The sequence below is a fragment of the Schistocerca gregaria genome, chromosome 9 (assembly GCF_023897955.1).
Source record: "Schistocerca gregaria isolate iqSchGreg1 chromosome 9, iqSchGreg1.2, whole genome shotgun sequence".
In the NCBI taxonomy this organism is placed as follows: Eukaryota; Metazoa; Arthropoda; class Insecta; order Orthoptera; family Acrididae; genus Schistocerca; species Schistocerca gregaria.
In genome coordinates this window covers 102373523-102517701 of record NC_064928.1, presented here as the reverse complement: position 1 = coordinate 102517701, position 144179 = coordinate 102373523, and the positions used below count along the sequence as shown (strand labels likewise).

Below are 144179 nucleotides of genomic sequence, written 5' to 3'. Positions count from 1 at the left end.
CCATGGAGCCGGTATTTGAAACTGTGTGCCTCAACAATAAAAGAACACCCGACACCGTCATTGGTCTTAGAACCATCTGTATAAATGAAGACCATATTAATGAACTTCAAATGCAGTTCGACAAACTGCGAGAGGTATACCGAAGCTGGGGGTAACCTCCTTTGGGAGTGAGCTGAGGTGGAGGTGAACGCGAACCTGAGCCTGGAGCCAAAGTGGCGTTTGGCTCTCGCCCACTCTAAAGGTTGCAGGGAGTGGAAAATGAAAGTGCTGAAGGAGGCGATGAAAGCAAACTCCAGGGGGTAGCAGGGCAGATACATACAACCCGTATTGACAGTCGAGAGAGTCGTCAAAAAAGGGACGAAAAGACGGGTGGTCGGGCATTGATAATAGCCGACAGGCATAACGACAAAGCAGTATATCGCGCCGGTAGGTCAGTGGCAATTCACCGGCTTCAGCATGAAGACTCTCAATGGGACTAGTATAGAATGCTCCGATTGCAAGACATAACCCCCGATGTTGTATAGAGTTGAGGGGGCGTAAAATGGACGGCCGTTCAGAGGAGTATACAAAGCTCCCATAATCTAGCTTGGAGTGGATGATCGACCTTCTTTGAGGGTGTAGATGATAGCAAGTGCTTCATTTTCATCTTAGAAGTGGCACTGCTGAGTTTAGCATTTCTGCTGCATAACCTATTGGACCCTCATAACCATCCTCACAGTTATGTGCAAGATCAGCCCCAAGGCCATACTGAGAGGCATCTACAGCCAAGACCAGGTGGTGGCCAGCATAGAAAGTAGCCAAACAAGGAGCAGAATGTAATTTAGATTTCAAAAGCATGAATGTGTGCCCACATGCCAGTGTCACAGTGACCACCAAAGTTGAACTTTCTTGAGGAGCAATTCATGGAGAGGAGTGGCCAACACAGCTGCTGCCAGAGAGAATTTTTGATAGTAGGCTATCTTCCTTAAAATGCTCAGAGTTTTTTGACACTGGAAGGGTGAGGCAAAGTTGTGACAGTGATGACATGATGACATAAAGGCTTTACAGCATCCTGAGAAACCTCGAACTACAAATACACAATTGATGGATGAAGAAACTGTGAATTGGCCAAGTTCCACTTCAATCCCGCAGTGTGTAAGACCTTGAACAAGAAGCAGAGGTTGGGTAAATGCTCTTCTGTGGATGCACTCTTATTATGCTGTCATCAACATAGTTGATGGACATCATGAATTGTTCCAGAAATCATTGAAAAGTCACAGTTGCGATAGCCGCACCGAGTGGGAGGCCCTGATACTGCTACAACGTGAAGAGCATATTAAAATCCTCATCTAACGGAACCTGTGAGCAGGCTTCAGATAAATCAGTTTCAGAGAAAAACTAGCCTCTGCTGAATTTGGCCAATAACTCATCCTGATGGGGCAAAGGATAGTTGTCCATGATAGAGTGAGTGTTACTGGAAACTTTAAAGTCATCAGAGAGATGAAGCTGAACATTCAATTTTTTAACATTAAAGAGGGGGTTAGATCACTCACTTAATGTAATAGATCTAAAAACAAAGATGCTGTAACTTACCAAACAAAAGCGTTGGTATGTAGATAGAGACAATAAAAAACACACACACAAATTTAAAGCTTTCGCAACACAAGGTTGCTTCATCAGAAAAGAGGGAAGGATAGCGAAAGATGAAAGGATGTAGGTTTTAAGGGAGAGGGTAAGGAGTGATTCCAATCCCGGGAGTGGAAAGACTTACCTTAGGGGGAAATAAACCCACATCCTTTTGTCTTTCCCTCTCCTTCCCTGTTTCCTGGTTCATACTTAATGTAATAGGCTGTATGACCCCAACAAAGTCAGCCTGCCGAATTCTGATTTCACCTGATCATCAAGGCCACTGGAATAGGGTAACGTGGGCCATTAAGTTAGTGGCACAACATAATTCATTGGAAAAAAAGAGATGAGAACTCCAAACAGAGAATGTAACTACTGGTGAGTGACCTGGTCAGAAACAGGGTGCACTGCATCCAGAACAGAAAAACCAAAGGCATCGAAAGCATCCAGACCAAACAAATTTTCAGCACTAGCATCGCCCAACAACAGAAAGGTCAATGAATGAACCACATATTTATAGGAAGTGGAAGCCATAAATTGCTCTAAAATTGGTATACTCTGGGTATTTTAACTCGCCACATGTTGAGTAACCAGAACCAATGCTGGAGATCCGAAGTCCACTTAGCCGGCCGGTGTGGCTGTACGGTTCTAGGCGCTTCAGTCTGGAACCGCGTGACCGCTACGGTCGCAGGTTCAAATCTTGCCTCGGGCATGGATGCGTGTGATGTCCTTGGGTTAGTTAGGTTTAACCAGTTCTAAGTTCTAGGGGACAGATGACTGCAGATGTTAAGTCCCATAGTGTTCAGAACCATTTGAACCCAAGTCCACTTAAGTCTGCAAGTTCAGCAATGTCACACCTGCACCTATATCCACTTGTAGTCAGAGCACTTTGTTCATTACTCACACTTCAATAAACAGTCTATTATTATTGGTAAGTGCTGGAGACACACGATTAATATCTGTGTCCATCTCTGTAGGAGAGGGTTTTTTTCTTACAGTTATTGCAGGACATCCAGAGCTTAGGGCACATTACTCTGTCAGTTGAACATAACAGTATGGGCAAGATGAGAGCACTGAGTGCAGCCACTGCTATGGTTGTTGTTAATTATTGTTTGGAACATCACTGTCCAGTGTGGCATGGAGGCCATGATTCTGGCTGCCAAGTAGTCTCTCCCCACCTCCAGAACTAATTCTTGCCACACTATCAGTAACAGGAGTGTCTTTGGCAATGTCACACGAAGCCTAAATTTGATAACCAGCAGCATGAGATACCTCCAAAGATTGGGGAAAATTTAACACTTCAGCCAAAGATGGATTCTTGCACTGTAGTGCACGTTGGAACATATCCTTGATGGGAACCGACTCAATGATGACATCAAGAACCAAAGAATCAGCATAGGAAACATGATGAGCATTGGCAACAAACTGACATTTGCGACTGAGGCCATGGACCTCTGCTGCTGAAACCTGGTAGGACTTTTGGGGCTGGTTATTTTAATGATAGGACTCTACATGTCACTCAGTGAACGTGTACACGTGTTTCAATGACATGTGTGCATTTATAGTGATAATGTGGCAACAATCTACACATTCTGTCAAACAGAACGGATGCAGATTCCCAGTGTAGGCCTTCCACATGTTTGCATCAACCACACCACAGGTGAGGAAGTGATGCCAAAGATGCCTCTCATAAGGCTTTGGCTGCATCACTGTAAGAAGGAAAGTGTGGTGGGTATGCCAGTAGCGCGTGAGCCTGCATACCCAGTTTGGCCGACAAGTCGATGATAGTCACCGATAGTCACCGTAAGAGCCTGCTGCTCCTTGAGGAGAGATCTGAGCATTGCCTCTGTGGCCAGAAGTAGTGAAGGAACAACGAACAGACTAAGCACAAGGAAGTGAACACCACACTCATTGCCAATTGAGTTGTAATACTGGACACAATCAATAGTGTGGCCACTAAGAACAAAAGTTTATTGATCCACCTCCAAGTTAACGACAAACATAGAAACACTATAATAAACAGTAGAACACAATCTGAGGAGTGCTGGATGCATTGCCTTTATGTAAAGGAGGTCTCTGGTATGTGTCACGGCATATGTTGTGCCATGTCCCCTAGGCTTGTGACCAACTGTAGGCAGCCACTGTGGCTAATCTATGCAGTTAATGTCACTGATAAGTGTAGCATGCCAGTGGTCTGGTGCTATGGGGAGCATCCAGGTGCTGCATACAGCATTATAGCACAGAATACACTGAATTAAACAAAACTGTTTGACTATGCCTTTGAGGGGATGTGAAAGGGTAATTTAGTAAGAGAAACAATTTAAAAAACAATAAAAGAAAAAAAACTTTCATTGAATGGATGCCAACAGCCTCTGTGTGATGCACAAGGCATTCACAAAAAACAGCAAATTAAGCAAAAGGCAGTTAAAAATATCTGTTAAGTAATGAATTCTATGCTGTGAATCCTTAGGCCCACTTAGATACCACAGAGTAGGAATTTGGTAAAAAATGCAAAACAAATTAATAATAATAATGACTGAAAAAGGCTGTTCACTTATTTCAGTAAATTAAAAATAGGTAACACATTGTGCAGAGAAGTTGGAAGGGACAAGGACAAACTCTGAATTCCTCCACAAGATTTGGATGAACAACTGCCACTCAGAAAGAAATTGCTAGATACCAAAGGTTTCCATGAAAATCTCAAGAAGAAGACCACAGCCATTTGGACAGAAGAGAGAAGTGAGTAACACCAAGTAATAATAAGATAAATGAGGAAGAAATGAAAGGAGAAACAGTCAAAATAACTGTAGTCCATAGTGGCTCATAAGCAAAATAATAATAATAATAATAATAATAATAATAATAATAATAATAATAATAGTAGTAGTAGTAGTAGTAATAAAACATATCTGTCATTCGCACACACACACACGTGCGCGCAACTGGAGTCTCTTGGATCTGATGCTACACTGAGAGCCTGATGGGAGTGGAGACTGGGTGGGGGTAAGGAGGAGGCTGGGGTGGGGAGTAGAAGGGATTGTAGGGTAGGGGTGACGGACAGTGCAGTGATGCTGGGGGGTACACATGGACAAGCTGGAGAGAGTGTAGGGCAGCTATGTGCAGCTGGGAGGTAAGACGGAGGGCAGCTGTGTAGTGCCAGAATGGAAACAGGGAAGGGGATGGATGGGTGAGGATAATGACTTGTTTCTTGGCCACAGTTTGTTGGTGGCCATTCTAGTGGACAGACAGCGTGTTGGTTGCCATGCCCACATAGAAAGCAGCACAGTGGTTGCAGCTTAGCTTGTAGATCACATGACGGTTTCACAGGTAGCCCTGCATTTGATGGGCTAGGTGATGTCTGTGACTGGACTGGACTGGAGTAGGTGGTGGTGGGAGGATATTGGGACAGGTCTTGCATCTTGATCTATTACAGGGGTATGAGCCATAAGGTAAGGGGTTGGGAGCAGGGATGGAAGAGCATACTGTGTAGGTTCAGTCTGTGGGAGGGATGGGAGGATAGTGGGTTGGTCATTTCTCATTTCACGGCACAACAAGAGATATTCGAACCCTGGCAGAGAATGTAATTCAGTTGCTCCAGTCCTAGATGGTACTGAGTTATGAGGTGAATGTTCTTCTGTGGCCGGATGGTGGGACTTTGGGAGTTGGTGGGAAATTTGTTTTTGTACGAGATTGGAAGCATACTCACGGTCTGTGAAGGCTTCAGTGAGACCCTCAGTACATTTCAAGAGGAACTGCTCATCACTGCTGATATGGTGGCCATGAGTGGCCAGGCCGTATGGAAGGGACTTCTTGGGATGGAATGAGGGGCAGCTGTCAAAGTGGAAGTATTGGTCGTGGTTAGTAGGTTTGATATGGACGTAGGAACTGATGTACCCATCTTTGAGGTGGAGGTCAACATCCAGGAAGGTGACTTGTTGGGATGAGTAGGACCAGATGAAGCAAATGGGAGAGAAGTTCTTGAGTTTCTGGAGGAATGTGGATAGGGTGTCCCCATTCTCTATCCATATCGCAAAAATGACAGCAGTGAATCTGAACCAGGTGAGAGGTTTGGGATTATGGGTGTTTAGGAAGGATTCCTCTAGATTGTCCATGAATAGGTTGGTATTGGATGGGGTCATGTGGGTGCCTATAGCTGTACCTCTGATTCATTTGTAGATAATGCCTTCAAAGGAGAAGTAATTGTGGGTGAGGATGTAGGTGGTCATGGGGACTAGTGAGGAGGTTGTTGGTCTGGAATTCTTCGGATGTTAGGAAAAGTAATGTTCAATAGTGGTGACGCCATGGGCATTATAGATGTTAGGGTAAAGGGAAGCGACATCAATAGTGATGAGCAGAGCACCATGTGGTAAAGGGGCATGAACTGTGGTGAGCCGGTGGAGGAAATGGTTGGTGTCTTTTACATAGGAGGGTAGGTTCTGGGTAATAGGTTGAAGGTGTTGTTATATGAGAGCAGACATTCTCTCAGTTGGCCACAATGGGGCATTCTGGGTGGTTGGGTTTATGGACTTAAGGAAGAGGTTCTGGGATGGGCCTAAGGATTGAGGAGTGACTTGAGATTCTGCTGGAATAGAAGTGTCCATGACGAACTATATCCCCGCCCAAAATTTCTTCTCCTTTGGAGGCATTACCTATAACAAATCCGAGTTTCAGCTATGGGCACAGACATGGCACCATCCTATGCCAACCTCTTCATGGGCCATCCAAAGAAATTCTTCCTAAACATCCAGTATCTTAAACCCCTCATCTGGTTCAGATTCACTGCTGTCATTTTTGCGATCTGGATAGAGGGTGAGGACACCCTATCCACATTTGCCCAAAATCTTAAGAACTCCCCTATTTGCTTCACCTGGTCCTACTCAACCCAACAAGCTACCTTCCTAGATGTTGACCTTCACCTCAAAGATGACGACACCAGTACCTCCATCCATACCAAAACTACAAACCAACACAAATACCTCCATTTTGACAGCTGCCACCGGTTCCATACCAAGAAGTATCTTCCATGCAGGCTAGCCACCCATGGTCATTGCATCTGCAGTGATGAGCAGCTCCTCTTGAAATATACTGAGGGTCTCACTGAAGCCTTCACAGACTGTAATTATTCTTCCAACCTTATACAAAAACAAATCTTCCATTCCATATCTTTCCAGTCTCCCACCACCTCTCAAAGTCCCACCATCCAGCCACAGAGGAACATTCCCATCATAACTCAGTACCCCAAGAACTGGCGCAACTGAATTACATATTCCGCCATGGTTTCATCTAACTCTCATCGTGCCCTGAAATGAGAAATGTTCGGCCCACTATTCTTCCCATCCCTCCCACAGTGGTATTGTGCTATCCACTGAACCTACATAATATACTCTTCCATCCCTACACAACTCTGCTCCCAATTCCTTACCTCATGACTCATACCCCTGTAATAGACCTAGATACATCCAACCACCACTGCCTACTCCAGTCCAGTCAAAAACATCACCCATCCCATCAAACACAGGGCTACCGGTGAAACCAGTTTTGTGTTTTACAAGCTAAGCTGCAACCACTGTGCTGCATCCTTTGTGGGCATGACAACCAACAAGCTGTCCGTCCACATGAATGGTAAAAAACAAGTGGACCACACTATCGCTGAGCACGCTGCCAAACATGACATCCTTCATTTCAATAACTGCTTCACAGCCTATGCCATACGGATCCTTCCCACCAACACTAGCTTTTCTGAATCGCACAGGTGGGAACGTTCCATGCAATATCCTACGTTCCTGTAACTCCCCACCTCTCCCCTGCCCAGTGTCTATCCTCCTGACTGCACATAGCTGCCCTGCACACTCTCCACCACTCGTCCATGCACCTTCCCCAGCATCACTGCACTGTCCACCACCTCTTCCCTACAATCCCTCCCCTCCCTGCCGCAGCCTCCTTACCTCCACCAGTTGCCTCTCCCATCATGCACTGGTGCAGCTGCTCGTAGTGTGGCATCAGTTGTCTGATACTATAGTTGTGTGTGTGTGTGTGTGTGTGTGTGTGTGTGTGTGTGTGTGTGTGTGTGTGTTTGTGTGTGTGTGTGTGTGTGTGTGTGTGTGTGTAATGGAAGCTTTTCCAAACTGTGAGTCATAAACAAGAGTACGAAATGGAACAATTAGAAAAAATTAGCATCTGTCTGGCATTTACAAATTCTGAGAAACCTTTTGAGTCAGTTTCAATGGAATGTGTATCAACAGCCATTGAAAGCATTGAGAGATTTTTTTAACCTATGTTAGTAATGTAATTCTAGAGGTTCCATTACAGTTCATCAGTGAGCCGTGTATCGACTCGTGCTACACCTTGTGTTTAGATTGCATTGGTTTTCCTTTTCTTCCCCTGATATATTTGTTTGATATGTTGTCTGTCATTAAGTGGCTGCTTGGTTGTCTTTTCCCTCTGCTATCAATATCTGCCTTTTTTGCTTTCGGGAAACTGCTATGGAGGAAGTCATATCTTTGACCAGTTGTAACCCCATGTGGTGGCGCGGAAGTAGGCGTGTTGCGTGCGGAGAGTGTGGTGGACACGGGAGGGCAGTGTGGCTCTCCAGCGCAAAGTGGGCATGGTCGGTAGCACCGAGTCACCATGAGACGTATGTCGGTTGTGTGTAATGAGCGGGTTGAGTTGACGGAAGAGCTCCCCACGTGTTGCTTGTATACAGAATCGCCCCACCAGCTGCTGTTCATTTCGCCTTGGTGGGACATTAACAACCTTCTTTAAACCCTCCGTTTCAGCACTGGAGTTTAAAAGGAGACACCTAACATGAAGGAGTGGTCACTACCCATCAACGTTGCAGAGAAGACGTGAACTCCGGTGACAGAGCGTGTAGTCGCATGACCATGGCGTGTCGGGTACGCTGGCGACGCTTGCGTGGTTGGATGTGTGAATCCTTGCCATCGGAGGTCATGTACTGCCTGTTCAAGCATAATTGCAAGTTAAGTTCATGGAAGGTTTAATCATTAAGTAATAATGTTGTGTAACCAGTGTCTCTTCAGCCTTGAGGCCTCTGGCAACCGGGATTCCTGTCCCTGGGACCAATGTAATTGAATCTTCCCTCCTCCTCTCGTTACTGTCCGATGGGAGGTGTTGTTTTGGGCAGTTTAATTGTTTCTCTATTCTGTCGTGGGTTATGAGTAAATTCATGTTTCTTGTTGGTTGATCACGTGGTCACTCACTCAGGGCTGTGTGGTGCAATGTTTCCTTGCACAAGGTTAGCTCTAATTCAGTCAGCACGTTAAGCCATCTTATAACAAGTTTTCGCTGGCTAAAAGTCAGTGCAGTGACCATCCTGAGAGTGGCAATTGTGTTTACGGGGATATTTAAATTGTTCAGTATTCTGTCTAGCCTGAGCATCACTGAGTGGGTAATTTGTGGCCACCTTACACGAGTCCGTCATATCTGTTATGTTCTAATGATATTCCAGGACACTTTTGTTTAAAATTTTTAAAAATTCCTCCAAGTCTGTAAATTCCTTTTATTGCCATTAATTGTGTGTTTGCTGAGACCTGTTTAATTTTTTTAATGGTGGTGTTGGTAGCTTCACTACCTCACCATACCTTATTAACAAAGTTCTGTATTTACTTTAGTAGACTGTGTACTAATGTTCTTTAAATTTTTTTTAAATTTTGTCTTGCTATAAATTACTTTGATTGGCGGTAGTGGTATGTTTTAAAAGGTAGTTTATTGCTGCACTCTTAGCTTCTGTGTTTCTTTTTTTAATTAAAAAAAAAAAATTTTAAATTGGTGTATTGCTATAAATTACTTGATTGCCATTAGCGGCGTGATTAAAAGGCTGTTTATTACTGTCCTGCTAGTTTCTGTAAGATATGAATAAAACATTTGTGAGAATCTCAACTCGACAATAAACTACTATAAATTTGGCCCCGTTTCCCAACTTTTGGTGTGGCTTGTAGTAACAGTAACCACTGTGTGTCAATCAGGATAATTATAATTTAAAATTGAAAGAGGAATCAAACAAGGAGAATGTGTATTGCCGCTTTTGACTGATGGCAGTCAGCCATTAGCTTTTCATGTGAAAATAATTCAAAAACTGAGGGTTGCACCGTTTGCAACAGGCTCATATTGAGAACTACTGGGAGAAACAGGATAGTAAACAAATGCATTAGGTAACAGCAGACTGGAGTAGGTGGCGTAATTAGTCGATTATTTGCATATTCCTCTGGTAATAATTGCTATTTCTCACTATGATGTGGAACATGTCAATTAATTGACAAATTAATACATTTTCATAGTGAGAAATATAAAAGACTGCTGACTGTTCACATGATTGGCTTTTTTAGTCTTTAGCTAAGTTACAATTGCTAGCTAAATATATATGGCAACTGAATCTAGACCGTGATCTTCTCCTCCCCTTTCTCTCTCTCCCTCTTCTCCCCCCTTTATCTCTCTCCCCCTCTTCTCCTCCCCCCCTTTTCTCTCTGTCCATCAACACCACCACCCCTCTTTGTCCTTCTCGTTCTTCCCTATCAATCTCCATTTCCTCCTCCCTTCTCTCTCTGTCCACCTTCTACTTCCCCCTCTCTATGTCCACCCCTCCTCCGTCAATTACCTCTTCCTCCCATTCCTGACCTTGTGCCTCATTTGTTGTTATAGCCGACAATATGTTGATTGGGAGCTAAAGTTGCTTAAAAATTTGAAGTAAATTAGTCAAAAACTTTCTTATATTTTCGCTATTAAAGTTGCCCCTTTTTATAGCACATATTAAAAGAATCTGTTGCCTATACCTCTCTGAACATTTATTAGAATGACGTGTAAAAAAATCAGTTAAGTGTTTTTTGAAATATTTGGTAACAACATTAAATAATGACTTGTCTTTATATAGTAGCATAGATAGTGTAATATATTCAGAAATTTTTCTATGGAGCAGAAGGCATTGTCTAGCAATGCACATTCAATTTATGTTTGGAGTTAATTTTAGTACCTATTATAATCCACATTATAAATGAAATAGAGCTGGGTGGGTCATTTAGTCAGATGAATGAATGGTACTTGGACCAATGAAGTTCACTGACGAGTTCAAAAAATAAATATAAAAAGACCAAAATGATGATGTAATGCAAAGTGCATAGGGTGCATCAGAAAACTTGCAGAAGCAATGTGGATGCTTATAGATGAAGAATGTAATGAATGGAAAAGTCTGCACTAGTGCGTGTCAAGGTGTCAAATGGCTGATGATACTCTTCATCCAACTGAGCTGAGCAAAGTTGTTCATATAGAAGGCCCACTGTCAATTAGAACTATCCACAAGGCATTGATGGTAAGGGCAAACTGAGATGTTATACTGAAAACATTATCTGAACACTACTTCAAACAACTGGTCTGACATCTCGCTCAGAACAGAAATATTTTAGCCTTTCTAGTTACCAATTGGCTCAATCTTTTTGAGAGGATCACTGATGAGAGAGCCATTGGCAATTTCACACTATAAGGTTACTTAACAATCAAAATTAGAACATTTAGTACACATCTGGCTAACACGGAGCAATTACAGTTTAAGCTGAAATATATTGTAAACCATCATATAGATAAGACAAACTTCCTGACATCTTAAAACTGTGTGCCAGACTGAGACTCGAACAATCCATCAGGAAGTTTCAAATCAATGCACACTCTGCTGCAGAGTGAAAATTTCATTCTTCGATCTAGATAAGAGCATCTAAATTAAATAAAAAAATATAGACCCACTATGAAACTTCCTGGCAGATTAAAACTGTGTGCCCGACCGAGACTCGAACTCGGGACCTTTGCCTTTCGCGGGCAAGTGCTCTACCATCTGAGCTACCGAAGCACGACTCACGCCCGGTACTCACAGCTTTACTTCTGCCAGTATCCGTCTCCTACCTTCCAAACTTTACAGAAGCTCTCCTGCGAACCTTGCAGAACTAGCACTCCTGAAAGAAAGGATATTGCGGAGACATGGCTTAGCCACAGCCTGAGGGATGTTTCCAGAATGAGATTTTCACTCTGCAGCGGAGTGTGCGCTGATATGAAACTTCCTGGCAGATTAAAACTGTGTGCCCGACCGAGACTCGAACTCGGGACCTTTGCCTTTCGCGGGCAAGTGCTCTACCATCTGAGCTACCGAAGCACGACTCACGCCCGGTACTCACAGCTTTACTTCTGCCAGTATCCGTCTCCTACCTTCCAAACTTTACAGAAGCTCTCCTGCGAACCTTGCAGAACTAGCACTCCTGAAAGAAAGGATATTGCGGAGACATGGCTTAGCCACAGCCTGAGGGATGTTTCCAGAATGAGATTTTCACTCTGCAGCGGAGTGTGCGCTGATATGAAACTTCCTGGCAGATTAAAACTGTGTGCCCGACCGAGACTCGAACTCGGGACCTTTGCCTTTCGCGGGCAAGTGCTCTACCATCTGAGCTACCGAAGCACGACTCACGCCCGGTACTCACAGCTTTACTTCTGCCAGTATCCGTCTCCTACCTTCCAAACTTTACAGAAGCTCTCCTGCGAACCTTGCAGAACTAGCACTCCTGAAAGAAAGGATATTGCGGAGACATGGCTTAGCCACAGCCTGAGGGATGTTTCCAGAATGAGATTTTCACTCTGCAGCGGAGTGTGCGCTGATATGAAACTGGCAGAAGTAAAGCTGTGAGTACCGGGCGTGAGTCGTGCTTCGGTAGCTCAGATGGTAGAGCACTTGCCCGCGAAAGGCAAAGGTCCCGAGTTCGAGTCTCGGTCGGGCACACAGTTTTAATCTGCCAGGAAGTTTCATATCAGCGCACACTCCGCTGCAGAGTGAAAATCTCATTCTGGAAACATCCCTCAGGCTGTGGCTAAGCCATGTCTCCGCAATATCCTTTCTTTCAGGAGTGCTAGTTCTGCAAGGTTCGCAGGAGAGCTTCTGTAAAGTTTGGAAGGTAGGAGACGGATACTGGCAGAAGTAAAGCTGTGAGTACCGGGCGTGAGTCGTGCTTCGGTAGCTCAGATGGTAGAGCACTTGCCCGCGAAAGGCAAAGGTCCCGAGTTCGAGTCTCGGTCGGGCACACAGTTTTAATCTGCCAGGAAGTTTCATATCAGCGCACACTCCGCTGCAGAGTGAAAATCTCATTCTGGAAACATCCCTCAGGCTGTGGCTAAGCCATGTCTCCGCAATATCCTTTCTTTCAGGAGTGCTAGTTCTGCAAGGTTCGCAGGAGAGCTTCTGTAAAGTTTGGAAGGTAGGAGACGGATACTGGCAGAAGTAAAGCTGTGAGTACCGGGCGTGAGTCGTGCTTCGGTAGCTCAGATGGTAGAGCACTTGCCCGCGAAAGGCAAAGGTCCCGAGTTCGAGTCTCGGTCGGGCACACAGTTTTAATCTGCCAGGAAGTTTCATATCAGCGCACACTCCGCTGCAGAGTGAAAATCTCATTCTGGAAACATCCCTCAGGCTGTGGCTAAGCCATGTCTCCGCAATATCCTTTCTTTCAGGAGTGCTAGTTCTGCAAGGTTCGCAGGAGAGCTTCTGTAAAGTTTGGAAGGTAGGAGACGGATACTGGCAGAAGTAAAGCTGTGAGTACCGGGCGTGAGTCGTGCTTCGGTAGCTCAGATGGTAGAGCACTTGCCCGCGAAAGGCAAAGGTCCCGAGTTCGAGTCTCGGTCGGGCACACAGTTTTAATCTGCCAGGAAGTTTCATATCAGCGCACACTCCGCTGCAGAGTGAAAATCTCATTCTGGAAACATCCCTCAGGCTGTGGCTAAGCCATGTCTCCGCAATATCCTTTCTTTCAGGAGTGCTAGTTCTGCAAGGTTCGCAGGAGAGCTTCTGTAAAGTTTGGAAGGTAGGAGACGGATACTGGCAGAAGTAAAGCTGTGAGTACCGGGCGTGAGTCGTGCTTCGGTAGCTCAGATGGTAGAGCACTTGCCCGCGAAAGGCAAAGGTCCCGAGTTCGAGTCTCGGTCGGGCACACAGTTTTAATCTGCCAGGAAGTTTCATATCAGCGCACACTCCGCTGCAGAGTGAAAATCTCATTCTGGAAACATCCCTCAGGCTGTGGCTAAGCCATGTCTCCGCAATATCCTTTCTTTCAGGAGTGCTAGTTCTGCAAGGTTCGCAGGAGAGCTTCTGTAAAGTTTGGAAGGTAGGAGACGGATACTGGCAGAAGTAAAGCTGTGAGTACCGGGCGTGAGTCGTGCTTCGGTAGCTCAGATGGTAGAGCACTTGCCCGCGAAAGGCAAAGGTCCCGAGTTCGAGTCTCGGTCGGGCACACAGTTTTAATCTGCCAGGAAGTTTCATATCAGCGCACACTCCGCTGCAGAGTGAAAATCTCATTCTGGAAACATCCCTCAGGCTGTGGCTAAGCCATGTCTCCGCAATATCCTTTCTTTCAGGAGTGCTAGTTCTGCAAGGTTCGCAGGAGAGCTTCTGTAAAGTTTGGAAGGTAGGAGACGGATACTGGCAGAAGTAAAGCTGTGAGTACCGGGCGTGAGTCGTGCTTCGGTAGCTCAGATGGTAGAGCACTTGCCCGCGAAAGGCAAAGGTCCCGAGTTCGAGTCTCGGTCGGGCACACAGTTTTAATCTGCCAGGAAGTTTCATATCAGCGCACACTCCGCTGCAGAGTGAAAATCTCATTCTGGAAACATCCCTCAGGCTGTGGCTAAGCCATGTCTCCGCAATATCCTTTCTTTCAGGAGTGCTAGTTCTGCAAGGTTCGCAGGAGAGCTTCTGTAAAGTTTGGAAGGTAGGAGACGGATACTGGCAGAAGTAAAGCTGTGAGTACCGGGCGTGAGTCGTGCTTCGGTAGCTCAGATGGTAGAGCACTTGCCCGCGAAAGGCAAAGGTCCCGAGTTCGAGTCTCGGTCGGGCACACAGTTTTAATCTGCCAGGAAGTTTCATATCAGCGCACACTCCGCTGCAGAGTGAAAATCTCATTCTGGAAACATCCCTCAGGCTGTGGCTAAGCCATGTCTCCGCAATATCCTTTCTTTCAGGAGTGCTAGTTCTGCAAGGTTCGCAGGAGAGCTTCTGTAAAGTTTGGAAGGTAGGAGACGGATACTGGCAGAAGTAAAGCTGTGAGTACCGGGCGTGAGTCGTGCTTCGGTAGCTCAGATGGTAGAGCACTTGCCCGCGAAAGGCAAAGGTCCCGAGTTCGAGTCTCGGTCGGGCACACAGTTTTAATCTGCCAGGAAGTTTCATATCAGCGCACACTCCGCTGCAGAGTGAAAATCTCATTCTGGAAACATCCCTCAGGCTGTGGCTAAGCCATGTCTCCGCAATATCCTTTCTTTCAGGAGTGCTAGTTCTGCAAGGTTCGCAGGAGAGCTTCTGTAAAGTTTGGAAGGTAGGAGACGGATACTGGCAGAAGTAAAGCTGTGAGTACCGGGCGTGAGTCGTGCTTCGGTAGCTCAGATGGTAGAGCACTTGCCCGCGAAAGGCAAAGGTCCCGAGTTCGAGTCTCGGTCGGGCACACAGTTTTAATCTGCCAGGAAGTTTCATATCAGCGCACACTCCGCTGCAGAGTGAAAATCTCATTCTGGAAACATCCCTCAGGCTGTGGCTAAGCCATGTCTCCGCAATATCCTTTCTTTCAGGAGTGCTAGTTCTGCAAGGTTCGCAGGAGAGCTTCTGTAAAGTTTGGAAGGTAGGAGACGGATACTGGCAGAAGTAAAGCTGTGAGTACCGGGCGTGAGTCGTGCTTCGGTAGCTCAGATGGTAGAGCACTTGCCCGCGAAAGGCAAAGGTCCCGAGTTCGAGTCTCGGTCGGGCACACAGTTTTAATCTGCCAGGAAGTTTCATATCAGCGCACACTCCGCTGCAGAGTGAAAATCTCATTCTGGAAACATCCCTCAGGCTGTGGCTAAGCCATGTCTCCGCAATATCCTTTCTTTCAGGAGTGCTAGTTCTGCAAGGTTCGCAGGAGAGCTTCTGTAAAGTTTGGAAGGTAGGAGACGGATACTGGCAGAAGTAAAGCTGTGAGTACCGGGCGTGAGTCGTGCTTCGGTAGCTCAGATGGTAGAGCACTTGCCCGCGAAAGGCAAAGGTCCCGAGTTCGAGTCTCGGTCGGGCACACAGTTTTAATCTGCCAGGAAGTTTCATATCAGCGCACACTCCGCTGCAGAGTGAAAATCTCATTCTGGAAACATCCCTCAGGCTGTGGCTAAGCCATGTCTCCGCAATATCCTTTCTTTCAGGAGTGCTAGTTCTGCAAGGTTCGCAGGAGAGCTTCTGTAAAGTTTGGAAGGTAGGAGACGGATACTGGCAGAAGTAAAGCTGTGAGTACCGGGCGTGAGTCGTGCTTCGGTAGCTCAGATGGTAGAGCACTTGCCCGCGAAAGGCAAAGGTCCCGAGTTCGAGTCTCGGTCGGGCACACAGTTTTAATCTGCCAGGAAGTTTCATATCAGCGCACACTCCGCTGCAGAGTGAAAATCTCATTCTGGAAACATCCCTCAGGCTGTGGCTAAGCCATGTCTCCGCAATATCCTTTCTTTCAGGAGTGCTAGTTCTGCAAGGTTCGCAGGAGAGCTTCTGTAAAGTTTGGAAGGTAGGAGACGGATACTGGCAGAAGTAAAGCTGTGAGTACCGGGCGTGAGTCGTGCTTCGGTAGCTCAGATGGTAGAGCACTTGCCCGCGAAAGGCAAAGGTCCCGAGTTCGAGTCTCGGTCGGGCACACAGTTTTAATCTGCCAGGAAGTTTCATATCAGCGCACACTCCGCTGCAGAGTGAAAATCTCATTCTAGACCCACTATGGCTTAATGGCACTCATCTGATCACAGAATGAAAGCACATACCACTACACTGCTCTACAAAAGTGATTTGGTGAAAGTGTTACAGACAAGTTAATAGCAGTTCATCCATCCGTAACAGAGGCCATGTGTGGAGCCTGTAACAATGTTCACAATCAGATCCTCTTGAATGATCTGACAAAAAATTTAGGAAGCCCTGGTCATACGTAAACTTAAGATAGAAGACCGATGGCAGCAAACTAAAATTCTTTATTTAAAAATATTTTCATGTTTGAAGATATTCCCATAACAATAACAACAACATAACAGATGTTCGAATGAGAGATATTGGAAAACAATGAAGAATGCTTAAAACAAAGAATGGACGAGTCCCTTTCAAAATCACAGTTAGATTTTTCATTGAACATGCAGCTCCATTCTTATATCACACTCATTGAGAATATCTTGTATAAGGAATATTCTTTGAGGCTAGAAAATAGTGTAGTTCACAAATGTCCACAATAGTTATTGGTCGTGTCCACCTGTAGCAGAATACCAGAGGATATTCTGAGCTCAAACATTGTGATATTCTTGGAATAAAATAGTTTCTTTCAACAAATCAGTACTAATTCAGGAAATACGACCCACACTAAATACAGTTTGCTTTACTCGTACATCGCATCTTGCAGATTATACTCATAGATGCAGGTGAAAAAGGTAGATTCTGTTTTCCTAGGTTTCCAAAAGGCATTAGACACTGTACCAGCTACTAATGAAACTACCATCATAAAGAGTATCTTCATGGCTCAAAGAATTGTTGATAATAGAATCCATTATGTTATATCATATAATGAATGTTCAACAGAAACAAAAATTACATCATGTATGCACAAGGAAGCATAATGTGACATCTAATGTTCTTAACTGAACTGTGATTTTACTTTCAAAATCTTTTCTTAAAGAATTTACTTTATTTACTAGTGATTCATCAAGAACATTAACACATTTTATCACACTATGTGAATGTGGAAGTAGTTGCCAGAGAGTAACTGATGGAAACAAATTAAATTTCAACAAATCGAAATTTTATTCCTAAAACCTTTTCTTTTTTTTAAAAAAAAATCAAATTTAAAATTACAATCAGAAAGCACCCTCTAAATATCAAGTTACAATTATTCAGAGGCAGAAATAACATTTTTTTTTTTTTTTAATATGATAGTAGGAGCCTTTGGGTTGAGAATCTTGTTGCTCCCTTTTAACAAGTCCGTAGTCATGACCGCTCACAACCACCTCTGAAAGACTACACTGGTGCAAATCTGCAACACACCAGATTACTTTAAACTAAAAATTTTAACAAGTCACAAAAACACATAAACTACGCACCCCGTAAGAGGGATGGAAATGGTACAAAACACTCACATTAAAAATTACTTGCCACCGAAAGTGTTTTTAAAGAAGACTCTTATGGTGGAAGGGTGGCAAATTTATGTACTAAAATGACCCTTTTAAATAAAAGCCCATGAAATGCAGTCTTGCATAAAATGTACAAACATGCTCTACATTACACATACACTGCCTCTCAAGATGATAGGCAAGATAAAAACATATTTCAGCAGTCTGGCCTTTATACCTTAAGGAATAAATTCATTAACACCGAATCTGACAAACATGACAAGAGGCAGCTATTAACTTACGTCACACCGACAGACAGACAAACAGACACTAACTGCCCAACAAATGCGGATGAGAGACGAACGAGCAAGCTGGGGACGAGAGACTGACCAAGAAAACAAGTAGAATTTAACAAGTAAATGAAACAACATATCAAAAATCATTTAACTTCTAATAAACTGCGATGTCTGGCGAAGACCTGGTGCAGCACCCCCAAAACGCTCTCCCGAACCGTCTGCTGTCAGCCGCTTCAACGGATGCGGGAAGGCGCGCCGATCTCCCGTCTCATGGCATCGTAGCTCGGACTGGCCAGACCGATGTCATGGGTTGACTCCTGTTGCTCTCGTGTCAGTCACGAAGCCACTACTCCTCGCTATATGGTGCTGCCCACTGGACAGATGTGGTGACCTCACATACGCTGACACTCAAGCCGGGCAAGTCATCTTGTGTCCCAGTGAGCGACCAACCAAGTGATCGATCCAACCGCCAATGCCCATTGGCTGAACAAACTCAAGCAGACTGGCAGCCTAACACACACTAGCACTCCAGACGACAGATAGACACTGACTGCCTCACAAATGCGGGCAAGAGACAGACCCAGACTGACTTTGACCAACTCCCCAGACTCGTTCCGACTGATAGACTGAGCGACTGCTGAGCCCGTAGCACCCCTTAAATGCACGTGAACAGGCAACCTTTTCCTTACCCCACCAGAGGAAGACACCAAAGCTGCAATTGCCACAGTGGCGTCACCGCCAGAAACGGAGGGTGACTGCTTTACACTACGCACTGCAGCGCGCTCTTCAAAACAGCATTTTTTACCACAGCTCATTACCACAGCTCATTACCACAGCTCATTACCACAGCTCATTACCACAGCTCATTACCACAGCTCATTACCACAGCTCATTACCACAGCTCATTACCACAGCTCATTACCACAGCTCATTACCACAGCTCATTACCACAGCTCATTACCACAGCTCATTACCACAGCTCATTACCACAGCTCATTACCACAGCTGATGGGTTGAAATATTGTGATCACCTGACTGATAGTGTGTTGGTATACCTCTGGTCTGCAATACAGCCACAGTTCTGCACGGCACGGATTTGTCGAGGCCAAGGTAGGTTTCCAGAGGTATGCGGCACCAGATGTCTGCACAAAGCTCCCTCAGTTCCCATAAATTATTGGACAGTGGTCAGTGGACGCAGAGCTGCTGCCGGACAGCATCCTGGATTCATCCCGTAGGGTTCAGATCGGGCACATTTTCTGGCTGAGACATCACTAACAGTTCACTATCATGCTTCTCAAACCACTATAGCATTATTTTGGTCTTGTAACATGAATAGTTATATATGGTATTTGTTCTTTCAGAGATGCCCAAAAGAACAGATGTCTTGTATCATCCAGCAGCCATACTAATACTTATTCAAAGTTTTCCGACAATGTTATCCACATTTGGGCATTGAAATAAATCGACAGTAACAGGTGAAAATGTGTGTCAAACTGGGACTCAAATCTGGATTTCCTGCTTAAAGCCTTAACCACCTCAGCCATCCGAGCATGCTTCCTATTCAGTCCAGATACCCAGCATGTTACACATTACCAGCATAGTATCACCTACACAATACTAGCATAGTATCACTTACCTGTTGTAATGCACCTCTTTTTCTGGGGGACAAATATTAATTATTACCAGTAATAGTATATTAAATTACAAATTATCATTTTAAACCTGTGTGGTCTCCCGGGTATGCCTAGTTGACCACAAGTCCCCATTACGCTGTTCACTCTAACAACAGAGTACATACAGGGTTGAAGACATGGAGAAAAATAGGTAACGTCACAATTTCAATTTAGGATAACATAACATTCTTACCTTTATTGATCTTTGTTGCATGCTCATCGTCCAGTGATGAATCTCGCCATCAGCTGTTTGTTAAATCAAATTGAGGTCCAGGGTGTGTATTTTCCCATGTAAGAACTGACACATAATTAAACTTCCAACTTTTATTTTATAAATGCTGATCATGATGATATTCAATAATTTTCAATGTAACAACTTTTCCAATACATCATTTCGTTCCCTCTATCCTTGACCTTCTCACAGCATGCGTATTACAAGACATCTCAACACCAACTGCCCATTGTATCTACACCCACCAACCACTGGCTCCAGTTCACCGAGCTTACAAACTGTGCAGTACTGCCAACCTCGGATGTATATCGATATTTTACACATCGCATGTATACGTATACGAAAAACATAGTATGAAAAATGAAAAGTCTTTATAATATAGTACTGTGGCAATATATCTCATTATTGTCTTCATATTAACAGTTTTGTAACAAAATAATAATATTTCACTTTATGTTTACGTAGTTAAAGTTCACTTGCTCCTTCAAGTTGATTGACGGCACCGCACACCTCACCAGCCGGTGGTATCGGTAGTTTCAGTAGTTCGTAACATTACACCGTGAAGCCCTTAATCACCATTTCGGAGAGATTGGTTTGGTGTGCATTGCCACTGAAAGAATGAGTCTTTGGTCATTGCGCTGTATTGGTATATACATATATGTGGTGTCTGTTCTTCTGGATGTGTCGAAAGTTGCCAGCTCATTACACACTACTAGTGTAGCAACATCTACCCGTGAACACCTTACTTGCCATTTTGGATTTCTAAAAGAGACTGGGCTTGGTGTCCTAAAGAACAGACACCACTTAGGCTGAGGAGACAAATGGGATAGTGATATGCATATAAACAGATGATGCTAGTATCGTGTACACAAGATATAAAAGGCCAGAGCATTATCAGAGCTGTCATTTGTACTCAGGAGATTCATATGAAAAGGTACCTGATGTGATTATGGACACAATGGGAAATAACAGACTTTAAACGCGGAATGTTAATAGGAGTTAGACACGTGGAACATTTCATTTTAGAAATGATTACGGAATTTAATATTCCAAGATTCACAGTGTTAAGAGTGTGCCGAGAGCATCAAATTTCAGATATCACCTCTCAATATGGGCAACACGGTAGTCGGTTTCCGTCAGGTCACCGAAGTTAAGCGCCGATGGCCTCGGCTAACACTTTTATGGGTGACCATTCGGGTCTGCCGAGCACTGTTGGTGAGTAAGGTGCACTTGTCGCTTGTGAGGCCAAGTTGAATGAGCATTGTTTGTAGGAACTGAAACAAGTCATCAGGTCAGCATATTACAATGGTTAAAATTATGATCAATGAGAATTAATGACCCAGAGGAGTGGTGTTTGCATAGAGCTATCACTCCTAACAGACAACTGACACCATTTGAAATAACCACAGAAATCAATATGGGATGCATAACAAATGTATCCATTAGGACAGTGCAGTGAAATTTAGCACTGACACCACACGGCAGCAGATGTCCGATGCACGTGCCTTTGTGAACAGTATGACACCATCTGCAGCACTTATCTTGGGCTCACGAACATACAGGTTATGCCCTATAAGACTGCAAAACTGTGGCCTGGTCAGTTGAGTCCCAATTTCGGTTATTAAGAACTGACGGTAGGGTTCGAGAGTAATGTATTGCAGACCCCACAAAGTTGTGGAGCTAAGTAGTCAACAAGGCAGTGAGCAAGCTGGGGGTGGGCTGGTGCGGGCTGTGTTTACATGGAATGGACTGGGTCTTCTGGTCCATCTGAATTGATCATTGGCTGGAAATGTTTATGTACAGCTACAGTCGTTCATGACTTCATATTCCCAAACAGTGATGGAATTTTTATGGATGACAATGCACCATGACACTGGGCCACAACTGTTTGACATTGGTTTGAGGAACATTCTGGACTTTGAGCGAATGATTTAGCCACCCATGTCTTTCCAAATGAATTCCATTGAACATTTAGGTGACATAATCGAGAGTTTAGTTCGTGCCCAAAATCCTTCTACAGCAACAGTTTTGCAATTATGGGTGGCTATAGAGGCAGCAAGGCTCAATATCTCTGCAGGGGACTTCCAATCACTTGCTGAGTCTATGGCAAGGAGGTACTGCACTATACTGGGCAAAAGGAACTCTGACATAATATTAGGAGGTATCTCAGGACTTTTGTCACCTCGGTGTATACGTATATATCAATACACTGTGACAGCCGACCATCCATTCGTTCATTGTGAATACTCTACAAGCCTGATCTTTTGCGGAAAATCCAAAATGGTGATTGAGGAATTCATGGGTAGGTGTTGGTAAGGTCTGCAACAGTCTGGGAAATGGGGTCAGATGGGGAGTGTGTTTGGATGGCCAAGACAGTTAAGGCGACTGCTTGCATGAAGTGGGAGATCCAGACTTGAGTCCTGGTTTGGTACACAGTTTGACCTGTTACCACTGATTGATTTCAGTGCCTGAATGCAGCTAACGTCACTGAAAACCTTTGAATGAACATCCTGGTGGAAGATGCTAATGCTGCTGGAGTTGGCATCAAGCATGGAGGTATACAGGTGGTCCACAATAATGTTCACATGATCCACAGCTGTCGTGGTGATCTGTGAAGACTCAAAAATAAAAAAGAAAAATAATCAAGATTCAAACACTGATTAATTACTTTCTAAAGAAAGGTATGGAATCGAAGGACATTCCTGCCGATTTTCAGAATTCACCGGTGAACTCTGCTCATTCATATTCAGCTGTTGCCGAGTGGACAAACAAGTTTAAATCTGGTGAGGACAACAGAATAGATGTTGATTTGCATGGTGGCTGGCAAAGATGTTCCACTGCCCAAAAATTATTGCAAAAGTGGATAAAATGCTCTTGGAGTATTGCCAACTGAAAGCATGAGAAATTGCTCAAGCTGTTGTGGTGTCATCTGAATGAGCGTATCAAAAATGTAGGATCAGAAAAGCATCAAAAAGGGAATGTCAGCACGAAGTTTGATCCACTTTCAGGGCAACCAAGGAGATTTTTTGCACTGGATGTCACCACAGATGAAAGTTGGGTCCATTACTGCACCCCAGAGACAAAACAACAGTAAAAGTAGTGGAAACATATTGACTCACTACGATCACAACCACCAACCCCAAGAAAGCGAAGGCAATGCAGTTGGGTGGAATGGTCATGGAATGAGTTTTTAGGCATGCAAAATGCTTTCTGCTGATAGATTATCTTCCCACAGATCAAACAATTATGGGACAATACTATCTAACTACCTGGACCAACTACAACAACAGTTGTGTGGAAAAAGACCAAGTCTGGTAAAGAATAAAGTCAATATTTCATCAAGACAATGTGCACCTACACAAAAGTGTCATTGACATGGCAAAAATACATGAATACAGATATGAATTGTTCCTACACACACCATATTTTCCTAATTTTGCTCCATCAGACTTCCATCTCTTCCCTAAGCTCAAAATTTTACCCAGTTGTCATCCAAGCTGCTGGGATAGGCTTAATAAGCCGGAGCTTATTCCTGTGAATGGAGGACCATTGTTGATGCCAAAGGGACACCACCTCCTGACAGACGGCAACACAGCGATCATCAGAGGGAATATAGGAACTAGCGGGTGGAGGTATGAGGACTGCACCCTCGGCAGCAGTCTCGTTTCCTGGCAGACTGACATGACCAGGTACTGACATCAACATCACACTGGCTCCACTAAGAGTGAGCAAGTGACAGTTTTCCTGGACCTGCACTAAGTGATGGGCGGTGTACAGTGCACAGACTTTGAAGGGTGCTGAGTGAGTCTGAGCAGAGGACACAATTGAAAAGCCTGTGTCACTGGATGTACCCTGTGACCTGATAAAAAGCAAAGAGCTCACCTGTAAATACTGAGCAGTTTGCCAGAAGCTGATATCGAAAGACACAGGACCCAATGACGAAAGCACACGCGACCCCACGGTCAGTGTGAGAGCCATCAGTGTCTACAAAGGTACTACTGTGAAGTTCCGAGTGAAGGTCGTGAAACTGAAGGCAATAGACTGAGGCTGAGTAGTGTTCTTAGGGCCAAGGTGGTGAAAGGTTCACACCCACTGGGAAAATTGCAGGTAGTGTGAAGTTAAGCCACCATTGTTGTTGTTGTGGTCTTCAGTCCTGAGGCTGGTTTGATGCAGCTCTCCATGCTACTCTGTCCTGTGCAAGCTTCTTCATCTCCCAGTACCTACTGCAGCCTACATCCTTCTGAATCTGCTCAGTGTATTCATCTCTTGGTCTCCCTCTATGATTTTTACTCTTCACGCTGCCCTCCAATACTAAATTGGTGATCCCTTGATGCCTCAGAACATGTCTTACCAACCGATCCCTTCTTCTAGTCAAGTTGTACCACAAACTCCTCTTCTCCCAATCCTATTCAATACCTCATCATTAGTTATGTGATCTATGCATCTAATCTTCAGCATTCTTCTGTAGCACCACATTTCGAAAGCTTCTATTCTCTTCTTGTCTAAACTATTTATCGTCCATGTTTCACTTCCATACATGGCTACACTCCATACAAATACTTTCCGAAACGACTTCCTGACACTTTAATCTATATTCAATGTTAACAAATTTCTCTTCTTCAGAAACGCTTTCCTTGCCATTGCCAGTCTACATTTTATATCCTCTCTACTTCGACCATCATCAGTTATTTTGATCCCCAAATAGCAAAACTCCTTTACTACCTTATGTGTCTCATTTCCTAATCTAATTCCCTCAGCATCACCTGACTTAATCCGACTACATTCCATTGTCCTCGTTTTGCTTTTGTTGATGTTCATCTTATATCCTCCTTTCAAGACACTGTCCATTCTGTTCAGCTGCTCTTCCAAGTCCTATGCTGTCTCTGACAGCCACCATAGCGAGTGCCAAAAGCAGACTCCAGGTGGTTACAGAAAAGAGGGACATCCCCCTTACTCATGATCAAAGGAATCATCAAAGGAGGAGGCATAGGATGGGTGGCCAGCATGGCAGACAAACGGCATGTGTACCTTCTGAGGAGAAAGTCACAGCAGTAGGACAGTGATAGTTCTGCAGCTTCAGCATACAAACTCTCAACAGGTCTAGTGTAAAAGGTGCCTGTGGCCAATGGATGCCACGTTGGTGGATAGTATTGAGACAGCATAAAAGGGATGGACGTGCAGATGCAAAAACAAAGCACCATAGTCGAGTTTCAAACGTACAAGGGATTGGTACAAACAGAGGAGGGTGGTTCTATCGGCAGCCCAGGAAGTACCATAGAGGACACGTAGGACATGGTGGAACTGTGTACAGCAGGCTGACAGGTAAGACACATAGGAGGACCAAGAGTGTTTCCTATTGAGCATGAGCCCCGGGAATTTCGTAGTTTCAATGAATTGAAGAGAAACAGGCCCAAGACGTAAAGATGGTGGGAGAAACCACTTGCATCACCAGATATTCATATAGATGGTTTTGGCGGTGGAAAAATGAAAGCCATTGTCGATGCTCCATGGGTAAAAATGATCAAGGCATCAATGAAGTGGCACTCAGTGAGACAGGTCTGTAGAGAACTGCAATAGACGGCAAAATTGTCAACAAAAAGGGAGGCAGAGGTGCCAGGTGGGAGACAGCCAGTATAGGGTTAATGGTGATAGCAAAGAGGATGACACTCATGACGGAACCCTGAGGCACACCGTTTTCCTGGATAAAGGTCTCCGGAAAAGCAGAACCCACATGCACTTTGAAAACTCAATCTTTTAAAAATGCCTGAAGGAAACAGGGCAGACAGCCACAGAAGCCCCATGTGTAAAGAGTGCGGAGGATACCAGTTCTCCAGCAAGTGTTGTAGGCTTTCTCCAAATTGAAAAACATGGGCACAGAGTGGAATTTCCAGAGAAAATCATTCATGACACGGGTGGGCAAAGTAACGAGATAGTCAACTGCAGAACTCCGCACTCGAAGTCCACACTGTGCATTCGTCAGTAACTTGCGAGACTCGAGCGCCAGGCATGAATCGTACCTTCCTTCACCTTGCAAACGCATCTGGTAAGAGAGTTGAGTGGTAGCTAGAAGCAAGGTTTGTGTCCTTACTGAGCTTAGGTATGTGTATGATGGTGGCTTCACACCAGTGTCCAGGGGATGTGCCCTCTACCCAGATGCGATTGAACATGTTAAGCAGAAAGTGCATGCCCGCAAGAGAAAGGTGCTACAACATTTGAATGTGGGTAGTGTGTGGTCCTGGGGGAAGGATTGGAATGATCTAACTCCCCCATGGTAAAGGCGGCGTTGTGGCACTCATGATTCGGAGAAGACAAGGATATCGTCTGAGTCTCCTCGGCTTGTTTCCGATGGAGGAAGGCAGGCTAACAGTTGGAAGAGCTCAAAACTTCCGCAAAGTTGTGGCCCAAGGTCTACGAGATGGCAATAGGGTCCACGACATCATCTGCTGTTGGCAGCCCACAAATTCGGTAATGGATCTTGGTCCCAGAGAGCCATTGGAGGTTGGCCCACAGGACAGAGGAAGGAGTAGAACTGTCAAAGGAACTAGTGAATGAAATCCAACTAGCTCTTTTGTGATCCCAAAGAACGCAACATCAGTTTGCAGCCATCTGTTTATAATGAATGCAGTTCACCAGCTTAGGATGATGGTTAAAAATGCGGAGAGCATGTCTCCGGGCACGAATTGCTTCATGGCATGCCTCAGTCCACCAAGGGACTGGGACACAATGTGGTGAAGAGGAAGTGCAAGGAATGAAACATTCTGCATCGGTAAGGATAACGTTTGTGAGATATTCCACCTGGTCATCAAACTGGGGAAATCTTGTTCTTCGAACGGCCGCCAGAGATGAGTAAATCTGCCAGTCAGCCTTAGTAAGCTGCGAATTTGATGTGCCTGTTGATGCAGTAGGAGTCAGCAAACAGATAGCACACGGGGGATGGTGGCACAAGTAGGTGTTCAGAAAGAACGGACCACTCTAGACAATGGGCAAGCTGGGCTGTGCAAAAGAATAGGTCCAAATGGGAATAGCGTTTTGGGTGTCAAGCAAATGTTCCACTTCGAGAAGCATCTCATTCTGGAAATGTCTGTCATGAAATAGTTTCTTCATCCAAGGAAAGAAGTAGTAGTCCATGCCTGCTGGAAAATACAGGTGTTGACATAATTTGATAGCCTGAAGAGGCAGCAAGTGTGACAACATCCTCTGCGAAATAGGTTGTGGTATTATTGTTGAGCAGAAACACCCATTAGGACAACTTCCCACAATGCTCCAAATTGACAGCCTACTGCAGTTTCATCAAGAGGTTTTGGTAGTAAGTTTCTATGATGGTCTACCTCTTACAAATATATCTATGAGCTCCACACTATGGCTATCCCAAAAGCATTCAGCATCAGCTTGCCCAATCATGGCAATATAGCTTAATTCCGGTAGTGGTGAACCCACGTTTCCACTGCAGGTGTCGCTCATTTGTCTTGGGGTCATAGTGATACATCCAGCAATTGTTCGCGTTGATTGGGTAGCTAAAGAAGTCATATGGATTGGTATGACACAGCTACAATCCTACTGCAGCATCAATCCAGTGGACTTAAATGTTTGTTAGTTACATGTTCCATAGAGCATTTTAAGAATTCTTTTATTAAAATTATGTCAAGTGAGTAGTTTTGAAGGATATGTATACATGAGTAGTGTTGACATCAATGATCACGGTGTTTGTCTTCCTCATGTAACTACATTTAAAAACTCTCACAATTATTGCTTTTGGCCATTAAGGCCTTTATCAACAGCAGACTCACTCTCACCCTCTCTCTTTCCAGTTGACAAAAGCCTTAATGCCCAAAAGCTATAACTGCGAGAATCTTTTTGTTGTGCCTATCTGCAACTCAGAGCCTCCGCCATATAGTAAGTAGCAACTTTCCTTCTCTAATATTGTTACATTCCATCCTGGATTTTCCATTGTTTGAGTACATTTAAAAACTATTTTTTACAGCAGTCGTGTGATGTAGCAGGCAGCAACTTTCATCATGTTCAGAATGTTGAAAACTGATCTTTAATTGATTTTTACTTTTTTCAATACCACTTTCATTGTGGTTCACTGGTCGTCGGGCATGAGGACCTACACATCTCTTGCAATTGCTGGTTCTTGACAGAGAGATGAAATGTCAATTTGTTCTTCAGTGTTCAGACTTCTTTGACCACACTAAGCCTCTACACCACTGTGTTATATGATGGCACATTGATAAAAAAGTTCTAGTTCCAATCCTGTTAAGAACCTACATAATACCAAGTTTTAAATCATTTTCTTGAAGGAGGAACACCTGACTAAATTATATTTTTTCATTTTCTCAGGAGCAACAGGGAGGCTTCTGCCTACCCCTCTCCCTCCTTGCCTCCAGGTATGGGTGCCCTTGACTTCTGCAAACTCCACATGATCTGCTGCAATGCTGTTCCCTAACAGATACACAAAAAAACATGAAATGAATAATTGCACTGTAATCCAGTTTATCAATGAAGTGCGCCACATTTGGTTGGATCTTCTTGGTGTGCTAAATTTTTGTGGTAGGGAAATTTCAATGTGTACTAGAACTGCAAATAAATTAAAACAAATAGCTAAATTCATTTTTTTTCAAGATGGTAGTTAAAACTTTCTGAATACCCTTTGTAAAGTGAAAGGACAAACACCTTTTCCATTTCAGAGTATTTACTGAAGTGGTATAACTGTGTGATGAACTAGGGACTACCACATCATACATTTTAAAATGCAATAAAGGTTGAAACACAAAATTGCCACACAAGACAAAACATCAGATTCACAATGACTACTGCATGCCTACCAGACAGTGTGTTCACTACATAACTTAGTTGGAGCTAGAGACATGTGAGTACTGGTTCACACCTGATGTATGTCAATTTTGCCCCATTGCTGGCAGGAGCACCACCTCAAATGGCCTTCTCATAATAAACAAGCTGTGCTTTCAGTATGCCTTTGTCATAGTGGCATGCGAAAAGCCTATTGCCTATTGAACACTGGTGATGGAATGTCCCATGCGTGCATTACATACTTCTTGGAGGCCAAAAGTCTCCTCTTAGGAATCAAGAGGGATTCCACGAACAACGAACGTATTAAACCCAATTACCACTTTTATCCACAAAATTCAAAATTTCACAGTTACCGGCACCCAAATTTGATGCCATATTGTTTGACTTCAGCATAGTTCCCCATGGTATCCTAACAAACAAAATACGAGTGTATGGAATATCAGACCAGTGGGATGATTGCATTGAGACATTCCTAACACAGCATGTCATTGATGATGCAGAGGAATTTTCAGATGTAAAAGTAACTTTGGGGTTATGCTAAGCCATTGGTACATTATAGTTCACAATATGTATAAACTACCTATGGGATACCATCAGGAGCTGCATGACACATGATGTACACAGAGAAATTGCACAAATAATCATGAACGTAGATTTAATGTTTAATGCACAAATAGGCAGAAAGATTCATTATTGCATGATTTACACAGTTTCAAACAATTACTGGAAGCATTCACGTTTTTAATATCTGGAAATATGTCTGTGTACAGTGTGATTTACAGTGGAATGACCACCAAAAACTAATGGGGGAGTGGCAGATGCAGGACACATTCATTGTAATGATCCTTGGGCAGCACAGTCCATCAATAAATGATGTGGTGTCACCACCAGACACCACACTTGCTAGGTGGTAGCCTTTAAATCGGCCGCGGTCCATTAGTTTACGTCGGACCCGCATGTCGCCATATCAGTGATTGCAGACCGAGCGCCGCCACACGGCAGGTCTAGTCTAGAGAGATCCCTAGCACTCGCCCCAGTTGTACAGCCGACTTTGCTAGCGATGGTTCACTGCATACATACGCTCTCATTAGCCGAGACGACAGTTAAGTATAGCCTTCAGCCACGTCATTTGCTACGACCTAGAAAGGCGCCATATTCAGTTACTATGATCACTTCAAGAATGTATTCTGAACAGATAATATTGTGACTCATGTACAGTTAAGAGCGACGTTCATCATTAAAGTTAAGTATCAAACTAATTTCATCCGCTTTCTGAATTCTCATTCCTTGTCATGTTCCAGACCTCAAGTCAATATAGTTCTTCCCTCCACATGCCAGCCTGCGTGAGCTAAAACGCGTGCATTTCAGCCTCCATTCATAACACGGGGTTGGCTCTTCTGCTATCACAAAAAATGAGGTGAAAGGATTGAGGAATTTTTGGTAAGAGAGTGACCATCAGATAAAGTAGCTTTGGGTGTGCCCCATAGAAGCCTCTTGGGAGCTTTGCTGTTCATGTTGTACCAGGTGGTTATAGGTGTTGAACTTTCCCTATTTAACATCTTATAACACAGAAACTAAGTACTGTGTAAGTACCAGACTTGGTAACATTAATGTCAAGGACATGAGGATAAGAAATAATGCAGAATCAATTCAATTGAAACACTTCTAATGTGACGCTGTGATACAGGGTGAGGCATAAAGGACGAACAGTTTTCAAATGAAAAATACATCGTTAGGAGTGCTTCAAAAAATTTTTAATTACAGAATAACACTCAAATAATTTTGACATTTGACAAAATTAATGCTCGAAAACAACATTTCCCATGCAACGGACATTTTCAGCGATGCACTTGTCAAGGCACTCTCGGAAGTTGGCTTCAACTTTCTGCAATATGCCTCTGTCTATTTGGACGATTTCCACAAGAACAGCTTCCTTCAATTCTTCAAGTGGTCATGGTTTATGCACGCACACACATGATTTGAGGTAAGGGGAATGAGGTGGCCAATGAATGACCCCGAACCAGGAAATAACTTTACCATGAAAAACAGTCTTAATTGCTTCTGTTGTCAATCTTGCCGTGTGAGCTGTAGCTCCATCCCACTGAAACCACATTCACTGGATAGCAACATGTTTTCTTCTTAATTCAGGTAGGAAGAATTCAGTGATCATCTCTCTACATTGTTCAGAGGTTACAGTTACAGTGTTTCTGTTCTAATCTTGGAAAAAGTATGGACCCATAACATCTGTATCTGTCACAGCACACCAAACAGTCACCTTGAGACTATGTAATGGTTTCTCAAGCAGTAGTTTTGGGTTCTCACAGGCCCAATACCGAAAATTCTGGTTATTTACCATTCCATTCAAATGGAAGTGAGCTTCATCACTCATAAGCAAAATAATGTTGTCATTTTGCTCCAACACGGCCTCCATTTCTCGGGCAAAATTTAGCCGCTGTTCATGATCTCTTGGGTTTAATTTTTGCATAATGGCCATTTTGTAGGAATGAGATTTTAGGTTAGTATGCAAAATATGCTTTACCGAGTGATCACTGAGGCGCAGCTCAGCCGAGTGTCTTCTAGCAGATCGACCAGTACTACTGAGTATGGCTTGACAAACTCTTTCCACATTTTCTTGGGTCCGAACTGAGTGAGGAGTTCCTGGTGGTTTTTTGTTCGTAACTGTTCCTTGTGTTCGAAATGATTCTACCCAACATAAAATGGTGTTACGAGTGGGAACACTATCACATCTAGCGAGATTGAAATGTTGACGAAACTCGTGCTGCACTGCAATGATAAGACTCACTATTGCATACGAAACTATTGTAGCTAAACACACAATGTTGCACAGTCCACAGCGCCACGACTTTGACTAAACAAAATGGTAGGAGATCATGTTACCACATCACTCCCCCCACTCCAACTGCCTGAGCCTGAATAATAGCTGTTCTAAAAATGTCCGTCCTTTCTGCCTCACCCTGTACTTCATCCTGTTACATACCAGTACCATTACTGCTACAAAAGGTGCTCAATATGATGCCTATCAGTGTCCAGAAGAGTCTAAAAGCATAGTATTGCCTTCTGCACAACATAACAAGGCATACCCATACATATGCTCGGCTACCTCTCTTCCTATGCTGCACTTCAGATCAGCACATGTGTGAATGTTCCCATGGTAAACCCTGTCTTTCAGGTAGCCCCACAACAAGAAATCACAGGGAGTGAGAGCAGGTGACTGTGCCAGCCAAGCTGATAATTTGATTGTTTCCAAATGTGTTTCGGAGAAACAGGTGAACTTTGTGCGTGATGTGTAGTGGGGCCCCATCTTGCATGAAAACTGAGTTCAATGCGTCTCTCTCCTTAATGGCAGATATGACATGCTGGAAAAGCATATTGTAGTATTGCTGGCCAGTCGCATTGCATGCCTTTGGTCTTTGAGCACCAACCTGTTCAGTGAAGAATGGGCCAATGATGAAAGTAGACATGAAGCCACACCATATGGTGACACATTCACATACAATGGAATTTCATGTACATTGACTGGAGGTGAAATCCCAAACTTGCCAATACTTTGAGTTCGCCACACCCATCAGAGAAAAATGAGCTCCATCTGTCCATAGGACGGTCACATTCAGTCCCTGCGAGAAAGTGGAGAGTGAAGTCAACATGTCATCGTGCATCCTGTGGTGCAAGCTGCTGTATGAAATGGATCTTGAATGGCACCATTTGAGCATGGTTCGAAGCATCTTCCCTATAGTGGCCCCATGAGACATTCAACTGTCACAACACAGCATGTACATTGCCTGACGATCAGAAATTGCACAGTGTTCTCTGCCATAGCAACAGCAATTTCATCAACCACGTGTGCTGCAATTGTTCATCGACCTCTTCCCGGAGTGATGCCCAGTTCCCCAGTTGATTCAAACTACTTTTTCACTCTGCACAGAGCAGGGGGAGACAGAGGACCCTTTGATAATCCTTTCAGCCGGTGATATTGTCTAAGCACAGCTGCAGAATTACTGTTGTTTTGATAATACAGCTTCACCAATAATGCCCTGCTCCTTTTGTGCTTGCTCGTGTTGGCACGTCAACAAATGCACTGCAACTGGTCAGTTGTGAGAGATTATCAATCACGATGACTGAGCACAGCACCTGATGGCCATAGTTGGAACTGGACGGTGGCACTGTGATGCATGGAAACCATGCACACCATACTCTGGACATTAATGCTACCAAGTTTGGTACTTGTACAGTAGTTAATTCTCATTTTGTGTGTTAAATAGGGAAAGTTTAATTACAACCACCCGATATATTAATGACCTTGCAGACAATATTAATAGTAACCTCAGACTTCTTGCAGAAATGCAGTTATTTATAATGAAGTGCTGCCAGGCAGGCTACATAAATATTCATTCAGATCTCTATAAGATTTTAAGGTGGTAGAAAGATTAGCAACTTTCTTTAAATTTAAAACTGTGCACTTAACAAAATGTAAAACATAGTAGCATATGACTATAATATAAATGAGTCAGAGTTGGAATCTGGCAACTCATACAAATCCCTGGGTTAACAGTAAGGATACAAAATGGATTGATCACATAGGCTCAGTCGTGGGTAAAGTAAGTGGCAGACTTAAGTTAATTGGTAAAATACTGGGGAAATGCAATCAGTGTATGAAGGACAGTGCTTAAAAATCACTCTTGTGGCTCATTCTGCAAGACTTCTCAAGTATGTGGGGGTTTGTACCAAATAGGACTAACAGGGAATATTGAAAGTATACACAAATGGCAGCACATGTTTGTTTCACCCAGAGATGCTGAAGAAACTGAACTGGCAGGCTCTCGATGAGAGACGTAAACTAGCCCACGAAAGCCTACTTACAAATTTTCATGAACAAGCTTTAAATGATGAACCTAAGACAGGAATGGGCAATTGTTTTGGCCCAGGAGCCACTTTGTGGAAGTGGAAATTAGAGGAGGGCTGCACCTTCCAAATTGACTGCATTCATTAGTCAACTTCATATTTCTGGAAAGGTATTAACTGTACGATAAAAAACCAATAAATATAAATAAAATAGTCATAGTTTTACTCAATTTATTTATTTTGCTAATTTAATGTCATCTACATTTGTAAGTAGAGTTATTTTTAGAACCAGTTTAGTGAGACAAATGTATCCTGTTGTACAGGTTTGTTGAAAGCAGGAGTGAGATTGCTTCTTGTGATTTTCAGCACAGCTTGCAAGTTAATGTTTGCAAAAAAAAAAAAAAAAAAATCTGTATTTTTTTCTTGCTGATCTTCAAGCAAGGAAAACTCTGCACACATTTGTAGGTAAACTCAAACATTTTGAACATTTTCCCACCAAATTTGTTCATGTATGGATATTTTTCACCTGACAAAAATTTATAAAAGTCAGCTAATGTGAAAGGGTCACACTTTTGTTTTCTTTTCTTTATTTACCACCATCATCTGACTGCATATCAACAAGTTCAAGCTCTGTAGCTCCTTAGGTGCTATGTCAGTATTGGCAGTGTTGGGACAAAATGCAAACTGAAACGAGACAGTTCAAATCACCTTATGAACATGTCCTCAAAACTCTGAGGATGATCCCTAATCTTGGGAGAAACACTTTCACACACTTTCTGTTTTCCTAATAAAGGAAACTAGAGGGGTCTTCTGACGCCAAATGCAATTGAAAGACAAGATATTGCTGTGTTTTGTACTTACAACTTGTTTTTTAAAAGCTTTGCCACACCCATATTTTCCCACTGAAAGGTTCGGCACAGCCGTTACAATGCTTACAATTTTGTTCCAGGACAAGCAGCTTTTCTCCACACAATTCACAGCACACCAGTAGTTCTATCTTTAATTGTTTCTAGATCTGTCATTATAAAATTTTCTTGACTTCTACAGAGTTGAGTAATTGTGCAGAGTATCCATTATCTGCGATTCCATCCATTGTCAAGGAAAACCAAACAAAATCTTTGCATTCATCACTCATTTTACGTACAAAGTCTGTTCAAAAAATTCCAGAACTTTAGCCATAAAATTTTTCTACAGTTACCTTTTACTTATTGTGCATGGTCTCCTTTGATATACTCTGCTCCACCCTATTGATTACACCACTCTCAACACCACTTCCACTTCTGAAAGCAGCCTTGGTATGCCTCTTGCTGGATAGCATGAAGCACTGACTAAATTTTCTTTCATCTCATCTATCGTTGAAAATCTCCATCCTTTCAATGGGGTTTTCAAACTTGGAAATAAAAAGAAAAGTCTGCAGGGGCCAGGTTTGGAGAGTACGGAGGATGAGGCATCACAGCAATTTTGTTTCTTGCGCAATAGTCACACACCGACAGGAATGAATCACACTTTCTTCCAGGTGTCACAGTACATCCCGATAATACCATTGATTATCCTAATGGTACCATCAATTACCACTTTATCCCTGTGGCACAAATTTACGTTGATCTAATTCATCAAGCACAAAGAAGATTATCAGAATGGCTTTTACATTTGATCTGACCTGACAGCTTTTTTTGGTCTCTGAGAACCTTTGCCGACCTGTTGCGAAGACATCGTAACCGTTGACACACATCTCACATCTCATCACCGGTTACAATTCTCTTAAGGAACGTCTCGTTCTCATTTGCATGATCCAAAAGCTCTTCACCAATTACAAGGCAAACATCTTTCTGGTCTTGATTCTTGCACCATGGGTAGCAACATGGGGCATTTCAAGATTCTGCGACAGGATTTCATGACACGATCCCACAGAAATGTTACATTCTTCTGCAATCTCTCAGACAGTCTGACTGATTGGCATGCACAATTTCATTGACATTTCTGACATGAACATTGTCAGTTGATGTCAAAAGGCATCCTGAATGAGGGTCATCTTTAACTACCACCTGGACATTTTTAAACTGTGTGAACCATCTGTAACACTGAGTACAGCTTAATCAAATATCACGTATGCTTCCTGCTCCATTTGGTGCATGTCTGTACAGGTTTTCTTGAGTTTCACAAAAATTCAATGTAGGCCCTTTGTTCATGTAACTTCGCCATGTCAAATTTTAAAGCCATGCGGCACAAATTTCTACTCAACAAACATATGTAACGTACCCTCTCATTGTTATTGTTTTCTTAAATTGTTTTTTGTTGTTGTAGAAATATGAAATCATTGTAGCAGTTTGCTTAGTCAGCCATACTTCGGAATTTTTTGACATTAAATGGAGCCTGCAACTTGCGTAACAATTACTTCGCGTGAAGTGTGATTTGCGACACAAACAAAAATTAATTGCGGAGATGCAATCCACAGAATATTAACAGAAAAGCTTAAGAACAATGCGCACGACTGACTAGACACATTCAGAGGGTATGTACATTTGCATATGAGTGGTTGCGATCTGATGAGAAAGATCTATCTTAATTTTTTTGGTGTAAAATAACTACGTCGTAACAGACTCGAAGATTGCGAACATACAATCAGGGTAGAGGCAAGTATTTTCTATCATTCCCTGTGGCCTGGGTAAAAGAATTGCAATTATTTAAATTTAAGAATATTTCTTTTTCAATCGGACTCCTGTTTTTATACGAAAAGGAAGATTGCAGGTTCTGAATGTCTCGGCAAAAACACATTGAAATTAATCTTAGCGGCCACCAAAGGAAAGTAGTGAGCACAATCACGTACCTCTATTGTTGAGCAGTGCCTCCGTCCATCTAAAATTCACCTTCTCGAATTAACAGAATAATTTTTTACTCCATTGGTATGGGATTTAGGCTTGGTCTTGACAGAAATTATACAACACATTTTTCATCATTTAACACCTTCATTTAACACACACAGACATGAAACTACACAGTACGTCTTTACGCCAGCGCATCAGAACAAAAAAGGTAGTTAATACTAGAAGTAATAAAAGAATCTCGAAATTAGCCCGTCTCTCAATGATAAAGTTTTTTAGAGTATTTTTCTGGTATGACAGCTGAACAAATTTTCTTCTTGTATCTTTGAGATTAAATTACATTTTTTTTTAGTTCCTTTTCACATAGAACAATGAAACTTCTAGCAGTTATGCATTGACCACATATGTGAGCAGGGATACCAACTGCATTTTGTTCCAGCACGCCACTGATGTGAAATTAGGAATGTTCTGGAAGTTTTTGAACAGGCTTCATATTTTCAAAAGGTTCACAGTTCCACTCAGTGGCAGCTGCTGTGTAAGAGCACAAGAGCATGTGAATACCCTAACTTTCAACACCTTGTTGATCTAGTAATTATTTTTCTTTGAATGCTGTTAAATGCAACATAGATGCTGCAGTCTGAAAGATACGGCACTTCAGTCTACTATGCTGCTGCTCCTATAGACCCAGTGAAACACGGCTTCAGGGTCGTGAGCACACCTCGAATTGTTTTGCGCATGCGCAACTTGCATGACGTAATTGTCTTATTGGTGAAATACATGCGGATTTGATAATTAAAGTGCACGGTTCACCATGTGCACAGCTATCCCTTGAAGTTTACATGCTAACAGAAAAGTAAAGCTACGAGGATGGGTTGTGAGTCGCGCTTGTGTAGCTCAGATGGTGGAGCATTTGCCTGTGAACAGCAAAGGCCCCAGGTTCAAGTCTCAGTCTGGCACACAGCTTTAATCTGCCAGGTAGTTCCATATCAGCACTCCGCTGCAGAGTGAACACTACACTAAATTACCAGGAAAAGTTAGCCGCAAAGAAACTAGGACCTTCGACAACAAATCCTTTGATTGAGAGAGTGACGAAATGAAATAATGACTACAGGTGAACATTTAACAAGGAGCTGTACAGTTAGTACAAGTTGTTGTTTGGGTGCAGCATAAGAATGTATGATTTTTTAGCCCAGAAGTAAATTTGTCAACTAATACATTATTTAGGGATGTTTTACATTTGTAAAAAAAAAAAAAAAAAAAAAAAAAAAAAAAAAAAAAACTCACTCACACAAAAATGCGAAAAAGATAGTTGCAATATCTCACATATTGTTTCATTATGGCCCTGATCTGTGCTTAATTATGTACAAAACAACAAAACTACACATAACAATTCTCTCTTTTCTCAGACAAGTTATGCATAATATTATTATTATTACTACTACTACTACTTACTTACTTACTTACTTACTTACTGTTTTTTTTTTACAATTGTATTGACCAACTAGGATTACGTTAACAATTTCAGTTCCTCTTCTTCCCTTGTTGTTGTTTCCTATTTTTCCAGTATTCCCTCATTTCCTCCCCATGAAGTCTCTTCCTTTCTTCTGTCCATGTTGTTCCCGATTTTTTTTATTTCTTCTTCTTTGAAAGCCTTCCAAATTTAGTATTTTGTTTTTAAAACAGTTTCTTTCTGCTATTTCTGATTCTTTGATGTTGTTTCTTTCAAGATCTTTTCTTACTTCTGTAATCCATGCCATTATCGATTTCTTCTTCCAGAAATGTGAGAATATTTGTTTTGGTAGTCTATTTCCATCCATTCGGTAGAGATGTCCAAAAAAGGTTAATCTTTGTTAGGCCATTACTTCAGATATTTTCTCTATATTTTTGTAGATCTCCTCTTACTTCTTATTTTCCAACCATCTGCAGTTTTCATTGCACCCATTATTTTTCTAATAATCCTTCTTTCCAGTACCTCTAGTTTGGCCACCTTATAGTTCCATCGTTAGGCATTCAGATCCATATAAACATTCTGGTCATACCATTGTGGTGTAGTGTTTTAGTTTTGTTTTTCTAAATATACATTTCTTGTTGTAAATATTTTTGGTCAAACCACATGCTCTTTCCATTTTGTCAGTTCTTACATCTATTGCAGATTTTTCTAGTCCATTCTGTTGTATAGTTCCTCCAAGATATTAAAATTTATTTACCCACTCTATTTTACCTATTTGTGTTTCTATGTATTTTGGTGCATTTTTTATATTTGTCATGAATTTTGTTTTTTCAGCTGAAATTTTGAGACCAGTTCTCTTTGTTAATTTGTACAGAATGTTTATTTGAGTAACTGCTTCTGTCAGGTTTTCTGAAAGTATTGCAAAATCATCTGCAAAAGCCAAGCAGTTTACACTAATTTCATTTGTTTTCCTTCCCTGAATTATTTGTTCAATTTTGTGATTTTTAGCTCCGAATTCCAGATCCTTACAATTTTTTCTAGGATACAGTTAAACAGTAAAGGTTATAAACCATAACCTTGTCTAACACCAACTTTTATTTCAAAAGATTGAGATACTTCTCCCATAAATTTGACTTTAGATAGTGTACCTGTTAGTGTTTCACGAATTATGTTTGCTAGTTTTGATTTAACACCAAATTTTCTAATGACCTTATCTATCGTTTCTCTGTCTATGCAATCAAATGCTTTCTTGAAATCCATAAATAACGCTAGCATTGGTTTGATGGTTAACATTCTATGGCGAATTATTGACTTCAAGTTAAAAATTTGTTCTGCACAGGATCTTCCCTTTCGAAAACACCCTGATATTCTCTTAGTTGTTTGTCTAAAGTATCTACCACTCTGTTATGGAGAATTTTTGATAATATTTTGTATGTCACTGCCAGAAGTGACACTGCTCTGTAATTACTGACATTTTGTTTGTCTCCCTTTTTATGTAGTGGGTGGATTAATGCTGTTTTCCATTCAACTGGAATCTTTTCAGTTTTCCAAATGTTCTCAAAAAGCAGCTGTAGATCCTTTATGATTTTTGGTTCTGACCACTTCAATAATTCTGCTGTAATGGAATCTTCACCACTTGCTTTATTGTTTTTGAGTGTTTTGATGGCTTCATGATTTTTGGTTCTGACCACTTCAATAATTCTGCTGTAATGGAATCTTCACCACTTGCTTTATTGTTTTTGAGTGTTTTGATGGCTTCATGAATTTCTAGCTCTGTTGGTGGGAAATCTTCCTCTAGATTTTGAGGTGTCATTGGAAATTCTAATTTATCTGTTGGAACCAAACAGTTTAACAACTTTTCAAAAAAAATTCCTAAAATTTCACAATTTTCTTAATTATTTAATACTATCTTGCCATTTTCATCGTTGGAACAAGTACTTGGTGTCTGATATCCTGTAAGTATGTGTTCAAGGTTTGGTAAAAATTTCTAGAATTATTTTTGGTGATGTTTCTTTTCTTTCTATTATTATTATTATTATTATTATTATTATTATTATTATTATTATTATTATTATTACTACTACTACTATTATTATTAAACAAACAGTGTGCAAATCTTATCTTCACTGTGCATTCATATTGGCATGACCATCCTAAATGAAATCTTTGGTCACGCATGGGAAGGAAATCTTGGTTTAAAGTGGATTTTTCTGGCTGTCTTGGGTGCTGCACAAAAATCGTTAGTGAGCTGCATGTGGCCCATGGGCCACTATTTGCACTCATCTGATCTAGGAATATATCACAGCCTCCTATGTATCACCCATATATGAGTAGTAATAACAAGGATAAGAGTAGACTAATTACAGCATCACACAGGCATTTATACAATCAGTCTTAAATGTTCCATATGTAAAGCAAACACTAAGAAAGCCTAATAACTGCTAGAACAAGACATACCATCTGGCATGCACTTCACAGTTTGCTGAGTATAGAGGTAGATGAAGCTTCCAGTACCTTTGTCCATCCAATGTTTCTCTTATCAGTCTAATTTTCAGCATGCTTCTGCACCACCACATCTCAGATACTTCAGTCCTCTTTTTTTCTATATTCAGCAGAATCTATGATTCACTTCCGTACAATACTGTACAATACATTCTGATAAAGGCCTATGCTTGACACTATTAGACATCTTTGAGGGAGTAATGGCCTTTTCACCTATACTAGTCTTCTGCTTACAGCCCCCTCCTTCGTTACATCCTTCCTTCCAAAGTAAGAAAATCCCTTCAGCTTCATATACTATATGGTTCCCAACTTTGATTTGAAAATTATAGCTATTCTCATTTTTGCTGCTCAATACTTTTGTCTTACTTTGGTTTACTCCCAATACATATTCTGTACTCTGTACCTTAATTCTTCCCCATTTCACGAAGGATGACAATGTCACCGGCAAATCTAAACATAGGTATCTTTTCACCTTAAATTTTAACCCCCTTTCCAAACATTTCTTTTATTTCCCGAATCCTTCCTTTGATATACAGGTTGTACAATAAAAGAGAAAGTCTGAATCCTTGTCTTACACTTTACCAAGAAATATTCTCTTTGTCTTCCAGTCTCACTGTTCCCTCTTAATGCTTGTAGACTTTGCATATTACCAATCTTTAGCAGTAGGGTATACATATTTTCGTGGAAATTTCCAAACAGCTCGCATCATTACATATTGCCCAAAGCTTTTTTTGAATCTGATGATCCTACGAAAGCATCTTGATTTTTCTTCTTAATGCATATTTCCTTTATGATACATATTTTCAGATCTGCTCTCTGCTGCTCATTTGCGTAGGGGATTTATTTATTCATTATTAGAGCGTATTATCTAAAAAGCTAAAATAGGCCATACAAATCAGATTTCCTTTGATATTAGTTACACTTAATTACTTATTCCTGATACTTAATTTAAAAAAAATAGATTAAAAAAACTGCAACTACTTCTATTACTACAAAACTACATAAAACCCTTAACCAATTACCCAGTTACTAATCTACTACAAACACTAGAATTTGCTCTCTGTTTCTTCAGTTGTTTTGTTGCATTTAACTTGCACATGGTTTCTTCTGCTACTGGATCTGCCCTCACGGTGCCCCAGTCAACAGCCACAGTCAGCTGGATTTCTCGGGTGTCTGGCAGCATGTCAGCAGTATTTCCACTGTAGTGAGTAATTCCACCCACCACCATTACTTCTAAAGTCCACACGTCCACGGTCACTTGCACCAATGATTTATAGATTCTCGGGACAGTATTTCAGTCAGTGGTCGCCAACCTCAGTCGTCGTCTCTCCATCTGCAGAATATGTTTTCTAGCCTGGACAGAAGTACAACAACTTATGGTTGACTACCTCATGACATCTTCCTTGGCCTTCCTGGATACTGCAGCTGCAATATAATACAAGATGCACCAGGTTGACTTGCTCCTTTGTGCTGCTTTGGGATCCCACATCTTTAATACCTGACGTCCATTACCTACTGCATCTTCATAGAGCACACAGCCCCGAAAAGTGTGTTCTGGTGTGCCCAATTGCCATAGGTGCAGCTATCATTCATCTTCCTTCTGATTCTGTATATCAGATGATCAAAAAGTTGGTATAAATTTGAAAACTTAATAAACCACAGAATAATGTAGATAGAGAGGTAAAAATGGACACACATGCTTGGGATGACATGGGGTTTTATTAGAACAAAAAAAAAAAAAGTTCACAGAATGTCCGACAGATGGCGCTGTACAGTAAAACTGGTACCGTGAGGGGTGAGAGGTAAGCCGATATGTTACAGAATCGCATCATTCCCAGCCTGGCTGATTAACACCTGCTGGAACGTACAATGCTTATGCAGGATGGCGCTAAACCCCATATTGCTAGAAGCGTGAAAGATGCCTCGCGCGTCTCATTTGGTGATGATTGCAAGCTCAGCTGACACTTTTGTCATCCTTGGGACCTCAGACCTCTCAGACCGTGGGATTATTGGCTTTGGGGTTACCTGAAGTCGCAACTGTATCGTGATCAACCGACATCCCTAGGGATGCTGAAAGACAACATCTGACACCAATGCCTCACCATAACTCTGGGCATGCTTTACAGTGGTGTTCACAACATTATTCCTCGACTACAGCTATTGTTCAGGAATGATGGTGGGCATGTTGAGCATTTCCTGTGAAGAACATCATCTTTGCTTTGTCTTACTTTTTATGCTAATTATTGCTATTCTGATCCGATGAAGTGCCATCTGTCAGACTTTTTTGAACTTTTGTATTTTTTTGGTTCTAATAAAACTCCATGTCATTCCAAGCATGTGTGTCAAATTGTACCTCTATCTACATTATTCTGCGATTTATTCAGTTTTCAAATTTATACTGACTTTTGATCACCTGGTATATACAGGGTGTTTCAAAAATGACCGGTATATTTGAAACGGCAATAAAAACTAAACGAGCAGCGATAGAAATACACTGTTTGTTGCAATATGCTTGGGACAACAGTACATTTTCAGGCAGACAAACTTTCGAAATTACAGTAGTTACAATTTTCAACAACAGATGGCGCTGCAAGTGATATAGAAGACAACGCAGTCTGTGGGTGCGCCATTCTGTACGTCGTCTTTCTGCTGTAAGCGTGTGCTGTTCACAATGTGCAAGTGTGCTGTGGACAACATGGTTTATTCCTTAGAACAGAGGATTTTTCTGGTGTTTGAATTCCACCGCTTAGAACACAGTGTTGTTGCAATAAGACAAATTTTTCAACAGAGGTTTAATGTAACCAAAGGACCGAAAAGCGATACAATAAAGGATCTGTTTGAAAAATTTCAACGGACTGGGAACATGACGGATGAACGTGATGGAAAGGTAGGGCGACCGCGTACGGCAACCACAGAGGGCAACGCGCAGCTAGTGCAGCAGGTGATCCAACAGCGGCCTCGGGTTTCCATTCGCCGTGTTGCTGCTGCGGTCCAGATGACGCCAATGTCCACGTATCGTCTCATGCGCCAGAATTTACACCTCTATCCATACAAAATTCAAACGCGGCAACCCCTCAGTGCCGCTACCATTGCTGCACGAGAGACATTCGCTAACGATATAGTGCACAGGATTGATGACGGCGATATGCATGTGGGTAGCATTTGGTTTACTGACGAAGCTTATTTTTACCTGGATGGCTTCGTCAATAAACAGAACTGGCACATATGGGGAACCAAAAAGCCCCATGTTGCAGTCCCATCGTCCCTGCATCCTCAAAAAGTACTGGTCTGGGCCGCCATTTCTTCCAAAGGAATCATTGGCCCATTTTTCAGATCTGAAACGATTACAGCATCACGCTATATGGACATTCTTCATGAATTTGTGGCAGTACAAACTGCCTTAGACGACACTGCGAACACCTCGTGGCTTATGCAAGATGGTGCCCGGCCACATCGCACGGCCGACGTCTAATTTCCTGAATGAATATTTCGATGATCGTGTGATTGCTTTGGGCTATCCGAAACATACAGGAGGCAGCGTGGATTGGCCTCCCTATTCGCCAGACATGAACCCCTGTGACTTCTTTCTGTGGGGACACTTGAAAGACCAGGTGTACCGCCAGAATCCAGAAACAATTGAACAGCTGAAGCAGTACATCTCATCTGCATGTGAAACCATTCCGCCAGACACCTTGTCAAAGGTTTTGGGTAATTTCATTCAGAGACTACACCATATTATTGCTACGCATGGTGGATATGTGGAAAATATCGTACTATAGATTTTCCCAGACCGCAGCACCATCTGTTGTTGACAATTGTAACTACTGTAATTTCGAAAGTTTGTCTGCCTGAAAATGTACTGTTGTCCCAAGCATATTGCAACAAACGGTGTATTTCTATTGCTGCTCGTTTAGTTTGTATTGCCGTTTCAAATATACCGGTCATTTTTGAAACACCCTGTACCTGGGATAAGGGCTGTGGCCGGTCAGGTAATGTATCAATCTACTCGATGGATTAAGAAATCTCATTTTAAATCTCTTCCTGACATTAGGGAGAACTTTGTACGTTCTCCTGCCAGTGCCTGATGTGTCCCATTTGTTTTGCCACAGTTGTAATATGCGATCATTTATTGCCTCTTCCGAACTGGTCTCAGTTCCAAGCACCCTTCGTACTTCCATTCGATTGCCTTTTTTAACCAGTAAAAGTCTCCCCTTTTCCTAATTCCGAAGTCCAGTGGGTATATTCCTAAAATTAATAATAAGGCATCATTCAGTGCAGTGCTGTAGGCAGTAGCACGCCTCTTTGAACTCTTCTCTCTACTGAGGCTGGCTTGACTAGTGGTTGTCTACGAGTCCAGATGCTTGCACCATATCCTATGAGCAATGCTAATATAGATTGGTGGTATACACTAATTGTCTTCAAGGGAAGCTGAAAGTGCCTTTATGCAATGGTTATAATTTTATTCATTACACTGGTGCATTTCCTGCCTGTTTCCTCTACATGATGAGCAAAGTTTGACATTCATCCAGAAATACCCCTAGGTATCTCATTATTGAACTTCTTCTAATAATTAGTCTTCTATGATTCTTCTGGAGTCACCACTGGCAGTAATCTCTCAGGCAATCAAAAAAACACTTCTAGGCACTGCAAACCCCTAAGGTGACCAAAGAAAGATGGCCACCATGGGTCATCAAAAGCACCAGCAATATCAATCACTGTTTTCTCACAGACTATTTTATATGGTACACCTCAGGGATCTGTCGCTAGCAAAATCGCCTTATTAACTGCACCTACCTTCAGTTGACTTGCCTCTTCTAAACCCATACTGGTGATGGCTCATCCCATGCAGCAGTACCAACTTGTAATCTTTTGCATAATAGTTTTTCACACATCTTGCCAAGCACGTTGAGAAGATTAATTGGTCTGTAGGATTTGGGCGTCACTGGACCTTTATCTTGTCCTTTACTCATTATTACCACTTCAGCATTCTTCCAAGGTGCAGGAACAATTCCTTGCAAGATACACTAATTGTACAGATCGCACAAGTAACTGTCTATTGGTTACAAAGGCTTCTTCCCGTTCGGTCCTGGAGATTTTTTATTTATCACTCTTAAAATTTTAGGCCCAGTTTCTTCTTGTGTTAAGCTTATTGTTCCTATGTTCTTCTCATAATATTGTCCATAACCTACACTGATCAACTGTCTCACCTTGTTCTCCATTGTCAGGAAGTGTTTCAATCAGCAGGGCAGCTGACAATTCCCAACTTTCTGTTACTGTTCGTATTTTCTTACGGACTATTTTATATGGTACACCTCAGGGATCAGTTTCTAAGTTAGCCTCCACAAATTGCTTCCATTTGTTTTCCACAACTGTTCCTTAAAACATTGTTTAAAATACCTGTATCTATGCAGCCTTTAGACTCTTTCTTCTTGATTCACATTGTTCTAGTATGTCTTCCTGGCTTTTCTTTCTTTTTTTTTAATCTTAATTTCTGCAGTGCCTCAGTCCAGATGCAATGTACTCTTTTAGAATGACACCTACTGACAGGTATTGATGACTCCATTGCTCTATGTATAGCCACGGTCAGTTCTTGTGCTTTGACATCTACATTACCACCCAGTAATGGACTCACTGGACAATGATAAGCTCTTCTTCATTCTTCCCAGTTAGTGTCCTTGATCTTATATTTGGGCCTTATGTGCATATTTTCTGTTATCTTGGATATCCCTTCCAGTGATGGTATAGTGTATGATAATGTGGACATTCGATATTTGCTAAAGTGACGTCAATATTTGACGTTGCTCCAACTCTCCCTTTGTAGGCTGGCAGATTGTGAGGTGCATTCAATACCTGTACACTTAGTTCTGTAATGGCTTCTTCTAGTTGCCTTCCGCAGTAATCATACAGGCGACTACACCACAGTCTTGGGTCTACTCACCCGTAATCGAATGCTACATGACCATACGTTATCACAAGTGCTTGTACAAGTATCTAAGGAGACTGATTCACTTATTCTGGCAGAAACCTACTTCAATAACTTCTCCTGTTTTTCACTTCTATTGGCAGATTGTTATGTTTGGGATTTGGGTAGGGGATGGAAAAGTACTGTCATTATAAAGTTAATGTATTTCTTCTTTTCAAATCACAGCAAACATTTCAAAATGGTTTGCTCGCATCAAGCCATTGAAGGCGTGAATGTTTTAGGCTGGGAAGTGATTCCGGAAAGAACTTTGAAACCCTGTTTCATCCCCTGAGGGGTTAAACGTAGGAAAAACTATTCTTATTAGGCTCTTACAACATGCAAAGAATATTTTCACCAACTTCCATAGTTCAAGAAAGTGGTTTCCACTGTGCATTGCTTTGTCAATCAGTTTCTAACTGAAAAATATATTAAAAACAAAGATTCCAAGACTTACCAAGCGGGAAAGCGTCGGCAGACAGGCACATGAACAAAACACACACACAGAATTATTAGCTTTCGCAACCGATGGTTGCTTCTTCAGGAAGGAGAGGGAAAGACGAAAGGATGTGGGTTTTAAGGGAGAGGGTAAGGAGTCATTCCAATCACGGGAGCGGAAAGACTTCCCTTAGGGGGAAAAAAGGGACAGGCACGCGCACGCACGTGCACGCACGCGCACGCACGCACGCACATACACAGACACAAGCAGACATATTTAGGCAAAGAGTAAGGGCAGAGATGTCAGTCGAGGTGGAAGTACAGAGGCAAAGAAGTTGTTGAAAGACAGGCGAGGTATGAGCGGCGGCAACTTGAAATTAGATTTCAAGTTGCCACCGCTCATACCTCATTTTTTCCACTTTACATATGAAAACTTTGAAGAAAAGAAACAGGTCATTAATTTATTTCCACAATGTTCAATCTTAGTTCTATTGAAGCATACAAAATACATGTTGACAGTGTTTTTTTCCATAATTCCTTTTCTTTCTGATTCTCTGGAGAACCTCCTTTCCTTGTAAGTCCACCCAATGTTTAGTGTTCTTCTGTAGCACTACCTCTTAAGTGCTTTAATTTTCTTCTGTTCTGGTTTTCCCATGGTTCAATCCTCACTACCATAAAGTGCTGTGGTGCAAACGTACATTCTCCGAAATTTCTTCCTCAAATTAAGACTTATGTTTGAAACTAGTCGACTTTTCTGCACCAAGAATGTCCATTTGCCAGTGGTAGTCTGCGTTGTATGTCCTCCGTGCTCTGCCTGTCATGGGTTATTCTGCTGCCGACTTAGCAGAACTGCTTACTTTCATGTACTTCATGACCAGCAATCCTGATAAGTTTCTTGCTGTTCTCTTTCTGCTACTTCTCATTACTTTCGTCTTCCTTCGACTTACTCTCAATGCATATTCATTCCATTCAGAAAATTCTGTAATTCGTCTTCACTTTCACTGAGTATAACAATGTCATCAGGGAATCTTATCACCGATACCCTATCACCCTAAATTTAATTCCACTCTAGTACCTTCTTTAATGTACAGATTGAACAGCAGGGGCAAAAGAATACACCCCCGCCATACACCCTTTTTGATACAAGGGCTTCATTTATGGTCTCCTCCTATTGATCTTTCTTGATACTTGTACATTTTGTATGTTACCTACCTTTCACTATAGCATACTCCTATTTTTCTCAGGTTTCTGAGCACTTGCACCATTTGATATTGTCAAATGCTTTTTCCAGGTAGTCAAATCCTACAAAATTATTTTGATTTTTCTTTAGTCTTACTTCCATTATCAACTGCAATGTCAGAATTGCTTCTCTGGTGCCTTTCCCTTTCCTTAAGCCAAACTGATTGTCGTGTAGCATTCCTCAATTTTCTTTTCTGTTCTGTAGATTATTCGTATCAGCATCTTGGATGCTGAAGCTGTTAAGCTAATTGTGGGATAATTCTCACACTTGTCAGCTCCTGACGTCTTTGGAATTGTTTTGATAATGTTTTTCTGAAAGTCAGTGGCATATCACCAAATCCCTACATTCTACACAATAACATGAATAGTCAGTTTGCTGCCATTTCCCCCCAATAATTTTGGAAATTCTGATAAAATGTTATCTATGATTCCTCATTCCACCGTCCTAAATTCTTATTCTAATACTGGAATGTGTATCTCTTCTCTCACATCATCAGACAAGTCTTCACCATCACAGATGCCTTCACTCTACTCTTTCCACCTATCCATTCCCTCCTCAGCATTTAACAATGGAAATCCCATTGCACTCTTAATATTATCATTCTGTTTTAATTTGACCAAAGGTTGTTTTGACTTTCCTATATGCTGAGTCAGTTTTCTACAATTATTTCTTTTCAATTTCTTCACGTTTTCATGCAGCCATTGCAACTTTGCTTCCCTGCTCCTCCTATTTATTTTGTTCCTAAGTGACTTGTATATCTGATTCCTGAATTTCCCTGAACTCCTGTGTACTTCCTTCTTTTGTCGATCATCTGAAGTATTTCTTCTGTTACCCATGGTTCCTTTGCACTTAACTTCGTGATACTTATGTTTTTCTTCCGAACTCTGTGATTGCTCTTTTAACTCTTTCAGGTACATAAGAAAACTAAAGTGCTAGTGATTAAACGTTTTGTATCTCTGTGGTAACTGGAAGTATTATAAACAAAATATGTTATTATTTCAAACATTTTTGCTTGTACTGCTAAGAAAAAAGCTGGGACATATTTGTCCCTGTGGTCCTTAAAGGACAGTTACAGAAAACATTACACTTAATACATCGAAAAATTACTGAGGCTGTGTATATGTTGTCTATTTGATGTGAAATTCTGCAAAACAGTCTCTGCTTGAAGTAAAGCATAAATTAACACCACACTGTTCACAAATGTTGTAAGTGTGATTTTCAACACACTTTGAAGCACAAAGAACACATCTCTTCCTTACGTCTGATTTTATCATTCGGTGCTCTTGACTATATGGAATGCAACTGGTCTGCAACCTTCTTGATGTTTTCACTACTGTTGATAAATTCCTTTGTCAACTTGAATAATTTCCAATTACATTTCTCGCAGTGCATTGTCTGAACTCTAGGAATGATAGCGTTGATTTGAATCCTGATTCTTCTGCCAATTTTGAATATATTACATACGCATTGTTTCCACCAATGTCAAGAAGATCAAAGAAAATTCTCAGGTAATACTTAATCTTTGCCTTCCAGTTGATCTCATAAGTCACTTTATTCTGGTCCATAAGGTCCACCCCTCCTATCGACTTCTTGTACTTTCTGATCATAAGAGGACACTGAACACTGATCTTTTCAGAAGAACCAGACTGACGCCTCTTAACTGTCTTACATGGTACTGGGGAAATAAAATTAGTCAGTAGAAAAACTGGCTTGTTATCCATCCATTTGAGAATTGTCAGACCATTGCTACTGAGACTGTATGAATCAACTCTCTTCATTTCCTTGTCTGGAGGGAATTTCTTTGGGATGTTTTTATGATTGGTGCGCACTGTTCCACATGATCTGATATTTTGTGTCCACAGCTCGTGGTCGGGGGTAGCATTCTCACTTCCTGCGCCTGGGTTCCCGAGTTCGATTCCCGGAAGGGTCAGGGATTTTCTCTGCCTCATGATGACTGGGTGTTGTGTGATGTCCTTAGGTTAGTTAGATTTAAGTAGTTCTAAGTTCTAGGGGACTGATGACCACAGATGTTAAGTCCCATAGTGCTCAGATCCATTTGAACCATTTGATATTTTGTAAACCAAGGTAATGCTGCAAAGCTGAAGAGTTAAAAAGTTATCTATATAAATTTCACATCCCAGTCTGGATAGTGATTTTGTCAGTTGCATAACTACTGACTCACCAAGCTCTACTTCAGGACCTGAGGGTTTTTTTTTTTTTTTGCGCCAGTGTATAAATCACACTCAAATAGGTAGCCAGTTTCTGAATCACATCTGCACCGCAATTTGAAACCCCATTTGACTGGCTTATTTTTACATACTGTCGCATAATATTATGTCCTTTGAATCTGATCATATGCTCATCTACAGATTGAGTCCTAGTTGCACTAAGAGATTCCTGGAAGGTTTTGTTCAAATGGGTAATTACAGGTCTCACTTTGCATGTGCGGTCTTCCTTTGTTGACTGATCTGCATTGTTGGAAAAATGTAAGTATTTTCGAATCTCTTCAAACCAATGTAGTGGCATAATCTAGGCTATATAAGGAACACCTAAATCGGATTCAGTTGCCCAGTGGTTTCTAAATGTAGGCAAAATATGGTACCCCATTACCAGGTTCATACCAAGAAATGCCTTGATTTCATCTACATTTGTGCTGAATGCGTTGCGTGATTGTTCTACATACCGAATACTTTCAGGAATTAATATATCATGCACCAAATCTTTTAGGCCAATAGTGGAAGAAAAAGTTTCAAATAGCTGTGGCATTTCACAATTTTCACTGACACTAAGCAAAAGCACTTTCCCAAATTCATGATTCATGTTATCACTGAACTGTCTTGGTTGGTAAGTTCTGGACCATTTAAATTCTGGTACATCTGGAAGGGAATCAGGTACCTCAGCATTTGATTCTGATATTTCGTCTGTATGCTTTCTTTTGCTAGGTGGGCTACGTATTTCTTTTCCAGGATATTCTATAATAACATGTTCTCTTTCATCTTCCATATCTCCTTCAAGAAAAAAAAATTATCTTCTTCATCCAGTAACACTTCGTCGTCACTACGGCAAGCCTCCAAAATCTGCATAACACTTTCACCAGTGACGAAAAATTCTCTTTTTCTGGAGCACATGACCTAAAAGCAGATCTGAAATTATACCAGTACAAATTTTTTCCTCTTATTTAATAAAATGAAAGATAATATATTTTCAACCGAATTTTAAATATCATTCTGCTCGTTTTTTTATGTAATAGTAATGATTTCATGACATTCAAAAACAAGTACACAAATTACCATTGTGGTACATTGGGACAACTATGTCCCAAAGAATGAAAATAAAGATTTCCTCTGATGAAATACAGTTATTTTCTAAATGAATGGTCTAAAGTAAAAGAGAAACTTACTTGAATATACTTTCAAGCTTTGACAGTAAGACAGAGAACACATTACACATACAATAAGTGAATAAATTTGTGTGTCTACTCGAAGTGAGAACCACCAACAATAACCGACGACTAATGGTAGTTATAGTAATTGTTGCCACCAAAAATGTACGATATTAAAGAAAACAAATATCTCTGCTTCAAGTACAGAATCTGCAGCACATCAACTGTGATTACAGTCCAATTAGTAAGGTGATTTATATGTGGGACAAATGTGTCCCATGGACATGAAAGGGTTAAGACACGTCTATTCCTCTTCAACCAAACTGCCTATTGACCTATTTCTTACCACAGTATCTATAGCCTCAGAGATTGTCAAGTCTCTCTTCACTCTTTAGTTCCTCTGTTTCCACTGTGTTCCTGTATTGATTCTTCCTGATTAGTCTTAGACTTCAGCCTTAACTTCATCTTCATTAAACTGTGATCTGAGTCTAACTGCTTGAGAGTTTACCTTACAATCCAGTATCTGATTGACCATGATGTAATCTAACCGAAATCTCTTTGTATCTCTTGACCTTTTCCATGTATACAACCTCCTCTTGTGATACTTGAATAGTGTATTCACTACTACTAGCTAAAATTTATTGTGGAACTGAATTAGTCTTTCTCCCCTCTCATTCCTACTACCAAGCCCATATATTATCCTGTAACCCTTCCTTCTACTCCTTCCCCTAAAACCACATTCGAATACCCCATGAATATTAGATTTTCATCTACTCTTGCATACTGAATTTTCAGTTCAGTATCCTCATTTACCTCCCTCTCATCTTCTGCTTGGGATGTCAGATTGTATAGCTGCACTATCCTTGTCGGTGTCGGTTTGATGTTGATTCTGATGAAAACAACCTTATCACTGAACTGTTCACAGAAACTTACTCTCCACCATACCTTCCTATTCATGTTGAGTCTACTCCAGTTATACCATTTTCTGCTGCTGTTGATATTTCACTATACTCATCTGACCAGAAATCCCTGTCTTCTTTCCATTTCACTTCACTGACCTGTACCTTATTTAGACTGAGCCTTAGCACATCCCTTTTCACATTTTCTAGCCTCCCACCCACAGTTAAACTTCTAACATTCCAAGTCCTGACTCTCAGAACATTACTCTTTCAATGGTTACTAAATCTTTTTCTCATGGTCACCTCTCTCTTGGCAGCCCATCCCAGAGATCCAAATGGGAGACTGTTCTCAAACATTTTGCCAATGGAGAAATAATCATGGCATTTTTTTCAGTTGCAAGCCACATGTCCTGTAGATACACGTTGTCTCTCTTCAATGTGGTAGTTTCCATTGAATTCTGCATCCTTATACTGTCTTTAGGGACAGTTTCCCACCCAAAGTGCAACAGTGTGCCCCGAGATTCTGTCTAGTCCCCTGCCTTCTCTGACAAGGCTGTTGGCATAATGAGGGTGACTTCTGATGATGGAAGTCTTTGGCTGCCATTGCTGCTGATTATTATTCAAAATTTATGTGGTGGCAGGGATCAAACTTGAGACCAGGACATTTTGATTACTAATCGAAGACTCCCCCCATGAACCATGGACCTTGCCGTTGGTGGGGAGGCTTGCGTGCCTCAGCGATACAGATGGCCGTACCGTAGGTACAACCACAACGGAGGGGTATCTGTTGAGAGGCCAGACAAACGTGTGGTTCCTGAAGAGGGGCAGCAGCCTTTTCAGTAGTTGCAGGGGCAACAGTCTGGATGATTGACTGATCTGGCCTTGCAACATTAACCAAAACGGCCTTGCTGTGCTGGTACTGCGAACGGCTGAAAGCAAGGGGAAACTACAGCCGTAATTTTTCCTGAGGACATGCAGCTTTACTGTATGATTAAATGATGATGGCATCCTCTTGGGTAAAATATTCCGGAGGTAAAATAGTCCCCCATTCGGATCTCCGGGCGGGGACTACTCAGGAGGATGTCGTTATCAGGAGAAAGAAAACTGGCGTTCTACGGATCGGAGCGTGGAATGTCAGATCCCTTAATCGGGCAGGTAGGTTAGAAAATTTAAAAAGGGAAATGGATAGGTTAAAGTTAGATATAGTGGGAATTAGTGAAGTTCGGTGGCAGGAGGAACAAGACTTCTGGTCAGGTGACTACAGGGTTATAAACACAAAATCAAATAGGGGTAATGCAGGAGTAGGTTTAATAATGAATAGGAAAATAGGAATGCAGGTAAGCTACTACAAACAGCATAGTGAACGCATTATTGTGGCCAAGATAGATACGAATCCCACACCTACTACAGTAGTACAAGTTTATATGCCAACTAGCTCTGCAGATGATGAAGAAATTGAAGAAATGCACGATGAAATAAAAGCAATTATTCAGATAGTGAAGGGAGACGAAAATTTAATAGTAATGGGTGACTGGAATTCGAGTGTAGGAAAAGGGAGAGAAGGAAACATAGTGGGTGAATATGGATTGGGGCTAAGAAATGAAAGAGGAAGCCGCCTAATAGAATTTTGCACAGAGCACAACTTAATCATAGCTAACACTTGGTTTAAGAATCATGAAAGAAGGTTGTATACGTGGAAGAACCCTGGAGATACTAAAAGGTATCAGATAGATTATATAATGGTAAGACAGAGATTTAGGAACCAGGTTTTAAGTTGTAAGACATTTCCAGGGGCAGATGTGGACTCTGGTTATGACCTGTAGATTCAAACTGAAGAAACTGCAAAAATGTGGGAAATTAAGGAGATGGGACCTGGATAAACTGAAAGAACCAGAGGTTGTACAGAGTTTCAGAGAGATCATAAGGGAACAATTGACAGGAATAGGGGAAAAAAAATACAGTAGAAGAAGAATGGGTAGCTCTGAGGGATGTAGTAGTGAAGGCAGCAGAGGATAAAGTAGGTACAAAGACGAGGGCTGCTAGAAATCCTTGGGTAACAGAAGAAATATTGAACTTAATTGATGAAAGGAGAAAATATAAAAATGCAGTAAATGAAGCAGGCAAAAAGGAATACAAACGTCTCAAAAATGAGATCGACATGAAGTGCAAAATGGCTAAACAGGGATGGCTAGAGGACAAATGTAAGGATGTAGAAGCTTATCTCACTAGGGGTAAGATAGATACTGCCTACAGGAAAATTAAAGAGACCTTTGGAGAGAAGAGAACCACGTGTATGAATATCAAGAGCTCAGATGGCAGCCCAGTTCTAAGCAAAGAAGGGAAGGCAGAAAGGTGGAAGGAGTATGTAGAAGGTTTATACAAGGGCGATGTACTTGAGGACAATATTATGGAAATAGAAGAGGATGTAGATGAAGACGAAATGGGAGATACGATACTGCGTGAAGAGTTTGACAGAGCACTGAAAGACCTGAGTCGAAACAAGGCCCCCGGAGTAGACAACATTCCATTAGAACTACTGACGGCCTTGGGAGAGCCAGTCATGACAAAACTCTACCAGCTGGTGAGCAAGATGTATGAGACAGGCGAAATACCCTCAGACTTGAAGAAGAATATAATAATTCCAATCCCAAAGAAAGCAGGTGCTGACAGATGTGAAAATTACCGAACTATCAGTTTAATAAGCCACGGCTGCAAAATACTAACGCGAATTCTTTATAGACGAATGGAAAAACTGGTAGATGCAGACCTCGGGGAGGATCAGTTTGGATTCCGTCGAAATGTTGGAACACGTGAGGCAATACTGACCTTACGACTTATCTTAGAAGAAAGATTAAGAAAAGGCAAACCTACGTTTCTAGCATTTGTAGACTTAGAGAAAGCTTTTGACAATGTTGACTGGAATACTCTCTTTCAAATTCTAAAGGTGGCAGGGGTAAAATACAGGGAGCGAAAGGCTATTTATAATTTGTACAGAAACCAGATGGCAGTAATAAGAGTCGAGGGGCATGAAAGGGAAGCAGTGGTTGGGAAAGGAGTGAGACAGGGTTGTAGCCTCTCCCCGATGTTATTCAATCTGTATATTGAGCAAGCAGTAAAGGAAACAAAAGAAAAATTTGGAGTAGGTATTAAAATTCATGGAGACGAAGTAAAAACCTTGAGGTTTGCCGATGACATTCTAATTCTGTCAGAGACGGCAAAGGACTTGGAAGAGCAGTTGAACGGAATGGACAGTGTCTTGAAAGGAGGATATAAGATGAACATTAACAAAAGCAAAACGAGGATAATGGAATGTAGTCAAATTAAATCGGGTGATGCTGAGGGAATTAGATTAGGAAAGGAGACACTTAAAGTAGTAAAGGAGTTTTGCTATTTAGGAAGTAAAATAACTGATGATGGTCGAAGTAGAGAGGATATAAAATGTAGACTGGCAATGGCAAGGAAAGCGTTTCTGAAGAAGAGAAATTTGTTAACATCGAATATAAATTTATGTATCAGGAAGTCGTTTCTGAAAGTATTTGTTTGGAGTGTAGCCATGTATAGTTCAAATGGCTCTGAGCACTATGGGACTCAACATCTTAGGTCATAAGTCCCCTAGAACTTAGAACTACTTAGACCTAACTAACCTAAGGACATCACAAACACCCATGCCCGAGGCAGGATTCGAACCTGCGACCGTAGCAGCCCCGCGGTTCCGGACTGCAGCGCCAGAACCGCACGACCACCGCGGCCGGCAGCCATGTATGGAAGTGAAACATGGACGATAACTAGTTTGGACAAGAAGAGAATAGAAGCTTTCGAAATGTGGTGCTACAGAAGAATACTGAAGATAAGGTGGATAGATCACGTAACTAATGAGGAGGTATTGAATAGGATTGGGGAGAAGAGAAGTTTGTGGCACAACTTGACTAGAAGAAGGGATCGGTTGGTAGGACATGTTTTGAGGCATCAAGGGATCACAAATTTAGCATTGGAGGGCAGGGTGGAGGGTAAAAATCGTAGAGGGAAACCGAGAGATGAGTACACTAAGCAGATTCAGAAGGATGTAGGTTGCAGTAGGTACTGGGAGATGAAGCAGCTTGCACAGGGTAGAGTAGCATGGAGAGCTGCATCAAACCAGTCTCAGGACTGAAGACAACGACAACAACAACAATCGAAGACTCTACCTCTAGACCACAGGTGGAAATAGCTACTCACTCTAAAGCTGATTTGTCAAGTTGCCGACAGGTAAAAAGCAAAGACTGTTACATTCAAAGCTTTCGGCCAAAGCCACCTACAGAGAAGAAAGAAAAACACAAATATTCATGCAAGCAGGCACACCTCCCATAGAGATGACCATTATCTCCAGATGCTCTAACTGGCTACAGTGGCTGGAGAATGCAGTCGCGCGTGCGTGCGTGCGTGCGTTTTCTTTTATACTCTGCTTTTATGCTTTGGCAAAAAACTTTGTGTGTAACAGTCTTTTTCTTGTGCATATCTGCAATTCAATGTGTCATCTTTATGGTCAGTAGCAATCAATCCTTTTCATAATAGTTCACTGTTTTTGTTGTTGTGGTCTTCAGTCCTGAGACTGATTTGACGCAGCTCTCCATGCTACTCTATCCTGTGGAAGCTGCTTCATCTCGCAGTACTTACTGCAACCTACATCCTTTTGAATCTGCTTAGTGTATTCATCTCTTGGTCTCCCTCTATGATTTTTACCCTCCATGCTGCCCTCCAATGCTAAATTTGTGATCCCTTGATGCCTCAGAACATGTCCTACCAACCGGTCCCTTCTTCTAGTCAAGTTGTGCCACAAACTCCTCTCCCCAATTCTATTCAATACCTCATTAGTTATGTGATCTACCCATCTAATCTTCAGCATTCTTCTGCAGCACCAAATTTCGAAAGCTTCTATTCTCTTCTTGTCCAAAACTATTTATCATCCATGTTTCACTTCCATACATGGCTGCACACCATACAAATTGTTTCAGAAATGACTTCCTGACACTTAAATCTATACTCGATGTTAACAAATTCCACTTCTTCACAAACGCTTTCCTTGCCATTGCCAGTCTACATTTTATATCCTCTCTACTTCGACCATCATCAGTTATTTTGCTCCCCAAATAGCAAAACTCCTTTACTACTTTACGTGTCGTATTTCCTAATGTAATTCCCTCAGCATCACCCGACTTAATTTGACTGCATTCCATTATCCTCGTTTTGCTTTTGTTGATGTTCATCTTATATCCTCCCTTCAAGACACTGTCCATTCCGTTCAACTGCTCTTACAAGTCCTTTGCTGCCTCTGACAGAATTACAATGTCATCGGCAAACCTCAGTTTTTCTTTCTCCTCCATGGATTTTAATACTACTCCAAACTTTTCTTTCTCTTTCTTCACTCCTTGCTCAATATACAGATTGAATAACATCGGGGAGGGGTCACAACCCTTTCTCACTCCCTTCCCAACCACTGCTTCCCTTTAATGCCCCTCGACTTTTGTAACTGCCATCTGGTTTCTGTACCAATTGTATATGATTTGGATTTCCTGTAAATCTGTAGTGCTGATAAAGAGTGTACCTGGCAAGGAGACACAGTTCCTCATAGATCTATAGATGGCACAAGCTGAGATCACAATAGCCACAATCTGGCGGAGCCCTTCAATAAAATATGTGTGACTGGTCAAACACTGCCACTTGTGTTTTATTACTTCGGGCCACTTCTCTCTTAGTATACACTACTGACTGATCTTTTACACATACAATCACTTTTTTCTAGCCAGTCATTCATTCATTATACTTTAGCAGCTACTCAAAACTTTCATTTGTGCTACTCGTCACTGCAACACTGTGTGCTAACTCAAACTGAACTTCATAAACTTGACAAAGCCATAGAAGTGTGTGGCCATTATAATCATAATGATGAAAATGGCTTTAAAACAGCTAGTTGGTCACGAAGTAATACCAACAGGATGTTTCTATACCCATTTCTTATTCATTTCATGTTTCATGCTCTGCTAATTTTCAGATGACAAATTAATAACAGAAATTTTTTTGTTCTACAATCTGGCAAATTTGCACAAGTGTGTTAAAAGAGGGCTACTAACTGGTGGTACATATATACAGCAGTGTTCTTTCCTGACAGTCACTCAAATAACTCTTGATATGACACTACCTTTTAGAAATTATGTGGAAGATACTTGTTGGAAAATTAACACAAGAAACAACCTTATTCAGAAACTGCGCAGTACTAACTGGAGAGCACCAGCAGATACACTTTGAACTTCTGCACTTCCACGGCTGAATAATGTGCTCTGGTGTAGCTGAATAACTCTTGTGTAAATAAGACAGACATTCAGCTCATTATGACAATCATTTCTCGGTATGTAAGAACTACTCCACTGTAATAGCTGCCAACACTGCACTACACAGTCCTTATCCCAAAATTATGCATAATCTTCAATTTCCCAGCCATGAAGATATACCCAGGTTGATAACAAATAAACTTCGATCCAGAAATGCTCCTTCGAGATTGGCCCAACAACGAGCTGAAAGCAACTTCACAACTGATAGCAAATGGTGTGAAACCTGGGCTACAAATGTTCCATTTCAAGTGTGACATCTTACTGATGCTCTACAGAGACATCACCATCTGTCCATCAAGCTTTGGCTAAATAACGAGACTTGACATTAGCATATAACAATTATTTGTTAGTTTAATGTGTTAGTTGTATACATGCCTTGTTTCTTTCCATGTATTTCTTGTGTAGCGCTACACGGGTATGCTTTACAAATAAGTGAACAATTCTTTCAAGTTACACAGTACAGAAATTTTATATGTATTTTCCAGCAAATTTAAAAGCCATTATATACACTATCTAATAATAATTATTACCTTTTCTGCCTTTGTGTGTTCAATACTGCCTACTACCTGAAAATTTGTTCATCACAGTCATTTTCCTACATTTTTTGGGACTTCATATTTTGGCCATTTGATGTAAAACACCACCATCATAAATCCTGTATTAAGGTACATTGATAATTGTTATTTAAGGACTGTCTACTCTCAACTTAATATTTTCAAAATTTAACTATTTAATGTCCTTAATATAAAATAATTAAAATGTTATTGATTTCACTTTAAAAAGTTTGCACAACTTCAGCTGAAGTTGAAACAGAACAATTAATTTATAACTGTATTTTTGTGACAATTACGTAAATACGACTATGTAAATCTGTAATTGTAATACATCACATTTTGCAAAAAAAATTCATTGTTGTAAAAATATATGTAAAATTAGTAAATTGTAAGGCATTCCAATGTCCAAGAATGCCATCTTTCTGAATAACATGTGATGCAGCAGATAGATTCTATACTCTGAGGGGCAGATGTGCGACTTGCTGTAGTTGGGATCAGCGTAACTTTTTTGATACAAGTGGAGGAATATGATACGGATAATAAACCACAGGAAATGTTAACAGTTTATATACAAACAGTGTTGAGTATTTAAGACCCAGTTATTCCACTACAGGCAAGTAAAACTGTAACTGCTTGTTTTCAGGCTTATCTGGATTTAAACAGTTCGAAGGGAGAAGAATGAGGCCTGTCAGAACCTCTACGATAATACGCAACATCAATTGGCAGGTACTTTACGGTAGTGTGGAGTGGTTAAAAGTTTGTGTTGCCAATAGATCAGTTTCATCCACATGTGCAAGTTCTTCCTCAGCTATGAGCTGTGCCAATTTTAGTTTAGTCATCACCTGCCTCCTAGGGGAGAACTTTTTCACTGTCGTGGCATATGCCAGAAACAAACTGTCTATTTCATCAGTACCCGCTCTGCTTTCTAGATAAGTGATGACAGGAGCCTGCGGTTCTGTGGGAGCCGTCACAGCCCTCATCTTGGCACCAGGTGGCACACAAACTTCTTCAGTAGATGCTGGCAGTTGCTCCTGCAAAGATAACCTGTCTGTCTCCAGTTTAAGTACAGTAGGTGCTTCAGTGCTGACGTCCAAATCGCAGGTGATCAGTTCGTGTTGCGGGTGTGTCGGGGGGCACCCAGGTCTTAGCTCCGACTCCTGTGCAGCCTCCTCCTCGTGTGCACTGTCTTCCGATTCTGCCCCCGTTTCAGGTGACGGACTCCCAGGTTCGGGACCAGTCACTTCTGCAGAACTTGACCCGAGAGGCACAAAGGGGCGAAACATCTCCATTTTTTCAGACCATATCCACCGTTTAGTGCTAGAACCCTCTTCCGAGCTGAGCCTCAAATATCTTGCATATGTATCGCGAAGATTTTTCCATTTTCGTTTCATCTGGTCACCTGAAAGTAAAAATGAGTGACTAATTAGGAAACAGTTTTGCCAAGTATAAATTACTAATTACTGTTTTGTGCTAATTACCTTAATTTAAGGCACTGGTACAGTAAGCAGGTGAGTTACATTTACAGACTTTCTATTAAAAGATGAAAAACAAACCAGAAATTGGAAAGCTTTATTAATTGCTGTTGTCTTATTTAGACCGACCAGATTAGGGCCTTAAGGTCCTTTTTTTTTATGTCTGATATGGAGCACCACATATGGAAACATATCACAATACATTCACTACGACAACAACAACAACAACAACAACAACAACAACAACAACAATATTTAGTATTACAGAAGCGGAAGGGATAAAGAGAGAGGAGAAGATTGGTATGACCATGACAGTGGTTGATAGGGGTGAACAGAATTTGAATAAAGAACTCTGCAAATGTGGACGAGAGAAAAGTTATGGAGGAGGGGGGGGATTGATGATAGCAAGGTGCAAAACTTCATCTTTGTCGTAGAAGATGGCCCATTAATTGTCTTTTAACTTCCCTGACATTTTGAGGAATATAATCAAGGGACGTTGTTAATGTCTAATATGAATTTGTGTATCAGGAAATCTTTTCTGGCGGTAATTGTCTGGAGAGTGTCCCTTGTATGGCATTGAAATGTGGACAGCAAGCATTTCTGGCAAGAAGAGAATAGAAGCGTTTAAAAGGTGGTGCTACAGAAGAATATTACACATTAGATGTCTAGCTCAAATAACTAATGAAAGATACTGAATTCAATTGGGAATTAGTGGGGGAGGAGCGTTATGGCCCAACTCTGCTACTAGAAGGGGATAGATTGAAGAACACATCTCCCAGTGGCAACTGGTGCTCATTTCCGTTGATGGGCAAAAGGTAATCAAACATTATACTGAAATTGCTCAAAACTGTGTGTGTCACTGTTGTGGTATTCAGTCCTGAGACTGGTCTGATGCAGCTCCCCATGCTACTATATCCTGTGCAACCCTCTTCATCTTTGTAACTACTGAAAATTATGTCCTCCTGAATCTGTTTACTGCAGTCATCTTTTGGTTTTCCTCAATGATTCTTCCCTCCCCACATACACATACTTCCTTCGGCAACTGTTGTTATAGATAGAAAAGCAATATTTGCTTTGTTTATCATTGCCACTGATCTGCATTGTATCAACATCACTAGCACTATAGCAGTGTTGTCTAAGCAGTTCAGTTATGCTTCTAGGCTCATGCTGTGCTCACGATTGGATACCTCCAGTCCCACCCCCTGCTGGTTAGCAGCCAATACTGTGATTGCGCGGTAGAGAATTTCCGAGACGTCTAATGCTGTAAACAGAATTCGTCTTTCGTGGCTTCGCACTCAAGCTTTCGAGTTGGGTTCGGAAAGGGCTACTACTGGACAACATTATGTACAGAACAGCTCAACGAGAAGGCAGCGAAGACCTTCATGTATTCTTGATAGGTCTCAAGAAGGCACATGACTCTTCATTGGGCGACACTGGTGAATTGGTTTACAGAGTTCAGAATAACCTACAAACTCGTCAGCCTAGTTACAAGCTCATCTCACTGATTCTAAAGTGCCGGCCACCATGACCGATCGGTTCTAGGCGCTTTGGTCCAGAACCGCACTGCTGCTACGGTCGCAGGTTCGAATCCTGCCTCGGGAATGGATGTGTGTGATGTTCTTAGGTTAGTTAGGTTTAAGTAGTTCTCAGTTCTAGGGGACTGATGACCTCAGATGTTGAGTCCCATAGTGCTCAGAGCCATTTAAACCATTTGACTTTAAAGCCAAAACTGGTGACTGAAGACTATCTGGCGATGAGGAAGACACGTGCCTTTTACAAGACGGAAGCCGATCCTACACATGAGTATTTTTTTTTTTTTTTTTTTAATGACTGGGGACGATTTTTTACAGAGGGGCCATAGTGTGATGCAGAAATAAAATAGAGGACTCACGTATGGAATTCCGAAGTCCAGGTGTCCAAAATGCTGATCGAGGCCGTAGAGCTATATGGTTGCTAAACTTTGTGTGATAGTAGAAAAAAATACTACAGTAATCTTCTCGTTTGTGAGTGAAAGACTTATGGGAGATCTCTGGTTCAGCACATGATGAGATCACTGAGGAATGGAGGAGTCCGCACAAATGTGAGCTGGAAGCAATGGGTCTAAAGATGGTTATATAAATATAACCGAAACCGGTCCCCTATGTTATTGAGACGTAAGTGTTGTGATCAAAACTGAACTTTAGTTAAAAGGTCGTGCGAGAGCATTCTCGCTTCCCGCACCCAGGTTCACGGTTTCGATTCCCGGCGGGGTCAGGGATTTTCTCTGCCTCGTGATGACTGGGTGTTGTGTGATGTCCTTAGGTTACTTAGGTGTACGTAGTTCTAAGTTCTAGGGGACTGATGACCATAGATGTTAAGTCTCGTAGCGCCCAGAGCCATTTTTCGGTTAAAATATACTTTATTGATCACTGTTCCAAAAATGTTAACCAAAAAAGTATACTGTACGGTTTGAAATAAAAATCAACGAAACACTCGTTGAAACTACCATATTTAAGCTCAACTTTCGCGTGGAAATAATTGTTCTGGTTTGTCTCCAAAAATCAACAATGGCGCATATCCCCGCAGCTCGAACAATTGTTGACAACTCTTCAACGATAGCCTCGCAAGATGATATTCAACACACATGGCGCGAGACTATCTCCACCTGAAGATGTAATTCCGCTGACCAAAATAAAGACTTACGAGAAAATTTCTTGAAATACACTCCTGGAAATGGAAAAAAGAACACATTGACACTGGTGTGTCAGACCCACCATACTTGCTCCGGACACTGCAAGAGGGCTGTACAAGCAATGATCACACGCACGGCACAGCGGACACACCAGGAACCGCGGTGTTGGCCGTCGAATGGCGCTAGCTGCGCAGCATTTGTGCACCGCCGCCGTCAGTGTCAGCCAGTTTGCCGTGGCATACGGAGCTCCATCGCAGTCTTTAACACTGGTAGCATGCCGCGACAGCGTGGACGTGAACCGTATGTGCAGTTGACGGACTTTGAGCGAGGGCGTATAGTGGGCATGCGGGAGGCCGGTGGACGTACGCCGAATTGCACAACACGTGAGGCGTGAGGTCTCCACAGTACATCGATGTTGTCGCCTGTGATCGGCGGAAGGTGCACGTGCCCATCGACCTGGGACCGGACCGCAGCGACGCACGGATGCACGCCAAGACCGTAGGATCCTACGCAGTGCCGTAGGGGATCGCACAGCCACTTCCCAGCAAATTAGGGACACTGTTGTTCCTGGGGTATCGGCGAGGACCATTCGCAACCGTCTCCATGAAGCTGGGCTACGGTCCCGCACACCGTTAGGCCGTCTCTCGCTCACGCCCCAACATCGTGCAGCCCGCCTCCAGTGGTGTCGCGACAGGCGTGAATGGAGGGACGAATGGAGACATGTCGTCTTCAGCGATGAGAGTCGCTTCTGCCTTGGCGCCGTGCAGGTGAGCGCCACAATCAGGACTGCATACGACCGAGGCACACAGGGCCAACACCCGGCATCATGGTGTGGGGAGCGATCTCCTACACTGGCCGTACACCTCTGGTGATCGTCGAGGGGACACTGAATAGTGCACGGTACATCCAAACCATCATCGAACCCATCGTTCTACCATTCCTAGACCGGCAAGGGAACTTGCTGTTCCAACAGGACAATGCAGGTCCGCATGTATCCCGTGCCACCCAACGTGCTCTAGAAGGTGTAAGTCAACTACCCTGGCCAGCAAGATCTCCGGATCTGTCCCCCATTGAGCATGTTTGGGACTGGATGAAGCGTCGTCTCACGCGGTCTGCACGTCCAGCACGAACGCTGGTCCAACTGAGGCGCCAGGTGGAAATGGCATGGCAAGCCGTTCCACAGGACTACATCCAGCATCTCTACGATCGTCTCCATGGGAGAATAGCAGCCTGCACTGCTCCGAAAGGTGGATATACACTGTACTAGTGCCGACATTGTGCATGCTCTGTTGCCTGTGTCTATGTGCCTGTGGTTCTGTCAGTGTGATCATGTGATGTATCTGACCCCAGGAATGTGTCAATAAAGTTTCCCCTTACTGGGACAATGAATTCACGGTGTTCTTATTTCAATTCCAAGGAGTGTAGTATGATTGTGGTTCGCTGAACCCTCTGACAAGCACTTAAATGTGAGTTGCAGAGTAGTCATGTAGATGTAGATGTCGGTGTTAACAGGCCCAGGCGAGGCGTAAATATTTGTGTCAAGCAGTCATCAAGAGCACACGGGTGGGCCTTCGTTTCCGAAAGCCCACATCGATGATGTTTCATTAAACGTTTCACACGCTGACACTTTCGATGGACCAGCACTGAAATTTGCGGAAGGGTTGCACTTCTGTCACCGTGAACGATTCTCTGCGGTTGTCGTCGGTCCCGTTCTTGCAGGCTCCATTCCGGCCACAACGATGTCGGAGATTTGATATTTTACAGTGTTGTGGCGTAACCACAAACGCAGGAACGAAGATGTGGAACCCAAGACCAAGAGCCGGCCTCAGTGGCCGAGCGGCTCTAGGCGCTTCAGTCTGGAACCGCGCGACCGCTACGGTCGCAGGTTCGAATCCTGCCTCGGGCATGGATGTGTGTCATGTCCTTAGGTTAGTTAGGTGTAAGTAGTTCTAAGTTCTAGGGGACTGATGACCTCAGACGTTAAGTCCCACAGTGCTCAGAGCCATTGGAACCATTTGGGAACAGTACGTTCAAAAGACACTGTGGAGACTCTATATTTACTTACAACGTTTTCGTACATGTTTTCTACTCATCTGTTCATAACTGAGTTTGGTTTCCGTAGCTTTCATTGTTGTTCTTTGTGTGTTATGGCACACGACAGTCACATTGTGTAACCATTTTTGTCCTGTACAGTATGTAAATGTTGGAAATGCTGGCTGATTTGATTACCTAGTAATAAGGGATAACCTTGAAAGGTCTCTGCTGGATTTCTTTCATGTTAATGTCTTAAATCTGTTGTCATATACGGCATACATTCCAATTCTAAATTTACTGTGGTGTTTCTGGCTCTATCTGGGAGGAGACTGAGCAGTGGAACGTGTTTACACATAATCAAGAACGATCTGTCACTCTACTACTCTTTAAAACACAGTTTATATGTAATTCATGTCACACAGTTTCATACCGAACGTGCATACGCTTTCTTTTATGTACTGTATATGATAAGATACTGTCATCCCCCTTCCCTTCTGTGTGAAAGCATGAATGAGCAAATGTATTTCTAGTTGCATGTTTGATGGTAGCAGACAAGCCTGTCTGCTAGAGAACAGTAGGACCAACGTCGGTACAGGTAGCTACCTTTCTAAAAGCAGAGAGGTTTCCATTCTTAGTATGGTCCTGTCCGTCCCTTGTCATGTTGGTATAGGAAGCTGCCTCTCTGGTCACTTCCGTTCTGTATCTGGAAGCACCCTCGGTAGGAGCGCAGGTCAGTCTGTCCGCGGCGAGCATCTGAAGTGGTAAGATGTCCGGCTAAGCGAGTCTCTAATAAGTCCGTAGGACAATGGATTTCTTAAGTTCAGCCTAACTGAAAATTTAATCAACTTTATTTCAAGTTTAGATCTAAAATATCTAATGTTATCTTAAATTGCAATGCAGTGTAATTCGAGTGTGAAGCTCAGAATATCTTCCAGTAGCTGCTTTGTCACTACTTTGTGAGTAAAGTGGAACCACGTGTTGATCCGTAACTAACTAAGTTCATCAATCTTAAATGCGAATGCGAAATTTCTTTATGTTCAACCCACGTGGGGTGTACTTTGTGAGACCAGTACCACGTGCTTATACAATTGTTTAACCCATCAGGTTAATAGTAAGACGATAGTAACCAGTTCGAGGTTTTTCTTTTGTAAATTGCGTTTCGATGTTAATTATCAAAATTATTGTGGAGTTACACTCTCTGTGTAAACCATGTTGACCTCGTGTAGCATGTGGTCTAATCATCAAAGTAGCCCTCACCTATTCTTTCCGGGAAGATTTCACAGACACTTAGTATGAATTTAGTATACCCGTGTGTGGTAATTTCATGATGGACAGGATTGCGCTAAGAACGTAATTTCTTTGGGTGAAAATTGAATTGGTTGGTTGTGGTCGATTTCCTCTTGCATGTGTTTCAACGTTCTTCGTGCGTTATTCTACGAATGTAGTGTTGCATGCAGTCTCCCAATCTTGGCTCCATATTTGATGTGTTTCGTAAGATTACAAACTCTCATTTTAACAATCCTAAATAAGGCACCAGTTTAGTTATGAATTAAGTCTAATATCCTGAAATTTTAAAGGAACAATGATCAATCTTAAAATAAATGTCCAAATGTAAACTGGTTTATTTGTTTTTATTTAAATTCTCATATATTATTAAAAGATTATAATTAATGTTAGTCTGGTTGGGAGTTTGGTAAGCTAGACTGGATACATGGTGAAATATAGTTGCTCAGTAATGCAAGGTTAACTTCCCCAGATAGCTCACAGCTTGTAAACCGCTTTTATTGTCTTTAATATCAACTTCAGAACAACTTAATGCATCAACATTACAACCTGTTTGTTTACTTCATCTACACAACATACGTGAATGTGAAGCCCTTTTGTGCTCCCAATCCTTAACAAACCAGACTGAAGCGCAGGTCGGGTCTGTGAGACCCCTCGCAGCAACGGCGCTACAAACGAACACAGAAGCAAAGCAGGGTTAAATGCGTTCAATATTGGTTTCAGATGGGCCCTGCACGGTGCCGATCATTCCCGAAACGTGGCGCACAGGCCGTCCAGAGTGAAATTACAGGTTCATTGCAGGCTCCGTATTTATCTCGTTAGCCCTGCTGCTCGCCCACGCGCGTTTTCACGTCCAGCTACCTGTTTCACTCACCTCTGCAGTGGCGTGAGATGAAAACTGGGACATGGGGCAGTACATCTGTACATTCCTTAGTAAGGCAACGTTTTCAAACTGAGTTGAGTATCGTCAACACCAATTTTGTGGCAAAGAATGTAAATTATCCTTTTCTGGCAGTTGTGGGTCTTTTATTAAAAAATGATATCAGTTTCAGTTGGTCGAGTCAAGTCTTCTTGTACACGTTACCCTCTGTATATCGAAATCGTTGGAGACACTGTACCTCGGTATCCTGATACGATTAATTTAATTATTCTGGGCGTTGTGCCTGCTGAAAAACAGTCGAATAACGTAGGTGAGCGCCTGCAAATTGACCATGCTGGGCAAAGGGGTCCTGGGAACTATGAGATGCTAACACCGATCGCGTCTTGAATATGGATGCACCGTGTATGGGTCAGCGAGGCCTTCCTATCTGGAGATTCCTGACGCAGTACACCATGAGGGTATCAGGCTGGCCACTGGTGCCTTCCGTACCAGTCCCATCCCCAGCCTGTGCGCTGAGGCAGGGGAACCGCCGCTCGCCATCCGGGGGAAACTCCTCATGGTGCGACGGGTGTGTTATTTCCTTGCCTGTCCTACCTCCCCTGCGTACCCTGTTGCCCGACCGCCTATGGAACGTCTCTTTTCCAGTCGTCCCAGGGCAACGAGACCATTTGGGATTCGTGCCAAGCATTTGCTAGAGTCCCTTGGTGTGGAGCGTGTGGCACCCCAACGACAAGGTTTTACCCGCCTGCCTCCCTGGTTGCTCCAGAGGCCCAGCGTCCTTTTAGACTTGTCAGGGTATCGGAGGAGTTGCCCTCGTGCGTTTGTTTTTACCTCCTTATTTTACGATATTTTAAACCAGCATCCCGACCATGTACCAGTATTTACGGATGGCTCCAAACAGTGGGACTGTTGATTGTGCTGTTGTCTTCCCTGATCGAGTCCTCAAGTTATGGCTTCCTGCGGCGTTTACCATCTTTGATGCCGAATTGTTTGCGATCTTGCGGGCATTGGAGCAGATGAGATGTGTTCCCAGTCTGAAGTTTCTCATCTGTTCTGACTCGCTGAGTGCCCTTCAGACCATGCAACACTTGTACCCAGCGCATACGGTCGTCCAGAACATCCAAGATGCCCTACTCCACCTGCAACGGCAGGGGAAGGTTTCCTTCTGCTGGGTGCCGGGGCACGTGGGTATTAGGGGAAACGAACCGGCGGATGTGGCTGCCAAAGATGCATGTTCCCTCAATCATGTTGTTGAATGTGCTGTCCCCCTCCATGCTGTTACCTCCCTCCTGCGTTTTCGTGTTATGCGTCAATGGGAAGATGAGTGGCTGGCAGTTTCTGACAATAAGCTGCGTCTGGTAAAGGCCACTACGCGACCATGGCGTACGTCCTACCAGTCATGCAGGCGGGATGAGGTTCTCCTCACTCGCCTCCGCATCGGGCACAGTCCCTTAATGCACGGTTTTTTACTCTGGCCGGAGGACCCCCCAATCTGCAGAGCTTGTGGCGTCCAGATTACTGTCCTTTATTCTCTGACCAGAGGGCGGTGGTTTCCTTGCCACCGTATTTGCCCTCTATTTTGCAAGACGACGCAACGACTGTGGTTAAGGTCTTACGGTTTTGTGTCCTGTCCCATTTGTTGCCTCGGATTTTAAGGAGAGGATTTTAATGTGCTGCTGGTTGACTGGCTCACGCAGGTTTTAGGTAAGAGGTCCGCCAGTCACGATTACCTACTTGTTTCACTTCGATTTCTGTTCTCTTTTCCTTGTGTTTCCTTTCCTTTTTAGTGTGTTTCTTTTCCTCTTATTTTGCCTCTGTACGTGAGGATTTGGAACTGCGTCAGGCCTGTGTCTTTTAACTGCTCTCCTTGTCAACTGCCCGTCTTCGTCCCTTCACCGCATGTGTTCCTGTTTCTATGCGTATGGGCGCTGATGCCCACGCTGTTTAGCGCCCGAAAACCTCAAACCACACACACACACACACACACACACACACACACACACACACACACACACACACACAGAACGGGAATGCTTTAACTTACCCTCTCTGGAAGGCCCACTCACCCCATGGGGTCTAACCTGTTTGCTGTGCCGCTTCTCAGAGTTATAATAATTTTTGTGGATTTTAGTTATCCTGGTGTATGATAATTGAGACAGGGTTGTAACCTCTCCCCGATGCTATTCAATCGGTACATTGAGCAAGCAGTAAAGGAAACAAAAGAAAAATTCGCAGTAGGTATTAAAATCCATGGAGAAGAAATAAAAACTTTGAGGTTTGCCGATGACACTGTAATTCTGTCAGAGACAGCAAAGGACTTGGAAGAGCAGTTGAACGGAATGGACTGCGTCTTGAAAGGAAGATATAAGATGAACATCAACAATAGCAAAACGAGGATAATGGAATGTAGTCGAATTAAGTTGGGTGATGTTGAGGATATTAGATTAGGTAATGAGACACTTAAAGTAGTAAAGGAGTTTTGCTATTTGGGGAGTAAAATAACTGGCGATGGTCGAAATAGAGAGGATATAAAATGTAGGCTGGCAATGGCAAGGAAAGCGTTTCTGAAGAAGAGAAATTTGTTAACATCAAGTATTGATTTAAGTGTCAGGAAATCGTTTCTGGAAATATTTGTATGGAGTGTAGCCACGTATGGAAGTGAAACATGGATGATAAATAGTTTGGGCAAGAAGAGAATAGACGCTTTCGAAATGTGGTGCTACAGAAGAATGCTGAAGATTAGATGGGTAGATCACATAACTAATGAGGAGGTATTGAATAGAATTGGGGAGAAGAGAAGTTTGTGGCACAACTTGACTAGAAGAAGGGATCGGTTGGTAGGACATGTTCTGAGGCATCAAGGGATCACAAATTTAGCATTGGAGGGCAGCGTGGAGGGTAAAAATCGTAGAGGGAAACCAAGAGAGGAGTACACTAAGCACATTCAGAAGGATGTAGGCTGCAGTAGGTACTGGGAGATGCTTGCACAGGATAGAGTGGCATGGAGAGCTGCATCAAACCAGTCTCAGGAATGAAGACCACAACAACAACAGCAACAACATAAGTGGTCAGTTGTGTATGTTTTGAGAGAGTGGGGAAGTGATTTATGCCTTTTTATGAAGTTGTGTTGAAGGTGTTATATCTTGACTCCGTAAGACTCCTTTTGTTATTGAAATTTCAACCATGCAATTAGATGATATATACATTTTCTGTAATCGCGTCAAAGTGGTCAAAGTAACCATTTCGGCGGTGGCTTCTGGTCAGTGTGTAGGGGGGAAAGCGTTAAAGCATCCGTCGAAAGAAGGCGATACTTACAGCAAATCCTTCTTAATAACAGTTACCTTAATGCGGCAAATAAAGGAACGGTAGAGAAAAAAACCCGAAAACCAGGAAAAACGGAAATGAAAATGAAGAGTGCGAAGAGCAGGAAACTTAACCCTAGAGAAACTCTTTTGGACGATAATGATGAAGACACTCAGTGCATGTACTGCGAAGAAAAATTCTCAAATGCATGTGCACAACGGCTGTTGCGACTATTTCTGCTCAGTTTGTGGCAACGGCCTTGCCGCAGTAGATACACCGGTTCCCGTGAGATCACCGAAGCTAAGCGCTGTTGGGAGTGTCCGGCACTTAGATGGGTGACCATCCAGCCGCCATGTGCTGTTGCCATTTTTCGGGGTACACTCAGCCTCGTGATGCCAATTGAGGAGCTACTCGACCGAACAGTAGCGGCTCCGGTCAAAGAAAACCATCATAACGACTGGGAGAGCGGTGTGCTGACCACACGCCCCTCCTATTCGCATCCTCAACTGAGGATGACACGGCGGTCCGATGGTCCCTGAAGACTGAGTGCTACTCAGTTTAATATCCAGCATTGTTGTCCACCTTCCTGTCTGTATTTTCTTCCTACTGTTAAGACATCTTTTTCCTCAGGAATGGTTATACGTATACTGTTGAAATTTATTTTACATACTAAGGTCTATGGTCTCTCTGCGGAGTAGGACGTTCTAGCTTCCAAGTCTAAGCAAGCAAAAGATACGGCCATTTATGGCACATGTTTTGACACTCGCAAACCCACTCATCAAAACCTGTAGATGAATTAATTGCACGGATGAACAAAAACAGTATGAGTAGTGTCCACCGCGACTTTAAATATCGCCTGATGTAGTCGTGGGCATGTGACGCCGTAACGAAAGTATGTATGTCAGCAGACACCGACGGTGCATGACCGTAGCGAAAATATGGGCTGCAACTGGGGAAATCCATTGAGTTAAGCGACTTCGACAAAGGGCAGATTATTATTGAACGAGTGCCTCGAAAACAGTGAAGCTGGTCGAATGTTCACGTGCTACTGTCATAAGCATCTACAAAGACAGATAGGAAGACAATGAAATGTCCTAAATGCTTTGACGTCCACGACTCGTCACAGAACGTGGGATTGGGAGGCTTGTCTCCTTCGAAAAGTAGGGTGGATGGTGATCTGCACCACATCTGCCGAAAGATCAATATGCTGGTACACTCACAAGTGTTTCGGAGCACATCGTTCACTGCACATTGTTGAACATGGAGCTGTGTGGCAGAGGTAGTGAGATAGTGACTTGCGTTACATTGTTAGTTAGACGCTTAGATCCAGCACTAACAGCTATACAATCTATGCACCTCTAGCGCGAGCGACTTTACAACTTATCCAAGGCGAAATTGAATCTTTTAAAGGCAGTGCTTCAGACACCACCACCAGAAGGAAGCGGATCTGAAGTTGACGCCAAAGCCGACGAATTGGTGAGAGCGTTTCAGACGCACAAGACAGTGCGATGCCAGATGTGATAACAAATGAAAAGGGATTGGAATTCCCTTTAGTCTCACCCTACAGTCCTTAAAACGTAGAGCAAGGCAGGCGAGAAAACCCCGAAGTCCTTTGGGAGAACAGAAACACAAAGAATTTCTATCGATCAGTGAAATAAGATGAAAAAGAATTGTTACACCAAACAAGAGTGGAAAAATGCGAGGCATTTGTGAAGTACCAAATGGTAACACATTTGGGATTTTCCATACAAAGTTGCAACAAACAAGGCTCGATCACTCACCGTTTTCTCAATTCCGGGGCCGTCTGATGCCACATGATATCTTGCGAACCATGGATGAAGTGTATCGGACGGATGCTATATTCCTTGACTTCCGGAAAGCATTTGACTCGGTGCCCCACTGCAGACTCCCAACTAAGGTACGAGCATATTGGATGATGGTGAGTGTTCATCAGAGGTGAGGGTATCACCTGGAGTGCCACAGGGAAGTGTGGTAGGTCCGCTGTTGTTTTCTATCTACATAAATGATCTTTTGGATAGGGTGGATAGCAATGTGCGGCTGTTTGCTGATGATGCTGTGGTGTACGGGAAGGTGTTGTCGTTGAGTGACTGTAGGAGGATACAAAATGACTTGGACAGGATTTGTGACTGGTGTAAAGAATGGCAGCTAACTCTAAACATAGATAAATGTAAATTAATGCAGATGAATAGGATAAAGAATCCCGTAATGTTCGAATACTCCATTAGTAGTGTAGCGCTTGACACAGTCACGTCGATTAAATATTTGGGCATAACACTGCAGAGCGATATGAAGTGGGACAAGCATGTAATGGCAGTTGTGGGGAAGGCAGATAGTCGTCTTCGGTTCATTCGTAGAATTTTGGAAACATGTGGTTCATCTGTAAAGGAGACCGCTTAAACACTAATACGACCTATTCTTGAGTACTGCTCGAGTGTTTGGGATCCCCGTCAGGTCGGATTGAGGGAGGACATGGAAGTAATTCAGAGGCGGGCTGCTAGATTTGTTACTGGTACGTTTGATGATCACGGAGTGTTACGAAAATGCTTCAGGAACTCGGGTGGGAGTCTCTAGAGGAAAGGAAGCGTTCTTTTCATAAATCGCTGCTGAGTAAATTTAGAGAACCAGCATTTGAGGCTGACTGCTGTACAATTTTACTGCCGCCAACTTACATTTCGCGGAAAGACCACAAAGATAAGATAAGAGAGATTAGCGCTCGTACAGAGGCATATAGGCAGCGATTTTTCCCTCGTTCCTTTTGGGAGTGGAACAGGGAGAGAAGATGCTAGTTGTGGTACGAGGTACCCTCCGCCACGCACCGTATGGTGGATTGCGGAGTATGTATGTAGATGTACAAGTAGACCGCCAGACCTGATAGCAGTACTACTCTGTTGCTGGAAGACAGAATACCAGCAGCATCTTCGCTCTGAATTACTAGAGCAGAACGTAAATAATAATAATGTGATTCTATTTGCCTAGGGTTTGTGGCGGGACTGGTACCCAAAATTTGGAGAATCTCTAATATCATCCTAAAATATTTATTTATTTATTTATTTATTTTATTTATTTATTTAACCTGGCAAGATTAGGGCCATCAGGCCCTCTCTTACATCTAACCAGGCATTCTACTTATTTTACAGTCATATGTTTTAGTAGGCATGTTAAACTACATCTAATACAAAAAGTGAGATAAACAATTAGAAAGGTACACCTCGAAAAATACATTATTGAAGAGAAAGATTTTAGATAGGAGTGCTGGCAGCAGGGAGTATGAGGGAGACTCATGGTGAAGGAAGGAGAAGAATAGAGAGACATGATGAAACATAATTAAGGAAAATATAAAGGAAAAGAAGACTGCGTGGCTAATAGAGATAGATGAAGTGGAAGGCACCTCAGGAGCAAGATAGGAGACGCTAGCTTTGCTATTTGACAGATGAGATGATTGGCTTTGCACATTAATTTTGTGGATAATTTTATGCGGATGATAGTAGGAAATGCTTCAACTTCTTCTTAAAAGCAACAGGAGATTGTATTTTCCTCAAGATAAGGGGCAGTTTGTTCCAGAGGCGGACAGCGGCAACTGAGAAGGAGTTTGCAAAAAAGTTTTTGTTTTGTGAGTGGGCACAGTTAGGATACCAGATAAGAGTGACCTCGTGTTTCGATTATGGTGGCATGACAGGTTTTTAATCTCTGAAGCTAGGTACTGGGGTGCTTGCGCGATGAGGAGTCGGTGAAGTAGACATGGAGTGTGGTAGTCACGCAGTTTGTCCGGCCGCAGCCACCCTAGCTCGGAGTATGAAGCACTAACATGATCATATCGGCGAATGTTGCAGGTGTAACGCACACAGGCATTCATGGTTAGCTCTAGCCGTCTTTTGTTTTCACTACTCATGCCTTGTTGAATCACATCACATAAGGGGTGGGAAGAAAATAATCCAAGAGAATCGAAATCTTACAAGCTGATTTGTTTGGGAAATACTCTAGCGAAAGGAAAGGAAAAGCTCCGTTGTTATTGGCTCACAGACAAGATACAACCATAAACAGAAAAATTTAAAAACAGGATCAATACCGGGTAAAAACCAAACAATGCCTACGTTGGCATAGGCTCCCTGTAGCACGTAACAGGAAAGGGAAATCCACCGAGGATGCGATAAATCACCCAATTCATATTGCAAACACCTCAGACGACAAGTACGTCATAGGCTTAATGACATACAGCTGGCGGGTTTGATAATCTATGGTAAATGAAATGCCGTGTAGCTAGGGCCTCCAGTCGGGTAGATCGTCTGTCTGGTGAAAGTCGAGTTGATGCCACTTCGGCGACTTGCGTGTCGATGGGGATAAGGACAACACAACACCCAGTCCTTCAGCGGCGAAAATCTCCGACTAAGACGGGAATTGAACCCGGGCCGTGAGGTATTACATTCCGTTGCGCTATCCACTCAGCTACCAGGGGCGGACATAATTTATGGTGTCCTGCCATGTTCTAAAGACTGAAGCCGATGGAATGCCCGAGCTGTCTACAACAGCCTACGAGATTATTATGCAGGCAGGCAGTTGCAAATGGTAAGACTCAAATTGTGGAAAACGAAAGGCTGTCTGCAGTGCTTTGGTTGTGGTCTATTGTTCTGGGGCGTTGGCACAGTTACTGAACCACCTTCAGAGTATAAAACACTAGAAGCTACTTCGCCTGCACGGACGATCTGCTAATTAGAGTATCTGCTTACACAAGGCCTAATTTAGAGGAAAATAGTACGGAAATTCTTTAAAGATTAGGTAACTGCTGTACCGAAAAAAAAGCTATGGTAGCGTACGAAACGCTTTACAAGTTACTAAATGAGAGAGCAAAGGACTTGGAAGAGCAGTTGAACGCCGGCCGGAGTGGTCGAGCGGTTCTAGGAGCTACAGTCTGGAACCGCGCGGCCGCTACGCTCGCAGGTTCGAATCCTGCCTCGGGCATGGATGTGTGTGTGATGTCCTTAGGTTAGTTAGGTTTAAGTAGTTCTACGTTCTAGGGGACTGATGACCTCAGAAGTTAAGTGCTCAGAGCCATTTGGATTTTTTAGCAGTTGAACGGAACTGAATGTGTCTTGAGAGGAGGATATAAGGTGAACATCAACAAAAGCAAAACGAGGATAATGGAATGTAGTCGAATTAAGTCGAGTGATGCTGAGGGAATTAGATTAGGAAAAGTAGTAAAGCAGTTTTGCCATTTGGGGAGAAAAATAACTGATAATGGTCGAAGTAGAGAGGATATCAAATGTAGACTGGCAATGGCAAGGAAAGCGTTTCTGAAGAAGAGAAATTTGTTAACATCGAGTATTGATTTAAGTGTTAGGAAGTCGTTTCTGAAGGTATTTGTATGGAGTGTAGCCATGTATGGAAGTGAAACATGGACGGTAAACTGTTTGGACAAGAAGAGAATAGAAGCTTTCGAAATGTGTGGTACAGAAGAATGCTGAAGATTAGAAGGGTAGATCACATAACTAATGAGGAGGTATTGTTGTTGTTGTTGTTGGGATGTTTAAGGGGGACTAAACAGCTAAGGTCATCAGTCCCCCATTCCAAAAAAAAACCAGCGAAACAAAATTTACGGAACAGGTAAAACCCCAAGGGGGGAGGAGACGCCCCTCCCCCCAGTCACTGAAAGAACACCAATGTGTCAGCGAACACTAGAGACAAGAAGAGTACAGACGAACACTGGACAGAAAGAAACGGAAGAAAATAAGAGGGTCGGAGACTGGTTGACTGACCATGGGTACAAAAATTGGGAAAGAGTCAACCATCCGAATACACACATTAAAATCTGGAACCAATGAGACACTCGAGGACAAGATACACAGAAAGGGAAAGGGACAGGTCCCCCCTAAATGGAACCATAAAAAGGACTACCACGGATAAAATTTAAAACGTCGTCAGCCATGGAGGCATCGTCGCATAAAACCAAAGGCAACGTGCCCGGGAGATTAAAAGTCTGCCGGAGGATGCGCAGGCGGGGACACTCCAACAAAATGTGGGCGACCGTCAACCGGGACCCACACTGACACAGGGGGGGATCCTCCTGACGCAAAAGATGTCCGTGCGTCAGGTAGGTATGGCCGATGCGGAGCCGACACAGGATGACAGAGTCCCTGCGAGAAGCCCGCAGGGAGGACTGCCACACATCGGTCGTCTCCTTGACAGCCCGCAGTTTATTCGGAGAAGTCAGGCTACGCCACTCGTCACGCCACATCTGAAGCACCTTACGGCACAACGCCAGCTGCAAATCACGAGCCGGGAGGCCGATCGCCAAAGTGGGGGCGTCGACCGCCCCTTTGGCCAGCCTGTCGACACGTTCATTCCCCGGGATGCCAACGTGACCTGGCGTCCAAACAAAGACCACCGAACGACCAGAGCGGGTAATGGCAAAAACAGACTCCTGAATAAAGGATACCAGAGGACAAGAGGTATAGCAGCGGTCGATAGCCTGGAGGCTGCTCAGGGAGTCACTGCAGATGACGATGGACGTACCTGAGCAGGAACGCATATGCTCAAGAGCGCGCAATATGGCCACCAGCTCTGCAGTAAAAATACTGCAGCCAGCCGGCAAGGAGCGCTGTTCAACATGGGCAGCGTGGGCAAAAGCGTAGGCAGGACGACCATCCACCAGGGAACCATCAGTGTAGACAGGCTCACAGCCTGAAAACGAGGCGACGAGCGCAAGAAAACGGTGACGGAGGGCCACATGCGGAACCGAGTCCTTGGGTTCCCGTGCCAAGTCCAGGCGGACGGACGGACGGGTCATACACCAGGGAGGCGTGGGTGCACAGGCCCGGAAGGGCGGCAGAAGAGGGAACGACCCCAGTTCCGACAGCAGGGACTGGACACGGACAGCAATGGAAAGCCCAGACCTAGGTCGCCGGTCGGGCAGAGGGAGGACCCTGGCAGGGAAAAGCAGGCGATGATTGGGATGGCCCGGTGAGCAATGCACATGGACAGCATAGTCGGCGAGCAGTCGGTGGCGGCGAATCCGCAGCGGGGGAACCCCGGCCTCCACCAGCAGACTATCCACGGGGCTCGTACGGAAAGCACCAGTTGCAAGCCGAACCCCACAGTGGTGTATGGGGTCCAACAACGTCAACACTGAGGGCGATGCAGACCCATAGGCCAGGCTCCCATAATCAAGCCTGGACTGCACAAGGGCTCTGTATAATCGCAACAGCGTGCTACGATCTGCACCCCAAGACGCATGGCTCAGGCAGCGGAGGGCGTTGAGGTGCTGCCAGCACTTTTGCTTCAGCTGAGTAATATGAGGAACCCATGTGAGCCGGGCATCAAAGACGAGTCCTAAGAAGCGGCTAGTGTCCACCACTTCAAGTAGGTGACCATCGAGGTAAAGTTCCGGATGAGGGTGGACCGTCCGACGCCTGCAGAAGTGCATAACTCGAGTCTTGGCCGCAGAGAACTGAAATCCATGAGTCAGAGCCCATGATGCCGCCTTGCGAACGGCTGCTTGCAGCCTGCGTTCGGCGACTCCCGTAGTCGTTGAGCTAAATGAGATGCAGAAGTCGTCGGCATACAAAGAAGGAGACACCGACGACCCCACAGCTGCAGCCAGACCATTAATGGCCACTAGAAATAAGGAAACGCTCAATACCGAGCCCTGCGGGACCCCATTTTCCTGTATATAAGATGAACTAAAGGCGGCACCGACTTGCACCCGGAAAGAGCGGCGCAATAAAAAGTTTTGAAGAAAAGCTGGAAGCTGACCACGAAGACCCCACTCGCGCAACGTAGTAAGGATGTGATGCCTCCATGTTGTGTCATATGCCTTCCGCAGATCAAAAAATACAGCAACGAGATGCTGACGGCGGGAAAAGGCCGTACGGATAGCAGATTCCAGCCGCACCAAATTGTCCGCAGCAGACCGGCCCTGACGGAAGCCACCCTGGGATGGAGCGAGGAGACCGCGCGACTCAAGGACCCAACACAAACGCCGCCCCACCATACGTTCGAGCAATTTGCACAAAACGTTGGTTAGTGTAATGGGGCGATAGCCGTCCACCGCCAGAGGGTCCGCACCGGGCTTCAAGATGGGAACGATAACACCCTCTCGCCATTGCGACGGGAACACGCCCTCGCTCCAAATGCGGTTAAAGATGGTGAGGATGTGTCTCTGGCAGTCCCTGGAGAGATGCTTCAGCATCTGCGCGTGGATGCAGTCCGGTCCTGGCGCTGTATCAGGGCAATTGGCGAGGGCAGCGAGGAATTCCCTCTCGCTGAAAGGAGCATTGTATTTTTCAGAACGACGTGTGTGGAACGATAACGGCGTCCGCTCGGCGCGCTCCTTTAGAGAGCGAAAGGCAGGAGGGTAAGTTGCAGTCGCAGAGCTCGTAGCAAAGTGCGTGGCAAGGTGGTCAGCAATGGTGGCGGCGTCCGTGCAGACAGCGCCGTCCAGGGAGATTCCAGGGACACCCATAGGGGTCTGGTATCCATAAATCCGCCGGATGCGGGACCACACGAGCGACGGGGAGACACGGGAGCCCAAGGATGAAATGTACCTCTCCCAGCATTCCTGCTTACGCCGTGCAATAAGACGACGGGCCAAGGCACGGAGCTTCTTAAAGGCTATGAGGGTCTCCAGAGACGGGTGCCGCTTATGACGCTGGAGAGCCCGCCTACGGTCGCGAATAGCCTCAGCAATCTCCGGCGACCACCAGGGGACAGACTTCCTCCGAGGGAGTCCAGAAGAGCGAGGGATGGCAATCTCGGCCGCAGAAATAATTGACGAGGTCAAGACACGGACCACCTCGTCAATGTCACCCTGTGGGAGAGAAGTAATGGTGGCAGCGGAAGTAAAAGCCGGCCAGTCAGCCCTGTTGAGAGCCCAGCGGGGCAGGCGCCCAGAAGAATGACACTGGGGCAGTGACAAATAGATGGGAAAATGGTCACTACCACACAGGTCAGGATGCACTCTCCAGTGAAGGGATGGGAGAAGTCCGGGGCTGCAAAGAGAGAGATCGATGGCCGAGAACGAGCCATGGGCCACACTGAAATGCGTGGGAGCACCGGTGTTCAAGAGGCTAAGGTCGAGCTGAGCCAACACATGCTCCACAGCGCGACCACGGTCATCGGAGACAGTCCCACCCCATAGAGGGTTGTGGGCATTGAAATCGCCCAGAAGCAGCAATGGCGGCGGGAGTTGAGCCAGCAGCGCAGCCAAGACATGTCGGGGGAGTTGCCCATACGGAGGAATGTAAACAGAGCAAACAGTAATAGCCGGCGAGAGCTCAATCCTGACAGCGACTGCCTCTAAAGGCGTCAGAAGGGGTACTGGTGAGCTACAGACAGAGTGGTGAACAAAGAGGCAAACTCCACCTGAAGCTCGTTGACAGTCAGCGCGGTTCTTATAGTATCCCCGATAACCGCGAAGGGCAGGGGTCCGCATTGCTGGAAACCAAGTTTCCTGAAGAGCAATGCACAGAACAGGGGAAACACTCAAAAGCATCCGGAGCTCAGGCAGGTGGCGGAAATAATCGCCGCAATTCCACTGGAGAATGGAAGCAGGAAGGGACTGGGCGGGCGTTAAGTCCACTAAGAGACAGACGGCGCCGCAGAGTTAACGGCCGCCACCGAGCGAGAGTCAGCTGTGTCCATAGGAGAGGTCCCCGAGGGTTCCGTGAGGGCGAGATCCGCGGCAGAGGCGAGGATCTCCACCGCATCCCCAGAGCCAGAGCTATTGACAGCAGGCGGTACTGAAACTGCCGGAGCGTCCTTCTTCTTGGACACGTTCCGGTCCTTCTTCTCGCGTCTGTCCTTTGGCTTAGAGGGCTGGGAGAGTTTCTCTAAAGGAGCGTCGGAGGCTGACGACGACGCAGAAGCCCTACGACCAGCAGGTGGATGAACCTTCAGCCACTGGCTGACATCCGGCGGGGTAACAGAAGAACCGGAAGAAGGGAGGGCCCCGAGGGACCCCTTCCGCGAGAGAGGAGCCGGCAGAGACGACGCCGGCAGAGAAGGGGGAGGGGGAGGTATCGAGCCCCCTGGTTTTGGAGCAGATGTCACTCCTGAAGCATGTGCGGGGGGAGTGACAGAAGGGGGTTTGCCCCCAACTGCTAAGGGGGCAACAGAGGAAGGCTTGCCCCCAGACACAAGGGGGGCAGACAGAGATGGACGGCCCCGAGGGCCAACTGAAGGCGGCACAGAGGAGGCGACAACTGCCGCCCGCAAGGGCGACGATAACGTAGCTGCAGCATAAGAAGTTTGAAGAGGGACAGGATGCAACCTTTCAAATTTCAGTTTTGCCTCGCGATAAGTAAGCCGGTCCAGGGTCTTAAATTCCATAATCTTCCGCTCCTTATGAAGAACGGGGCAGTCCGGCGAGCATGGAGAGTGGTGTTCCCCACAGTTGACACAGACAGGCGGAGGCGCACATGGAGACTCGGGATGGGAGGGGCGTCCGCAATCTCGACATGTGGCACTGGATGGGCAACGGGAGGACATATGCCCAAACTTCCAGCACTGGAAGCACCGCATCGGGGGAGGGACGTATGGCTTGACGTCACAACGGTAAACCATTACCTTGACCTTCTCCGGCAATACAGCACCCTCGAAGGCCAAGATAAAGGCACCGGTGGCCACCCTGTTGGTCTTGGGTCCTCTGTGCACACGACGGACAAAATGCACACCACGTCGTTCCAAGTCAGCTCTCAGCTCGTCATCGGACTGTAACAAGAGGTCGCGATGGTAAATAATCCCCTGGACCATATTTAAGATACTGTGGGGAGTGACGGTAACAGGGACGTCTCCCAGCTTATCACACAAGAGCAACGCCCGTGACTGGGCTGGGGAGGCCGTCTTGAGGAGGATGGACCCATTCCTCATTTTAGACAAACCCGCCACTTCCCCAAACTTATCCTCCAGGTGTTCCACAAAAAACATAGGCTTTGTCGAAAGAAAGGAGTCACCATCACTTCTGCTGCAGACAAGGTATTGTGGTACATAAGGCTCCTGCTTGGCACTAGATCTGCGTCCCTCCCATGGCGCAGCCAACGAGGGGAACGACTGAGGATCATATTGTGCAGCATCGAATTCAATTTTGCCTCGCTTAGAGACGCTGGTGGCAGTGCGACCACCAGCTTGCTGAGATTTATTGCGCTTCATTGCGCCACATCCGCCCAGATGCCACCTACTCCGAACGAGGGCTCTCCCCAAGGGCGCCACCCAGCCAAAGCAACGGGTACCTGGCCGATATCCCATTGCCCGGAGTCCCCGTGCCCCAGACAAGATGGGCACATACTCCTTGGCATGCATGGGGAGGAAACAGCTCTGGCATGTGTAGTGCGATCCCTGCGTGGTCAGGGGGCTACCACCAAGAGGGTACATGACGACCCCACCACAACGGACTGGCTACCGTGCTGGATTTTAGGTGTTGAAAGGGTCCACAATTGCCTTGGGCGCTAAAAAGGGGATTGCGCACAAGACGAGGAGGCAACCCAGAAGACATGGGGTGTAAATCCCTCCACACGACAATAGATAGCATGCAATATGGAGGTGCACGATGGACCAATAGAAAAACACCACGTAAGGCGTCCTTCCCCAAATGGCACGCACTAACAACGGAAATTTTGAAAATGGCAGGTCAAACCCAAGTGGGGACCATCACATAAGGCCGAAACTTTGAAGACTCCTTTTAGTCGCCTCTTACGACAGGCAGGAATACCGCGGGCCTATTCGTACCCCCGAACCCGCAGGGGGAGAGGAGGTATTGAATAGGATTGGGGAGAAGAGAAGTTTGTGGCACAACTTGACTAGAAGAAGGGATCAGTTGGTAGGACATGTTCCGAGGCATCAAGGGATCACAAATTTAGCATTGGAGGGCAGCGTGGAGGGTAAAAATCGTAGAGGGAAACCAAGAGAGGAGTACACTAAGCACATTCAGAAGGATGTAGGCTGCAGTAGGTACTGGGAGATGCTTGCACAGGATAGAGTGGCATGGAGAGCTGCATCAAACCAGTCTCAGGACTGAAGACAACAATGACAACAACAGTGCACGCACATGGGCATTCAAACAGTCATTCTTCCCATGCTTCATACTCGAATGGAAGGGGAAGAAACCCCAATAACTGGTACAGTGGGACGAAACCTCTGCCATGCACCTCACGGTAGTTTGCAGAGTATAGACATAGATGGAGATGTAAACCGCCTACTTTCAACTGGTCCCTACTTGCGGACATGTGAAATGCCCACCTGTTCAATCTCGTGGCCTAGCTTACTGTTGCGCGACTCCCGGGCAGTTAATAACCGTTCTCCTAGCCGCGGTAATTTCCCAAATGCCGGCTCTACGTGCACGAAAGGCTTGCTTGATTTGGGAGTAGTCTGTCTCACATTTAATAGCGATTTGCTTGATTGGAGGAGCGGGAAAAGGCGCACTGAGCAGAGGAAAAGTGGAACTCACTAAGCGACTGCTACAGTATTTGTTTCGCGCGCCGTAACTGAGTAATTTACACGCTCTAATTATTGAAACGTTCACCAGAAATATCGGCTTATATGCCTCAGAGCGTTATGACTTACTTTGCACGTCGTGTGGTTCCTTAGAGAATATAGCCGCGTGGAACAGATGCCATTCGCGAACAGAGAATTCAGATAATTTATTCTACATCTAATATCAACCAGTATAAATAATACAGGGTGTCCTAAAAGTCTTTCCCGGATTACATAAATTGATAACTCAGGCTAGAAGTAAGATACAAATATGAAACTGGTGTCTATTTACAAACTATCAAATTTTTTTCACACCTCAGTAAACTTCCACATGAGCACTCTTGGTAGCACGTAGCACATGTAGGCGATATTCAATTTCCGTCCACACATCAGCCAACATCACTGGAGGGATCGATTCAACGACTGCGGTTATCCGTTGCCGCAGGGTTTCAAGATCTGGTACACGTGTTCGGTAGACCTCGTCCTTGACATAACCCCATAAAAAGAAGTATAATGGGGGCTATGTCAGGACAGCGTGGAGGCCAAACCGTTGGCCCATCACGACCAATCCATCGCCCAGAAAAGGTCATATCGAAATAGGCACGGACGTCCAAACCCCAATGAGGCGGTGCACAGTCTTGCTGAAACAAGACATCGTGGTGATACTGAACAGCTGAGCAACAGCATACAGTTGTAACATGTCCAGATACACTGAACATGTGATGGTAGCCTCAGCGAAGAAGAATGGCCCGATAATTCGATCGTGCAATAGCGCGCACCAAACATTCACCTTTTGACTGCGTCTGGTGCACTCCATGACCTCGCCAGGGGGTTGTGAACCCCAAATGGGCACATTATGGCGATTCACAACTCCACTGACAAAAAAGGTCGCTTCGTCGCAAAAGGCAGTTCGTCTGAGATAACTATGATCGTCCTCAATACGTGATAGCATTTCGACCGCAAAGTCATATCGACGTGTACTGTCATTGGGCAACAATGGAAGTGGAAGTTTACTGATGTGTGAAAAAAACCTTAATAGTTTGTAAACAATTAGACACCAGTTTCATATTTGTCTCTTACTTCTAGCCTGAGTTATAAATTTATGTAATCAGGGAAAGACTTTTCGTACACCCTGTACCTAACTTTGATGCTGTATTTGAGTGCAGAAATATTCCACAGATGCAAAAGATTTATAAATCTGACGCTCTTCAGTACAGTATATATATTCATTCATCTTTTGGATTTGCAGCTCTTAAATGTATTCGCAATTGCCCGAGGGGGGGGGGGGGGGGGGGAGAGAGAGAGAGAGAGAGAGAGAGAGAGAGAGAGAGAGAGAGAGAGAGAGAGAGATATTGGGGAGGGGGGGATCTGCCCCGGTTGGCAATTTTAGCGGGGCGCCAAATTCATATCCTTGAAGAAAAACCGTAATTCACAAAGCGCCTAGCACAAGCGAACGTTGGTCTATCGATTATTAATATGATTCTGAAACGCATCCCTGTTGGTTTTTGAGCACATTCTAAGTTTATTTCTGAACGAATAATAAGTTGATTTTTGAATGCGTGCATAGTGTACCTGTTGCGTCTGCCAGGGGCATCCCCGTCGGATCTAGAAAACTTTCGCGCAAACAAAAGGGGACAGGAGTAATCGAGCTGAGCCGAATAAACCCGTACGAGTAAACGCCAATCACTGTCTGAGGTTGTGGTTGGTTGGGTGTGCGAAAGATCAGCGTTGTTATAATTATTACCGAAATCCACGCAGATTCCGACTATCAGAATGGACATAAACGACTAAAAGGAATCCTAGGTAGGAAAGATTACCTATTATCTCCTCGGTGTGTCCAAGAATGAAATTCTGACAAAATTTTTGCCAGATCGCTACACTAAGGGCCAGTTGTACAGTTCCCAGTTAGCACCCGCTGGAGTTATATCCACAGAAAGGCGCGGAAAACCCGTTGTGCGAACACGTAATAACGCCTAACCGTAGAATAAACGCGGGTTGACTATACCAGTGAGTCTGGCAGGGTTAGTCAAGCTAACCGGAAAATAAGTTTTGATCATGGTAGGAATATTTACACATTTAGTAATGATAAGACTGTTTGTTGCCGGTCGAGGTGGCCGAGCGGTTCTAGGCGCTACAGTCTGGAACTGCGCGACGGCTACGGTCGCAGATTCGAATCCTGCCTCGAGCATGGACGTGTGTGATGTCCTTAGGTTAGTTAGGTTTAAGTAGTTCTAAGTTCTAGACGACTGATAACCTCAGAAGCTAAGTCCCATAGTGCTCAGAGCCATTTGAACCCTTTTTTTTTTATTGTTACAACGACGAAGGGGAAGAAACGGGGACATCTCACAAATCACATGTAAGACTATGAGGTTGCCATATTTATATAAAAATCTGGTACTACTATTCTTCGATCCCATGGTTGAGGAACAGGAGCGTATGAATGAAGTGTGAAGCAATTTCCTAACAAAAACTTTTTGCTTGTAGCAGGCCTAATAGGCATTTGATATTGTTACTTCGTGAATTACATTATGTAGTGTTATTTATATAAATGAGGTAGATAGAAATGACGATGTGTGTCAAAAAGTGTTACAATTGCTGCAAGCCGGCCGCGGTGGTCTCGCGGTTCTAGGCGCGCAGTCCGGAACCGTGCGACTGCTACGGTCGCAGGTTCGAATCCTGCCTCGGGCATGGATGTGTGTGATGTCCTTACGTTAGTTAGGTTTAAGTAGTTCTAAGTTCTAGGGGACTAATGACCACAGCAGTTGAGTCCCATAGTGCTCAGAGCCATTTGAACCAATTGCTGCAATATTAGAAAGGCCTATTTCGTTTTGCCTAGCAGGAAGTGATGAAATAGACATAATCAAATCGACAAACCACGCCAGTCATAGACGCTATTCGCATTAACAGCTTTTCGAGTGAAATTTTCTGGCAGAATAAAACTGTGCCGGACCGAGACTCGAACTCGGAACCTTTACCTTTAGCGAGCAAGTGCTCTACCGACTGAGCTTTTTCAGTGTTAGACGTCATTTTGATTTTCCCTGTAGCTAAACGTTTGACCAACTGTGATGAGGTAATAGATCTTTTCGCAGAAAGGTAAGCTCGCCGTGTAAAGCTGTAGCAATAGAGAAAGAAATGTGTACTGTCTTGCTTCTCTCTTGTCTTTACTAACTTTACGTTTGTTATACTAAAATTTATATTACACAAAACAGAAAGTTGTGAGCCAATTCTCCCGGTCGCAAATAGTGTCAATATTGTGAGGCCTGTTTTTTTTTTTTTCTTTTAATGGGAGTTGGATGACAAATGGCTCTGAGCACTATGGGACTTAACTGCTGAGGCCATCAGTCCCGTAGAACTTAAAGCTTGCTTTTTTTTGGGGGGGGGGGGGAGGTCATCAGTCTACTGACTGGTTTGATGCGGCCCGCCACGAATTCCTCCCCTGTACTAACCTCTTCATCTTAGAGTAGCGCTTGCAACCTACGTCCTCAATTATTTGCTTGACGTATTCCAATCTCTGTCTTCCTCTACAGTTTTTGCCCTCTACAGCTCCCTCTAGTACCATGGAAGTCATTCCCTCATGTCTTAGCAGATGTCCTATCATCCTGTCCCTTCTCCTTATTAGTGTTTTCCACATATTCCTTTCCTCTCCGATTCTGCGTAGAACCTCCTCATTCCTTACCTCATCAGTCCGCCTAACTTTCAACATTCGTCTATAGCACCACATCTCAAATGCTTCGATTCTCTTCTGTTCCGGTTTTCCCACAGTCCATGTTTCACTACCATACAATGCTGTACTCCAGACGTACATCCGTAGAAATTTCTTCCTCAAATTAAGGCCGGTATTTGATATTAGTAGAATTCTCTTGGCCAGAAATTCCTTTTTTGCCGTAGCGAGTCTGCTTTTGATGTCCTCCTTGCTCCGTCCGTCATTTGTTATTTTACTGCCTAGGTAGCAGAATTCCTCAAGTTAAAGCTACTTAAACCTAACTAACCCAAGGACAACACACACATCCATGCCCGAGGCAGGATTCGAACCTGCGACCGTAGCGGTCGCGCAGTTCCAGACTAGGGCCTAGAACCGCTCGGCCACTCCGAGTTGGATGTCAAACAGGCGACTGGGAGCAGGAGAGGCACATCAGGGCATTTCAATTTCCACTGTAGGTCTGATGGCTTCCATTAAAAAATATGTTGTTGTTGTTGTGGTCTTCAGTCCTGAAACTGGTTTGATGCAGCTCTCCGTGCTACTCTATCCTATGCAAGCTTCTTCATCTCCCAGTACCTACTGCAACCTACATCCTTCTGAATCTGCTTAGTGTAGTCATCTCTTGGTCTCCCTCTACGATTTTTACCCTCCACGCTGCCCTCCAATACTAAATTGGTGATCCCTTGATGGCTCAGAACATGTTCTACCAATCGATCCCTTCTTCTGGTCAAGTTGTGCCACAAACTTCTCTTCTCCCCAATCCGATTCAATACTTCCTCATTAGTTATGTGATCTACCCATCTAATCTTCAGCATTCTTCTGTAGCACCACATTTCGAAAGCTTCTACTCTCTTCTTGTCCAATACACGACTGAATTCCACAGAGCGAAATACAGTGACGTTCAATAGGAAACTGCTGTATGAAGAGGCGTGGTACTGCACTTCGGCACATTTAAGACCAAATATCATGCCTTACATTTGCTTGAACATATGTTTCATACAACGAACTCAGAAATATGTGCACTACAAAACGCACATATTTTTGAAAAATTGATTTTTTTTTTAATTTTTGACGCCCCATCTCAAACGTTCGTGGGAGGGGGGAGAGGGGCTGCTACAAAATTTTTCTCCCGCTGATCCAGGACTGCGCTCCGCTAATATTCCACCCGTGTGTACGAAGCCTAGACTCTAGGTGTCAAGAGTGAGCTTCGATTCTAAACGCTACGGTGTTCGCGGAACGGTTTCTGCCACATCAGTGTGGGAAACTACAGGCAGGACCCCGAGCGCGAAGCACTCAGAGCAGGTAGGCGGATTAGTCTGTTTACAATGGACGACACGCCACGTCACGTCACAACATTCCACAACGGATTCCAGACCGCAGCATCCACACCGACCTCCAACGGGGTACCTCACAGGATGAATGCCGGATATTTGCCACATTTGCCCCTTCGCTACGTAGCAATCCCTCAGGTAAAGGACGCTCTTCCTTGTAGTACTTCTGTCCGCTTTCAAAGCGCAGTTTCCACATTTTACTCTATACAACCAGTACGTAAGGGGGCCTCCTCCTTCGACATCTTGGCCAAATACAGAGCTTCTTTTCCGAAATCGAAATATTTATAACTTTTGGGAAACGAAAGCAATACCGATGATTATGCCAGTATATAATTAGTTCTGCCTAGTATAAATATAGATTCCTCTGTCTTTACGGTAGCTTCCTTCCACGCTTACTGATTGCGATAGAAACAATCCATCGCCATGGCGGCAACAAGAAAGGAACGATGTAAAGAGAACGCAAATGTACGCTAATCATTTCTTTTTGATCACTGCATTTGTGCCTACTTTAATTACTACAACTGCATGCCCAAAAGACAACAAGGAAAGAAGAAATGGGTATGTGAATGTCTCAAAAGGAGAACGACATACTCCATATCAATTTACTCTCTAAAATGCGATATCCCTTGCGGCGAAACATGAGTTAATAAAGTGTAGCGGGACAATGATCAAAACATGACTGAAAATACGTTCACTAAATATAAGAACATCTATGACTTACATGTCATCTAAAGTCGACGTACAATTTTAAAATGTTAGAAATAAGAAAATATAGTAATACACAATGCTATGCTTGTAACGTACATTGTAGTTCTACGTTGTTTAGCTCTGGTATTTACACGTTCACAGAGAAAGCATCCTAGGTTTTGGAGGGAAAAGCCGTAATTGTAATGATCTGCACTACAACAGAAACAAGAAGCACAACGTAAGGTAAAATAATGTAATTTGTGTTCCAGCTCAGAAGCGACATTGAAGCAGAGAGTTCCTGTTAGTATGGGCAGAGGTTATATTCGACAACCGGAACAAATTAGTAACTGGCTCCTTTTACCGACCCCCGATCTCAGATTAAACAGCTGCTGAACAGTTTCTAAGAAAACTAGAGTCCCACAAATAGGTACCCTACTCATACAATTGTAGTTGGCAGTGCTTCAATCTACATTCCGTATGTTGACAAAAATACATTTTCAGATCCTATTGTAGATAGAAAACAACTTCCGTAATTGTTCTAAATTTTTTTTTTGATTATTTTGAAGAATTAGTTTACGAGGCCATTCAGATTGTAAATGGTTAGGAAAACACACTTGACCTCAGACACAAATAACCCTGAGCGTCACGACATACAGAGATCAGAGAACACACAGTAGTAGCGAGGCTCAATTCTGTGACAAAGAAAATCACCGAAACTAAACGCGAAATATATCTATTTATAAAAGCAGCTAAAAATTCGGTTGACGTCTTTCTAAGAGAGAGTCTCCAATCTTTCCAAACTATGTAAGTGAAGACCATATGTGGCTTAAGTTCAAAGAAATAGTATCAACAGCACTCGAGAGATTCATACCAAATAAATTAATAAGAGACGGAACTGATCCCCAATGGGACACAAGACAGAAAGCTACTGCAGGAGCACCGAAAAAGGCACGTATAATTTAGACGAACGCAAAATCTCCAAGATCGGCGAAGTTTTACTGAGGCTCGAAATTTGGTGCGCATTTCAATACTAGATGCATTTAGCAGTTTCCATAACGAAACCCAACCCTTCGGAGCAGGTAAAATCGTGGCAAATGCCCGGCGTGACAAATGTCCCCACACCACAGGATGCTCTTTTGAAAGGAAATTTTAACCTTTAATCGTCGTCTTCTCATGTTACAATAGTAGCTTTTTTGTATCACTAGTCTTCATGTTCTTTGCTTCCTTTTAGCGACATATTTGAAGGCGAATTCTTTAGGTTTCATGACACGGACAAAGGAAAAGCTTACACTTCGCTAAATAAGACATATGAAACATTCTCCAAACGGTTTTGTTAATGAAATTTGTTTCAGCATCGAAACAATGAACTCTTACAGGATAGCGTCCAATGCGAATTTTTTACAGTTCCGAAGACCAATGTTCTAACAAGGTCACGAGGGAAAGATCTTGAACGCCAAGCGCAAACGGGCGTGAGGGGAATAATGTTTACGTATCGGCTAGAAAAGGCTGCCAACTTTTAGACTTGCCTGCGCCGTGCGCGCAGTTGATCAGCGGCTATGGCATAAATGGTTCAAATGGCTCTGAGCACTATGGGACTTAACTTCTTAGGTCCTTAGTCCCCTAGAACTCAGAACTACTTAAACCTAACTAACCTAAGGACATCACACACATCCATGCCCGAGGCAGAATTCGAAACTGCGACCGCAGCGGTCGCGCGGTTCCAGACTGAAGCGCCTAGAACCGATCGGCCATTCCGGCCGGCGGCTATGGCATACATTACGATGAAGAAGAAACAAGATTTAGTGAAAAGTATTATATACACCCTGATTTTCAAACACTCCTTACATTATTTATTTCTCATTGGCACAAATAACGCGAGACGTCCCCATGGTACCAGACTGCCGAGGTTGCTGGCAGTCGTAAACAAAAGACAATCGGAACGAACGTTACCAATATGTAGCGACCACAGCTTCGGGACGAAGGTATACCGTGTACACACACTCCCACTCCCACTCCCACTCCCTCTCTCTACATTGTCCCATGCCCCTGTTCATCGCATTACTTCGGTGTCATCCATTGTCACGTTCTCAATGGTGCCGGAATAGCGGCAAATTATAGTTTAGTTTAACTATCTGGTCAGAGAAAATTATCTGGAAGGTGCCGGAACGGCGTTCCCACGAAATTAAGCACTGGTTAAAGGAAAAGAGAGACTCATTTTCGTAACGAAATACTACCAGCTCTCATGAAGGAAGTAGAACATCAAATACGTAATATGTGTGAAGTACCAAAACGGTGGGTGCCCAGCACACTACCAGCTTGTGGCACGAAAACGCTCACCCACCTCTTTCCAAGTCGCTATAGATAGCACGTCGAGGCGTTATCAACTCGCCTGCACGTCCGCCTGGTTTGACGCCACTTTTTTTATCTAGGGTTAATCCAAGGACGAGTTCCAACGACCGTGGAGGAGCTAAAACATCGCCTTGTTGGAATGTTAAACGAATTAAGAAAGATCTGTGAGGATCTAATTGACGTATGGTGTAGGGAATGGCATCTGAATCTCAATGTAGACAAGTGTAATGTGCTGCGAATACACAGAAAGAGAGATATTTTATCATTTAGCTACAATATAGCAGGTCAGCGACTGGAAGCAGTTAATTCCATAAATTATCTGGGAGTAGGCATTAGGAGTGATTTAAAATTGAATGACCATATAAAATTAATCGTCGGTAAAGCAGGTGCCAGACAGATTCACGGGAAGAATCCTAAGGAAATGGCCCAAAAGCAAAGGAAGTAGGTTACAGTACACTTGTTCGCCCACTGCTTGAATACTACTCACCAGTGCGGGATCCGTACCAGATAGGGTTGATAGAAGAGATAAGACCCAATGGAGAGCAGCGCGCTTCGTTACAGGATCATTTAGTAATCGCGAAAGCGTTACGGAGATGATAAACTCCAGTGGAAGACTCTGCAAGAGAGACGTTCAGTAGCTCGGTACGGGCTTTTGTTGAAGTTTCGAGAACATACCTTCACCGAGGAGTCCAGCAGTATAATGCTCCCTCCTACGTATATCTAGCGAAGAGACCATGAGGATAAAATCAGAGAGATTAGAGTCCACACAGAGGCATACCCACAATCCTCCTTTCCACGAACAATACGAGAATGGAATAGGAGGGAGAACCGATAGAGGTACTCAAGTTACCCTCCGCCACACACAGTCATGTGGCTTGCAAAGTATGCATGTACCGGATGATCAAAAGTCAGTATAAATTTGAAAACTGAATAAATACGGAATAATGTCGATAGAGATGTACAAATTGACACAGATGCTTGAAATGACATGGGGTTTTATCAGAACCAATAAAATACAAAAGTTCAAAAAATGTCCAACAGTTGGCGCTTCATCTGATCAGAATGCCAATAATTAGCATAACAAAGTAAGACAAAGCAAAGATGATGACCTTTACAGGAAATGCTCAATATGTCCACCATCTTTCCTCGACAACAGCTGAGCACACGATCATCACCAAACGACGCGCGCAAGAGATCTTTCACCCGTCTAGCAACATGGCGTTGACTTTCTCGTCGTGCAATGGAGATTCCACGACAGTTGTAGGATTTTCGGTAGCCCAAATTCTGCAGTTGTGGGCGTTGACAGACACTCGGAGCGTGAAATGAGCTTCGTCGGTCCACAACGCGTTAATCAATCGTCATGTTCCGCCATCTTTTGAAACGCCCACGCCGCAAATGCCCTCCGCGTCACTAAATCGCCAGGTAACAGTTCATGGTGCCGATGGATTTTGTACGGATAACATCGGAGGGTACGCCTACGTGCCAACCAAACAGTAGTGTATGGAATGCCGGTGCGACTGCACGAGCGCTGACTTCCCCCTGCACAGACGAATCCGCTACAGTCTCCATTTCTTCCTGAACTGTCTCAGCAGCATTACGCCTTGTGCTCGGTCGGCCACTACGGGGTCTATCGTCTAAACAACCCGTGGCTTCGAGCTTCGAAATCATTCTCGCCACAGCTGCATTTGTCAACGGACCTTTACCCGTTCGAATCCCCTTCCTATGGTGATAGGATCGTAACGCTGAACTAGCACATTCCCCATTCTGATAATACAGCTTCACTAAAAGCGCCTTTTCAGGTAACGTCAACATGCTGCGACTGCTGGCGCATCTCATTTTCTCTCTCATTACAGCTCGTTTTATACACGATTGTCATGCGCAGTCACTGACGTTTTGCTGTCCTCCGCCATTTGTTGGGCATTTTCTGAACTTTTTTTTATTCTAATAAAACCCTATCTCAATCCAAGCATGTGTGTCAATTTTTACGTCTCTTTATTATTCCGTGGTTTATTAATCATCCGGTAGATGTAGAGCGTGGACTTCCCGTCCTCCCAGCGTCTTAGAGAGTGAAATTTCCTCTTTGGAAATCTCTGTACCACCTCAATATAGTTTTACGATGTGGACGCACGTCAAGTGCAAGTCATTTCTTCAAAGGACTGGTCAATGTTTAAACCATGCGCGAAGTTGTACCGCAAATACTGTCCGAATCTCACTTCGTGACCTCGATGCCTCAGCAAGCACTGCTATGGAACGACAGCCTCCACAGATGTGGAAAAGCGGCTACTGCACCGCATGTATGAACTAAAAATCAACCTCCTGCGACTTATTGTTGTGGCGTATTGTAAAATTTTTCTAGTACCCTTTATTACTTATGTGACAATCAACGAAAATTAAAAAAAAACTTTTTCATAATTCATTTGGACGAAAACACAATTACGATATCTTAAACGATCCAGGGACCGTAGAAATTTGCAAAGGGGCTGGGAGTTCAAGCAGAAAACATAAAAACTTCGAGGTTCGCCGATGACCTTTTAATTCTGTCAGATAAGGCTAATGATTCGAAGAGCAGTTAAACAAACGGACAGCATCTTGTAATGAGGTTATGGGATAAACATCAATAAAAGAAAACCAAGGGTAATGGAATGTAGTCGAATTAAATCATGCTAGGAAGAGGGAATTCAGTTTAGGAGTTAGAACACTTAAAGAAGTAGATTAGTTTTGCTATCTGGACAGCAAAATGGCTGATTAAGGTCGAGGTAGGGAAGAGAGAGAATGCAGGTAACAGCAAGAAAAGCACTTCTGGAAAAGATATTTTTTAACATCTAATATAAACTTAAATGTTTAGGAAGTCTTTTCTGGAGGCATTTTTCTGGAATGTAGCCTTGTATGGAAATTTCACGGATGATAATTCAGACAAGAGAATAGAGGGTTTTGAAATGTGGTGTTATAGGAGAATGCGGAAGGTAAGATCGTTTTCTAGAATAGCAAATAAGGTACTGAATCGAACGGGGGAGAAAAGAAATTTATGAAACAATTTGGCTATAAGAAGGGTTCAGTTGATAGGACACTGAAGTATCGAGGAATTGCCAGTTCGGTTATGGAAGGGCGGAAGTACATCTTGTAGAGGCAAACCTTGAGATGAATACAGTAAACACGGTCAAGTGGATGTAGAGTATGTTAGATGAGATGAAGAGGTTTGCACAGGATAGTCTGGCATGGAGAGCGGCGTCAAACCTGTCATCGGTCTGAAGACAACAACGAATGGTTCAAGATAGGTGAACGGCACATTATGGCCGAGAAGTCCTCGTGCCTGCAAAACAGTTCTGTATATTGAAGTATTTACGTTTACAAACTCTATAACCGGCGTATATTTACATATGGCGTGGTTCTCACTCACGTTTGAAAACCCTCGAAGCGACGTAAGACAAGTAACTTAATGTAAGACACAGCGGGTCTCAAACGTCATGAAATATCCCAAAAATGGGCAAGAAATGCTGAACATGTGACGTCACCAGATGATGTACCTCCCCGCACGTGCAGTCCTTGGGCGCGAAGAGATGATTGATTGGCGCAATACTTGCATTCGAGCAAACGGATCAAATTTCGAACCATTTGGAAAGTTGATCTGTTCTAGACGTAGAAGTTACAAAATTATTGTCCTCGCTGTAACCAAGTAAAAGTTGTTATGGATATAACTAATTCTGCCCCTCTGTTTTTTGATGAGAGACAGAGCTGTATTCCAAGCAGCATTTAAAGAAAATCCACCATCTCTGTTTATAAGGTTGCTTGATAGTTTGATTTCAACAGCTCCCTTAATGACAATAGCTGGACGTTCAAGCCAGAATCTCCGTGTTGTACTCCATAGGATGACCGGTGTCAAGGCAATGTTCTGCAACAGCGGATTTGCTCGGCTGTTGTAAGCGTGTGTGACGCTTTTGTTCAATACACCGGTCATCCACAGTCCTGATTGTTTGACCAATATATGACATGCCACAGCTGCAAGGAATACGATAGACCCCAACCTTACGCAAACCAAGATCGTCTTTTATGGACGCCAACAGAGCCTTAATCTTAGGTGCTCGAAATGCTTCTTGCGTAAGGCAAAAAGGCCGTAGACTTGGGTGCCCCTTCGTTGCTATCATCACTCACCTGTTGCAAAGAAGGCTGATGGCGCAACGCAGGTTTGATCTGCCTCTCACTATAACCATTCTGACGAAAGGTGACTTGGAGATGTGCTAGCTCAGCTGCCAAACTTTCAGGGTCTGAGATAACGTGGGCCCTGTGAGCCGACGTACAAAGTACTCCTTCACGCTGAGCTGGATGGTGACAACTATCAGCTCGCAGATACAAGTCAGTGTGGGTGGGCCTCCTATAAATATCCACCAGTTTTCCTTCTGACCAACACATCAAGGAAGGGAAGGCATCCATTCTTTTCCACCTCCATAGTGAATTGAATATTCGGGTGGACTGAATTCAGGTGTTCCAAAAACTGGTTTAAATTCTCACTACCGTGAGGTCAAACAACAAAAGTATTGTGTACATATATGAAAAAACACGCAGGTATCAATGTCGCTGACTCCAATGCACGTTCCTCAAAGTCCTCCATAAACAAATTGGCGATAATAGGTGACAACGGGCTTTCCATTGCAGCTCCATCAGTCTGTTCGTAGTACTGACCATCCAATAAAAAGTAAGGGGAAGTCAGCACAAGTCGAAACAAATTTGTTAACTCGGCACCAAACTTAACCTCAATTAGCTGCAACGAATCAGAGAGAGGAACGTGAGTGAAAAGAGAAACCACATCAAAACTGACTAAAATATCATTCAAACGCAAACCCTGCAATCGACGTAAGAAATCTACAGAGTTATTAATGTGGTGTTCACACCTACCTACTAGTGGGCTCAACGAACAAGCTACACGATATGTAGGAGCACCAATATTAGAAACAATAGGCCTCAACGGGACAGCCTCTTTATGGGCCTTAGGGAGGCCATATAATCCGGGTGGTACAGCACAGTAAGAATTAAGACTCTTGATAGTCTCCTGTGACAAAGAACTTTTCTTCAGGAGTTTATATGTCTTTCTCTCAACACTCTTAGTAGGCTCAACAGCGATTTTGCGATACGCCGAATCAGAAAGTAGACAGTGCATCTTTAGAATGTAATCGTGCTTGTTCAACAAAACCGTGGCATTTCCCTTGTCCGCACGTAAAATAATATCAGGATCCATTCTGAGTGAATGTGAAGCAGCCGCCTCAGCTGCAGTAATGTCGCACTTGGCTGGACGGGCCCCAGTCAACACACGAGTCAAACGTCTTCTCCGCGAGATTGATCACAGAACGTCGAGAATTAAAATTATATGGATATGGTGTCTGTTCTTTCGGACATGTCCGAAAAAACACACACCGTTGATGACCTGCAGCCGTCTACTACGAAATTAGAATTATACTGATACCTTCAACTGCCTGCGGGCGTTGGTACATATTAACGGGGACAGTTGAAAATGTGTGCCCCGACCGGGACTCGAATCCGGAATCTCCTGCTTAGATGGCAGACGCTCTACCCATCTGAGCCACCGAGGGCACAGACGATAGCGCGACAGCAGGGACTATCTCGCGACCTACATTCTCACCTTGTATCTCCACACACTACATTCGTAGTGTCCCACCCTAACGCACTCATTACTCGTGGAGGAAACTCTTACCAAGTCCCGTAAGAGTTCGGGGAATGTGTGTGCATCCCCCACAGAAGGAGGAATTGCCAGAACTATTACTTATATTGATATGGTGTCTGTTCTTTCGGACATACCGGCTATGACCTCCTCCTGTGCGGATGCACACATATTCCCCGAACTCTTACGGGACTTGTTAAGAATGTCTTCCACGAATAATGAGTGTTGGGGTGGGGCACTACGAATGTAGTATCGAAAGGGTGCAAAAAAGGGCAGCTCGTTTTGTATTATCGCGTTATAGGGGAGAGAGTGTGGCAGATATGGTAAGCGAGTTGGGATGGAAGTCATTACAGCATAGACGTTTTTCGTCGCGGCAAGACCTTCTTACGAAATTTCAGTCACCAACTTTCTCTTCCGAATGCGAAAATATTTTGTTGAGCCCAACCTACATAGGTAGGAATGATCATCAAAATAAAATAAGAGAAATCAGAGCTCGAACAGAAAGGTTTAGGTGTTCGTTTTTCCCGCTCGCTGTTCGGGAGTGGAATTGTAGAGAGATAGTATGATTGTGGTTCGATGAACCCTCTGCCAAGCACTTAAATGTGAATTGCAGAGTAGTCATGTAGATGCACATACAAGGTGAGAATATGGGTCTCTGTGTCCTCGGTGGCTCAGATGGATGCCGGCACGGTAGCTCAGCGTGTTCGGTCAGAGGGTTATCTGCCTTCTGTAATAAAAAAACTGAGTTAATCGATCAACGAAACGGATGTCTTGCGACGTCCGCCCCGAGCAGATGCAACGAACAAAATGAGATTTTTTAAAAAAAGGATGGTTAGAGCGTTAGCAGGGACTCTGTAATAAAAGAAATATAAAATAATCGAACAACGAACGAACTTCACCTGTCCCCATCTATTTGTATCACCGCCCGTAAGCAGCGGAAAATATCAGTATCATTCCAATAAAGTAAAAAAAAAAAGAAGGTTCAAATGGCCCTGAGAACTAAGGGACTCAACTTCTGAGGTCATTAGTCCCCTAGAAGTTAGAACTATTTAAACCTAACTAACCTAAGGACATCACACACATCCATGCCCGAGGCAGGATGCGAACCCCCGACCGTAGCGGGTTCCAGACTGCAACGCCTAGAACCGCACGGCCACTTCGGCCGGCAATAAAGTAAAATTTGCTCTTATTTTATGTTTTCCCCCTTTTTGTATACAGATACAATTTTGTAAAGAAAACGTAGGTCATTTACTGCTAACGACGCAATTCGGAAGCTTATACTCATTTACTTGTGATGCAGTAGGTAGGTTTTTGTTGTACAGTACTTTGCAGCAAACCAGCAAAGACCATGAGACTGGTAAATCAAATAGTAAGTCTTGCCTAAATGGAAACACACAACTGCTTAACGCAATGAATGAAATACTGCCGCCGGCCGTGGTGGCCGAGCGGTTCTAGGCGCTACAGTCTGGAACCGTGCGACCGCGTTACGGTTCGAATCCTGCCTCGGGCATGGATGTGTGTGATGTCCTTAGGTTAGTTAGGTTTAAGTACTTCTAAGTTCTAGTGGACTGATGACCTCAGAGGTTAGGTCCCATAGTTCTCAGAGCCATTTGAACCAATGAAATACTGCCTGCCTGCTAGACCTAACACACTACCGTGAGCCCTATGCGCTAAGGTTGTGCATCTGGGCCCAGAACTACACCGACGGGAATACTTGACTTGGGTCGGAGCGACAGACAGATTCAACCGCTGCACGTACGGCGAGGTAAGCCATGTGGTGACGTCATATGTTCAACATTTGTCATTCACTTGGGGTATTTCCCAACATTTGCGACCCCCAAATGTCTTATACAGGGTGCGGCACATAAAACCGTCAAAACATTAACACACAATGACATGTACGTAACTGACTTTCCTCCTCTGACAAGTTTGAATGAAACTCGACCAGGATTCCCAAATACAAGTCACTTTTCACTGTCGTCTCAAAGAATATGGCCCCCACAATGCGTGTGGGGGAAATGACACACCAATCTTCTCGTCATGCAAGGCTACCTGCTGGATAGTATGTGAATTTTCTGTCGACCAGTACGTTCGTTTTGCGAATGTATGTACCCAGACAGGTGGAACGACGCCTCGTCACTAATAATGAGCGTTAGTGGGCCCAGGACACCACTGGCGACATTCCTCAACAGCCATTAACAAGACAGGCTCCAGTTCTTGTACAACGCTTATACGGTACAGTTTTAACTTCGTTGTTGTTGTCGTCTTCAGTCCTGAGACTGGTTTGATGCAGCTCTCCATGCTACTGTATTCTGTGCAAGCTTCTTAATCTCCCAGTACCTACTACAATCTACATCCTTCTGAATCTGGTTAGTGTATTCATCTCTTGGTCTCCCTCTACGATTTTTACCCTCCACGCTGCCCTCCAATACTAAATTGGTGATCCCTTGATGCCTCAGAACATGTCCTACCAACCGATCCCTTCTTGTGGGCAAGTTGTGCCACAAACTTCTCTTCTCCCCAATCCTATTCAATACTTCCTCATTAGTTATGTGATCTACCCATCTAATCTTCAGCATTCTTCTGTAGCACCACATTTCGAAAGCTTCTATTCTCTTCTTGTCTAAACTATTTATCGTCCATGTTTCACTTCCATACATGGCTACACTCCATACAAATACTTTCAGAAATGACTTCCTGACACTTAAATCTATACTCGATGTCAACAAATTTCTCTTCTTCAGAAACGCTTTCCTTGCCATTGCCAATCTACATTTTATATCCTCTCTACTTCGACCATTATCAGTTATTTTGTTCCCCAAATAGCAAAACTGCTTTACTACATTTCCTAATCTAATTCCGTCAGCATCACCCGACTTAATTCGACTACATTCCATTATCATTGTTTTGCATTTGTTGATGTTCATCTTATATCCTCCTTTCAAGACACTATCCATTCCGTTCAACTGCTCTTCCAAGTCCTTTGCTGTCTCTGACAGAATTACATTGTCATCAGCGAACCTCAAAGTTTTTATTTCTTCTGCATGGATTTTAATACCTACTCCGAATTTTTCTTTTGTTTTCTTTACTGCTTGCTCAATATACAGATTGAGTAACATCGGGGAGAGGCTACAACTCTGTCTCACTCCCTTCCCAACCACTGCTTCCCTTTCATGTCCCTCGACTCTTATAACTGCCATCTGGTTTTTGTACAAATTATAAATAGCCTTTCGCTCCCTGCATTTTACCTCTGCCACTTTCAGAATTTGAAAGACTATTCCAGTCAACATGGTCAAAAGCTTTGTCTAAGTCTACAAACGCTAGAAACGTAGGTTTGCCCTTCCTTAATCAAGCTTCTAAGATAAGCCGTAGGGTCAGTATTGCCTCACGTGCTCCAACATTTCTACGGAATCCAAACTGATCTCCCCCGAGGTCGGCTTCTACTAGTTTTTCCATTCGTCTGTAAAGAATTCGTGTTAGTATTTTGCAGCCGTGACTTATTAAACTGATAGTTCGGTAATTTTCACATCTGTCAACACCTGCTTTCTTTGGGATTGGAATTACTATATTCTTTTTGAAGTATGAGGGTATTTCGCCTGTTTCATACATCTTGCTCACCAGATGGTAGAGTTTTGTCAGGACTGGCTCTCCCAAGGCCGTCAGTAGTTCCAATGGAATGTTGTTTCGACTCAGGTCTTTCAGTGCTCTGTCAAACTCTTCACGCAGTATCTTATCTCCCTTTTCATCTTCATCTACATCCTCTTCCATTTCCATAATATTGTCCTCAAGTACATCACCCTTGTATAGACCCTCTATATACTCATTCCACCTTTCTGCTTTCTCTTTGCTTACAACTGGGTTTCCATCTGAGCTCTTGATATTCATAGAAGTGGTTCTCTTTTCTCCTAAGGTCTCTTTAATTTTCCTGTAGGCAGTATCAATCTTACCCCTAGTGAGATAAGCCTCTACATCCTTACATTTGTCCTCTAGCCATCGCTGCTTAGCCATTTTGCACTTCCTGTCGATCTCATTTTTGAGACGTCTGTATTCCTTTATGCCTGCTTCATTTACTGCATTTTTATATTTTCTCCTTTCATCAATTAAATAATACATGTAGGTATAGTTAGCAAATGAAAGATTTTGACAGAACAAACAATGTATTTACCTCAATAGTGTTCAAAAGTCATTATATAAATCAGTTCACGATATCCAGTCTTACAAATTTACTGTCTCTGATGGACACACGTCCAGATCATCCGCTCTCAAAACTCCGCCATCTCTCTCCCCACATCCACCACTGCTGGCGGCTCACCTCCAATTCCGCAATGCTATGCGTTGTTCACATCCAGCTGCCCAACACTACAATAGCGAATATTTCAACAATGCCAACCAGCCACAGACTGCACACAGCACAGCCAGTGATTTTCATGCAGAGCGCTACGTGACGTCACGAATACAAAAACCTCAACAGCCTACTTACAGTGCAAAGATTGGCCACTTGCTTTAATTCTTCAGAAATTTAGAATTGTGAACCTCACAAAACGAAAAAACTCGGTATCCTGCGGCTACAATATGAGTCATAGATGGAATCGGCAAACCTGTACAGACTCAGTCGTGGGTAAAGCAGGCCGCTGATTTCGATTTATTGGTAAAATACTGGAGAAGTGCAACCAGTGTATTATGGAGATTGCTTACAAATCACTCATGCGACACATTCTAGAATATTGTTCAAGTGTGTGGGTCTCGTACCAAATAGCACTAACAGTGGAACATGAATGTATACAGAGAAGCCAGCAGAAACTGTCACAGGATCTTTTCAGCTGAGGGCAAGCACCACAGCGATACTGAGAAAATTGATCTGGCAGACTCAAAATGTAGACGTAAACTATCCTAGTTTCAAGTAAATGCTTTAACTGATGACTCTAGGAATATACTACAAACCCCTATACAGGGTGTTACAAAAAGGTACGGCCAAACTTTCAGGAAACATTCCTCACACAGAAAGCAAAAATGTTATGTGGACATGTGACCGGAAACGCTTAATTTGCATATTAGAGCTCATTTTAGTTTCGTCAGTACGTTCTTCCACCTACGCTCAATGGAGCACGTTATCATGATTTCATAAGGGATACTCTACCTGTGCTGCTAGAACGTGTGGTTCATGCACTATGGAGCTCCTGCACATTTCAGTCGAAGTGTTCGTACGCTTCTCAACAACAGATTCGGTGACCGATGGATTGGTAGAGGCGGGCCAATTCCATGGCCTCCACGTTCTCCTGACCTCAACCCTCTTGACTTTCATTTATGGGGGCATTTGAAAGCTCTTGTCTACGCAACCCCGGTACCAAATGTAGAGACTCTTCGCGCTCATATTGTGGACGGCTGTGATACAATGCGCCATTCTCCAGGGCTGCATCAGCGCATCAGAGATGCCATGCGACGGAGGGTGGATGCATGCATCCTCGCTAACGGAGGACATTTTGAAGATTTCCTGTGACAAATTGTTTGAAAAAAAAATGGCTCTGAGCACTATAGGACTTCATATATGGTCATCAGTCCCCTAGAACTTAGAACTACTTAAACCTAACTAACCTAAGGACATCACACAACACCCAGCCATCACGAGGCAGAGAAAATCCCTGACCACGTCAGGAATCGAACCCGGGCGTAGGAAGCGAGAACGCTACCGCACGACCACGAAACAAAGTGTTTGAAGCCACGCTGGTACGTTCTGTTGCTGTGTGTTTCCATTCAATTATTAATGTGATTTGATGAGAAGTAATAAAATGCGCTCCAACATGGGAAGTAAACGTTTCCGGACACATGTCCACATGACGTATTTTCTTTCTTTGTGTGTGAGGAATGTTTTCTGAAAGTTTGGCCGTACCTTTTTGTAACACCCTGTATATCGCTCACACAGGGATCGTGAGGACAAGATTAGAACAATTACTGGAAGGCACTCGAACAGTCTTTCTTCCTGAACTCCATACGTGAATGGAATGGGGAGTACATAGTAATTGATGCAATGGGAGGGATCCTCTGCCATGCACTTAATGGTGATTTGCTGAGTATAGATGTAGATCCCGATCTGTGGAGCATTCAGATGTTGCAGTGGCCCGATGTTTGACAGCATGGGAATTCCAGGGCAGACACACTCATTGTAACGGTTCCAGCCACCACTTCCGGCCACACCAAGAGAGGAACGCTGTATTGTGCAACATCTACGTCTGCATGGATACTTTGCAAATCACACTTTACCCTTTATAATTAATATTCCACCCTCCAAGACCGCATGGGAAATACAAACACCTATATATTTCCATCCCAGCTTTGATTTCCCTTACTTTATGATGATTATTATTTCTCCCTATGTAGTTGGGCGCCAGCAAAATAGTTTCACAATCTGCGCAGAACGTTGTTGACAGAAATTTCGTGAAAAGATTCGCGCCCCAACGAAAAATGCCCTTGTTTTAATGAAATAGACCACAAACCCTGCGTCATAACAGTGACACATTCTCCGCTATTTCGCGATAATACAAAACGTGCTGCTCTTCTTTGAACTTTTTCTATGCACTCCGTTAATCCTGTCTGGTAAGGATCTCAGACCGCGCAGCGAAAGAGGACGGACAAGCCTAGTGTAGGCAGTCTCTTTCATGGAGGTAAAAATAAGCGGAGTTGTCTTGACGTAACAAACTTGAAGCCGATCCAAGTGAAGATCCGCCATGTTAGCTACCCCAAAACATCCACTTCTGGTGGTTTTATTCCGTGTAGTCGTGAAGTGTTTTGATAAAAAAAAATGCCGGCTTGCGTCGCTTACAGGTGTACTAAGCGTTCTGATTGTAGTCTGAAGTTTAAAAAATCACATTTCATTCGTAAGTGGACTTACTTAAACGCTATTTTCTTATATTTACTTGAAATTCTGATGCACTGTAAAGTTTTACAGTATGGTTTTATTTCTGTAATTTGTCTTCAGATTTCCTATCAATCCGACGTGAAGAGCTCTCTGGAGGTGAGCAATACACTTGGTTTTCATGCAGTTAATTAAATCTTCAGTAAAATGTGTTGAACACCTGTTACAGTGGTTAAATTATAAGTACTTAAAGGGTTACATATTTGTTAAAGCAAAGTTCACTATCTAAGTGTCCGCAACTCGTGGTCGTGCGGTAGCGTTCTCGCTTCCCGCACCCGGGTTCGATTCCCGGCGGGGTCAGGGATTTTCTCTGCCTCGTGATGCCTAGGTGTTGTATGATGTCCTTAGGTTAGTTAGGTTTAATTAGTTCTAAGTTCTAGGGGACTGATGACCATAATGCTCAGAGCCATTTGAACCATTTTTGAACCTATCCAAGTCCAGGCTACTTAGATCATTACATTAATCACTGTGTTGTCGTGTAACCCTGTAAATTGCTGTTATTTGGCACACTGAATGTCACTTGCTAGGTAAAATTTAAAAACAAAGCAGATGTGTAAACTACAATGGGCCTGACAATGTTAAATTCAGTTATTTTCTTTCGTAATTTAACGAATCTTTCACTTTGTTGACATAACAGCTGGCTTGTTCATATCATCCCTATGTACATCTGTGGGACACCAAAGGAAATAAGGTACGTTTCTGGCAAACTTTAACATTAAAAATTTGCATTTGACTTGAAAATGCAACGAATACAAACCGTAGCCTCTAAATTATCAATCATTGCTTTTGGAGTTCTGGCTTTATCAATTATCGACACAAACACAATGAAAGTGAACAGAAATGGATTACGAAAGCACGATTTTCATAGCACTTCTCGGTTATTTGAAGTGTATGAACAAAAAGGAATTACAGTACTGAGGCCAGAAGCGTCATATATTGGTGTCGTATTACCGTATCGAATACGCATTTAAGACCAGAAGAACGTTTGAAGTTGCGTTCCTTATGCTGTGTTGTTGCCTAAAACCGTGTAATATTTACTATAGAAGACAAATATCGCGTGCACACGACAGAAATAACGAACAAGAAGCAGTTGTAAACACTCGTCTTCTAATGTTTTGTGTGATGCAAGATGGCAGCAGGCGCCGCCCACTGGCTTCAAAACAACGAACAGCGTTTAAGCCTGAAGCGCTATCTCCCCTTATTCTACCTCCATGGTCTCTTTAGTAGATGCGTTACATTGCCAACAAAACGCAGCCTTTGTTTGCGTTTCCCACAAAATTTACCGTGTGTTCCTTCCAATTCAAGTTTTTTGTAATTCCTGGATATTTAGTTTAATTTACGGCCTTCATATTTGACTGATTTATCGTGTTACCAAAGTTTAACGGATTCCTTTTGGCACTCATTTGGATGACGTTACACTGCCTCACACTTTTCATTATTTAGGGTCAACTGCCAATACATGTATTTTTTCTAAATCGTTTTGCAATTTGTTTTGATTTTCTGATGACTTTACAAGACGATAAACGACAGCATCTTATGCAAACAACCTAAGACACGTTATCAGAGTGTCTTATAAACCGTTTATATAGATACGGAACAGCAGAGGGCCTATAACACTACCTTGCAGATCGCCAGACGTCACTTCTGTTTTACTCGATGACTTTCCGTTAGCTACTACGAACTGTGACCTCTCTGAACTGAAATCACGAATCCAGTCGCACATCTGAGACAATGTTCCATAAGAACGCAATTTCACTACAAGCCGCTTGTGAGCTATGGTGTAAATTGCCATCGGGAAATCTAGAAATACGGAAACAATCTCTAATCCCTTGTGGAAAGCACTCAACACTTAGCGTGAGTAAAGATCTAAATATTTTCTAAATCCGTGTTGACTGTGTCAATAGACCTTTTTCTTCGAGGTAATTCATAGTGTTCGAACACAATATATGTTCCAAAAACCTGCTGCGTATTGACGTTAATTATATGAGCCTGTGGATTACTACTACACTACTGACCATTTAAATTGCTACACCACGAAGATGACGTGCTACAGACGCGAAATTTAACCGACAGGAAGAAGATGTGATATGCAAATGATTAGCTTTTCAGAGCATTCACACAAGGTTAGCGCCGGTGGCGACACCTACAACACGCTGATATGAGGAAAGTTTCCAACCGATTTCTCACACACAAACAGCAGTTGACCGACGTTGTCTGGTGAAACGTTGTTGTGATGTCTCGTGTAAGGGGGAGAAGTGCGTACCATCACGTTTCCGACTTTGATAAAGGCCGGATTGTAGCCTATCGCGATTGCGGTTTATCGCATCGCGACTTTGTGCTCGCGTTGGTCGAGATCCAATGACTTAACTGAATATGGAATCGGTGGGTTCAGGAGTGTTATACGGAACGCCGTGCTGGATCCCAACGGCCTCGTATCACTAGCAGTCGAGATGACAGGCATCTTATACGCATGGCTGTAACGGCTCGTGCAGCCTCATCTCGATCCCCGAGTCAACAGATGGGGACGTTTGCAAGACAACAACCATCTGCACGAACAGTTCGAGGACGTTTGCAGCAGCAATGACTATCAGCTCGGAGATCATGGCTGCGGTTACCCTTGGCGATGCATCACAGACAGGAGCGGCTGCGATGATGTACTCGACGACGAACCTGGGTGCACGAATGACAAACCGTCATTTTTTCGGATGGTTCCAGGTTCTGTTTACAGCATCATGATGGTCGCATCAGTTTTTGGCGACATCGCGGTGAACGCACATTGGAAGCGTGTATTCGTCATCGCTATACTGGCGTATCACCCTGCGTGATGGTATGGGGGGGGGGGGGGGGGGGGGACGGGCATTAGTTACACGTCTCGGTCACGTCTTGTTCGCACTGAGGACACTTGAACAGTGGACGGTACATTTCATTTCAGATGTGTTACGGCCCCTGGCTGTAGCCTTTATTCGATCCCTGCGAACCCTAGATTTCAGCTGGATGATACACGACCGCATGTTGCAGGTCCTGTACGGGCCTTTCTGGATACAGAAAAATGTTCCACTGCTGCCCTGGCCGGCACATTCTCCAGATCTCTCACCAACTGAAAACGTCTGGTCAATGGTGGCCGAGCAACTGGCTCGTCACAATACGCCAGTCACTACTCTTGATGAACTGTGGTATCGTGTTGAAGGTGCATGGGCAACTGTACCTGTACACGCCATCCAAGCTCTGTTTGACTCAATGCCCAGGCGTATCAAGACCGTTATTAAGACCAGAGGTGGTTGTTCTGGGTACTGATTTCTCAGGGTCTACACACCCAAATTGCGTGAAAATGTAATCACATGTCAGTTCTAGTATAATATATTTGTCCAATGAATACCCGTTTATCATCTTCATTTCTTCGTGGTGTAGCAATTTTAATGGCTAGTAGCGTACCTTTCTTGAATTTTGCTGTGAGCTGTAGAACTTTCCAGTATTACGGTACGGAACTTTCGTCTAGCGAACGGTTGTGTACGCTGAAGCACCAAAGAAACTTGTATAGGCATGAGTATTCAAATACAGAGATATGTTAACACGCATAATACGACTCTGGGGGTCGGCAACGCCTATGTAAGACAACAAGCATTGGCACACTTGTTAGATTGATTACTGCTGCTATAATGGCAGGTTATCAAGATTTAAGTTAGTTTCAACGTGGTGTTATAGTCGGCGCACAAGCGATGGGACACAGCATTTCCGAGGTAGCGATAAAGTGGGGATTTTCCCGTACGACCATTTCACGACGGAACCATGAACATCAGGTAAAACATCGAATGCCCGACATCGCTGCGGACGGAAAAAGGCCCTGCAAGAACGCGACCAATGGTGAGTGAAAAGAATTGTTCAACGTGACAGAAGTGCAACGCTTCCGTAAATTGTTGCAGGTTTCAATGCTGGGTTGTCAGCGAGTGTCAGCGTGCGAACCATTCAACGAAATATCTATATGGGCTTTTGGAACCGAAGGCCCACTCCTGTACTCTTGATGACTGCACGCCACTAAGCTTTACGCCTTTGCCGACATTGGACTGTTGATGACTGGAAACATGTTGCCTGGTCGGCGCAATCTCGTTCCAAATTGTATCGAGCAGATGGACGTATACAGGTATGGAGACAACCTTACGAATCCATGGACCATGCATGTCAAGCTGGTGTTTGATGTGTGTAGTTGGAGTGATATGAGACCCCAGATACGTGTAGGTACGACTCTTTATAGGTGGCATGTGAGCATCCTGTCTCATCACCTGCATCCATTCATGTCTGTTGTGCATTCCGACGGACTCTGCCAATTCCAGCAGGACCAAGACAATGACACCCCACACGTCCAGAATTGCTACAGAGTGGCTCCAGGAACACTCTTCTCAGTTTAAACACTTCCGCAAGCCACCAAAGTCGCAACACATGAACAATATTGAGCATATCTGGTATGGCTTGCAATGTACTGTTCAGAAGAGATATCCATCCTCTCGTACTCTTAAGAATTTGTGGACTGCCCTACAGGAGACATTGTGTCAATTCCCTCCAGCACCGCTTGAGACATGGCACATCGTGTTGCGGCACTTGCGCGTGCTCGCAGGGGTCCTACATGATATTCCTTTGCTCTTCAGTGTATGATTATTAAGTACGGTGCTATTGCATCAACATACTCTGATAGGAACCTAATTGGTACACACTCTGGATTAGAAGACGCTTTTGTTATGTGATTTAAGTCGCTTCACTACTCCGAAGCTATCTATTACTAAGTTACTCATGTTGGCAGCTGTTTTTGATTCGAATTTTGGAATATTTACTACTTCTTCTTTGGTGAAGTAATTTCGGAAGGCTGTGTTTAGTAGCTCTACTCTGGCAGCACTATCGTCGACAGCATTTCCATTGCTATGGCGCATAGAAGGCATCAACTGTCTTGCCGCTATCATTCTTTACATTCGAGCAGAATGTATTTGCAACTTCTGCCAGGTTTCGAGACAAAGTTACGTTGTCGAAAATAATATCAGCATCTCGAATTGAAGTCCGCGCTAAATGTCGGGCTTCTGTAAAAGATCCTCAATATTGGAGATTTTGCGTTCGTTTAAACTTGCCACGCTTTTCTCGTTGTTTCTGCAACAATGTTCTGACCCGTTTTGTGTATCAAGGAGGATCAGCTCCATTGTTTGTTAATTTTTTTGGTATAAATATCTCATTTTCTAGAATGAGATTTTCACTCTGCAGCGCGGTGTGCGCCGATATGAAACTTCTGGCACATTAAAACTGTGTGCCAGACAGAGACTCGAAGTACCAAGTGGTAGAGCACTTGCCTGCGAAAGGCAAAGGTCCCTAGTTCGAGTCTCGGTCCGGCACACAGTTTTAATGTGCCACGAACTTTCATCTCAATTTGTCGATACTAGTTAAATTGCCACATCTTGTCAACACTTAAAATGTTAATTAGGATCTAACGCCTTCTTATCACGTCTGCCCTGCGAGAAAAAGTAATGGAGTCCTCGCAATATTGTCATCCTGCGTCACCGGTTGAAGGCCAGCAGCAGCCGCACTAGGGAATTACTGTCCCGTGCGTAGGTGCCGTCAACACCCCAACACAAACGGCTGCGTGTGGAGTGGTGCAATGACGCGGTGGCCTGGACTGTCGATGAGTGACGTCACGTTGTGTTCAGCAACGAATCGCGGCTCTGCATTACCCTGGATGACCAACGCTGCCGAGCATGGAGGCAACACAGGGAGAGGCTGCATCCTTCCAATAATTTTGAGGGGACTCGCACGGCATAATGGCACACCTCGAACGTCCTAAGCCCTCATGTGTTGGCGCTTGAGCGACAGTGCCGTTGTGCCATTTTTCAGCAGGATAATTTTCGTCCACACAGGGAACGCAGCACTCTGAAACGTGTGCGTGCCGTAGGGGTAGCTCCCGTGACCAGCCAGATCCCCGGGTGTCCCCAAACTGAACACAAGTGAGGCAACTTAGACATCAAATCCGTCCCCAGTGCCATTGCTCACGATGTGAAGGACCAGTTACAAAAGTTGCGGGCCAGCTTGCCTCATGCAGTGTCGTGCTGATCAGTGGGCTCATGCTGCAAAATTCTTTGTGCATTTGCCTCGATCCTACACTGAAAAGCCAAAGAAAGTGGTACATCTGCCTAACATCGTGTAGAACGATGTGCTGCAACACGACGTGGCACAGACTCGAGTAATGTCTGGAGCAGAGGTGGAGGAAATTGATACCATGAACCCTGCAGGGCTGTCCAGAAATCCGTAAGAGGGGGTGGAGATCTCTTCTGAACAGCATATACCCCGTTACATATGCTCAATAATGTTCATGTCTGGGGAATTTTGTGGCCAGAGGAATTGTTTGGACTCTTGAAGTGTATTAGTGGACTGAGATCCGCCTCGATTGCGAAAAAACACCTAGTGTTTACCTAGGTTTCGGTGTAGATAACTACACCTTCTTCAGAACAATAAACTCAGAAGTGTCTATAAAGAGGTTTGTCAATAATTAAAAGCTCAGCATAGCTATATGTTTATAAAAGAAAAAGATGACACATAAAAGTACATGTGAACAAAGTCAAAAGAATAACTTAATGGTGTACACTCCACCTCACATCAGCATGTGTTCGATGGGCCGTGTCCCGTCGCAAACTGGCACAAGGGACACGGCCCATCGAACACATGCTGATGTGAGGTGGAGTGTACACCATTAAGTTATTCTTTTGACTTTGTTCACATGTACTTTTATGTGTCATCTTTTTCTTTTATAAACATATAGCTATGCTGAGCTTTTAATTATTGACAAAGGTCTTTATAGACACTTCTGAGTTTATTGTTCTGAAGAAGGTGTAGTTATCTACACCGAAACCTAGGTAAACACTAGGTGTTTTTTCGCAATCGAGGCGGATCTCAGTCCATTAATATATTAACAAACGATTGCTGACGCGCTGCAATGTTGAAGGTTCTCTTGAAGTGTGTTCCTGGAGCCACTCTGGCAGTTCTGGGCGTGTGGGGTGTCGCATTGTCCTGTTGGAATTGCTCAAGTCCGCCCGAACTCACAATGGACACTAATGGATCAAGGTGATCATACAGGATTCTTACGTACGTGTCGCCTGTCAAGAGTCTTATCTAGTATCAGGGGTACCATATCACTCCAACTGCACATGCCCCACAACATTACAGTGACTCCACCAGCTGAAACAGCTAAGATGCAGGGACCATGGATTCATGAGGTTTTCTCCATTCCCGTCCATCCGCTCGATACAATTTGCAACGGAACTTGTCCGACAAAACAACATGTTTCCAGTCATCAACAGTCCAGTGTAGATCTGAAACGACAATGATACTAATTTACTATTTCGCAGATGTAAATCTTTTTCATCCTATCCGATCAACATATGTACCAGAACGTACCTGCAATTTCGTCCACACTCGGCAACCTTCACATACTGCGTCACATAAAACTGGTTGGCAGAATGCACGTCATTTATATTAATTATAAGACTATTCCCGACAGGTGGCGTGCGCCTGGTACATTTGTTACATTACATATGCACAAACTGTATGACGTAGATTTTTACTTTTGTCTCTAAAAAATACTTAGTTAAAATCTGTTGTTGTCAAGGTTAAAATCTCTAATTGTCAAAATTAAAATACACAATGAAAATATTTTTGGACGAATGAAAAAAAAGGGGAGATTTCTGTATCCATGGCGCTGGTGTAGACTTGTTTTCTTCCATGGTCTGCTTGCGTGGTTCCTGCTATTTCGGCGTTGGGCCGCGAGCCGTTCAGTCGTCTCATATCCATCGCCGTTAGGATTTACGAAGGCATTTTTCAATCTTATCTTTGTGCATATGTAATGTAACAAATGTACCAGACGCCACCTGTCGGGAATAGTTTTATAATTAATATAAATGACGTGAGTTCTGCCAAACAATTCAATGTGACGCAACATGTGAAGGTTGCCGAGTGTGGACGGGTTACTCTTGTAACCGAAACTGCAGGTACGTTCTGGTACATTTGATGTTGATCGGATAGGATGAAAAAGGTTTGCATCTGTGAAATAGTAAATTAGTATCATTGTCGTTTCAGATCTGAAGATGGTTCTAGAGCAGGGGTCTCCAAACTACGGCCTGCGGGCCGAAACCGGCCCGCGTTACCTGGCCGGACATCCCTGGTATCCGGCCCGCCAAATATTTGAGGTGGTGCCTATACTGCCAACAATTGGGTTTTTAGCTGGCGTTTCAGAGACACTTATTTCTAATCGTTTGCATCCTGTAAACTTTAATTCTGAGAGTTCTTTGGCTCATAATGAGGTTTTATCTTGTATTCTTTGAAGACTGATATTGCTTCATTGCAAATAATACATATTGGTTTGTTGCTTGACTACACCACGAAATATTGACATCCCCACTGCTCTTTAATAATTCTACATTCACTGTCAACCTTTCGTTTCTTTTCCATATTTGTACAGAACTTCACGAAAGATTGTAACCTGAAAATAAAATTGCGCTATTTAATACTAATAAAACTAGGGAGTAGTCTGCCTAAATGCAATGAATTTATTTTAAGGTACTTTAATTACTAAATTAAATACAATTACACTGTAGTCCCACTAAAAAATACAGTGAAAAACACTCAAGTCGTGCTATACGTATTTCGGTTTTCAGAATTTCCTTGTCTCTTCGATTTCAAGCTTTGAATTGTCCCACACTTCGTCGTCTCACCTACTAGTACACCGCATAAAACACTAAAAAACTCGTTACACACTCGCAACATAGACACAATCACGCAACAGAACTATTAAATATATGCTCTAGCTCTGCTACTAGCTACAAGACTACATAACTAAACTTATTGTTGCGCCGCTTGAAATAACAATGCGTTGACATACTCTACCTCTGTTAGGTCTTGCAGTAATAGTATTGGCAACAATGATTTTGAGATTTCGTTAATTTTGCAGTACACTTTCGTCAATAATGTGCAGTGACATACTTTTTTGTCGGTGAAATCCGCCAGAATTTCTGTCAGGTACGTCCACCAATCAAATTTATGTAATTAAATAAAAATCTTAGTTCATTTCAGTGCTAGATTTTTGCGATTTCGTCTTTCCTTTAGCCTTACATTACGGTGATCAAGGAGTGCTTGGGTCCTTTAATCACACTAGGTAGATCTTGGCCCTTATGACTTCGTGGATAAGTCAATGTGGCCCGCGGACTAAAAAGTTTGGAGACCCCTGATCTAGAGGAAGCGAAAACGGTCATGTGAATAAACATTTCTGCAATCAAGACGGATTATAAGTAACACTGAGATTTGTTTAGTCAATTACTGAATGTAGTGAACCGTGCCAAAGGTATGTTTTCAGATGAATGTGCCATTTATCGCAACATGCGTACTCGAAATACTGTCATTTGGGTGAGAGAGAATCATCACACAGTCGAGTTAGAAAGGAACTTGTCTCACGTAATAAAATGGGCAGCGATGACGTCACAACATTTGCTTGGACCCCACTTTTTTTGAACGGACGGAATGAAGCAAATTATTACACTTGTCACAAATATGGTTAATACATCAACTTGACGAAAGGGGCTTCCATTAACGCATATGGTTGCAGCAGGACGGACCGCTTCCCACTATACTCTTGCTATACCCAAGTTTCTAAGTGAACTCTTTCCGAGACAGTGGATAGATCGTGGTTCGCAAGTAACACCAGCTCCTAAAATGGCCACCAAGTCTTAAGCACGCCACACCTATAAACTCTTCTTGGGAAGTCATAAGGGCGCACCCAACTGCACATTGTCGTGCAACAAATGAACTGCACAATGCTGGTGACGATGAATTTCGCACTACGACACAAGCCCTAAAATATGTCAAGAAAAACCATCTACATTTACATCCATCTACATTTATATCCATTCTCCCGTGCAACGTGGCTGCTAGACCTCCCTTCATGCGAAATCGTAAGGTCCTAGCTCATGTCCAAGGCACCAAAGTCGGCTAAAAAGTCAATAAACGATAACTAAAAGTTGGTTTGTACTGCTTCTTACTGGCTATTACATCAACTTAGAAGATTCTTCTGTGTTCTACTACGGTGCTTTTAGTGTCTCCGCATACCGCAGCACGCGACATAGCTTTGCAGACGATAAGTGTAACCGTTTCATAGAGAAGAGCGGCCAATGTGACGATCTGGCATAATGTCGATTCGATAGCAAATGACGAAAACTGGCGGGTTTCTCAGGTTTTTACTACGTACGTTACTACGTACCTTGAGTACCTCTATCGGTTCTCCCTTCTATTCCAGTCTCGTATTGTTCGTGGAAAGAAGGATTGTCGGTATGCCTCTGTGTGGGCTCTAATCTCTCATTTTATTCTCATGGTCTCTTCGCGAGATATGCGTAGGAGGGAGCATTATACTGCTGGACTCCTCGGTGAAGGTATGTTCTCGAAACTGTAACAAAAGCCCATACCGAGCTACTGAGCGTCTCTCCTGCAGAGTATTCCACTGGAGTTTATCAACTCCGTAACGCTTCCGCGATTACTAAATGACCCTGTAACGAAGCGCGCTGCTCTCCGCTGGATCTTCTCTATCTCTTCTATCAACCCTATCTGGTACGGATCACACACTGCTGAGCAGTATTCAAGCAGTGGGCGAACAAGTGTACTGTAACCTACTTTCTTTGTTTTCGGATTGCATTTCCTTAGGATTCTTCCAATGAATATCAGTCTGGCTTTACTGAATATCAACTTTATATGATCATTCCATTTCAAAACACTCCTAATGCTTACTCCCAGATAATCTATGGAATTAACTGCTTCCACTTGCTGACCTGCTATTTTGTAGCTAAATGATGAAAGATCTTTCTTTCTGTGTATTCGCAGCACATTACACTTGTCTACCCCGAGATTCAATTGCCATTCCCTGCACCATGCGCCAATTCGTTGCAGATCATCCTGCATTTCAGTACAATTTTCCATTGTTAAAACCTCACGATGTACCACAGTATCATCCGCAAAAAGCCTCAGTGAACTTCCGATGCCATCCACAAGGTCATTTATGTATATTGTGAATAGCAACGGTCCTACGACACTCCCCTGCGGCACATCTAAAAAATGGTTCGAATGGCTCTGAGCACTATGGGACTTAACATCTGTGGTCATCAGTCCCCTAGAACTTAGAACTACTTAAACCTAACTAACCTAAGGACAGCACACAACACCAAGTCATCACGAGGCAGAGAAAATCCCTGACCCCGCCGGGAATCGAACCCGGAACCCGGGCGCGGGAAGAGACAAGCGAGAACGCTACCGCACGACCACGAGCTGCGGACGCGTCTGTTACTATTATCACGAAAGTCACCTGTTACACTGGTGCTTCCTTAGTGCTGTTACTGTACGGCGCCTTTCTGTAAGCTTGGCGAACCTCTCGCAGCCTGGCTTTCATCTTTGTGTGCTGGACCATGCGACGTGGCGTGAAACTGACGATGTGTCCCATTAATGTTCTTCGTACAGGGAGGAGTGGCCTTCACGTGACAATGACGTAGAGTCAGAACATACGAGCAGAGAACGGTTTAGTGAACGCTTCCCAACAAGCTAGGTCGAGCCTCTATGGAAAAACAGAGTGAGCGGTTTGTGTTTCAAGAACTGCCATGATGCGCCGTGACTGGAAGCTATATTGCTCGCACATAGCAGCAAAGAAGCACGATTTAGCTCTTACACTGTTTCCTACATAAATTTGTGATGTCGGAAAACTAAGACGACGTTTTGGGTAATTTATAAAACGAAATACGACGCTCACATAGTATCGTTACTGATCAAGGATTATCAAATAACACTTGAATCTACATTTCCCATTAGAGAAAATACGACCTTTTTTGACGTATTTAATATTGTTTAGAATCCGCCTTTTCATTCAGTGTTTACTACTAGTGCCATTATTTCCAATGGTGCCAAGTATTTAACGTTTTGACAATACAAACGCTTTCTATTTATGATATACAGGGTGAAAAGTATTTAAACCGACATACTCTGGGAGGTTGTAGGGGGCATTAAAACAAATATTTTTCCCTAATGTCGTTTTTTCCTACGAGGATTATTTAAAACGTTGGAGGCCGTATTACGCTTTTCAGTTGATAGAGGCGGTATTACGATCTTCGGTAGTTAGAGGGCGTATTACGCTCTTCAGTTGTAGCCAACTGCTGTCCACCAGTGTAGTAGTGCATTCTCTCTGTTTACTAATGAAGCGATACACCTGGAGTGAGTACACTGATATGGTTGGTGCGTACTACATAGCGCACCACAACGGACGAGCTGCACAGCGGGTTTATCAACAACAATATCCTAATCGCCGCATCGTACGACCTTTGCTGCTGTGTACCAACGTCTGCGTGTCATTTTGCAGATTACCTGGACAGGGACGCCGTCGCACGGTAAGAACCCTGCAATTTGAGGGAAGCTGTCTTGCACTAGGTGGAGCGGGATCCTTCAATCAGCACTTGTGCAATTGCACATGGGGACGAATCAGACGAATATAAGAACAGTCCTTCGAGAGCAATTGTTACGTCCATTTCACTTACAGCGTGTCCACAACCTGGAAGCGGTTGATTATCCACCCAGAGCACAGTTTTCGCAGTGGTACCTGGAATAGTGTGAAATGCATCCTACATTTCCATTCCTCTGTGTTGTTTACCGATGAAGCAACGTTCGGGCGTGATGCAGTCTTCAACATGCACAATTCGCATGTTTGGAGTGAGGATAACCCACATGCCACAGTTACTAGCGCTCATCAAGTGCAGTTCTTCGTTAATGTGTGGGTCGGTGTTGTTAGAGACTTTAATTGGGCCGTATCTGCTACCTAGTTGTCTCGGACATAAAAAAATGGATAAGTGTTTGTTGGTTTAATTAATTTACCAGAGAAATCTTCCTCTACCGGGTGAAATACTACTCATAGGAAAAAATGACATTAGGGAAAAATATTTGTTTTGATGTCCCCTACAACCTCCCAGAGCTTGTCGGTTTAAATAATTTTTACCCTGTATATGTAGCTTAAGGGGAGGTTTACTATCTTTTGGTACAAAAAATTTGATTTTTTAAAAAATTGCATTATTGGGTCGATAAGTGTTTAGAACCCATCCCTGAAACGGTTTTTTCCGAATGCGGAATGGAAATATTTGTTATCCGCAGTTGAACAAGGAAAAAAAAGGTTCAAATGGCTATAAGCTCTATGGGCTATGGGACTTGACATCTGAGGTGATCAGTCCCCTAGACTTTAAGAACAACTAAAACCTAACTAACCTAAAGACATCACACACATCCATGCCCGAGGCAAGATTCGAACCTGCGACCGTAGCAGCAGCGCGGTTCCGGACTGAAGCGCCTAGAACCGCTCTGCCACTACGGCCGGCTACTCGCCTGGATTCGGCTAGAATTTTCCTCACAGTATCAACGTTTTCCTCCGTAAATGACGATCGAAATAGATGACAGAGGGATAGAGAAACAATTAAAATCGCTCAAAAGAGGAAAGCGCATGGTACGCGAAGGAACGTGCCCACCTTCTTGCAGCGGTGTACCGTAGGTTTCTAGAAGAGCGTGGTGTTCCAGAAGATTGGAAAAGGGCACACGTCGAACAGATGTGCAGAACTATAGACCTATATCTCTAACGTCGATCAGTTGGTTGAACAAAAAATGCACCTGCCTGAAATCGGCCTTTTTCACGCGCCAGTTTTTTTTTCCTTTTGGTGGCAGAGTTATTGTACTGGTGCTTGGGAGGAAACACACAAAATTCAAATGAAAGTTTGAGCGCGCTTGTTTGGAAGTTATCCCCTAAGTATTTGCATTCTGGCGCGGATATTGTGGAGATTGCGACTTTCCTGGCAGCTAGCAGTTCCAACGAATGGTATTCTGCAATTCTGAAGACCGTGACAACGATGGAAGTCACCCTGGGACTCTATTCGACGCAGTTCGCCAAGCATTCGGACGACCACTTGATTCAAGCGGCCGAAAACCGCTTGTCACCGGCCGTACGAGCGGCTCTGGAGCAGCGCGGGATGGCCCATATCGAGCAGAACGCCCTCAATGAGGAAGAGGAGGGAATAGTTTATGGACCCGGAATAGCAGATTCAACGTAAGTTGCATAATATTGCACTTATATGTAGTCAAAACTTTAAACGCGTTTTTCTCGAAATGACGTGTTTTATCGCGCGGTATGGTACCTTCAAATCTACCGAACCGATTGGCATGATTTTTTGTTTCCGACGAAAACTGAATTGTCTAGGAGTTGTGCCACTTTTATGCCGATCCATCAACCATAAATATTTTTACTTGGCCGACGAAGTCGAAAAATCGATGACAAAAACTTTGTTTTTTAAATAGCCGTCGTTTTGTTTCCAATGGTCTAAATAACTTACGCGAGGTACAACTCCTAAAGAATCTTATATACTTCGCTAACTTCAACTCAATTTTGATTTCAGACGAGCCGGCTGACCTGTGACATACCGCGCGTGAAAGGTCTACATCGAAATTTTGTTTCGTTCCGACGGCACTTCCGCCTTTGCTCTTCGACATTTCCGGTCGAAAAAAATTCCAGTTTGTAGAGGAAATATCAATAACCATTTCCACGAAATTTGACATTGATATCTATAACATATCCCGAGAAAAAAAATTCTCAAAGAACATGCTTTTTTCGGCTAAAGGTAGTAAACCTCCCCTTAACCTCCAGCCTCTTAAGGATCTTGGATGCCATTTTGGCAGTTGCGTGTGAATTTCGCCATGTCTTCTCTTACAAATTATTGAACCGTAAAAGGCCAACAACAATCCTTTCCACCCCAAAAATGTGAATCAAAAACCTTCTGATCAAGATAAGCAGTACTAACTACTACATCGTGTAAAATGCCCGATAAGGCCTGCGCATTAAAACTTATTTACACACACATACGGTTCGTTCCTTAAAACTATAGTTTGGAGATCCTTTAAGGATGGGCCGGCCTCTGTGGCCGTGCGGTTCTAGGCGCTTCAGTCCGGAACCGCGTGACCGCTACGGTCGGAGGTTCGAATCATGCCTGGGGCATGGATGTGTGTGATGTCCTTAGGTTAGTTAGGTTTAAGAAGTTCTAGGGGACTGATGACCTCAGATGTTAAGTCCTATAGTGCTCAGAGCCATTTTTGAACTTTAAGGATGAGAAATGAAAAATCCATTTTATGCTTGCCTTCCTTGCCCTGACCCTAAATGTAGTAGCTACCTGAGATCATCCTCCAAAGCGTGAAAGGAATTTTTTCATTTATAAGTTAACTAAAAAAATCATACTACAACATTTGTATACTTACGTTTAAAAAAAATTTCTGCACAGTTGTAACTGAGGACAACAACACACTATCTCGGAATCTGGCAGAAAACTCAATGGGATTCTGGTCTTACATAAAGCACACCAGTGGCAAGACAGTATCAATACACTAACTGCGCGATAACTACGGCGAAGTCACTGATGGCAGTGCCACTTAAGCAGAGTTATTAAACGAAGACGAAGTAAATATTCCTGAATTCCAATCAAGAGCAACTGCCAAGATGAGAAGTAGGTATCCTCGGTGTAGCAAAGCAGCTTAAATCACTTCCTAAAGCCATGGCCTCCGGAGTAGATTGTATACCAGTTAGGTTCCTTTCAGAGTATACTGATACAATAGCTCCATATTTAGCAGTTATATACAACCGCTTGCTCACAGGAAGTTCCGTACCTAAAGACTGGAAAATTGCTCAAGTCTCACGAATACCCAAAAAGGGAAATGGGAGTAATCCGTTGAATTACAGGCCATATCACTAACGTCGATTTGCAGTAGGGTTTCGGAACATATACTGTCTTCGAATGTTATGAATTACCTCGAAGAAAACGATTTATTGACATAGTACGGATTCAGAAAACATGGTTCTCGTTAAACGCAACTAGCTCTTTACACTCATGAAGTAATGAGTACTATCGACAGGGGATATCAAGTTGATTTCATAATTTTAGATTTCCAGTTGTCTTTAGACACCGTTCCTCACAAGCGTCTGCTAACCAAATTGCACTCCTATGGAATAACGTCTCAGTGCTGGATTCGTGATTTCCTGTCACAGTCTGTAGTAATAGACGGTAAGTCATCGAGTAAAATAGAAGTAATATCCGGTGTTTCCCGAGGATTAGGCCCTCTATTGTTCCTGATCTATATTAACGACATAGGAGACCATCTGAGTAGCCCTCTTAGATTATTTGCAGATGCTGTCATTTACCGCCTTTAAAGTCATCAGATGACCAAAACGAATTGCAAAATGATTTAGATAAGATATCTATAGTGCGAAAAGTGGCATCTGTCCCTGAATAGAGATAAACGTTAAGTTATTCACACGAGTACTAAAATAAATCCGCTAGTTTGGATTACGCGATAAGTCACACAAATCTGAAGGCTGTAAATTCAACTAAATACTTAGGGGCTGCAATTACAAATAACCTAAATCGAAAGGATCACGTAGATAATGCTGTGGGTAGAGCAAACCAAACACTGCCATTCATTGGCAGAACACTTAGAAGATGCAACAGTCCTACTAAAGAGACTGCTTACATCACGCTTGTCAGCCCTATTCTGGAGTACTGCTGTGCTGTGTGGGATCCGCATCAGGTGGAACAGACGGATGACATCGAAAAAGTTCAAAGAAGGGCGGTCCCGTTTTTCATTATCGCGAAGTAGGGGAGATAGTGCGATAGACACGAAACGTGAATTGGAGTGGCAATTAAAAGAAAGGCGTTTTTCGTTGTGAGAATCTTTTCATGAAATTTTAATCACCAGTTTTCTCCTCCCATTGCGAAAACAATCTGTTGGCACCTACCTACATATGGAGAAAAGATCAGCACGACAAAATACGAGAAATCAGAGCTCGCACAGAAGAATTTGTAGTGCTAGTTTTTCCTGCGTGCCGTTCGAGAGTGGAACAGTAAAGAGACAGCTTGAAGGTGATTCATCGAACCCTCTGCCAGGCACTTTATTGTGAATTGCCGAGTACTCACGTAAACGTACTTTACTGTCAAGAGCTCCATCATTTTTAAACTAAAATCAGGATATTTTCAAAATAAATCGCGAAAAACGCAGATAGATAAATAACTCGTGATATTGTCTAGCTCCAATCACTTTTGATCTAAAACTCTGCCTGGGCATCACTGCGTGATTTATGTAAAAATCTAGTGTCCTTTCTATTCTCGATCAGTGAAATTTTCTTGGCTAGGGTGGGGAGGCAGAGAGGCAAGCAGTTGCTCCCTCCCCTCCACCCTGTGTCTACGCTCATGGTGTTCTGTACTTACGGGCAACGATTGTTGGCTGAAAATAGGCTCCAAGCTTTTCCGCTCTAATGTTTTAGTTATATGTTCACCTGAAGATATGGCTTCTACTGCCTCGAAACCTGCAGTGATCCAAAAGTAAAGGACTAAATACATCTGAAGCGGTTTATTAATACCCAAGACAACCAGAATGTTTATTTGAAGGGTAGCACATTTGGTAAAAGTCACTACGTAACTATACAATCCAGATTCCCACTCCGCCAATTATTCAACAGGAAATACTACAAAAATGTTTCCCAATGACTGCCACCATCAACAGGTCTGTGTTCGACAACCTCACCTCCATGCATTAGACAGTGGTATAGGTGTAAATGCTACTACTCTAAATGAATAGTAAACTATCTCATTCGATAACGATACGTAAACAGTCCACTTGGTACATGCCAACTGAACACATCATGAACCGCCAACGAATTTTCACGAGGAAAACAAAAATCTAGGACTGAAAAGGTTTAATTTCTCGAGAAACATCATGTAATGCCACACACCGCAACACCCTTATGTCAAGGGTCAAAGCGGTCGAGTGTAATCGGACGCTTCCTTGATCCGCAACAGGATATATGGGTACTGTCCAGAGATTATCTATTTTGAAGTCATATCTTGTACTCACTGTTCCGACTTCCCAGCTGACGGGCGACTGTCTTCCAAAGTTGCTGCTTCTTCTGTAGTTTCCTAAAATCTCTGTGATTCTTGTCGTATAGTTCAGGATGTCTGTACACTTGTTCGATCAGCTTCTCTGTAGACATCGTGGACAGACTGCACAGTGTGTTACCCCGACGCGACATCTGTAACAAAGCGCTTTGAGATGCGGGCTGCCCCGCAGTCCGCAGTGAACTGGCATCAGCGCCCCCCTCTTGGACGTTGCACGATCGAAGCGAAAGCGAAATCTTCCGCCTGCGAGCAGCGAATCGCTCGCTGCCTATTCGCCCTGGCTAGCGCGGAAAGATTCGCTCGGCGGATGCTCGCTTTTAACAACCTGTGGCATGCTGTAGCCTGTGACGATGGCTCCTGCTGTTTGTTACGTTAAAAAAAAAGACGTTTACTCGGTGTCAAATCTAGTAAAGCAGTTTTGCAATGGCGTATACAAGAAATGCTCCTGACATCAATAAGCGAAACATAGCACATTATTTGTATTTTGAATGCAGTTTTTTTTTCGGATGGTGGCGTCCTCTAAGCTTTAGGTACTTATCGAAAATCATATTGCACCATCACCTGATCAGCTGCGAAGCTGCTTTGAAAAACCAACAATACTTTTACCAGTCCCCATTATCGCAAACCTTCATTAGGCACTGGAAATTTTTAAATTACGGAATTTGTGTGTGTAGATATATGAGCTCAATCACACTCCACATAAAGCCAAATGCTACTTTTGAGTGCTATTAAAAAAAAAAAAGAAAAGAAAAAAAAAGGAAGAGAGAGAGAGAGAGAGACTGAAGATCCGAACCTAGATAAAATGTAAATATTGTTGACAATATCCACAGCGGGGACATATAAAAATGAGAGCAGTAATTGAAAAATATTTTATTTTAATTTAATTTTTACTGTTTACTGCTGGAAACGAGACAACCATCAAGACTTGTTATGGGACAATTAGATCTTAAGTTCCAATATATAACGATTTTATACATACATAAATTTACAGATGTTAGTGTTTGGTAAGTCAGAGATTCATATCGGCTTCTTACAGGTAAAGTGCTTTTAAACTAATTTCGAGATTGTGACTCATTAGTGTTTTGATATTTGAGGAGGCAAATACTTTTTTTTTTTGTAAGGCTTTCCCCCAGTGTATTTTGGTGTGAAGCATGCCGTATGTAGAAGTTCCCAAAACGATGTGGTTAAGATCTCCGTCGACTTCTAGAAGTTCGCTACAAAAAGCAGTTAGTAATAGCAAAGCCTATTCATGTGTTTTGCCCAAATATCTTTGCAAAATATCGCATAACTGCTCTACTTTTACCTCGTTCGCATTTTTTTTCTGGAGAACAAATGCAAATTAGCGCAAAATAAAAAATATTGCGATCTAAAAGAATTCGCTTAATTAACTTCGCCCAAAACATCGTTAAAAAACATAAGGAGTAATTCCCCTCATCCAGTGTCGTCAGTGCGGCAATTAAAAAATTTAACGCGTCCGACTTATCAGTATTGTGCATCCGAACGCTGTTCAGATTGTATGTATCAAATTCTGATGCTCTGATTTCGATTTTGGTGTATACAGCGATAGAAAAGCCTGACGGTCTGTGACCCAAAACTGTTAGAAATAGTAAAGTTTTTTCTTTTTCTTTTTTTCTTTCATAACAGCTCATGGTGGTACAGTATGATTTCTGTATTTTGAATCTGTCACTGATTTTTGATTGATTTTTTTTATTGTGCCACATTTCTTGCAATATGTATAGTGTGTGTTCTATTGATAACATCCACACAGTTCATATTGTTTACAGATATATAAATAAAGGGGGAAAAATACTGTAAATACAAATAATATGAACAGTTAGGAATGAGAGCCATTCTGAAGTATCAGTTTTTGAAGTGACAGATATTGGACTTTTACAAAAAAGTACAATCATTCCATGTTAGTACTGATCACCTACTGGTAATATAGACATCTTTTTAATAACTTAACTGATGTTCCGGACAAAGTTTCAATGTCCAAGAAGAAGACAATTGTATGTGGAGGCATAAATGTTGACACAAATAGGGATGAAACTGGGTAGCAATCTCATAAACACTCTTCAAAGTTTTGGCATGTCATAGTTGATCAAAGGTGCAACAAGGGCAACCTGTAACAAACAACTCAATCAGTAATCAAGAATGGTGGTTCAAATATAGAGACTGAATACTGTAATTTACCTGTAATGCTAACATCTTTAGTTACTTTGACCTTATCATTTAGTATTTGGACAAGACAAACATCTCCTCTTGTTAGCAGATATTTGCCACAATTCGTCTGTACCTGTTCATAAAAGCTCTCTCTTTATCAACACCTTCCCCACATGAATGTTGTTGCTCCTACTTCTCCACTTTTTGCTTCATCTGGTCCCTCTCAATGCAACAAGCCACCATCCTCAAAGTTGACCTGCACCTCAAAGATCACATCAGTACCACAAACCATATCAAACCTACCAACCACCAGTAATACTTACACTTCAAAAGCTACCAGCCATTCCTTACCAAGGAGTCCATTCCATACAGTTCAGCCACTAACGGCTATCACACCTCTATCGACGAACAGATTCTTCTCAGATACACCGAGCATCTCTCTGAAGCCTTCACAGACCAAAATTGCCCACCCTCCCTCTTACAGAAACAGATCTCTTGTGCCTTTTCTCTCCAGTCACTTACCATTTCCCATATTTCCAGCATCTGGCCACAAAGGGGGTCTCCCCTGTTGACTCAGTACCATCCAGGACTAGAACAAGTGAATCACATTCTCTGCCAAGGTCCAAATACCCCTCGTCATTCACTTAAATTAAGAATATCCTACCCACTATCATTCCTACCATCCCATGGTGGTATTCCACCACCCACTGAACCTGTGCAATATCCCTGTCAATTCCTACGCAACTCTTCTCCAAACCACGTGCCTCATACCGCTGCAGTCCTCGATGGTGAGTGTTCATCGGAGGTGAGGGCATCATCTGGAGTGCCCCAGGGAAGTGTGGTAGGTCCGCTGTTGTTTCCTATCTACGTAAATGATCTTTTGGGTAGGGTGGATAGCAATGCGTGGCTGTTTGCTGATGATGCTGAGGTGTACGGGAAGGTGTCGTTGAGTGACTGTAGGAGGATACAAGATGACTTGGACAGGATTTGTGATTGATGTAAAGAATGGCAGCTAACTCTAAATATAGATAATGTAAATTAATGCAGATGAATAGGAAAAAGAATCCTATAATGTTTGAATACTCCATTAGTAGTGTATTGCTTCACACAGTCACGTTGATTAAATATTTGGGCGTAACATTGCAGAGCAATATGAAGTGGGACAACCATGTTATGGCAGTTGTGGGGAAGGCGGATAGTCGTCTTCGGTTCATTGGTAGAATTTTGGGGAGATGTGGTTCATCTGTAAAGGAGGCCACTTATAAAACACTAATAGGAGCTATACTTGAGTACTGCTTGAGCATTTGGGATCCCTATCAGGTCGGATTGAGGGAGGACATAGAAGCAATCCAGAAGCGGCTGCGAGATTTGTTACTGGTAGGTTTGATCATCAGGCAAGTGTTACGGAAATGCTTCAGGAACTCGGGTGGGAGTCTCTAGAGGAAAGGAGGCATTCTTTTCGTGAATCGCTACTGAGGAAATTTAGAGAACCAGCATTTGAGGCTGACTGCAGTACAATTTACTGCTGCCAACTTACATTTCGTGGAAAGACCACAAAGATAAGAGAGATTAGGGCTCGTACAGTGGCATATAGGCAGTCATGTTTCCCTCGTTCTGTTTGGGAGTGGAACAGGGATAGAAGATGCTAATTGTGGTACGAGGTACCCTCCGCCATGCACCGTATGGTGGATTGCAGAGTATGTAGATGTAGATATAGCCGGATGCGAGAGCTGTCCGTACACCTTCCCACCATCACCCACCCTAGTCCGGCCACAGGCATCACTAAACCACTCAAATGCAGGGCTACCTGTGAAAGCAGTCATGTGATCTACAAACTAAGCTGCAAGCACCGTGCTGCTTTCTACATCGGCATGACAGCCAACAATCTGTTTGTCCACACAAATGGCCACTGATAAAATGCTGCCAAGAGACAGCTGGGCCACCCAGTAGCGAAACGTGCTGCCCGACACAACGTGCTGCCCATACTCCATTAAGCTTGCGCCATCTGGATCCTTCCTACCAACATCAACTTTTCTCACTAGCATGGGTGGGAACCCTACATTCCCATAACCCCCCTGGCCCCAGCCTTCACTAGTCCTTCCTTCAGCAAGCTATTCACTTCCCCACTCCTACCACAGCACTACGTAGCCTCTTATTCCACAAATGTTTCCACTAGTCATTTCCCCTCCTCTAATTCCCTCCTTTTCTGCCGCCCCTCCCCATCAAGTCCATTCACTACACTTACCAGTGGCTACCTGGTTGTCATCACATCCCTGTATGCTCCCAAAAGCAGCGTTATAACTTCCTCCATCTCTACCCACCTGTCCCTCCCCCTTCCCTTCTCAGCATCCTCCTCATTCCCACCAACCACAGATTCTCCCATCAGGCACAGTTGCTTTACACAGTCTGGCCTGAGGGGCTGTAGACATTAGTCGTGTGAGTGTGTTTTCTTTCGGTCGAAAGCTCTAAGGTATGACAGTCTTCTTCTTGTCCCTATTTGCAACTCAGTATCACCTCTATATGGTGAGTAACTATCTGCCCTTTTCATAATATTGTAATTATTCCATCCTGGATTTTCTATTGGTTGATTTAGACTAATCCCGTACCTTCTCAGTGAAGCTCAGTTCAGTTTCTGTACCAGAAGAAGTACACAGTCAAACATAGCAGAGTTTACAAAAGCAGCGCTTGATGCACCAGACAAGGATGAATGTGTCACAGGTATACTCTGGTACTACTACCCATAAAATTCAGATAAAAAAAAGAAAAATAAATCTTGGTTATTAGGAGTAAGGGGGCGTGCTAATGACTAGTTTCAATTATATTTGAAAAACAGGATACAAAGGGTAGCTGTCGCACAGGCTTCAAAGCAAAAAATTAGTGAAACAATGATCAAATCCCAGATATATTAGCATATGAGTCCCTTAGTGCCGTATCTTGGGACCAGTATTGTTTTCGATATACATCAATGAATTTCCAGACATTGTTTGATATGGGCAAAAATTCTTTTTGCTGATGACAGCAACATTGTAAACACGGAGCTCTTACAAAGCATTGACATGTTCCACATCCACGAGGATCTCCTCAGCACCGATCTATGGAACGAAAAACTAATCTAATCTGATCAAAAGAGAGGAAGCCTACTTGTCATCGCAGAATTTGTCCAAATTTATGGTACGTGTTGGGCGTGGTGAGACAAGAAAATGCCCCAAATGGAAACTCCGTATGGCCAAGCATTTAGGAAATAAATGGAATTTTGATATAGATCTATCACGATGTGCACCTTGTCAATTGCCCCTGTGACAGTGTCTTTAGGAAGTGGTGTTTGGATCAGCAGTAAGAGATCGGATTCACATTGAAAAGGTCGCAGGTTTGACGCCGCCCGGTGGCAAATATTTTTATGCTCCTTGGCAGTGCGTACACAACTGACATCACAATTAACAACATCATATAGGTTATTTTATTGATTTATATAAGCACAAAAAGTACAGACATATGATGAAATGCGGGACAGCAGGCATTTGCAAAAGGATTGTAGTTTACGTGTACACGTGAACATCAATTTACATACATGATGTTCCCATGTATGTGTTAACTACAAATCCTATTTAAATGTTTACAGTCCTGCATTTCATCCTATACCTATACTTCTTTGGGCTTATATAAATCAATAAAATAACCTATATGATGTTGTTAATTGTGATGTCAGTAGTGTATGCATTGCCAAGGAGCACAAAAATATATGCCCCCTGGCAGAGTTGAACCTGCAACCTTTTCATTGCAAATCCGATCTCATCCTGCTGAGCCAAACACCGCTTCCAAAACACAGTGTCACAGGGAGAATTGATAAGCTGCACATGCTGATAGATCCATATCAAAATTCCTTTTACTTCCTAAAGGCTTGGCCATCTGGAGTTTCCACTTGGAATACTTTGTTGCCTCACCACACCCTATATGTACCGTGAATTTGGATGAATTCGGCGATGACGAGTGGGTGTCCTCTCCTTTTTAGTAAAGAAAGCCAGTAAATCCCCAAAGGTTGTATATGGCTTGTCATCATGCAACGCATTTACAATGAACATAAACAAAGCAGACATGCTTAAAGAGTGAAAACAATTCTGTAAAATTTGACAAGAAAGAAAATTTCATGGTTTGTATAACAAACAGAATTTTTTATGAATTAATATGAAGAAGAATAAACATACAAACGCACTAACAAGCAAAGAATATATCACCAGCATGCTATTATGCCCTTAGAGTTCTGGCATCAGCATGTAACACATAATTGGTGTATAGTAACATACTATTGCGACATACACTCCATCGTTAGCTGTTGATTCATTTTTTGGTGATCCCATACACAAAGACATGGGCACAGTACTCACACTACAGAAAAGGCTGTTAGAATAATTACTAAAAATAATAACTGAGCTCCCTCTAAAGAACTGTTTAAAAGGCTGGGGATTCTAACTTCATGATCTGATTTTATCTACCAAACTGTTGTGCACATTTACCAAGAGTTGCCAATCGAAGATCACCAAACAGTGATTCTTCTACAAGGGAATAAAATTACACAAGAAACTGTCCAAGGAGCTTAAAGAGACAAGTCAGTGAAACCATATCTCTAAAATAATTCATACTATAAAGTAAAGAATCTCTCTTTTTTTTTGGGGGGGGGGGGTTACAAAGGTTAGGGGATGCTTAAAAATTAACATATTTTATAGTAAACTGTCACATTTGAAGAGTGTTACTGCAAAATACTATGTAGAGAGTTTTGCACCTGAATTTTCTTGTACATATTTCACCCCAGCTTTAACAATCTCACTAAGAAACCTTGAATTTTAGGTATTGAAAGAGGTCTTTCATAGATGTGTAGTGTCATGCACATGTCAAACACAGCTATTTCACAGTAAATATTACAGATGTACACGCACACCAGATATTTTCTGTTTGTTATCTCCATTGGAGCCTATTGTCTAATGTATTTACCAAAAATTTTACAGATATAACTTCTAATACTCTTGTTTCATCTGCAAATATATCTATCTGATATTCCTTTTCTTTATTAGTGAATGCCATGAACATTTTCTTTTTTAGATTCATGATGAAGTGATTCTTGGTGTTCATAAGTGATCTACTAAACCACTTAACGAGGGCAGAGGCAATGCTTTTTGCAGATGATACAAAAAAAAAAAAAAAAAAAATGGATGGTCACTGCACCAGTAGCTGATGTAGGGAAATGGTTAAGGGACATACATTTAGTTATCAGTGAGAATAAGTCTGTCCCCGGTAGCTGAGTGGTCAGCGAGACAGAATGTCACTCCTAAGGGCCCGGGTTCGATTCCCAGCTGGTTTGGAGATTTTCTCCTCTCAGGGAATGGGTGTTGTGTTATCCTAATCATCATCATTTCATCCCCATCGACGTGCAAGTCGCGGAAGTGGCGTCAAATCGAAAGACTTGCACCTGGCGAACGGTCTTCCCAACAGGAGGCCCTAGTCACACAACATTTTTAGTGAGAAGTAAACCATGTGGATGACATCCAAGCTCATAAAAGTACAGTAAAGTTAGGGAATTTAATTAATAAACAAATTTCTTGTGCAAAATTTTTAGATCTGTGGTTAAGATGGGAGAAGCATATAGAGTTATTAAGTTAAGAACTTTGTAAATAATGTTTTATATTAAGAAAGCTCAGTGACTACTGCAGTACTGAAACAGTGCTACATGCCTGTTACTCAAATATATGTAGCCTGCTGAGGTATGGGATAATATTCTGGGGTAATAAAAGCGTCACAAAAAATTCTTTCAGGCTGCAAAACGGAGTTGTATGGATAATCAAAAGTGTTGTAGGAAGGGAGCTGCATAGGGAAATATTTAAGAGATTAAAAAAATCATGACTCTTTCTGCTTCATAAATGTATTATGAATCTATATCCTTTCTAAAATTGCATCAAAATTCTCCACACTAAACACAGAACTTCATAGCTATGAAGCCAGGATTAGGTATGATTTTCATAGAGATACTCATACAAAAAAAAATTTACAGTAGCTTCCAAAAATTCTGTTCAGTACTCTGCCTAAAACAATCAAAGAAGTAGAAAAATGCATACTTTTGCCTAAAGAGGAATTAAGGAAGGTGATGATAACACAAATTTTCTGTAGCAATGCTGAATATTTTAAGTGCCAACATAGGTATAGTTTGTTTAATAGGGTTATTCCAATAAGCTATTTCTCCTGTTGCTCAAACTGAAACTCAGTCTGTAATTTAATAAATGAAATATTCATATTCTTTTAAATATTTGAAGCTTCAAATTGTAAAAATCCTCTCTCTCTCTCTCTCTCTCTCTCTCTCTCTCTCTCTCTCTTTCTCTCTTGCTCACACTCCCTCCCTCCCACCCTCGAAATTCTGTGTTATTTGTTGAGATAAATGGACTTATTTAAGTGTTTCCAGGTTTTTTTCTACATTTACTTACATTATTCCAGCAACATATAGCATTCATTTGCACTGACTTTGATATTGTTTATAAAGATCTTTACCAAAAGTAGATGAAGTACAGGTCCCTCTGATACATCATACTTAATTACCCTGATTTCAGATTTGAACCCAGACTCGGTAGTTACGCACTAGCTTCTGTTGCCAGCATATGATTTTATCCGTAGCACTGCATGTCCATGTAGGGCTTTTATGTTTTTCGTTTAGAGTTGTGTGGATGATCGTATCAAAAGAATTTTGACAAACCCAGAAACATAGAAAATACTGAGTTTGATTTGTCTAATGCTTCTGTAACAGACACTGTTAGGGTGGAGGTAGCAGTTTCTGTATATTTATGTTTTTGGAAGCTGTATTGCACTGGAATCAATGTACTGTATTTCTCTAGGAAGTTGACCAATTTAGATCAATTTACTATGCATAAGCATCTCTAGTATTTTTGAAAAATTAAATATTAAAGTGACTGGCCTGCAGTTATGTGGGCCAATTTCATCGTTTTTCTTGTGTATTGGCACTACTTTGCTTGGTTTCAATTTTTCTGGAGTTACTTCTCCTCTGAATGAGCAGACTACCATATCCTAAAGAGGTTCAGTTCTGCATTTGCATCCATACTTTGCAAACCACCATGAAATACATGGCATAGGATACGTCTCATTCTACCAGTTAATTGACATATTTTCTCTTTCATTCACATATGGAATTGCAGGAAGAACGATTGCTTATAGGTTTCCGTGCCTGCGTTAATTAGTCTAATCTTGATGTTGTGATAGTTATAGAAGCTATACATATTGGGTTATAGTATATTCCTAGATACATCACTTTAAGTTAATTCTTGAAACTTTCTATGTAAGATTTCATGGCATAGTTTACAGAGTTTAAGACATTAAAGGCACAGAAGCATGCAGAAAAGATGAGTCAATCCTGTAATGTTAGTGAGACAGTGTGGGATATAGCAAAGAAGGAAAGTGGGGGGAATGATAAGGCATTGTGTAACAACATAATAATAAGGGGCAATGAAAAATCGGTGAGTGACCCAAAAGAAGTATGTGAGAGATTCATAGATCAATTTAGTAAGATGAGTAAGGAGGATGTGATCAACCCACCACAGGTGCTAAATCCCAGTAATGTCAGTGTGTTACAGAACGGGAAATCCTGAGAACCATTTCCAACTTAAAAGCAAATAGATCCAGTGGCTGGGATGACATCTCAACCAAATTTCTGAAAGAATGCAGTGATGAGCTGATAAAGCCACTGCAACATTTAATGAACAGCTCTTTCAGACCGGGGTCATTTCCTGACTTGTTAAAAGTCACTGAAATAAGACCAGTGCATAAAAAGGGAAAAACTACTGAGGTACAAAATTATAGGCCTATTTCATTGACATCAGAACTTAGTAAGTTGTTGGAAAGGCTATTTCTTGATCAAATGGAATCATTTTTCTCTAAGTACAATATATTAAAAAGTTCTCAACACGGTTTCAGGAAGGGCACGTTTACAATAACAGCCATAGCCACATGTATTCAAGCAGTATTGAATAAACTTGACGATGGAAACAAAATTATTGGTACCTTTCTAGACCTATCTAAGGCTTTTGATACTGTAAATCACTCCATTCTTCTACATAAGGAGTCAGAGGAGTGGCATTAGATTTGTTAAGATTGTACCTTGCTGACAGGAGACAATGTGTTAAGTTGTATCATACAACCGGGGGACATATACAAACAGTAAAATCATCTTATAAAATTCTTAACTGTGGAGTCCATCAGGGAAGTATTATTGGGCCTTTTCTATTCATTGTGTACATCAATGATATAATAATTCCAAAAAATGGAGACCTTGTGAATTATGCCGAGGACACCTCTTTCATAAGCTGGGGCCCTACAAAACAGCTAGCAGCGCAAAATAATATGAAGAACACTAGCCTCATCACTGAATATATGACTAAAAATAAATAGGCATTAAATAAGGAAAAGACAATTCTAATAGAGTTTATGCCAAATTACAAATCAAGACAAGTGGATACTGAGCCAGAGTTATCAATTGAAACAATTAATAAACATAAATTCCTGGGTATTATAGTCAATGAACATCTTACATGGAAGGAGCAAATCAGCTACATGTGTAAAAAAAAAATACCTTGTAATACCTACCTGCTAAAACGCCTTTATAGCATAATAGCGTCACCAGTCTTAAGACAAATCTATTTTGGTATTATACACACCCACCTACAATACGATATTGAGATTTGGGGTGGGGCACCAACAGTATACATGGATAGGGCTTTTAGAGCCCAGAAGAGAGCAATTAGGATAATAGAAAATATTAGTAAATGTCAATCCTGTAGAGAATACTACATTAAGTATAATATACTAACAGTGTATTCATTATATGCTCTGAGGACTATACTGTTTGTAAAAGAAAATATAGAGCACAGTATAATAAATAGTGATATCCATAGCTATAATACAAGGAAGAAAGAGGATTACCACATAAAATTCGGAAATAAAAAAGCAACCGATCATAATCCATTTTCTGCTGGAAGATTTTTTTACAATACCAAATACCATAAAAATGTTAAAAGGAAACATATTTAAAATAAAATTAAAGCAGCTGTTAATTGCTAAATGTTTGTACTCCATCAAGGATTTTTAATGTTGTATGTACTTTATTTCTACAACTAAACTATTATTATTGTTCATGTATGTACTGACCGACCATGTCCACGACTGTAAAAGTTATTATGGACAAATAAACCATTATTATTATTATCTGTCTTCAAGCATTTACCAGTTCAGATCTTTCTCTGTGATACTCTCCCATTGGTCAAACAAACCTGTGACCATTCATAAGGAAGGAAAGATGGAGTTTAATGCCCTGTCAACAGTGAGGTCATTAGAGACAAGATGGGGGCCATTTGTACTGCCCTTCTCTCTTACTCACATCCTTTATTAGATAATTTGGTATTTCATCGTCTCCTGCAGGCTCTTTGGATTATCAAGAAAGTGTAAAGAATTCTTGGTTAATTCTCTGTGTCAAATTTAGATAAAATCCCTATCTTTTACGGACTGCCTCTATCATCATTGTCAGGGGTAAGTCTGACTGTCATGAAACTGGCAAGGTCCAGAGGATGACATCTGATTGGCTATATCAAGTCACAGAGATTGCGACTGCTGAGGTGGTGCACCCTACCTTCGTATGGTTCATTTGTGCTCACTGTTCACCATCGCTTGCAGTGCCACTCTTTGTTACAGGTAGCAAACTGTGTGAAGTTTTATCTGTGATATTTCTTTACTGACCGCATGCTGCCACACATTGTGATGTGCATAGCCAATGTCTACTGAAGTTGTTACCATGTACTATAATTTCCACTGCTTCACAAGCCACACAGTTCCTGTAGTTCAGTGTGAGCCAGAATTCTCATATGTTCAAACATGATCTTGTGTTTATTTATTAGACTGTTTTTGACCCCTCTGATTTTTCAGTTTCTGTTCTTAAGTTGATGCTGATATCCAACACAGTTATTGGAAACTGTTTGTATAGACTGCACTACATGGCTGCCATACTCATGAGGAATATTGTAAATGCCCAGTACTTTCAGGCTGAGATTATCTTGAGCAATTTGCAATATTTCTGTAATTTTTTTGGATGGACAGAAGACTGCTCTGATTTCTTGCCTTTTTAAGACTCTTCCTATCTTATTTGTTGTTGCACTGCAGAATGGAATCCATGCTATGTATTGGTTTGTTTATTTACTTTATTTAGTCTTTGTAGTGCGATGTACAAGGTGATATTAGACTTAACTCTAGTCATTACTACAGGGGACAGTTTTCAAGGTTGTATAGGGTTCTAACTGTTGTACTTTACAAAAGTTACAGATCTATACATTTATGGTAGTTCAGGTATTCACTTACTGGATAGAAGCCGTGGTACTGTAGATATTCTCTAACAGATATTTCAAAAACATTGATAATTAGCATACATTTTATATCATTTGGCACCGTGTTGGATGGTTGTATTCCCACATAGCATCAAATAGAATTATTTTTGTTTGGTTCTCCTGCCTTAGTTGAATGGTATCACTTCTCCATTTCCTCGACAGAGTTGGCATAATATCACAGACCGAATACTTGTTACTTCTAAACACTGACACCTGATGGTAAATTTCAGAGCTGAAGTGGTTCTTGTCCAAAATAGTTCTAGTTTGTGTATTTGGGTGTTCGGCATAGCTCTCTTCTGACTTGAGAGAAATTTTGCCCACTGAGATATACATCCATAATAATATCATACATTAGTTTTAGATGTACAGAATGGCCCAGCTATTGATCTGCTTTCAGTTTGACGAACACACCTAAGAAAGGCAGCTTCTCATCCTACTCTGTCTGTGCTATAAGTCTGATTTTTGGATGTATACCACTCATATGGCTGATGAACTGCTGTGCATCACTTCCACAGGTCCATATTGATAATGTATCATCAACATACCTCAAGAAGCAGGATGGGTGGATGGATAGGGCCAGGGGGTACTGCTCAGCATTTGTTATTTGAAAATCTCCACCAAAAAATTAGCTACGATTGATGACAGTGATGAATCCGTGGCTGTTTCTCTGGTATCTTAGCCTTGTGACTTTGAAAGCCTGCGAGAAAGGAAGAAACTCAACATTGGGCACTAGGCAGCACTTCACTGCCCCCTACTTCTACTCTGCTATCTTCCCCCCTCCCTGCCCTGGCCAGGCTGAAAGCTCACTTTTTGACCGTCTGTTTGCAGTTGAGCTTCCACTCTTGCAGGCATATTTTCAATCAGATGTTGGGAGCTTTCTCGGTGAACTGCAGCCCGTTCTTCACAGAGTGCTGCACTGAGGCTCTGAGGAGAGGTATCAATGTTGGTCAGTGAGACCTGACACGAAGTGGGCATCTCTGCTATATGATTAGTAGCAATTATCCTTTTCATAATACTGTTACGTTCCATCCTGAATTTTCTATTGTTTTATGTATGAAATTATGATATTCTTACACAGTAGACTAAAATTATATTACGAAAATCATTATAGCAACCTTAACAGCACAAGATAATTTTATGCTTCAGCTTTCATAGTACATCTATATATACACTATGTGATCAAAAGTATCCGGTGACCTGGCTGAATATAACTTACAAGTTCATGGTGCCCTCCCTCGGTAATGCCGGGATTCAATATGGTGTTGGCCCACCCTTAGCCTTCTCTAGATTATCACACGGATGACAAAATGGTAGATATCAAAATAGATGACAGAGGGATACAAAAACAATTAAAATCGCTCAAAAGAGGAAAGGCCGCTAGACCTGATGGGATACCAGTTTGATTTTACACAGAGTACGTGAACGAACTTGCCCCCTTCTTGCAGCAGTGTACCGTAGGTCTCTAGAAGGGTGTAGCATTCCAAAGGATTGGAAAAGGGCACAGGTCATCCCCATTTTCAAGAAGGGACGTCGAACAGATGTGCAGAACTATAGACCTATATCTCCAACGTCGATCAGTTGTAGAATTTTGGAACATATATTATGTTAGAGTATAATGACTTTTCTGGAGACTAGAAATCTCCTCTGTAGGAATCAGCATGGGTTTCGAAAAAGACGATTGTGTGAAACACAGCTCACGCTTATTCGTCCACGAGACTCAGAAGGTCGTAGACACGGCTTCCCAGGTAGATGCCATTTTTCTTGACTTCCGCAAGGCGTTTGATACAGTTTCCCACAGTCGTTTAATGAACAAAGTAAGAGCATATGAACTATCAGACCAATCGTGTGATTGGATTGAAGAGTTCCTAGATAACAGAACGCAGCATGTCATTCTTAATGGTGTGAAGTCTTCCGAAGTAAGAGTGATTTCAGGTGTGCTGCAGGGAAGTGTCGTAGAACTGTTGCTATTCACAATATACGTAAATGACCTTGTGGATAACATCGGAAGTTCACTGAGGCTTTTTGCGGATGATGCTGTAGTATATCGAGAGGTTGTAACAATGGAAAATTGTACTGAAATGCAGGAGGAACTGCAACGAATTGACGCATGGTGCAAGGAATGGCAATTGAATCTCAATGTAAGCAAGTGTAATGTGCTGCGAACACATAGGAAGGAAGATCCTTTATCATTTAGCTACAATATAGCAGGTCAGCAACTGGAAGCAGGTAATTCCATAAATTATCTGGGAGTAGGCATTAGGAGTGATTTAAAACGGAATGATCATATAAAGTTGATCTTTGGTAAAGCAGATGCCGGACTGAGATTCATTGGAAGAATCCTAAGGAAATGCAATCTGAAAACAAAGGAAGTGGTTACTGTACACTTGTTCGCCCACTGCTTGAATATTGCTCATCAGTGTGTGATCCGTACCAGATAGGGTTGATAGAAGAGATAGAGAAGATCCAACGGAGAGCAGCACGCTTCATTACAGGATCATTTACTAATTGCGAAAGCATTGCAGAGATGATAGATAAACTCCAGTGAAAGACTGTGCAGAAGACATGCTCAGTAGCTCGGTACGGTTTAGAGAACATACCCAATACACTTCCCTGAGGCATACCTGAAGTTACTTCTACATCTGATGATGCCTCTCCATCCAAGTTAACATGCTGTGTCCTCCCTACCAAAAAGTCCTCACAAGTGTCACTTGATACCCATTATGATTGTACTTTTGACAATATGTGTAGGTGTGGTACTGAGTCAAATGATTTTTGAAAATCAAGAAACCCTGCATCTGCCTGATTATCTTGATCCAAAACTAGGTCATGTGAGAAAAGTGCAAGTTGGGTTTCACGTAATTGAAATTATTTTACGTAGGGTAACTGTCACATACAAAATGCTTTTGATGTGTTAGTGATATAATATTGAAGATCTAAATGTGTATTGTGCCAATGGAAGATAGTAGCTGGTGGCTGAGTTTCTTTAAGTAACTCTAGAATTGGTCACTGCAGTGACTAAAATACATCTGTCCACAAAACAGCATAGATTTAAGAATCATCATTTGTGCGAAATTCTGCTTGCCTTTTCTTCACATGGTTTTATATGAACAGTGAATGAAGAGCAGTAGATGGATTCCAATTTTCAAGGTTTCTGGAAAACATTTGATATGGTGCCCTGCTTTATGAAGGTCTGGCCACATGGAATAGGTTCTCAGATGTGTGAGTGGCTTGAAGGCTTGTTAAGTAACAGAAGCTAGTATGTCGTCCTGGGCAGTGAATGTTCATAAGAGACAAGGCTCATGATGGCCAAGGAAAGTGTGATAGAAGCAGTCGTGTTGTCTATACAGGGTGTTACAAAAAGGTACGGCCAGACTTTCAGGAAACATTTCTCACACACAAAGAAAGAAAATATGTTACGTGGACATGTGTCTGGAAATGCTTACTTTCCATGTTAGAGCTTATTTTATTACTTCTCTTCAAATCAAATTAATCATGGAATGGAAACCCACAGCAACCGAATGTACCAGCGTGACTTCAAACACTTTGTTACGGGAAATGTTCAAAATGTCCTCCATTAGCGAGGATGCATGCATCCACCCTCCGTCGCATGGAATCCCTGACGCGCTGATGCAGCCCTGGAGAATGGCGTATTGTATCACAGCCATCCACAATACGAGCACAAAGAGTCTCTACATTTGGTACCGGGGTTGCGTAGACAAGAGCTTTCAAATGCCCCCATAAATGAAAGTCAAGAGGGTTGAAGTCAGGAGAGTGTGGAGGCCATGGAATTGGTCCGCCTCTACCAATCCATCGGTCACTGAATCTGTTGTTGAGAAGCGTACGAACACTTGGACTGAAATGTGCAGGAGCTCCATCGTGCATGAACCACATGTTGTGTCGTACTCGTAAAGGCACATGTTCTAGCAGCACAGGTAGAGTATCCCGTATGAAATCATGATAACATGCTCCATTGAGAATAGGTGGAAGAACATGGGGCCCAATCAAGACATCACCAACATTGCCTGCCCAAACGTTCACAGAAAATCTGTGTTGATGACGTGATTGAACAATTGCGTGCGGATTCTTGTCAGCCCACACATGTTGACTGCGAAAATTTACAATTTAATCCCGTTGGAGTACGTACTGATGAAACTAAAATGAGCTGTAACATGGAAATTAAGCATTTCCGGACACATGTCCACGTAACATCTTCTCTTTATTTGTGTGTGAGGAATGTCTCCTGAAAGTTTGGCCTTACCTTTTTGTAACACTCTGTATACATAAACAGTCTGATGGACAAAGTGAGTGAGCAGCAATCTGTGATGGTGATATAGTAAACAGAAAAGTATCATCATTGAGCGACTGTAGGAAAATACAGAATAAATTAGACATCTATTTGGTGTAATGAATAGTGTCTTGATCTAAATGTAGAAAAATGCAAGTTAATATGGATGAGTAGGAAATACTATCCTGTAAAGTTTGAATACAGTATTACTGTGAGTGCTGTTTGACACAGTCACATCAATGAAATATCTAGGTGTGACACTGCAAAATGGTATGAATATGAAAGTCAAAAGTAAATAAAATAGAAAGAAACTTCCACATGGGAAAAATATATTAAAAACAAAGATTCCAAGACATACCAAGCGGGAAAGCTCCGGCAGACAGGCACATGAACAAAACACACAAACACACACACAGAATTACTAGCTTTCGCAACCGATGGTTGCTTCTTCAGGAAGGAGAGGGAAAGACGAAAGGATGTGGGTTTTAAGGGAGAGGGTAAGGGGTCATTCCAATCCCGGGAGCGGAAAGACTTCCCTTAGGGGAAAAAAAGGACAGGTGTACACTCGCACACACACACACACATATCCATCCGCACCTACACAGACACAAGCAGACATATTTAAAGGTAAAGAGTAAGGGCAGACATGTCAGTCGAGGCGGAAGTACAGAGGCAAAGAAGTTGTTGAAGGACAGGTGAGGTATGAGCGGCGGCAACTTGAAATTAGCGGAGATTGAGGCCTGGTGGATATCGAGAAGAGAGGATATACTGAAGGGCGAGTTCCCATCTCCGGAGTTCGGATAGGTTGGTGTTGGTGGGAAGTATCCAGATAACTCGGACGGTGTAACACTGTGCCAAGATGTGCTGGCCGTGCATCAAGGCATGTTTAGCCACAGGGTGATCCTCATTACCAACAAACACTGTCTGCCTGTGTCCATTCATGCGAATGGACAGTTTGTTGCTGGTCATTCCCACATAGAAAGCGTCACAGTGCAGGCAGGTCAGTTGGTAAATCACGTGGGTGCTTTCACACGTGGCTCTCCCTTTGATCGTGTACACCTTCCGGGTTACAGGACTGGAGTAGGTGGTGGTGGGAGGATGCATAGGACAGGTTTTACACCGGGGGCGGTTGCAAGGGTAGGAGCCAGAGGGTAGGGAAGGTGGTTTGGGGACTTCATAGGGATGAACCAAGAGGTTACGAAGGTTAGGTGGACGGCGGAAAGACACTCTTGGTGGAGTGGGGAGGATTTCATGAAGGATGGATCTCATTTCGGGGCAGGATTTTAGGAAGTCGTATCCCTGCTGGAGAGCCACATTCAAGGTCTGATCCAGTCCCGGGAAGTATTCTGTCACAAGTGGGGCACTTTTGGGGTTCTTCTGTGAGAGGTTCTGGGTTTGAGGGGATGAGGAAGTGGCTCTGGTTATCTGCTTCTGTACCAGGTTGGGAGGGTAGTTGTGGGATGCGAAAGCTGTTTTCAGGTTGTTGGTGTAATGGTCGAGGGATTCAGGACTGGAGCAGATTCGTTTGCCATGAAGGCCTAGGCTGTAGGGAAGGGACCGTTTGATATGGAATGGGTGGCAGCTGTCATAATGGAGGTACTGTTGCTTGTTGGTGGGTTTGATGTGGACGGATGTGTGCAGCTGGCCATTGGACAGATGGAGGTCAACGTCTAGGAAAGTGGCATGGGATTTGGAGTAGGACCAGGTGAATCTGATGGAACCAAAGGAGTTGAGGTTGGAGAGGAAATTCTGGAGTTGTTCTTCACTGTGAGTCCAGATCATGAAGATGTCATCAATAAATCTGTACCAAACGTTGGGTTGGCAGGCTTGGGTAACCAAGAAGGCTTCCTCTAAGCGACCCATAAATAGGTTGGCATACGAGGGGGCCATCCTGGTACCCATGGCTGTTCCCTTTAATTGTTGGTATGTCTGGCCTTCAAAAGTGAAGAAGTTGTGGGTCAGGATGAAGCTGGCTAAGGTGACGAGGAAAGAGGTTTTAGGTAGGGTGGCAGATCATGGATAGCCTGGGCTTCGGCTGTGGTGATGTTGGGAGTAAGATTAAGGTTTTTCAAGAATGATCTGAAAGCTGACCGATCCATCATCATTCTTCCGGCTGACAAGGGTTCCACGACTGTGGTACTTGATCAAACCCACCAACAAGCAACAGTACCTCCATTATGACAGCTGCCACCCATTCCATATCAAACGGTCCCTTCCCTACAGCCTAGGCCTTCATGGCAAACGAATCTGCTCCAGTCCTGAATCCCTCGACCATTACACCAACAACCTGAAAACAGCTTTCGCATCCCACAACTACCCTCCCAACCTGGTACAGAAGCAGATAACCAGAGCCACTTCCTCATCCCCTCAAACCCAGAACCTCTCACAGAAGAACCCCAAAAGTGCCCCACTTGTGACAGAATACTTCCCGGGACTGGATCAGACCTTGAATGTGGCTCTCCAGCAGGGATACGACTTCCTAAAATCCTGCCCCGAAATGAGATCCATCCTTCATGAAATCCTCCCCACTCCACCAAGAGTGTCTTTCCGCCGTCCACCTAACCTTCGTAACCTCTTGGTTCATCCCTATGAAGTCCCCAAACCACCTTCCCTACCCTCTGGCTCCTACCCTTGCAACCGCCCCCGGTGTAAAACCTGTCCTATGCATCCTCCCACCACCACCTACTCCAGTCCTGTAACCCGGAAGGTGTACACGATCAAAGGGAGAGCCACGTGTGAAAGCACCCACGTGATTTACCAACTGACCTGCCTGCACTGTGACGCTTTCTATGTGGGAATGACCAGCAACAAACTGTCCATTCGCATGAATGGACACAGGCAGACAGTGTTTGTTGGTAATGAGGATCACCCTGTGGCTAAACATGCCTTGATGCACGGCCAGCACATCTTGGCACAGTGTTACACCGTCCGAGTTATCTGGATACTTCCCACCAACACCAACCTATCCGAACTCCGGAGATGGGAACTCGCCCTTCAGTATATCCTCTCTTCTCGATATCCGCCAGGCCTCAACCTCCGCTAATTTCAAGTTGCCGCCGCTCATACCTCACCTGTCTTTCAACAACTTCTTTGCCTCTGTACTTCCGCCTCGACTGACATGTCTGCCCTTACTCTTTGCCTTTAAATATGTCTGCTTGTGTCTGTGTAGGTGCGGATGGATATGTGTGTGTGTGTGCGAGTGTACACCTGTCCTTTTTTTCCCCTAAGGGAAGTCTTTCCGCTCCCGGGATTGGAATGACCCCTTACCCTCTCCCTTAAAACCCACATCCTTTCGTCTTTCCCTCTCCTTCCTGAAGAAGCAACCATCGGTTGCGAAAGCTAGTAATTCTGTGTGTGTGTTTGTGTGTTTTGTTCATGTGCCTGTCTGCCGGCGCTCTCCCGCTAGGTAAGTCTTGGAATCTTTGTTTTTAATATATAAAGTCAAAAGTAAGGAAGACAAGTGTTTGAACTTCGATTTATTGGGAGAATTCTTGATAAGTGTAGCTCATCTGTAAAGGAGACCACATATACAAAGAACATACTGCCTATTATTGAGTACTGTGTGGGTGTTTGGAATCCCCACCAGGTTGCGTTAAAGAAGGACACTAAACAAATTCAGAGGAATCCTGCTAGATTTGTGTCTAGTAGGTTCAGTCGACATGCGAGTGTTACAGAAATGCTCTGTGAACTCAAATCATAATCCCTAGTGGGAAGACAATATTCTTTTAATGAAAAACTATTGAGCAAGGTTAGAGAAAGAAACTTTGTGGCTGACTACAGAATGATTTTATTTGCCACCAATGTGTATCTTACATAAGGATAGTGAAGACAAGATAGAGAAATTAGGACTTGTATGGAGGCATGTAGACAGTTGTTTTCCCCTCACTCCATTTGCAAGTGGAATAGGAAAGGGAATGAGTAGTAATGGTACAAGGTACGTTCGGCATAGCTTACTGAGTCTGTACATAGCTGCAGATGTGGAATTATTTTGTAGGAAAGTTCTGGTAGAATATAAATACTTTAGGATTAAAGGAGACCACTCACTGAAAAGCAGAAGTGTTGAGTCATCGACGGGCACATGTAAAAAGATAGCAAATCTATAATTCTTTTGGAGTAATCCTTTCTTGAGCTAGAGTGCAAATACAAACAGATAACACATATGCACATACAGGCGCATGCATACACACCCCTTTGGCCTCTCCGCAGTTCTGGCTGCTTCTTTTTGTGTGTGCCTGCTGATGTCTCAGCGCTTCTGCTTTTTGGTGAGTGGTCTCCTTACTGAAAATATAGAATTAGCTACATAAACTCTTTTCGGGTGTATTGAAATTTCTCATGACAGTTAACAACAAATCAAATTCCTATTAAAAAAATTTACGTGTTTACACCATTTCACATCACTTCTTGGTGTTGCTGCTAGATATTTATGGTATATGATATGATGTGCTCCATTGTACTGGAATGTGAAGACACCAGTTATACTGAAATGAATAGGATAGCTGGTAAGGAACAAGAATATAAACTGCATCAAACCAAGAGTTGATCACCAAAATAGCAATGAGATATATTATAAATTAATAGGCAAGAAACAAATCCTGCATGAATACTGGTGTAGCTTAGTATTTTATGGACTATGAAATGCTACAGACTATAAGATGTGCCTTAATTTTTAAGCTTTTTTTAAATAATATTTTTACCATTTTTATTATTAGATTGAAACTCAGACTAAAAAAACTTAGTTTAAAAAACTGAACTGCCCTTTAAAATCCCTGAAAATCATCATCTTCAAGTTTTGGCCATTTTGCATTCAGTCCTCTATTTTCACAAAAAGTCTTTCTCATTTTTTTCAATTCTTCCTTACTAGCCCATCAATCACAAATGGTTTTTTCTGTTGTTGGAGGCTGAAATACTGCTCATCTGCTCTGTTTACAGGTTCTTCCACATACGTTATTACTTTCAATTTATAGCCCGCATCATATGAATACCTTTCTTTTTTCTATTAAAAAACTAGCTACTAACAAAAATATTATACCGTTACCAATAACAAAAATCACCTTCAGTTCTATTTCACTGACACCTTAGGCTGAAATAACGCATCATAGGCTAGACGGTATTCTGGGTTTGTGATGATGGGGCGAGAGGGAGACAGTGTTAGCAAGTTTGCGAATGTCCACAACTCACATTTGTCGCATTGGTGCACTGCTGCTGCCTGTTGAATCCAATGTTGTCCGATAGACATTGGTTTCCTGCAGCATCAAATACATGGCCATTTTTAAGCCTGGCAGGAATTTTAAATCAAATATATCACATTTTTCTCTGCAGATGT

General features: G+C 43.0%; 1 protein-coding gene across 1 annotated transcript; it reads right to left on the bottom strand.

The window, feature by feature from the left end:
- Positions 1-59464: 59464 nt before the first annotated feature.
- LOC126292117 (uncharacterized) lies at positions 59465-122729 on the bottom strand. Its single transcript, XM_049985943.1, has 2 exons — positions 121947-122729; positions 59465-60600 (listed from the first exon to the last, which is right to left on the bottom strand). The coding sequence occupies exons 1-2, from the start codon at positions 122119-122121 to the stop codon at positions 59933-59935; spliced, it is 843 nt and encodes a 280-aa protein (XP_049841900.1). The 5' UTR covers positions 122122-122729; the 3' UTR covers positions 59465-59932.
- Between the last annotated feature and the right edge of the window lie 21450 nt (positions 122730-144179).

What these genes read in the sequence shown, in the direction of transcription:
- LOC126292117 (XM_049985943.1), bottom strand. Translation starts at nt 122,121, where the DNA reads ATGTCGCGTCGGGGTAACACACTGTGCAGTCTGTCCACGATGTCTACA. An exon ending in TCAGCTGGGAAGTCGGAACA is followed by an intron (nt 60,601 to 121,946) that starts GTGAGTACAAGA and finishes TTTTACTTTCAG; the next exon opens with GTGACCAGATGAAACGAAAA.